At 43.2% G+C, this 144,179-nt stretch overlaps 2 protein-coding genes across 2 annotated transcripts; both read left to right on the top strand.

The window, feature by feature from the left end:
- The first annotated feature begins 1,640 nt into the window (after positions 1 to 1,640).
- On the top strand, positions 1,641 to 66,271 carry CACUL1 (CDK2 associated cullin domain 1). The gene is made up of 9 exons (XM_082853997.1): positions 1,641 to 2,183; positions 23,068 to 23,194; positions 24,079 to 24,181; positions 46,472 to 46,567; positions 51,344 to 51,446; positions 53,450 to 53,539; positions 57,074 to 57,212; positions 64,457 to 64,500; positions 64,920 to 66,271. Exons 1-9 carry the CDS (start codon positions 1,823 to 1,825, stop codon positions 64,958 to 64,960), a joined length of 1,104 nt encoding a protein of 367 aa, XP_082710123.1. The 5' UTR covers positions 1,641 to 1,822; the 3' UTR covers positions 64,961 to 66,271.
- Positions 66,272 to 124,176: 57,905 nt separating this feature from the next.
- Positions 124,177 to 125,289, top strand: PRLHR (prolactin releasing hormone receptor; the record flags this gene model as incomplete). Its single annotated transcript, XM_082853917.1, has 1 exon — positions 124,177 to 125,289. The coding sequence occupies one exon, from the start codon at positions 124,177 to 124,179 to the stop codon at positions 125,287 to 125,289; it is 1,113 nt and encodes a 370-aa protein (XP_082710043.1).
- Positions 125,290 to 144,179: the final 18,890 nt, after the last annotated feature.

Below are 144,179 nucleotides of genomic sequence, written 5' to 3' on the forward strand. Positions count from 1 at the left end.
GCACACCCACCCACCCACCTTAGAAGTCTATTGATGACAAACTATCAGCGGTTGTTTGTCTGAAAAAGACTATAATTTGTCTTTCCTCTTACATTCTTTACTTGCAGGGCATAGACTTCTAAGGTTGCCTTTTTTTCCTCCTCAGCATTTCACTCAGGTGTCTTTTACTTGAAAAAAATTTATTTTCATATTCCCAAAATGTCCCAGGACCAGAAAATTAGTACGGTTCCAGGCCCAGAGAATCAAAACCGTGTGCTAATTCAAAACATATATGCCATTAATTAATATGAGGGAGCATTGTCTGAAATTAAATCATTCTAAGTGATTGGTCAAAACATTTCATTTAGTGCAGAATATATTGGGAAAGTATGTGTAGGGAAGATGAAACAAATGTGGACACTGAAGTATATCAGAGACAATTTCTCAGTGACTGAAGTGATTCTTCACTTCACACTAATTGCATATCTGTAGAAATAAAGATTCATTAGTCTCATATAATATACTGCTATTGCAGGGCTTCCCTGGCGGCGCAGTGGTTGAGAGTCTGCCTGCCGATGCAGGGGACACGGGTTCGTGCCCTTGTCCGGGAAGTTCCCACATGCCGCGGAGTGGCTGGGCCCGTGAGCCATGGCCGCTGAGCCTGCGCGTCCGGAGCCTGTACTCCGGCAACGGGAGAGGCCACAACAATGAGAGGCCCGAGTACCGCATAAAATTATAGATATATATAGATATATATATAGATATATATATAGATATATTGCTATTTCAGAGGAATCAAATAAATTATAATAGAGTTACATAATCTTTCTTCCTTGTCCCTCAAGACTCTCATACATAATCTCAAATTTGTAGTTAGATTTGTGAAACAGCATACGGAGAGTGGCATTTTTAAGTTTAAAATTTCTGGCCTCAGTGTACGGAAGAGTTAAGGAACTTTTTAAAAGTTCTTGAATAGCTCAAACACATTTATTTTTTAAGCCACTCTGCTGTCCCGGTTGTTTTCCTCGATTTTGAGGGTTTGGGTCGTGTGGGCTGAGGCTCAAGAGCAATCCTGCCAAGGGCCGCCCTGGGCACTCCCACCCGTTTATTATGGCGAAGCGGAGCTTCTACTGGCCCCCTAGCTCCATGGTCAAGCAAAAGCTGGGGCTGCAAGGCCCTCTGCAGTGCGAAACCCTGTAAATTGGGTGAGCGGGAGAAAAACACCGGTGAGACGGGAAGCCTGGGGCACACCGACCGAGGGGCAGCCTTTAAGCGCGTCTTCAGTCGCCCGCTCATCTCCCCGTCGTCCTGGTAACCAAGCTCTGAACGCGCGTGCGCAGCCAAACTCCCTTATCACGTGAGGCCGGGCCGGGGGCGGAGCCGACGAATGCTCCTCCGGACTGGTTGCCCAGTTCCTCTCCGCGTGGGACCAGCCGAGGCGGGGCGAACCTCTGCTGTACTGCGTTGGGGTGGCTCACAGCTCCCGCCCCTTTTCGTTTAGCTTTCTCGCGGCTGGTTCCTCGCACCACGTGCCCTTCTGGCCGCTCCCCCAGCTGCCCTTTCCAGCTGCCTGTTGGAAGCTGCTGTAAAATGTCGTGACGGGCGCTGCTGCTTTACGGCTGCCTCTCCCTAAGTGGAGCCCTGGAGCGCCCACCGCCGTCAGCCCTGTCTCTACGAGTCGGCCGGGCAAGATTGAGAGACCCGGCGCGCTGCTGCCCTCCCCGCTGCGCCCGTTCCGGCCCTCGGCGATGTGAGCTCGAGGAGGCTGCGGTGCCCCCCCCGGCCTGGGGTTGAGACGGGCGGCAGGTGCCTGTGAGGCGGGCGGGTGCTGGGGGCCTGCAGGATGGAGGAAAGCATGGAAGAGGAGGAGGGGGGCAGCTACGAGGCGATGATGGACGACCAGAACCACAACAACTGGGAGGCCGCTGTGGACGGCTTCCGGCAGCCCCCCCCACCCCCTCCGCCCCCCTCTTCGATCCCAGCCCCTGCCCGAGAGCCTCCGGGGGGTCAGCTGCTGGCGATGCCTGCGGTCTCCGTGGACAGGAAAGGCCCCAAGGAGGGGCTCCCGATGGGGCCACCGCCGGAGCCGAATGGGGTGATCATGATGTTGAAGAGCTGCGACGCGGCTGCCGCCGTGGCCAAGGCGGCCCCCGCCGCCACCCCCACCTCCAGCATCAACATCAACACCTCCACCTCCAAGTTCTGTGAGTACAACCTTTCGTCTGCAGCCTTGGCTTTTCTCCTTCCCACCCGGACGCCGAATCCTTCTCTCTCGGCCATCCCGCTTCCTTTGTTTCAGGCCTGGGTCTCTCCTCCCCTCCCCGCCTCCCTCCCCCGCCTCGTTTGGTGTCCGCGGCCGGCGCCGGAGCGGCCCTGGCTTCTTGTATTACCTGGCCTAAAAGAGCAGCCTGGTTACGCACACAGCCCCAAGTTCTCCTACAAACGCGAGCCGTATCATGACTGGCTATCTCTCAGCATCAGGAAGCTCTTTTCTTCTCCGTTCCCCCTTAAGTTTCACCCTCAAACGTGAAGGGAAAATAAGGCTGTCCGAGTTTCGTTAGGGAGAGGCCTTCAGTTTGTTTTTTGCAACCAGGGGAAAAAGAAATCTGGCCGCTTGTGTTTCTGTGCTTTTAGCCAGTCTGCGTTAAACAAGTCAGGAATTAGAAAGTTGACCTATATCTACGCTTCGTTCTTTCCCTTCTCCAGTGCACGCCTTCTGCATCCCGATAGGGAAATGTATGAGTTGCTTCTTGAGTAACAGCAGCGCAGTGGGAGCTGCGACATCCGTTTTGAAGCTAATAATGTATAAAATTACTTTTTCAAAGTCTACACTCATAAGAATAAGCCATTCGGTATGTGTCCAAATCTAAGATTGTGGTCAATGTTGAACTTTTATGTTAGTCATCTGCCCTAACGCTCAACTGCAGGCAGAAAGATTTAAGACCAAAATCTGTTTTGTAACCGAAACTATCTCCAACCAAGGATGTATGCTTCCATAGCTAGAAAGAAAAGTGCGTTTGCTTTAAGTGGTATTTTTGGGGGCTGGTGATGGTGGAAATTGACCGTCATAGCGAGATTTTTCTCTCCTATTAATAACTGCAAGTTTTGAATGGCATCTGGTAAAGAACTGGAGATTTCATTTCTAGTTGCTAATTTTATCAAGCTGTACCAGTAATTGTCCAGTTAGCTGTGCAAAGAAAATATCTGCCTTGGTTCAGATGTATAGTCATAGCCTTACACATTTTTTTTTTTTTTTTTTGGAACAAGCACATAATCTTATTTATTTGCCTTCAAGATACTGCTTTAGTCAGAGACATTCATATGTAGGTATGGTTGGTAAGATTTGTCTACGATTTTTTCCGTATTATGTGTGCATGAAAATAATGTTTATATTGTATAATTTGTGTGTTGAAGTCTATGCAGTGAAACCAGACCTGGGACACAGTGGCAGGGTGACTTATCTAAATGCTGAAGGAAGCTTGCTTTAGTGTTTCAACCAAGTTCATTTTAAGAGTTCAAAAAACAGCATACAGCTAAGAGCAAAAATTAGTGAAATTAGGAACAAAAGAAAGATTTGCCAAACCAAAAGATTGTTTTTTGAAATTAATAAGCTAAACGGACCTCCGATTTTTTAAATGCAAATACAATAAGTGATAACTGGGAAATAGGTACAAACATGAGGTGTTTAAAAGAAGAGTTTTATGAATTGCTATGGGTTTATAAATTTGAAAGCCTAGAGGAAATGTGTAAATTCTTAGAAAACTACAAACTATGAAAGTTGGTAACAGAAGAAGTAGATAGCTTGAGCTAATAAATATTTTTTTAATTTATTTTATTTTTATTTTTGGCTGCGTTGGGTCTTTGTTGCTGCGTGTGGGCTTTTCTCTTTGCGGCGAGCGGGGGCTACTCTTCGTTGCGGTGCGCGGGCTTCTCATTGCAGTGGGTTCTCTTGTTGCGGAGCACAGGCTCTAGGCGCGCAGGCTTCAGTACTTGTGGCACACGGGCTCAGTAGTTGTGGCTCGCGGGCTCTAGAGCTCAGGCTCAGTTGTTGTGGCACATGGGCTTAGTTGCTCCACGGCATGTGGGATCTTCCCGGACCAGCGTTCGAACCCATGTCCCCTGCATTGGCAGGCGGATTCTTAGACACTGCGCCACCAGGGAAGCCCGAGCTGACTAATAAATATCTAAAAACTGAAATAGTAAAACGTCCCTTTCAAAAACTCTGGATGAAGATAATCTTATAATTGAGGTGCAATGAGCTTTTAAATAACAATTCCTTTTTAAAAGTTGTTCTGGGAAATAAGAAAAAGAGAGAGAGAGAGATGCCAAGCTCATTTTATGAAGTTAGTGAAATCTTGATTCCAAAACTAGGTAAAGTTGATATGAGAAAGTTATACATCTGTTTTCAGTTATTAGCATAAATGTAAAAATCCTACACAAAATACTAGCTCTTCAAACCCAACAATGTGTTAAAAGAACCTTGATCCATAGAGTTTGTTTTAGGAATGTAAGTGTGGTTCAACATCCATTTGTCTTTTAATGTAATTTATCTTATTAGTAGACTAAAGGAGAGTATATGGGTTCATCATTCTCTCTACTTTTGTATATGTACTTGAAAATTCCCATTAAAAAGTTTTAAAAAAATAGACTAAAGGGAGAGAATTCATCATTATTTCGATACCATAAAATTATTTGATAAGATGCAGCACCCATATATGATAAAAACTCTTGGCAAGCTTGGAACGCAGGATAACTAAATGATGGTCATTACCAAACACCTACAGCAAATAGTAATACTTAACAGAGAAATTTCAGATACATTTACTTTAAGGTCAGTAACAAGGGACTTCCCTGGTGGTCCAGTGGTTAAGACTAAGCGCTTCCACTGCAGTGGGCACGGGTTCAAACCCTGGTTGGGGAGCTAATCCTGCATGTGGCATGGCAAAAAAATAAATAAAAAGATCAGTAACAAGATAAGGATGCCCTCTGTCATTGTTACTGTTTAACATAAGAAAGGTTCTGACGAACACTACAGGGAGAAAAATTAAAAGTATAAGTATAAGAAGGGAAGCAATAAAACTCATTATTTGCAGATAATATCACTTATCTAGAAGAACCATTAGAATCAAGAGAAGCTATTAGAACTAGTAAGAGTTTAGCAAGGTTACTGGACTTAAGATCACCCTACAAAAGTTAGTAGCATTTACTACACTAGCAATAACCAATTAGTAAAGGTAATCAAAAGTAAACATTGTAGGGCTTCCCTGATGGCACAATGGTTAAGAATCCGCCTGCCAATGCAGGGGACACGGGTTCAAGCCTTGGTCTGGGAAGATCCCACATGCTGTGGAGCAGCTAAGCCCGTGCACCACAACTACTGAGCCTGCACTCTAGAGCCCGCAAGCCACAACTACTGAGCCCACGCGCTGCAACTACTGAAGCCCGCATGCCTAGAGCCTGTGCTCCACAACAAGAGAAGCCACCGCAATGAGAAGCCCGCGCACCGCAAGGAAGAGTAGCCCCCACTCAACGCAACTAGAGAAAGCCTGCGCGCTGCAACAAAGACCCAACACAGCCAAAAATAAATAAAATAAATAATTTTTTTAAAAAAAGTAAATATTGTATACAATAATAGCAAGAAAACTAGTCTCTAGGAATTACCCTAAGTACATAAGATCTTTAAGGAGAGAACTTTAATAAGGAGCTAGAAGAGGACCTAAATAAATGGGAAAACTTTCCATGCTTTTGGGATTGGATTACTTATTGTTGTAAGGAAGTCAGTTTTCTCCTTTTTTTTTTTTTTTTTTTTTTGTGGTACGCGGGCCTCTCACTATCGTGGCCTCTCTTTTTGCAGAGCACAGGCTCTGGACGCGCAGGCTCAACGGCCATGTCTCTCGGGCCCAGCCGCTCCGTGGCATGTGGGATCTTCCCAGACCAGGGCACGAACCCGTGTCCCCTGCATCGGCAGGCGGACTCTCAACCACTGCGCCACCAGGGAAGCCCCAGTTTTCTCCATTTTAATCTATAAATTTGATTAAACTGCCGTCAAAATTCCAGTTGGTTTGTCTGACAAACTCAATAACCTGATCTAAAATTTATATGGCAGGTGGGATAAAGTCTGTGAATAACTAAATCAGTCTTAAAGTTTTGCTTTCGTGGGGGCTTGCCTTACCAGAGGTTAAGATACTGTTTCAAAACTATAGTAATAGAAACTAGTATAAGTGCAAGAACCTAAAAAATACACTGGGGGAACAAATTGGAGAGCAGAGACTTACCTATATGTTCAGGAACTTAAGATAAAGGTGGTATCATAAATCATCAGAGAAAGGAGTCATGTTGCTAGAAGAGTGGCTTACTTTATGGAGAAAAACCTACCACCACAGATGGGATGAACTATGGATAATTAAAGATCTAAATGTGAAAGGAAAAGTTATAAAATTAATGGAAGACAATGTTGAAGAAGCTCTTTCCCTAGGGAAAGTTTTATCTCCTAAAACTTACAAAGGTGAAAAAGTAATGACTTTGATTATATAAAAATTAAAGGTTTTCATTCAGTGACAGACAGATGAAAGAATTAGGGAAGATATTTGCAGTGCCCAAAATTGCCAAGGGATTTAGCCTTGAATTTATTCAGCTTTTGTTTGTCCCCCAAAGCATTTTACCTTCATTTTCTAAGGATATTTTTGCTGGATATAGAATTCTAGATTGATAATCTTGTTTTGTTTTTGTTTTTCCTTTCAATACTTTAAAGATGTCTTTCCATTGTCTTCTGGCCTGCATTATTTCTTTTAATAAATGTCTGAATATTCTTATCTTTGTTCCTCTCTAGTAGTGTGTCCTTTTTTTCTGGCTGCTTTTAAGATTTTCACTTTATCTTTCACTAAATCAAATTTAATTTGATTGTGATATTCCTTGTGGTAGAGTTTTCTGTAGGCTTATTCTTGTTAGTGTCCTTTGAGCTTCTTGGATTTGTGGGGTTCTAGAATTTGTCGAATCTGGAACATTATCATTCATTTTATATTTTTTCAGAATTACTGCCCCATGCCCCTCAGTTGCATATATGTTACGCCACTTGTTATTGTACACTAAATCACTGAGGCTCTGTTCATTATCTTTTTCAGCTTTTTCACCCCCCTCTGCTTCAGTTTAGATAGTTTCTATTGCTGTGTTGTCTCTGGTGTCTAATCTGTTGTTAATTCAGCAAGAGTTCCAACTGTTTTTAACATAGACTGTCATTGAGTCCAGGTTTCAGTCAGTTAACTGAGCAAATTGTTATAACCATATCTGGTTTCTTGAGATACTGCAGTGAATGAAGAATCTTCAGTAAGTATATTCCTTTTGATAACTTAAGTCTTACCTAAAGTTATGTTTCAGTCTTTAGAATTCTTAATGTCTTCTGAGAGTCCACAGTGGTGTACCTCAGAGATATTATGGGTTCTGTTCTAGACCACTGCAGTAAAGTGAATATCACAATAAAGTGAATCACACAAATTTTTTCATTTCCCAGTGCGTATAAAAGTTACGTTTACAGTATAGTATAGTCTGTTAAGTGTGCAATAGCATTATGCCTAAAAAAAAAATTGAACATATCTTAATTGAAAAATACTTTATTGCTAAAAAATGCTAAATATCATCTGAGCCTTTAGCAAATCATAATCTTTTCGCTGGTAGAGGGTTTGAAATATTGCGAGAATTACCAAAATGTGACAGAGATGCAAAGTGAGCAAATGCTGTTGGAAAAATGGCGCCGATAGACTTGCTAGACTCAGAGTTGCCACAAAACTTCAATTTGTAAAAAGCGCAGTATCTGCAGAGTACAATAAAATGAGGTATGCCTGTAGTTCTTTAGGAATGAAGGCTGGCTCCTGTTTGTTTAGATTTGGTGCTTCTTCCCCTGGGAAATTTGATTTATAATAGTTGGAGGTTTAGAGGCGGTAAGAGCTGCTTGGAGTAAGGCGTGAGGAGAATCTGCATTCCCTTGCAAGGCTCCAGTCAGTATTACAGCAGGGGAGCAGGGACTTCAGTCAAGTAAAGATTAGCCTCATATTGGGTGGGAGGGGTGCTTCTCAGGTAGGGAAGGCTCAGTGAGTTTTGTGAGGTCAGGGTTCTCAGATTGATCAAACTCCACCCCATTTCAGGCCTCAGGGTCTTATCATTTCACAATCAGTGCCCTAACTTTTACTTAAGAGATTATTTTCATATGGTAATTCTGTAACTTGCAGAATCACTCTGTTTGATTTTTGGCTGTATCAACCCTATACCTATAACAATTAAGAGGTTCTTTTATGCATTCATGGATGCTCTTCGGTCCTCTGTTTATTGAGTTAATCATTTTCTTAAAGCTTTCACCTGTCCTCAGAATCAGCCCACTCCACAGTCCTTGTCTTTCTTTTTTCCATCATAATGCACTTAGCAGTCTGCCATGCTGTTTTCTTCAAGAAGAACTTTATTCCAGGTATCTACAGGTGGTAAGTAATTCTTTGCTGCTACATGCCATGTACTATTAGTATTATGTTATCTAATGGTGGCAATGTCATCATTGCCTTTAAATCCAAGTAGATTGGAAAACTAAAGCCAGGTTCCTAGCTTTTAAGAGTCTGTGTCCTGTAACTCCTCTGGTACCAAATACTTTAATCAGTCAGTTCAGTGCAAGAAAATACTCTAGGTATCTAAAGCAACAGGAGATCAAATAGCAGAAATTGGGTCCATTGTAAATTGTCGGAAAGGTCAGAGGTATGAAGTCAGTGAGGCTGCTCGCCTAAAGCTGCATTCCAGAGGACAGGCTGCTGCTTCTGCAGCCACCACCGCCATTCTTACATCGTCACACTTGCCTCCCTTATCCTTGAAGTTGGTGACCAGACACTGGAACTTGGAGTTCGGCTGCCACAAATTCTGGCGTCTCTAACCTTACTTGCCAGAACCACCAGCAGCAATAATCTGTCCAAATCTCATTCAAATGTATCTCATTGATGGAATGTAATTTGGGAAGTGTAATCACTTAGTTCAGTTTTTCATTGCACATTAGTCAGCTTGATAATTACCCCCAAATTTCAGGAGCTTATGGACCAACAAAGGCTTATTTCTTGCTCATGTTGTGTTAGTGGCTGACGGTTGTGGCTTTTTACATGTCATCTCATTCTGAAGCGCAGCTCTTTTCTGGGTCCTGTCACTCTTGGCAGAGGCAAAGAGAAGAGAGTGGACAGCAACACACAATGGCTTTTAAAGCCTCTGCTCAGATGTAGCATATGTCACATCTGTTTATATTCCAGATATATTAAACAGGCTAGAATGGTTCCCTGTCTGAATGTGTTGGGGCAGGTGGGACTGGAGCGTGAGGATAAAGGGCACTGAATGGCTAGATGGAAGGGGGGTGGGGTGGGATCTTGGCTTGACTGATGGTACTGTGCCATGATCTCAGGATAATTATGAATCCACTGCACCAAAAGCTTCTCCAGATGAATAAAATTTTCACAGTATTTTTTAATTGAACTCAATGAAATTATTCTTTTCTTTAAATTAATGACTCAGAAGTATGTTAAAATTGACTTTTGAATTTAGTGAAAGTGTTAACTGACTTTAGTAAATCCTAACTAAAGTTGCTCTACTTGATCAGGTCCTACCTGCGTTTCCAGATTGGTTGATTCTTTTACAAGTGAATCAGTTAATGTATTCAGGCCTTAAAATATGCACTGTTCGCAGCATCCGTGGTGGTTATTTGGTATCTTCTTGCCTTCCAGCTTAGTGGAGTTGTGCTGCAGCAGGCATCACTATGGTATCGATCGATTGTCCAAATTTCAGGATCTCATTGGGGATCTTGTGTTGCCGTTTTTTGACATGAAGCACAAAGTGACAGTGATGAAACTGTAAGAGAAAGCCATCGTAATGTTTATGTAAGGCCCAGTCCCAAATCCCTAAAGAAAATGAATGCTGTTCACTTTCTCTTTAAACTGTAACTCTGTAAGCCGCAGACCATATATAATCACGTTGTGAACTGTTAAATGCTATATAAAAAATGATTGTGGATATTCTTTTATAATATGCCTTGGCAGGGAAAACTGGCCTTCCATTTTTCTTCCTACTTTTGTAGTTGTTTGCCTATTAACCTCTGTAGTTAAGAGTATAGATAAGTAATTTGTAGTTGCAGGTGTGCTGACTAGAATGGCATTTTATCCAAACAGATATTTATTTATCGTCTTCTGTATGCTAAGGTAATATTTTAGCCTCTGGTGATGAATGAGACAGAGTTTAGTGTGGTGGTTGATGGACAGATGATTGTGATACATTATAATTAAGTGCTGTGGTAAAGTTATGTATGTACATGGTAGCATAGAGGGAAAAAGAATCTTTGAAAATGAATAAAAGTTTGTTAGGAGGACCGAGGTGGCAGGGTTGGGCTTGAAGAGACTTCCTTTGCAGAGGGAGAAGCCTGTGTGGAAGACCCAGAGTTGAAATTATTGTAGGAACATAGGGTGTGAGGAGGGAGTGGCACAAATTAAACCTAGATCGATAGAAAGGTCTAGATGCGAAGGGCATGCTAGGTTAGAGATGGGATTTTCTTCTGCAGGAATAGGGGCCACTGAAGTATATTAAGGGAGTCAACTTGGTAAAATTTGTCTTAGCATGTTAATATAGATTAGAAAGGAGAGAGAATGGAGGCAGAGAGACTGGTTACGGGGTTTAATTATTGTAGTCTAGGCAAGAGATGACAGCCTGAACAAATAAAGCATTGGAAGAGAGGTGGTTTCCGACTTTGGAAACATTTGGGGACTACAGTCTGTAAAATTTGGGTGGGAAGAAGGGAGGATAAGGATATGGTAGGCGTATAGGTAGGGGTGTGTGTGTGTCTTTTTTAAGTTGTCTGTGGAACATTTGGGTGGAGAGGTCCAGTAGGCAGTGGGTAAGCTGAGCTTTCTCATTTCATGCACTTTAGAATATTGGAAGTGCTGATACAAAAATTTAGTTTCACCAGATTTGTTTTTACCTTTCTGAGGATTTGAGTTTCACCAAACTCTTTGGTCTTCGAACAAAACAGCACAGAACTTTGCTTTTATATAGGCTTATACTTTAAAAACTTAAACTGTATAAAAAGATATATAATGAAAATCAGTGATTCCTTCCTTTGTTCCTTCCCATTCCTGGACCTGTGACCCAGAGTCAATTATTTTTAATTCATTTAGTTGTCTCTTCTGGTATTTATCCACACATTTCAATGTGCTAATATTGTTATTAATTAATTAGTTAGTTTTATATTACCTGTTGACCTGTTATTTCCACGACGTTTTAGTTCTCTTATACCTCTACACACCTTACCTCTTTAATTCTTTAAATAACACAATTTTTGGTTCAAAATAAACCATATTTACATTACAACTAAATAATCACTGAAGGGCCAGGAGTGTACTCAGATTACATTTTCTTTCACATCAAACTCTGCTATTAAGTTGCCTTGTTTATACTTGCATAGTTTTTGAAAAACTGATTCTTAAAGTTTTTCAACATCTTTATCACATCCACCATATACCTGTCACTGGTGTTTTTGAAATGCTCAGTTAATCAGTATTTCCTTTTTGTCTGCTTGTGGAGCTGTTAATCTTCTTGTTCCTGTTTATTTCTTAGGGCCCACAGTTGCCACTCATGGACTTCCCAACAGGTGGAATGATTGTTACTTGATGTCTTCCTTTTTATTTATTTATTTATTAAAAGTTTTGTTAAAAGTTGAAATATAGTTGATGTACAGTATTATGTTAGCTTCAGGTGTACTGCGTAGTGATTTGACATTTGCATACATCATGAAATGTTCATCACAATAAATCTAGTAACTGTCTCTCCCCATACAAAGTTATTACAATATTATTGACCACGTATCTTAAGCTGTATATATGGTACAACATATATACATATGTGATTGTTTTCAGTTGATGATCTCTTAGGTTTGAATGCCTTCTAACAACGATACATTTTTATTCCCCCCATCATGTTGAATGTTTCTGATGTTGTATTTTCCATCTTTTTGTTTTGTATATCCCTTAACTATTTATTGTGGTTTTAGATGATTTTACTACTTTTGTCTTTTAACCTTCCTACTAACTTTATAAGTGGCTGATCTACTACCTTTACTATATGTTCGTCTTTACTAGTGAAATTTTTCCTTTCATAATTTTCATATTTTGAGTTGTGGCCTTTTCTGCTTAGAGAACCCCTTTATCATTTCTTGTAAAGCTGGTTTAGTGGCGCTGACCTCTTAGCTTTTGCTTGTCTGTAAAACTCTTTATCTCGCCTTCAAATCTGAATGATAACCTTGTCAGGTAGAGTATTTTTGGTTTTAAGTTTTTTCTTTCATCACTTTGCAAATATCATGCCATTCACTTCTGGCCTGCAAAGTTTCTGCTGAGAAGTCAGCTGTGAGTCTTTATGGGAGTTCCCTTGTATGTAACTAGTTGCTTTTCTCTTCTGCTTTTAAGATTCTCTCCTTATCTTTAATTTTGCAATTTTAATTATTATGTGTCTTAGCGTGGACTTCTTTCAGTTCAACTTGTTTGGGAGTCTCTGTGCTTCTTGGAATTGGATGTCTGTTTCCTTCCCCAGGATAGGGAAGTTTTTAGCTACTGTTTCTTCAAACAAGTTCTTTGCCCCTTTCTTCTCCTTCTGAGACCCCATAAAGTTAGTATGCTTGATGTTGTACCAGAGGTCTCTTAAACTATCCTCATTTTTAAAAATTATTTTTTCTCTTTTTCTGTTCAACTTGGGTGATTTCTACTACTGTCTTCCAGATCACAGTCTGTTACTCTGTGTCATCTAATCTACTGTTGACTCCTTCTAGTGTAATTTTAATTTTAGTTAATTGTATTCTTCAGCTCTGTTTGGTTCTCAGTATTTTCCAGCTCTTTGTTGAAATTCTCACCGTGTTCATCCACTCTTCTGGGCTAGGGAGCATCTTTATGATCATTACCTTGATCTCTTTGTTGAGTAGATTGCCTGTCTCCACTTCGTTTAGTTCTTTTTCTGAGGTTTTGTCTTGTTTCTTTGTTTGGGACATGTTCCTCTGTCTGCTCGTTTTGCCCAGTTTTCTGTGTTAGGTTGGTTACATTTCCCAATTTTAGAGAAGTGGCCTTATGTAGGAGACATCCAGTGGGTCCCAGTAGCACACTCCCTTCTGGTCACCAGAGCTATATGCTCAAGGGGTGCCCCTGTAGGGCTGCCTGTGCCCTTCTTTCATGGCAGGACTGCTACGGTGGGTGTGCTGGTAGGCGGGGCTGGCCCCCAGCCTGACTGTGAGGCCCTGCCTCATGCAGTGGCTGCCGGGCTGCTGGAGGGCAGGGTAGGCTTCCCAGCTGTCTGCCTGGCCCTGGGGCTGGGGCTGGCCTGTTGGTGGGCGGGTAAGCCCCCAGTGCTAATAAGCTAGGGGGAGGATTCCAAAACGTCACTTGCCAGTGCTGTGTTATCTTGGTAGAACGAACTGCCCAAAATGGCTACTGCCAGCATCTCCATCCCCAGGGGGAGTTCCAGTTGCCTCCTGAGGAGGCTCTCCAGGATCAGCACATGGGTCTCACCCAGGCTGCTTTCAATTTACTGCCTCTGTGCTGAGATTTGAAGTGTGTGAGATTTAACGTATGCCCTTTAAGAGCAGAGTCTGTTTCCTACAGCTCTCTGGCTCTCCTGGACATAAGCCCTGCTGGTTTTCAAAGTCAGATGTTCTGGGGGCTCATCTTTCTGATGCAGGAACCCTGGGCAGGGGAGCCTGATGTGGGGCTCAGAAAGAATCCTCACTCCTTGGGGAGAACCTCTTTGATTGTGATATTCCTCCCATTCGTGGATCGCTGACCTGGAGTTGTGAGTCCTGACAATACCGCGTCTCACCCCCTCTTACTCAGCTCATTGTGGTTCCTTGTTTAGGTATGCAGTTGTGGAATATCTTTTCTGCTAGTTTTTAGGCCGTTGTCATAGATAGTTGCTCTGTAAGTAGCTGTAATTTTGGTGTATCCATGGGAGGAGGAGTGAGTTCAGGGTTTTCCTACTCTGCCGTCTTGGCCACCTCACTTCATGTCTTTCTTTTTACTGGTGTGTTTCCATGTATGTGTGTGTATGTACAGAACATATCTGCTGGCAGTCTGTTGGGAAAATGTGTATGGATAATAATATCAGGTCTTGAATATATAAAAATGCTCACTTGATTGACTGGGTATAGAATTCTTACCTAATGATTTTTTTTTAATTTTATTTATTTTTGGCTGCATTGCGTCTTCGTTGCTGCGCATTGCAGCGAGTGGGGACCACTCTTCACTGCGGTGCACAGGCCTCTCACTGCGTTGGCTTCTCTTGTTGTGGAGCACTGGCTCTAGGCACGCAGGCTTCAGTAGTTGTGGGACATGGGCTCAGTAGTTGTAGCTCCCGGGCTCCAGAGCGCAGGCTCACTAGTTGCAGTGTATGGGCTTAGTTGCTCTGCAGCATGTGGAATCCTCCTGGACCAGGGCTCGAACCCGTGTCCCCTGCATTGGCAGGCGGATTCTCAATTGCTGCGCTACCAGGGGAGCCCCCTTAAGTAATTTTTAAAGTGTTGCTTCATTGACTTTAAGCTTGCAGTGTTACAGTGGAGAATTCAGGTGCCATTTTTATTCTTGTTATTTTGCGTGTGGTCTTTTTTTCCCTTTGGAAAATTATTGGGATGTTTTCTTAGGTAAATGAGTCAGTGTTTTTCTCCCTTTACATTTTCTCTCTTCTCCCTTTTCTCTGGAATTATTGGTAGTCAAATGTTGAATTTCCTGTTTTGATCTTCTAAGTCTGTTAACTATTTTTTAGTATATTTTATTTCTCTTAATGTTCTAGGAGAGTTTCTAGGTGTTTACTTTTTTCTTTTCGATTTTTTTATGATAAAGGCATTTATGATGAGATAAATGCTTTTATTTATTCATTCATTCATTCATTCATTCATTCATTTATGGCTGTGTTGGGTCTTCATTGCTGCATGCGGGGTTTCTCTAGTTGCAGTGAGCAGGGACTACTCTTCGTTGTGGAGTGCTGGCTTCTCCCGCTTCAGAGCATGGGCTCTATGATGCGCGGACTTCAGTAGTTGTAGCACATGGGTTTGGCTGCTCTGTGGCATGTGGGATCTTCCTGGACCAGGGCTCGAACCCGTGTCTCCTGCATTGGTAGACGGATTCCCAACCACTGCGCCACCAGGGAAGCCCTTCTTTTGGATTTTTAACAATGGCTATATATTTTTAATTTTAGGAGCATTTGGAATTCTCCTTTTTCATTACTGTTACTAATTTTTATCTTCTCAGCATAGTAATTATAGGTTTTTTAAAAAGTTTTCTTTTGTTCTTTTAGTTCTTTGCTTTTATCTTTGCAGTTTTTGTTTGTTTTGATCTCTGATGTCTGAGACTTTGCAAATATTCGTGATCCTTAGCTGTCTATTCGTATTTAAAAGTGAAAAAGGCTAATTGGTAGTTCAGTGTTTACAAGGGACCTTGCCAAGTGTAAGTGTTGGGCTTCACTTCGGGTTAATTGGATGCAAAGCTGCTATTCTTGGGGAACTGCCAAATAGTATGTGAATGTCTTTTCTCTGGGGCTGTTCCGTTTCTCTAGGGAAGGATCTTCTTCCTTTCTGGGAGAATGGTAGGGTTGGGTAGGTGGGGCAGGAAGTAAAGACACTTCTCCTGGCCGATGGCATTCTAGAATTAAAGAAAAGGAGCAGGGTTAGATGTTTGAACATTTCTTATTTTGACTTTTGACTTTACTTAAATCTGCCAGCCCTGTGCTTCCCACACACCCACACACCCACCCGCCATGTATCTGTCCTGGAGTCCCAAGCTTTTACCTTTCAGTTTCTGTGCAGGATAACTCTTGTCTTTTTTACTGTTTAGTCTACAGACTTGCAACCAATCTTCACCCTTCCCACTCCAGCCACCAGCTCTCTGCCTCTAAACCTCGCTCATTGTATCCTGTCCTTAGGTCCTGAATTTCTCAGGGTCCTGCAGGGCAAGATTAGCTCACTATTGGTGTTTCCACCTCAGCACACACTGCCTTATGCTGCTACTTCAGAGTTACTTTCCTGGTCTTAATGCCATGGAGAGTTTGACTTGTTGAAATCTTGCAGGAAAAACAATTTTAGAACTACGGCAGATGTGCAGTTAGCATGGTTTGCACATATGTAATCACAATTGAGCAGATACTTTCTATTTGAATATTGTGAGATTCTGGATTAGTTGGAGTTGGAGCCATAATGGATGTTTTGATAGCACTTGACCTTTTCATATATGTACTTTCATAACATGTTCATAGTGAGAACTGTGTCACAGGCTCAAATGTGATGTTGTAATTGTAGAATAATGTGCAGTAACTATTCTAAAGTAATGTATTGATAGATTTCAATCTTGCTGGTAGGTCACTGCAGCTACTTTCTAAGATAGTAGTGATGAAGGAAGTTTCTACTGTTCTGTTTTTTCCTCAATTTGAGAAATGTGTCATTTCTAAGCAGTAAAACAACAGTGGAGTGTGTTTTCTATACAAGTTTTACAGTGTTTGGGGGAAAGAAACATGTCATTTGAAACAAGGCAAAGCAGGTTATATGGTTTCATATAGTTAGTATGTTATAAGCCTTATCTGGACCAAAATGTTATCTAGTTATTTGTTTATATAAATATAACTTAACCTAAACCCCAAACCCTATAACTTAGAAACTTCCCAAACACATGCAATTTAGAACTTAAAACTTAGAAACTCCCCATAGAGCATATAACTTTTAAAAGTTTTTAGCCTACTTCAGAAACAGTTGCTTCATTAGGACTTGACATTAGCTATATCATCTTTTACTGGCGAGTCAAAATATACCCGAGTAGCTGGCACAGCTTTTGTTTTTTTCCCCCTAATATGGAAAAGGATCTTTAAAGGATTTGGTCACCTCTATTACTATTTTTTTCCCAACTTGGCAGTTCTCTTAGGAGCAGCTAAGTGTTACTTTTTCCTTTGCCAGGATCAAATTATTTTCCTTTTGAGAGAAATAAGTAACAGGGATTTTGTTTTTTTTAAATAAAGAGTAAAACTCCATTTATTTGTTAGACTACACAGCCTTGTTCTGATTCTGATTCTCTTCCACTCTGACTGATCTTTTTCTTTATTCCCAAAGGCTTCTCCCCATTCTGCAGGCTTTGTTCTTGGCCTTCAGCTTCTCTCTGTCCATTACTTGAAAGATTTCAGACATCCCCTTGTGCTGGAGGAAGAATAATATTCTACCAGGTGGTAATGTTTTGGACCACACAGATTTACAAGATTGTTATGGGCTTGCTGTGACAACAAGAAGTCGTAATTTTTCTCTTAGAGCACGTACCCTAGCCAGAGTTAAAAGGAAGGCCCAGAGCTTTTTTCTACTAGTCCATCTGTCAGATTATCTAATTGTAATTAGTTACAATTAATCTGAAAGGTCACTATGTTTGAGACACAATTTAGCCTGTTTAATTGGGCTTAATCATTTATTTCATAATTGCCAATACTGTATTCTTCTTAAGGAGCCAGTTCTTAATGAAAGTGGCCTTTTTGGTGGGGAGAAGGGACATGGAAGAGTAGAACTTTAATGCTTTTTGGACATAAAACAGTTCCTAGCTGCCCTTTAAATTTTTTTCTGTGCTACGTTTACACCTTTGACTCTCCAGTTCGAGTTTTTCGGAACCAACAACCACGTGCTAGCAATGGAGAACAGAGGAGCACCTGTGACCCTTGGCTGTCCTGAGCTTGAATAGGAGCATTAGGCAGTGTTTCTCAAAGTAGCCGGCATAAGAATCACCTGGAGGGGGCTTCCCTGGTAGCACAGTGGTTGAGAGTCCGCCTGCCGATGAAGTGGGACACGGGTTCGTGCCCCGGTCCGGGAAGATCCCACATGCCACGGAGCGGCTGGGCCTGAGAGCCATGGCCGCTGAGCCTGCGCATCCGGAGCCTGTGCTCCGCAACGGGAGAGGCCACAACAGTGAGAAGCCCGCGAACCGCAAAAAAAAAAAAAGAATCACCTGGAAGGCTCAAATGGATTTCTGTATCACGTGTTACACGCTCCCCACTTTTCTGACTCCCTAAGTCTGGGTTGGGGCCTGGCAGGTTGCATTTACATTAAGTTAACAAGTTTCCAGGTGATGCTGATGCTGCTCTGGTATCAGATTTTGAGAGCCACTGATAGTAGGTAGTGGCCAGTCTTTGCAGTAGACCAAGAATGAATTAATAATACCTGCTATAGTTTCTGAATATATCCTCCCCTTACAAACAAATAACAAGAAAAAAAAACTCAAAAGGAATATCTGGTAGGGCTTACCTGGTTTGCTTTAGCCTGTGTGAAACCAAATGCACTTCAATTTTTAATTCCAGAGCTACTAATAAGTAGTATGCCTTGGACTTTTTATATTAAACATTTATTTTGACTTCCATTAAATTAATTTACTTCACATACATTATTGAATACCTATCATATGATAGTTTGGAGCTGGGGCTCTAGCGCTGAATTCCTTCACCAAGGGGCTTATGTGTAGTTTGAGGAAGATTGATAATAAACACATAATGTGTCAAGTGTTGATAAGTTACTTGGATAACAAAGTATGAGAGTTGAACATATTTATTCCTGTCTGGTATGAATTACATATCCCTAATAGTTTCTCATTTATTAGCAGTCTGATAGTATTTCCTGAACCTTAGATTCCAGCTATTCCATGTGTTTTAGATTTTATTTCACTTTATTTTAGTAAAGGTAAGTTGTAGTACTTTCTCAATAGAACTGAGGCTGTGTGAGCTTGTTATCATATGAGTTTCAAGGTTTAAGCCTTGTGGCGTGATGTTATGAGGGCAACCTGAGGGTTTTTACATTTTGTGAACTTGAATGTCTCTAGAGGGCATATGCATTCTCCAGCTCATTGAAATGCTCACTGCTCTTTTTTATTCTTATACCAGGCCTGTTTTACTCACTTATGTTAATGGCCTGGGCCTTGTAGGCATTTGAGTTTAGAATACCTTCTTTAAAAAAAAATAGTGCACTTTTTTCAAGCTGGAAAATCTAACCTAGGTAAAATGTAGTTATTTAATGGTAATTTCATTTTTGTTTAGGTTCCATGTTTCATATTTTTTTTGGTTAGTCTGAACTTTTTTGTGGGCAAAGTTGAAGGCGATTGATTACATTTCTCTAGCTAGAGGATCTAGTTTTAGAATTCAGGACTGCACGTACGCGCGCACACACACACACACACACACACACACATACACACACTGTGAGGCTGTGCATGTCAAATGTTGGATAAACCAAACAGCTGATATATTTTGTTTGTTTTAAGTCAGAGATTGGGTTGAGATTAGCAAGAAATTCAATATCTTAACATTTTCTGGATTGTCATTTTAAGTGTTGACCACAGATTGGTATGAAAAACCTTCCTAATCTTTGGCTAAGTGTATGAATACCAACTAGTGCTCGTTCTTCGAACGCCCTGTAGCTCTGCAGATGCTTCTCTGTGTTCTGCTTTCCTTTGCTACTGTGGTGAAGATTGGGTGGCTCCTGAGAAGAAAGTCACGTTAGCCAGTGTCTTAGTCTGTTCATGCTGCTGTACCAGACTGTCATAGACTGGGTGGCTTATATATCTCACGTTTTTGGAGGATGAGAAGTCTAAGATCAAGGCGCTGGCAGATACAGAGTCTGGTGAGAGAGCCTGCTTCCTGGTTCATAGAAGGCCATCTTCTCACTGGGTCCTCACGTGGCAGAAGCGGTGAGGGAGTTCTCCAGAGATTCTAAATCCATTCATGTGAGGGCCCCGCCCCCATGACCTAAAAACCTCCCAAAGGCTCCACCTCCTAATGCCATCACATTGGGGGTTAGTGTTTCAACACATGAGTCTTGGGGGGACACAAACATTCACTCCGTAATAGCTAGCATGTAAGTCAATTGGTTTTCTGTTGTTTTTCAAGCAAAATATATGTGGAAATATAGCTTCTTTTTAGATGTGGAAATAGGATTTAAGATTTTCTACTGTGACTTGTGCCTTTTTCGTTTTGGTTTGAAAGTGTGTTTTCAAAGATATTTAAAACCAGAGCAGTTTTTTTTTTTTTTTTTAATGCCACATGAAAGACACCTGAGAGGCATCAGAAATCATTGCTTCTGTGGAACTTCATTCTGTCCTTACAGCTGCGGGACTTCACATCTTAGGTTCTTCTTCCTCTGTCACATCTTTGACTTGGAGATTTGCCAAAGTGAAACGTGTGCTTGGGAAGCAGATGTCTCCCCAGCCACGGCACAGGGTGGAGTTAATTGAACCGAGTGGTCCAGGAACCCATGGGGTTGGTGTGTTCATTCTTGGCTTTCAGTACTTGAAGATTTCTTTCTGAGCTTGTCACTTACCTTCCTTAATTCCCAGCGTTTGGTGTAGAGCAGGTGTATGATGTGGTTTAGGTGGTAAACACTTGATAGGAGGTTCAATAACCTAGAATCACATAGTGAGAAAGTTCTTTGTTTTTCAGTTACTTAAAAAAAAATTTTTTTTTTTTAATCCTTCTGAAAGCAGAAAGGTGGTATTTTGGAGCTAGCGTGTAACACTTCTCAGCATCTGCCGATCTCCTTTATTCACAGGGAAAGCAAGCTTCACTCAGAACCTTTAAAGGCAGTAGGACCTAGCTAGAATTTAATAACACTGTGTTTATTTCTGTATTGCACATGACACTACTTTTCTGTTTTTGATCAATTCTTATTTTGTTTTAAGTGCGAGTAGTTTTATGCACAAGGGGGTGATTCTAGGAAGCACCTGCAGGAGTGTGGAGACAGAGACAGGGATGGTAAGGAAGCCATAAAGAAGGCAACACTGCGGCGACTGGAGTGGAATCCCAGTGGGGACTTGGGAGTCAGTGCATACTCACCCAGAGTAAAGGGAGACGCTGGGTACTTAAACTGAGTTCTCATTAGTCATTACTTGATGGTGGCTCCTGGGGGTGTTAATTCTCTAGAACTTCCAACTGGCCTCTCCTTCAGGCAGAGCAACCCCGGCAGCCAGAGAGAACACTGGCAAATAATGGTAGGTGTTGACAGTGGCCTTTGTGGATCACTGTAAATGGGTGGGGTACCAACAGTTTCAGCTTCTCCTACATCCTCGTCATCTTAGTCAACGGCAACCCCATCCTTCGGTGCTGAAGGCTAAAAACTTTAGAGTCATCCTTGACCCTTCTCTCACATCTCACATCCAAACCATCAGCAAATCTTGTTGGCTCTACCTTAAAATATATTCAAAATCTGACCTCTCCTCTTGCCCTCACTGCTACCACCTACTCCAATCCCCCATCGTCTCACAGCCTTCTAACTTAGTTTATTTCTAGTACAGAAGCTGGAATGATCCATAGAAAATCAAAGTCAGATTACATCACTGCTCAAAACCTGCCACATGTCCTCATCTTAGAGTGAAAGGCAAAGTCTTTCCATTGCCCATAAGGCCCTCCAGCATCTGGCCTCCTTCTCCCTTTTGTGTGTGTGCCTGTGTATGCACACGCATGTACAGTTCTTTCTGTTTTTAGTCTTCTATGTAGTCAAAACATTCCTTTCCTCTCCATTTTCTTCCTATTTTTTTTTTTAGTGTGGGTTGTGTGATTCATTTGTGAATTAGATTCATTTGCCACAGTTTGCCGTTCCATCTTTACCACTACATCCTGGGTGAAACTTTGTGTTTTTTTTCATACAGTGAATGTACTTTTTATAGTGTATAGTTCTGTTGGTTTTGACAAATGCATGTATCATGTGTATACATGTATACAGTGTATCCGCTACCGCAGTTCCATACAGAAGAGTCCATTGTCTTAAAAATTCCTTCCTGCTTCCCCTTTGCAGACAGTCCTTCTTTCCACCTTCCAGTCCCACTGGCAACCACTGATCTGTTTTCCTCCCTATAGTTATGCCTTTATAAATAAGTGAGAGTCTTACCATATGTAGCCTTTTTGGTCTGATTCTTTGATTTAGCAGAATACATTTAAGATTATTCTGTGTTGTGTAAATCAATAGTTCACTCCTCAAGTGTCCTTTAAGTATATTTAAGCAAAAAAAAAAAGTGAACTGATTTAAAGAAAATATTAAACAAACATGATATAGGTGGCACATAGACATGAGAAACGTCTTGAATGACTAAAATTTGGAAATCAGTAGTGTGATAGAAAGATGCTAGGTCAAGGCTTTGCTTTACCTGGTACCTCTGCCAGTGATTAGCTGTGTGCACTTGGGGAAGTCAACCTTCTGCTCTTGAGTTTCTGATGAAAATAAACAGTAAAATGGCTGATCCAGTAGTTGTTAGCTCCTACCATGGTTCATAAGACACAGGGTATCTTAGGTGCTTTGGGTAGCTCTTTTTAACATTAGCATTTCATTGTTGTGAAGCACCCATCACCCCTGGATTTCACAGTTGTTAGGACAACCTGTTACAAATGCTTTATTAAATCTATCATGGAGGAATAAGAGCCAGCCATTAAGAATGAGGTACACCTTCAATGTAAGGCTCCAGTTCATCCACATTTTTTTTTCTGTTGGGCTTTTCTAAAGGATAGGCTAGGGAGAGCCTGAGTCAGAGCTGTAGTCATGTCCAGGAGGTACTGGTGGTGCGATAAATCTCTGTGAGTTTTTAGCACTGTAGCATTTGGAATTTAATTTCCATAGTCCTTTCCCTAGGTAGATTTCCCAGAGCTGTCTGTAAAGATGGATTGGAGGTCATAGTTTCCCAGAACTTTATCGTGGTTCGTGCATAGGCCATCTTGTCACATCGTTGGCAATGTGTATTTGAGGGTCAGTGCATGTTAAGAACTCTCCACTGATAACGGAAAGTGGGAAAGGGAACCAGAGATAATTGCTGTTTTGTTTTTATTTTTAAAGATGAACAGATTCATAGTAATTCTTTTTTAAATCATAATTAATGGCTGCTTAAAATCCCTGGCCAGGTTGGGATTTTTGAAATTGGAAATGGGATAATAATTGAGTTGTATTTAGGTGACACAGTGTCAGTGTAAAATCAGAGAGTAAGTGGGAGGAATTTGAGAATGCAAAATTGATTTGTGTTTATTTTACATGTGGCACATAGTAATATTAATTTTACTTTTTACTTTTAGTAATGAATGTTATAACTATTGAAGATTATAAGAGCACATACTGGCCAAAATTGGATGGTGCCATAGATCAGCTTTTAACTCAGAGTCCTGGCGACTATATCCCCATATCCTATGAACAGATATACAGGTAAGTCAAGATTTAATTTGCTTGGGTTTTAGAGGGTATAGTGAAGTTTACAGCAACTTGAATTATGACAGTTTGTATGCATATAATATATGATACCTACATTAAGGCTCTGTAAGTTATTTATATGTTCCGTACTTGTGCATTGGGGGTTTGATTTATACTTTTTGCTTCAGAATTGGTTTTCAAATGAAGATAGTGTTAATCCTACCTCAGCCTGCCACGCCCACCATACATAATGCAGAAATTATAGAGGTCAGTGGAAAAAGACAAAAAATTTGTAGTTTTAGTATCACAGGGAGATGTTAGCTTAATCTGTTGATGTTTGTGGCACACAAGTTTAACTATCTTTGGTTATTTTGTTTCCCAGCTCCTGGTAAATGAAGTAGCAAATCAATGAGGACTGGGGTGGGTTGTGAGATCAGCCCAGTCACAAGAGGAGGAAGTGACAACTGTGCTGTTCTGCACAAGTGATGCACAAAGAGGTTACACAGCAAACGTTTTTGTTAGTTAGAAACCTGCTGATTGTCACTCTCTTCCTTATTTTGACATTCATTAAAACGAGAGAGAAACTGGCTTATAAGTAGTTATCATAGTCAGACTCTCAGATAATCACCCAATATTAGATTATCTAATACTGATAAAACATTTAATAGAATACTCAAAAAGATTATTTGTAGCTGGTGATAATGTCTCTTCCATATGAACACTGATTGGGGCAGGATAACTTTTTGTTTTAAGAGTTGCAATTAGTCACTTTTTGAGGCCTGAATTAATTATTTGACCAGTGGTTACATATTGAGGGTATGCCTTAACCTTAGGTTGAATTAAGTGCTTCAACCTTAAAATCATTAACGTGGTTTTTCTGTCTCCCCTCCTCCCCACAGTTGTGTGTATAAATGTGTATGCCAGCAGCACTCGGAACAGATGTATAGTGATCTGATTAAAAAGATAACGAATCACTTAGAAAGAGTCTCAAAGGAGCTGCAGGTAAAGAACTTATGGTATTGGTTTTAGCTACTTTGGGATTTTCTAACTGGTTGGAATTAGCTTGTATATTATACCTTTGGAGGCTTGTTCATTTGATTATGATATAAATATATAAATATTTTATAGATGAATATTGATCAAATGTCTTATCTTTGGAATAGATTAATTTGAAAATTTGACATAAACTGTGGACATTTTTGAATTAAATGTATTTCCGACTTTAATTCTGTTTATTACCATGCAGTATTTCTTTTATGTAAAACCTTATTCTGTTAACCTCAGTATTTGGTGACTTTTATATTATAAACGTGTATATTCTAATTTTTTTCTGGAACTTTTTTGAAAATTATTATCTTTGAAGCGTTATTTGCCTACCAGTTTCTAATATTTGCTAATATAAACAGCTGAAGTCAGCATTTTGTTGATAAACCCTCTACAGATGAACATCATCCCAGCTGTAAAATCTGGGGCAAGTTGCAGGAAATATTTTATTTAAGGAAGCTCTTGGCTTCTTGATCCTACTCTGCCCCTCCCTGCCTCAGTAAAGTTTCCAGTGCTTGAAGGTCAGGTACTATCTTTATTCCAGGACCAGATCACATTTTAGTTGTGGTGTAGAAGTTACAAGATGTGCAGAAAAGTCACTCAGCAGTAGATCACCAGGGTCCACACCACAATTAGGAAGTGCTCCAGCAATTCTGAAATATCTACAGTTTCTAGCAAGTGCTGGGTTGCTATTTGGATATTCTCCTCACTTACCTTGTGTTTTTTTTTTTTTTTTTTTAAGTATAGCCAGAGCTGTGTTTATCATAACCAAATATATCTTTTTCCTGTTGTTAGTGTAAATTGTTTTCGTCATCTTTTTGCCATTAAATACAGAACCTTTATTCATTTAGTAAATATATTTAGTGCTAGGCATTGTATGTAAACCATAGATGAAACCTGAGATCTGTGCATTGTAGCTTTGAATGATTTGCTTACTAATTCTTGACTCTACCCTCTCTCTGAATCCCCACGTTCGATTTACTGCTGAATCCTAGTTATGTTCTATTTCTCTCCTGGCTCCTGTCCACTTGGCCACCACCCAGTCCAGGCCACATCATCTCAAGTGTTTTACTAAAATGCTCATCTTAGTTGGTGCTCTGCCTCTAGTCTTAACACATCTAACTAGAATCTGCGTTTCAGTCAGAGTGACTGCTTCTAAAGTACAGCTCTGATTATCATATTCCTATTAGAATAAATTCTAAATTTCTTAATATGATTTAGGAAGCCTTTCACTTTCTGACTCCTGCTTATTTCTGCAGCCTGATGTCTTACCTTTCTGCTCCTGCATGCTGAACTTATTTCAGTTCCTTGAACATTTTAGGTACTATCTCACATCTTGGCTTTTGCCATGTTTACTTAACTGTCTGAAACATTCTTCCTTTTCTTCTGCGCTCTTTTTTTTCAGTCAGTGTGAACTTAACATTTAGGCTGCCACTTAGACATCATTTGTTTTGGGAAACGTTCTCTGATACCTTGTTCCCCAAGTCAGGGTTGGGAGCCCCTCATCTGTGCTACTGTAACACCCAGTACTTCATGGTAGTTCATTGTGTAATTTCTGGTTTAGCTGTTCCCCTTCCCCACATTCCCCACCCCAGTATTGTGTTCTGAGAGGGCAGAGGAGCATGTCTGTTTTCATTATTGTGCTGTTAGTACCTTGCCCAGTATCTCATACATACTAAGCATCACTTGCTGAATGAAATGTATAGCAAATGAATGTTTATAAATATTTACTCTCTGTTGGATAGTGAAAGCTTTTCTAGTAGAAATCCGAGTTTGATCTCGTTTTTTAACGTGAAGTCTTGGTGGTCTTTGGGGTGCAGGGTGTACCAGAGATTTCATTAGATCGACAAAGAACTCATCTCAAAAAAGATTGTTTTATGAATACTGTTTTGCTATTATTAAAATAATATTAAATATTCTAAAACAGAAAGCGAACCATTTCAATTCAAATTATAAGGATAAAATAATTACTTGTCTTGCTTATAAAAGTTATCTATGAAATGTGAATTGGAAATTTTATAATATGTTTTACACGTATGCTTTGCCATCCCGTGAGTCATTAATTTGACTGATAGAATTGTGATTTGCTAGTTATTTGTCATATTGCAGTTTCTGCTTGTGTAGAATTTTTTCTTGTACTTAATTTTGTAAGCACTATACGACTACATTTCATTCTTACAATTAGAATATTACTGTAAAATGTTTTTTAAAGTTAGAGGGCACTATAGTACTGCGTTATCAAGCTCAGTCTAATTGGCAGTTTTGGAAGGCCACTTGGCTACGTTCTCTGGCATAAATTTGCTTGATCAATTATCAGTAGTACAAAGGTAACCTGTTACTTGCCCAGGATGGGCTGCACAGGGTACTAATACTTGAGAGTCACTGAGGTTCAGAGAGTAAGTTTCTGAGGTTTTGGAGAGTGAGATCCCTGTCAGTGTGTGTAGAGCTCCTTTATTCTTTATCAGGAATGCATAATAGTTCATCGTACCTTGCTTTACTGATGAACCTCAATTTATTTAACCACTTTTTAATCCATGAATATTTAGGTTGCTTCCAGTCTTTTGCTGTTACTAACAGTGCTACAGGGAATAATCAATCTTGTAAGTTTTATTATGCTTCGCTTCATTGTACTTCACAGATATTGCATTTTTTACAGACTGAAGGTTTGTGGCAACCATGTGCTGAGCAAGTCTTTCGGCATCATTTTTCCAATGGCATTTGCTTGCTTCTTGTCTCTGTGTCACATTTTGGTAATTCTCACAATATTTCAAACTTTTTCATTATTTCTATATTTGTTATTGTGATTTGTGATCAGTGATCTTTGAATTACTGCTGTGACTTGCTGAAGGTTCAGATGACGGTTAGCATTTTTTAGCAATAAAGTATTTTTTTATTTTTTATTATTATTATTTTTAGCAATAAATTATTTTAAAATTAAGGTATGTACATTGTTTTTTTTAGACATAATGCTATTGCACACTTAATAGACTACGGTATAGTATAAATATAACGTCTATATGCACTGGGAAACAAAAAATTCATGTGACTCGATTTATTGATATTTGCTTTATTGTGGCGGTCTGCAGTTGAACCTGCAGTATCTCTGAGGTCTGCCTGGCACGTCATTTACTATGTCCATATTTTGTGGTTCACAAAAGTTGTACCAAGTTATATGCTTCCACTGGTTCTATACGTTTAAGAGTGCCTGTTTTCCCTACCATTACTAATATGGCGTATTAGGTAACTAAAGAATTTTTGCTTTATACTAATAATAGGAATAATTCTTATAAAAATAACATAGACGGGCTTCCCTGGTGGCGCAGTGGTTGAGAGTCTGCCTGCCGATGCAGGGGACACGGGTTTGTGCCCCGGTCCGGGAAGATCCCACATGCCGCGGAGCGGCTGGGCCCGTGAGCCATGGCCGCTGGGCCTGCGCGTCCGGAGCCTGTTGCTCCACAACGGGAGAGGCCACAACAGTGAGAGGCCCGCATACCACAAAAATAAATAAATAAATAAATAATAACATAGACAAGGGTGATAGCTCTTTTGATGCTAGTATTTAAAAAACCATATTGGTAAATGTGAAGGGCATTTAGCTTGTTTTTAGAATCCATACATGTCCTACTTTGAGTTCAGCAATATGGGACTATAAAAAAATCTTACTTTGAAATGATCTTTTTTGTAAAAGAATGTAAACTCGAACCATTGTTAAATAGCAGGGTAAAGTGGATAAAAACATGGGGACCTGGGCTCTGGTCTCAACTCTGCCACTCAGCAACTGTGTGCCTCTTGATTAAACATGCTAATATCATCTTGTGAATTTTCTCAACATTAAAATGAAGTGGCTTTACTGAAACACCTGGTTGCTTTAAGCTCAGTTCTAAGATATTTTTTCTTTGCTTCCTGCTTGGCAAATGCTTCTTCATTCTTTTCTCAGGCTTAAACCCATTTGTGTCCACCTGTGTAAAATCTTCCTAGAACCCTCACACTCCCCTCAAACAAACAAGCAAACAAAAAGGCCATTGGAACTTTTTCTTCTGTGCATTCGTAGCGTCTTGGCAATAACTCTGTATTGTTTTTGCGACCATGTCTGGCCACCTCACAGCCCTGTCCTCCTTTGAGGGCTTGTGTTTTTATCCTTAGTGCCTGGCAGTTACAGCTCAGCAAATGTTGAGTGAATGCTCAGCATCAAATTTGACCAGTGGGAAGAGTAGCATAATTAGCCTTGTATGACCACTAATCTTTGTGTCTCTAGGTGCTTAGGCAATGAATTTATTCATTGTTCAGTTAATCCAGTACATTAATTTATTCAGTGTTGCAAGTATGTGGCATAATCCTGGTGTAATCTCTACTTTATAGAGACCTTAAGGGCAGTTTTCATTGGGGACAGAACAAGAGTGTATGCCAGGCCCCATGAGCCAGAAAAGTTTTATTTGGGTGGAGTGTTTTGTTTGCAGTTGCAGCTCTGATTTTAGTAATGATATATTGTTATTATGAGCTAGAACAGGAGTGTGGGATGAGTTGAATTTGACAGATAATCAGAAATTTAGCGTTGGGGTTGATAAAATCAATGAGTTGAACCTTTAGGGCATCAGCCTCTTATCTCTCAAGGGCATCTTAAAATAGCTACTGGTGTGTGTATAGTTTACATGGCCCAGAGTGACTTACTTATCTCTATCAAAAGCCATATATCAGTGTTGGAGGGACTGAAGAGTGTATGAAATAATGTTTCCTATTCCCCAGTTACTGATTTAAAAGCTAGAGAATACTGGTTTTTAGAGATTGTAAAAGATTATTTTAATTTGTTGAACCTAAATGCTTTAATATAACAACATAATCTAACTTGCTTCCTCTTTTAAAAAAATAAATATTGTTTTCATTTTGGAAACAATGACTTTTTGACCGGCAACTTAAAAATTTTTCTTGTTAAATTTATTAAACTACTTATATAGCTAAACCTACTTAGTATTCTGCTTACTCTTGTATTTTATTACATGTATATCTTTACTTTTTACTTACTACTAGATTGTTTGAACTGTGACATATATTTTGCGTTAGTGTTTTTTTTAAACCGTTATCTCCGCTTGTGCTTCACTCCTCTGTTCTTTAAATGTGGTAATGAACATCTCTATTTTATTTTCCTTTTTCCATGCCTCCAGAACCTCAAAATGTGAATTTCCAGTTCTGATTTTTTGATATACCAAAATTGGTTTATTAGTTCAGTAAACAATATTCTGGTTAGTTTTGGCAAATTCTGTTGAAACTTTTAGCAATCACTGTACTTTTGGTGAGGGCTCAAACCAGCTTTTCCAAATGCCTATTCGACATTTCAACTTGGATTTCTTCTTACAGATACTTGATATTCATGTCTGAATCTAAATTCCGCTTCTCTCAAATCAGTTTTACTCTCAGACTTGAGATTTTATATTCACCTTTGACTCCTTTTTTCTCCCTTACCTGTTATTTCCAGGTGATAGTCAAGGTTGATGGAATACGGCAATTTCATTTGCTTCTGTCCCCTTTCATTCCCATTGCTGTCATTTTTTTCCTTATTATTGGTTCATGCCTGCACTAGAGCAGTACTCTCCTAACTGGTCTGCCTTTCTGCAGTCTGTTCTTTTGACTGACTAATCCTCTAAAAATGCTAATTTTTGATGGGCATACTTTCTTGTTCCCAAACCTTAAAGACTCCTTGTTGCTTTTCTCAATCACAGTTGATTTCTTGGACAGTATAAAAACAACTGAGCTGGTTGACTGGTTACAGGGCTACCTAGTGGGGAACTTAATATAGCTAGCTCTTTACTGTATAACTATGCAAGGTACTCTGTTAGGTACAGCCGTCGACATATGATTGATAAGGTAGATAATTTTAGACCAACCCTCCTGCTGAGAACAATTTTTAAAATGGGCCAGGGAGCTAATAAAAAAATGAAGAATTGTAGGACCAAGACCTGGGAAGAGACGGAAATCCAGAGATGGGAGACTAGCACTTGCGCCATTTCTCTTCTAGAGGCACCTATTTATTCTGGAAGAAGAGGCTGCTAGGCTGAGAAATTTAATAGAGCTTTGATGGGTTTATGGGGATAGAGTAATAAAAATTGGAGGTCAGGTCCCACCAAACCTAAAGGATCACATCCCAGGTATAGTAAGAATAATAAGTTACAGACTAGCTTGTTGTAGCTGACACTTGATTCCTGACTGGATTCAGATGGTCTGGATTTGCTGGCTCCTCTAGTTGCTTATCAGAAGCGAAAGTAAATTCTTCCTGGAGAAAGAACATTATCCTAGACATCAAATTGTTTCCATAATTTTTCATAAACAGTGTCTGACGTTCAGTCAGAAATATGTAGTTATATTAGGAGGTGAGATGATCATAAAACCAAGAGAAATACATTTTTTAGACAAGAATTGGGAGAGTGCTTCCCTGGTGGCGCAGTGGTTGAGAGTCCGCCTGCCGATGCAGGGGACACGGGTTCGTGCCCTGGTCCGGGAAGATCCCACATGCCACGGAGCGGCTGGGCCCGTGAGCCATGGCCGCTGAGCCTGCGCGTCCAGAGCCTGTGCTCCACAATGGGAGAGGCCACAACAGTGAGAGGCCCGCATACGGCAAAAAAAAAAAAAAAAAGAATTGGGAGAATTCATCACCAGTAATCTCTAACTTTAAAGAAATACTGGAATGTTCCTCAGATAGAAAGAAGATGTCCCTAGATGAAAATTTGGAGAATCAGTAGGAATGAAGGAAAACAAGGATAAATATGCAAGTGTAGAATAATAATAGTGATAATGTCTTTTAGGGTATAATATAAATAACCCAAACACATGACAGTTGCATGGAAGATGGAAGAAGATAAAAGGATTTAAAATGTTCTAAGGCCCTTGCATTGTTGAGGAAGAAGTAAAAGTACTCATTTATTTCAGACTATGGGAAGACAAGGATGCAGTCTATAACCTTAGGGTAATCACTAAAAAAAAAAGTAAAACGTGTAATTAACAAGATAATAGAGAAAATGGAATAATTTGAAAATAAAGGAGTCAAGAAAGGGTAGAGAAAGGTACAGAGAACAGATGGGACAAATAGAAGAATAGTAAGGCGTATCAATTACATGAAATGTTAAAGGCAAAATGCTGCATTAAAAAAGTAAATAATTATTGGACTGAATGACATTCTGCAGCCTTACTAAATGCTGCTAACATGAGACACATCTAAAATATAAGGAGACAGAAAGATTGCAAGCAAGTGATGAAAAAAGATACACCATACAAACATTAGCCAAAAAGAAAAACAGTATAGCTACATTGATATAAAAAGTAGACTCACAGCAAGAAGTATTATTGGATATAAAGAGAACCTTTTATTATGACAACGTTCAGTTACTAGGAAGATAATAATTCTAAATTTGTATTGACCCAAAATACCCAGAAAAATCAACAGATCCAAAAGGAGAAACAGACAACTCCACAATCATAGTGAGAAATTAACACATCAGTGGCTTTAGCGTTTATCTCAAGAAATTAGAAAAAGAACAACAAATGAAACCCCAAAAAAAGAATTAAGTCACAATCTCTGCTAGTGTACCTTTGGGACAATAAGAAATATTCAGGGAACTATGGTACAAAGCAGAATAAAGAAAGTGCTGTATCAGACTAAAGGTGAAATGAACACAGACAGGTGGAGGGATGAAGAGGAAGATGGCGTTAAAAATACGTCATGAAAAATGATATTTGGGGAGGGGGTGTTTTGAGCTGAGAGAACTTCCATAAGTAAAGGCTTATGGGTAAGAGAGGTTTGGGTAACAAGGAGTGGTCCTATGCGGATAGAATGTGAGGTATTTGAGGGAGATTGGGAGGTGATAAGGATGAAAAAGGCAGGCTGGGGCCAAATTGTAGAAGGCCTTAAAGGCCAGGAGTTACATTTTAGGAAGATCGATACAAGACGGATTGGAGTAGGAAAGAATGAGATGTGATTACAGTAGACTAGATGAATTACAGGTCCACAGTCCCTTATCTGTAATTCAAAAATAGAAAAAAAGCTTTGAAAATGGATTTGTTTCCCTCTAAGTTTGGTGCCCAAACTCATTTGGAGTAAAATTTGATTTAAACTCATGTGAGGAAGGAACTTAGTTGGGAACATTCATGTATTTTTTCCCAGAAATATCAATGGATTGATATTCCCACTCTCTACTGGGTATTTTACATAGTATATGGTATATGTACCATAATACCTTCTAAATCTGAAATCCTCTGAATTATGGCACATCTGGCCCTAGGAATCTTGGATAAGAAATTGTGAACCTGTTGGCAATGAAAAGGGAGAAAGAGATGTCTGGGGCACATTGCAGAGATCAAAGAAACAGGATAGATAAGACAATAATTAAGTTGGAAGAGAGGTGGGATTAGAGGATTTAAAGATCATTTTGGTTTCAGTGGAATTGTTAGAAGTTGGTAGTGGGGACTTGAGAGAGGGAAGGAGAATGATAGTGGTTTTAGAATGTTTATTAGTTCAGCTAACATTTAGTGTCCACGTGCCAGGCATTGTGCTAGATGCAAAGGGTACAGTGATAAATAAGATGGATTTGTTCTTTGTACTGTTTAGGGGAAATGTGCGATGGTCATTTTAATATACTGAAATGTGATGAGTAGTAGGATAGAGATATGAAATGAGTCACAAGTCTTGCTGATTTTCTCCCTTGTAAAATGTCTCAAATTTATCCCCTGCTACTTCCCTAGTTTAGGTCCTTAGTCGTACTTTCTTGAACAACAGAAAAAGATTTCTAGTTTGTATCTTGACCCTGCACCTTCCCTCAATCCATTTTGTTTATTTTTTAGACGTGTCATGTCACTCATTTTCCCAACCTTCTGCCTCTCCTTTTACCTAAAGAGCAAAGACCATACTCCTTCACAAGAATTTCAAGGCTCTTTACACCTGAACTCAGCAAGATAGTGTAACAGTATTTTGCTTTTAAAATTTAAATGTGGGAGAGGATGTCTTTTTATCTTTGTGTATTTTCTTAGTTTCTTGTGCCACTATTTCTTTCCTCCCTTCCCTTTCTGCAGAGGGGGCATTCTAGTTGTCTGTTAGGGTTTTCCCAATTTTTAACTTCTCTATTCCCGGTAGGCTTAACTAATCACTTTCTCTTCTTTGCTGCTGTAGCACTTTATTTGTGTTGCTGCTAGAGTACTTAGTTTAGCACTTGGGATATATTTAGTTACCAGTAGGATGTCACCTTTGCAACACTGGGAGCTTCTTTTTTTTTTTTTTTTTAAATAAATTTATGTATTTTATTTATTTATTTATTTTTGGCTGCGTTGAGTCTTTGTTGCTGCGCATGGGCTTTCTCTAGTTGCGGAGAGCAGGGGCTACTCATCGTTGCAGTGCACAGGTCTCACTGCGGTGGCTTCTCTTGTTGTGGAGCAGGGGCTCTAGGCACGCGGGCTTCAGTAGTTGTAGCATGCAGGCTCGGTAGTTGTGGCTTGTGGGCTCTAGAGCGCAGGCTCAGTAGTTGCGGCTCAGAGGCTTAGTTGCTCCGCGGCCTGTGGGATCTTCCTTGACCAGGGCTTGAACCCGTGTCCCGTGCATTGGCAGGCGGATTCTTAACCACTGCGCCACCAGGGAAGCCCACAGGAGCTTCTTAAGGGCATGAATCCTGACTTGTTTCTCTTGGCCTGTGTGGTATTGAACTAAGTGCTCATTAGGTAAATATGCTGGTCTTAATGCTATTAATCAGATGTTTCCAGTCAGGAGTGTACTTCTTTATCCCGCTGAAGTTAGACTTGGTCAAGTGCTTTGGCCTGTGGATTGTAAGAGAAAGAGAAGTGTGCTTGGTGAGGCGTTTACCCAAAGATCTGAGCCTTTAAGATCGGCAGTGCAATTTTCCATGTCTCCCTTTCTCTGCCAAATGTTCTAGGTGGTAGAGGCTCCCTTAACCTGCATCCCTGGGTGATTATAACATGAAGCAGACCCTCAAGATGGGCATGTAACATGGGAGAAAGAAAACTTTGCTATATTTTTTTTTCTTTTTAAACACATTAAAAATTTTTGTTATTTTTTTATTGAGATACAATTCACATACCCTAACATTCACCTTTTTTTAAAGTGTACAACTCAGTGGTTTTTAGTATGGTCATGAAGTTGTGCAGCCATCATCACTAATTTCAGAACATTTTAGTCACCCCAGAAAGAAGCCAGCACTTATTAGCAGCCACTCACTAATCTCCCCTCCTGTCAGCCACTGGCAGTAACTAATCTACTTTGTGGATTTGCCTATTCTGGACACTTGATAGAAATGGAATTAGTCAATATGTGACCTTTTGTATCTGGCTTAATTTACTTATTAGCATGTTTTCAAGGTTCATTCTTGCTTATAGCATGATACTTCATTCTTTTTGGCTGAAAAACATTCCATTGTTTGGTTATACCACATTTTGTTTATCTAAGCTCTGTTTTGTTAAGTCACTGAGATTTTGGGGGGGCGTTGACTGGTAAAATCAGTATTTGAATTGATAATACTTAGAAGATTCTGTTTTATCTCACTGCCATTTGGATAATTGAAATTCATGGATATAACATCCTTTACTCTTAAAACTGTTTTAAATGACACTTAGACAATTTGATTATTTTTGTGTACATCTGAATCCAGAATCCACTAGAGCAGTTGGGAGGCATTTTCTCCTCACGTAATGTTGATAAATTTATTGTATATGTTAATATACTTCATCAAATTGAGAGTATATTTTCACTTTGGCCAAATAAAAATATTCTGGTATTTTGATCTAGTAGCTTTATAGTCAGGAACCCACTAGCAAATGTGTTTCTTCCAACAGTTTCTTTGTCAGTGGTTTGGAACTTAGACTGTACATTACCACCAAGAAACAGTGTTTAAACAGAGATTTTGGCTCCCAGGCCAGGACAATAACATTGAATTGTTAGGAACAGCACTGATAATACTAACCTGAGTGCAGGGTCCTGAGGAGGAGAGGCCACAAAGACAGAAGCAGAAAAGGAAAATGGTGCAGTTTTTATTCTCAAATAAGGCAGAATTTAGAATAGTTTAAATGAGTATTTGTCAACTATTTTAAAGGAAGTTAACTAATTGCGTTTAAATCATTCATTTAAATGAATTTAGAGTAATTTTAATGTCTTTTAAGCTAAATATATCAAATATATCTTGGTTGATTAAATATAATTTAACTCTCAAACCAATTAATAATGGAAATTAATAGAAACTAAATCATAATCAGTCAACATGACTTAACTTTGCTTCAGTCTTCATAGATGCCAGATTACCTGTAAAAGCTTTATTGCCAAACTGCCAACAAATGAAACCAAGTTTATCTTCCTGTTTAAAATGGGCCAAGGATTGCTTTGCTATTTGTGTTTTGTCCAGTGGGTGGCAGCATAATTCAACTAGTTGTATGCAGTCATTTAAAAGCTTGTATACCTTTTAAAGGCTATAATTTCTATATCTGTTGAGCTACAAAGTGTGTTTAAAAAAATCTTTCATTCTCCCAAAATAATGCTGTTTACTCCTTGCTATAGTGAGGAAGATTTTTAGATAGAACATTGTTATCCTTTCTACATAGATTTCAAGTAAGGTAAATATCACTGCCAACTGGTAACTATCTCTTCACAGAAAGTCTTTCTTTTTTTTAAAAATAAATTTATTTATTTTTGGCTGCGTTGGGTTTTTGTTGCTGTGCGTGGGCTTTCTCTAGTTGTGGCGAGCGGGGTCTAATCTTCATTATGGTGCGCAGGCTTCTCATTGCGGTGGCTTCTCTTGTTGCAGAGCATGGGCTCTAGGTGCGCAGGCTTCAGTAGTTGTGTCACGCGGGCTCAGTAGTTGTGGCTCGCGCGCTCTAGAGCGCAGGCTCAGTAGTTGTGGCGCATGGGCTTAGTCACTCCGCAGCATGTGGGATCTTCGCAGACCAGGGCACAAACCAGTGTCCCCTGCATTGGCAGGTGAATTCTTAACCACTGTGCCACCAGGGAAGTCCCCAGAAAGTCCTTCTGAATAAGTATTTGGAGATCTATTTTTAAGTCCAAACTAGAACTTAAAGTAGTTGTTACAGCGAAGTTGTTCTTAGAGAATTTGCCAGTGAGACGCCTTAACCCTCTATCAGTCTACAGGCTTCCATTCAGATCATAATTCTAATAAGTTTACTACCATCCTTTGAAGGCAGGGTCTGTGTTTTCTTTTCATGTGTCCTTATAGAACTTAACATAATGCCAGGCCCCAAAGAGATCCAGTAAAAGTACTTACTAGTTGACAAAAATAAAAACCATATGCTTCCCTTACAGCTGAGATTATTAAAACCACCTACTTATTCCAGTTAAAACAGCATCCTTAACTCAGGAAATGGAATTTATGATGAGCAGGAGAGTCAAATCACTTAAATAATGAATAATTATTTGCAGTTGTTTATTATCAGAGTGTAGAGTACATTTAGGAGTTGTATTCTTTTTAAAACAAACTTTTTGTTTTGAGACAGAGTTATGTACTTAAATTGGAAGTTTTGCTCAGTGGTAAAAGAGATGAGGCATAGAGGAGATTGAGAAGTCCTCCTATTTCATCTGACTTCGGATATTTTCTCTTATGAAGTAATCTTGAACCTTTTGTAACTGTTCTTTGTTACCTAGCTAGTCAGTTAAAAAGCTGAGATTAGAACCTAGGTTTATCTCATTGTTATGTGGGTAAGCTAAAGGAATCCAGGATCACAGAAGCTTGGCTTTAATTTTGTTTAGTGTTCAAGTCCAAATAGTATGTGGAAAAGGAGGAAAGTCTTATCTTAGAAATAAGCGGGGAAGAAATTTCCGTATAATTGTAATAGTAATGATAGTAGCAGTTAACTTTGAAAGTTAAGAGACCTAAGAGAGAAATGTCTTCTACTGTCTTTTAGACTCACCTTGACTTTTTTATTGTTGCTTTTAATTAGAAAATCATCCATACAGCTTATATTAGGAGCATCAGAGATGTGCATTATAGTTCTTACTAGCTCCCGAGATTCATTTACCTTCTACGTAACCCACGTTTTTTGGATACTTTACTATGGAAACAATATCTACACGGCAGGAATGGGAATGGATGAGAATATAATGCCAGATGTATGTATTTGTCTATTTGGAAAGAAATTCCAGTTTTATGTAGCATCTCTGTCAGCCTTAGGTGTAATTAGTGTTGCTTCTGGAGCCTTGATAAATCTGCCTGTTGGCAGAGTGGTATTGCTCTGGAAAGTCATGGAATAAGTTGGTTAGACTAAAAGTATATTACACGCTATTCATTTTTGCTAAAGTTAGTCATGTAGAGGCAAATTTTTTATAAAGAGTAATTTCCAGTTTCATTCAGAAAATAATATTAAGAGAGCATTCAGATCCATTTGTATCGTATCCATAATGCCGAAGTCATACTTGGTAATATAGGAATAAATGTTAAAATGTTAAAAGATTATGAAGGAACTATTTGAAAACTTCTGGCATTTCTGTTTGACTTAAAAAAAACCTTTTCATTTGTCTGCTGTAATTCCCCATCTTTTTATGCACGTTTCCCACCTCTTCTACTGGGTCATAACATACATTAATCATAGGTATTTTAAAGCCTCTGTATGATAGTTCCAACTTGTGGGCATCTCTGTGTCTGGGCCTGTTGACTGTTTAACTCTTGACAGTGGGTGTGTTTTCTTACTTTTTTGGTGTTTCTAATTGAATGCTAGACATTGTATAAAAGCATCAGTAGAGACTGACATAAATAATATTTATGTTTAGTAATGGGCCTGCCACTCTTCTGTTGGGCTGTTGGTGTGAGGAGTTGAATCAGTTGTATTAGTAGTTGACTTGGGTTTGCGTTTTATCATTTCAATAACCAGTAAGGCCTCAGATTCTCTAGCAGTGGACAGTGACTGCTCTGTTCCTAGTGTGAATCAGGAGGGGGTTTTCAGTGCTCCTGCTCTATCCTCAGCCCTTAGCAGGCCCTGCTTTGTGGTGGGGGCCTTTCTTTGCACTGTTACCCTCTCCCAGCAGTGAGTGGATGGCTGTTGCTTGTTACTTGGTGCAAGGCTTCGGGGGTGGGGAGCAGGGTTTTTGGTTTGGGTTTTTTTCCCTGGTTCTCTTACTCCTGCCTCAGTCATAGGTAGTCCCCATGCACCTGAACCCTCGGAAGTGGGGCTTTCTCAGTGTTCTCATCTCCCTCTTCCTCACCCCATGTGCAGATAGCCTTTTCCTTCTCAGTTCAAGGTCTAGAACTGGGGTTGGTAAACTTTTGCTGCCAAGGGCCAGATAGTAGTTATCCTCACGGGCCTTGTGGTCTCTATTGCAGCATCTTTAACTCTGCTGTTGCAGCATGAAAGCAGCTGTGGACAATTCGTACATGAATGGACGTGACTGTGTTCCAGTCAGACTTTATTTATAAAAACAGGTGGTGGGCCAGATTTGGCCTGCAGGCTCTGGTTTGTTGACCCCTGGTCTAGAGCTCCGGAGGGTTTCTTGCTTTCTCCCTACCCCTTGCACCTCTTGTCCCCTATACCCTGTGGCAACCAAATTTTGCCTTGCATCCATGGGGGGCTTTAGGAGTGAGCAAGTCTCCTGCACCTCCCTCAGCAGCAAGATGCTTCTGTTTTGTAGTAGTGCAGAAACCTGGGCATGAGTGGATTTTCTGCCCCCTCCTCGGTGATTGGTGACCTTTGCTGTGACAGGAGGGCTAGAGGATTCCCTGTCCATCCCCCCACAGTAGACAGTTTTTGCCTCAGGTAAAAGAAGGGTCACCAGGGTTCAGGTGGATCTCTTACCCCTTCCCTTCAACAAATGGCTTTTGCTTTGTAGGTGAGTAGGGGCCGGCGCATAGGCAGTTTTCATTCATGTCTTCCATAGGCAGCTAATCAGCAGCTGTTTACCCGTGATGGGCCCGCAGTGTGCGTGGGTTTCCTTAGGGACTCCTGCCCCACCCTCAGACCTTGACAGGCCTAGCACATCTGTGCCATAGAAGGTGGCTCTTTGATCTCTTTCACTGCCCTCAATTATTCATCTCAAAGGCCCAGTGGAAACCCAAGGAAAAGAGCTGGGGAGTAGGTATGGACTGCCCTTGTGTTGAGGCTCCCAGGGATTCTGTACTGCTAGTTCACACTTGGCCTTTAATGGTTGATTTCAGCTTCGGTTGTTCTTGTACCAGCTTTTGTGGCTGCCATCAGCAGAGAGAAACAGTTCACGTGTCCTTTCTTTCCTTAGAAGAGCTTGTAACGCTTTGGAATTCAGTTCACCTGGTTGGACATGGCAGTTGTAAAATGTAGTGACCTCAGGTCTCTGATGAGCTCAGAAAATTGGTGACGTAGGTTAGTTAACTAGCTTTTTCTTACCATCAGGGCAGGACTGATGTTCTCTGGTGGCTTTCTGCATTCTAAGTGGAGTTAGAACTTCACCATTGCACTTTAATAACTTCATAATCACTGAAGTTGATAATAATCAAGAAGCTGTTAAATTAAAAAGAACAATTCACCTATAGTCTTAACACTAATATTAAAATGTTAGTGTATCATATTTTCATTGATTTCAGTATAGTTTGCAGCTGCAGTGTCACTATTGTCATGCAGTAAATGCCTTGTGTAGGGTGGGTAAGTACTGCTCTGCTCTTTCTTGGATCCTCTAGACTTCCTTCCCATAGAGCACCTCTCTTTCCTTTGAAGTGGTCTAAGGTACAGGCTTCTAAATGCTTAACAGCTGCTGGGCCAGCTGTTTAAAGAATCCCCTGAAGTTCTCTTTAAAAATATACACTTCTGGAAAGTTTCTGAGTCTGGACTTGTGGCAAAGGAATCTGCATCATTAACAAGCCCTTCAGGTGACTTGGAGAGCAGCATTCTTTGAAATTCACTGGCCTAGGCAAATGTACCATAGTTCCCGAAACTGGTCTCTCTCAAGCAACTAGTGGTGTCATTTTTTGTTTAAATGTAAGATTGTATTGTTGCTGACGACACGCAACACATTTGCACCACTGAAGTGCTAATCTGGAGTAGAAGTACCATGCAAACCTGGATAATGCAGACAGCAGAGCTTGGTTTTAAGTACCTAATGAAGAGGGACTGATGAAGTAGACAATGGTGGGGCCAGGCAGTCATTACAATCACGTTGTTGAAATACATTTGGTCTGTGAGGTGCCAATGATATATATAGCTGAGTGATAATAGCAGATTACAAAATAATTCCATATTTGTTATAAAACATACACACAGAAGAACAGAAGAAAATGTTGATGGTAGTTATCTACCATTCTTGGTAGTGGTTGTTTTCCTTTAATTGCATTTTTAATTTTAAAAATTTCAGTGAACATGTGTTACTTCCACAAAGATATATGTTAGTGGCCTTGTTATGTTTATTAGATCCCTCCTTCCCATCTTTTCTTCCTCCTTATTTCATTATAACATATGAAAGTCATTTCTTTATTTAAAGACAACTACAACGTTTTTGTGAACATACAAGCAAATATTCTTAAATTTTTTTCATGTTTCATTTTGGTGGGATGGGGATAGGGCGTAGATAGAAGAGGAGGGATATAATTATGAAACTGTGGAACTTATTTCTATTTTACATCTGCAGTGTCCAGTTTGGTTACCATTTAGTCACATGTAACTTTAAAATTAAAATGACATAAAAGTTCACTTTCTTAGTTTGTTTTATTAAATACATTTCAGGTGCTCAGTAGTCACACATGACTAGCGGCTGCCATATTGGACAGTGCAGGTATAGGACATTTCCATCATCACAGGAAGTTCTGTTGGGCAGTACTGACCTAGACCATAGTATATTTGTCTGTTGGCTAGTAAAATTATTTAAACAAGTCATGCTGTTCTAAAAATTAATATATGTCTCATTAGAGTAACTGACCAAGCTTCCTTATCTAGCTTTCAAAATTAAAAATAATTAAGGAATATACTTAGTAAGCAAATATATATATGTGTGTGTATGTATATATATTTTTTTAAGGGATATTTAGCAGATTGGTTCTATAAAACTCTTAAGTACCAAAATTATTTTGTTTTTATATGATGATACATGATTATCATCTAATTCTACTTCTTTTAAACTTAAGTTTTCTTTAAAATTACTCTCTACAAAATAGCATCTGTATGAAGTAATTCATTGCAACATCTTGTGGTAATAAAAGATTAGCAACAAGCTATCAAATGGGGGACTGGTTAAATAAATAGTACATTCAAACATTGTACTTAAAAGAATAGATTTCTTTCAAAAGTGGTTTGAGGACCTCTGAGGGTCCCTGAAGTCTTTTCAGGGGGGTCTGTTTTCCTGATACTACTAAGATCTTGTTTTCCCTTTTCACTGCGTGGCTCTTGGGTCTGGTGGGTAGAACTGCTTGGTGCCTTAGCATCTTCACCTCTACAGACGCACAGCAGAAAACAAAAGCATTGCACTTAAGAATGTCCCAGATGAAGCAATGAAAAATATGAATTTTATTGAATTGTGACTTTGCGTGTACTTAGAAAAATATTCTTTGTGAAGAAATGGGAAGCTGTATACTAAAGTAACAGTGATTGTTTTGAAAAATAGCACTTCTGTGGTTATATGAGTTTTGAGCTAAGCTAGCTATTAAGCTAGTGTTTTCCCCTATAAAACACTCCTTTTATTTGAAAGAATGACTGACAAACTATGGTTATTTAGACTGGTGTTTAATAGACATTTTCTGAAAAATGAAAGAAGTGTGTCACTTCAAGGAAAACAACTGACGGTGTTTGTTGCCAATGAGAAAATTTGAGCTTTGAAGTGAAAATTAGAATTTTGGAAAACCTGTATCTACAATGATGATCTTGATAACATCCCAGTACTTAAAAAGACTTTTCTGATGAGATAGATGATGATAACTTTTTTTGATGTTGTATAGTGAAATGTGTCAACATTTAGATCTACATAACTCAGTGAGTCAGTATTTTTCAAATGACAGGTTTGTAATGCTATAAAATGTATCTGTAAAAGACCCATTCAAAGTAGAAGATAGAACAATGGGTTTTAATGTAATAGAGTATCAAGAATTCATTGATAGTTTCAGATTTCATATCCCAACTAACCTTTACGAAACTACCACTTGTCAGGTTTCAGAGAAAAATATCTACAATTATTTGAAAAGGCTATTAAAATATGCCTTCCTTTTCTGACCACATATCTGTGTGAAGGTAGATTTTCTTCATTTACTTTAGCCAAAACATCCCATCACAACTGATTCAGTACAGAAGCAGATATGAGAATCCAGCTGTCTTCTATTAAGCCACTCTCAAGAGACTTACAAAACTGTAAAAACAATACCACTCTTCTTACTAATTTTTTGGGGAAAATATAGTTATTTACATACAACTTAGTTTATAATATAAAATATTTAACTGTATTTTAACATTAAAATTGTTAAAATGTGATGAGCTTATTGTCATTTTAGAATACATTAATACATAGTTTTAAAACCCAATTTTAGTTTCTAATATGGTAAATACTAATAGATACAACCTACATTATAAATAAAAGCTTTTTGGAATTTCCAGTTATTTTTAAGAGTATAAAGGGTTCCTGATATCAAAATGTTTGAGAAACACTAGAATAAAACAGTCTCCAAGCTACATTGTTAGGAAAAGTGCAGATCAGTATGATTGTAAGTTAGCATTTGTGTGAAAAAGGATATAAATGGGATTCTTATTTTTTTGTATATATGTAAAATTCTTCTGGAAGGTTATAAAGGAATTGTGTTGGTTTGTTCAATGTGGAAGGAATGAAAGGTAAATTCTTTACTCTAAACCCTTTTGAACTAATTTGAATTTTAAACCAGATGAATGAATTACTGATTTAAAAAAGAAGAAGAAGAAATTAAAACATTCCTACCAGCTATATTACAAATTTCAGGGAATCTAAGTCTGTTATGAGAAGTTGGAGCATGTTTGGAGTAATGGTTATTTTTCTGGCCAATTGCTTTTTCTTATTTTATTTGAGAAGAAAATGAAGCTTGCTTATTTTAGGGGTAAAAAATTTCATTTAATGTCCAATCCAAATACATTCATGGTGAAATTATGTAAATCAAATAGGTAGCACTTTCCACAATGGGACCCAAAGTATACTGAACTTAAGTTTTAAGGAGGAACAATTCGATCAGTTTTGTTACTAACAGGTATTTCTAGGTTTCTAGTAAACAGCATGGATTTATTTTGGAAGACTATTATAATTTGTAGTCTGTCATTTAAGAGGTTTTGAATAAGTGCTGCATGTAATGTGGAAGTAAAAAAGCTAAGTAAACGTTCTGACATTTGATTCAGTACAAAAAGTACTTTTTAATACTCATAACCTTTGTGGCTTTGGGAAGTCTTGAAAAGAATAACTAAGGAATTCAATTTTATTTATTCTGTCTGCTATGAAGTGTGGCTTTTGATCAATGTTCATACTTCTAACTTTTAGATAGATAAAGTATCCTTTTATGAAAAAGGAAAATTATTTTAATGCAAAAACTCTTCAGATTTTCTTTTTTCATATCATACTTCTAAAATTTATTTCTTTGAATATTGAAATATCATTTCCAGAGTTCTTCGAAGCAGTTTAGAGAAAGATATTACATGTGATTCTGTTCGTTATAGTGAAAAGTTTGCCCATAATGTGGAACTGTTTTCCCCAATTTTTTTAGTTAACAAAGAATGCCTTTAATAATGTTAATAGGTTTTTCTGAAGTATTAAACAAATAGGTAGTTAATTCATAAAGGAGTTTACTCTTGCTACTTGCATGTGCATGTGTAATAGTTGACATTTTTCTAACCACACGTTATTTTCTTTGATTCTCAGCACATCTTGGAAATAGCACAATTAGTGTTTTTCTTATTTTTTATATGTATGGAAATTGAAATTCAGAGGGCTAAATGAATTGTCATATAACCTTGTTAAATGATAAAATAGCAATTTAGATTTAAGCAAGGCTAGATTAGATTTAGATTTAAACAACTTTAGATTTAAGCAAGACTGTCCTAAGTACAAAAAAAAGCACTTATCTATACCTACTATGCTCGGGTTCTGTGGTCTGCACTAGAGATGTAAAGATAAGACACAGATCTTGCCCTCTAGGGGCTGAAAGTTTAGTGACAGAGACTACCCAGTGGAGAAGTGAGTAAGTGTGGTGGTGCCCTGTTGAAGGGCCGTATATCTCAGTTTTGAGGAAGTGAAACAGATCTTGAAGGATGAGTAGGAGAAATTAGCCAGGGTGAGTATGGTTGAGGGTGGTGATAAAAGGCGTCAGGTAGAAGATACAGTGAAGGAGGCCTAAGCAGCATACGGACATTGTTTGGGAACTGTTAGTAGTTCCATGTGATGACTGTGCTGGGCTACACGGGATAATGAGCAGGATGTGAAAGCAGAGAGGTAGATAGTGGCCTAAACTGGAAGTCTGAACTTTCTTCTAAAAGTTTCAGGGTGCTAAAAATTGATTATAAATAGTTGGAAGGACTGAGTTTGAACAAGGTTAGAGTCTTAATTCTTGGGCTTATTAGCTGTAGGACTGTAATCAGTTGACCAAATATTTCTGAGCCCCAGTTGCCTCAGATGTTAAATGGAAATAATGTTCAATTTATTGCAGTAGGAGGACTAAGAAAAATAAATGTTTTTAAAAAAAAAAAGCACCAAGTGTGCACCAAACCTGTATGTAAGAACTCAGTGATGAAAGATGAATTAAAAGTAAGGACAGCTCACTGCACATATCTAAGCTTCTAAGTAGAACTGAAAAAAATGAATTAAATTTTATTTTAAAATATTATTGGACTATTTGGACATTTCTAAAACAGCTTAGCTGAAATGGTTTTATAATTTCAATGTTTAAATTTAATATTTAGGAGTCTTTCAACGTGGTGTTTCTTTATATACTTGTTTGAAAGCCAGACTTTGTGTATATGATGTGGTTGTCAGATGATGAGACTGTCATGAGATAGCCCTTGTGTAGAATCAGTTTTGTTTGTGTGATGTTTTGTGCCATGCCCATTCCCCCAACTCCCTGGCCCAGGAATGAATTCATAGCTGGAAGACCTGGATCTGTCATTCTAATTTTAGGCAAATCCTTGCCCATTTGTGTGTTTCTTCAACATTAAAATGGTACTTAATTAATTTAGCTTTAGGGAATAAAATGAAATAGTACATGGATACGTTTTTGTAAAACACAGTATCTTAGTCTGCTTGGGCTGCCATAACAAAATACTACAGACTGAGTGGTTTAAACAACGGATATTTATTTCTCACCATTCTGGAGGCTGGGAAGTCCAAGATTAAGGTGTCAGCTGATTTGGTTCCTGATGAGAGCTCTCTTCCTGGCTTGTAGACAGCCATCCTCTTGCAGTGTGCTCACATGGCCTTTCCTCTGAGTGTGCTTTGGGGGAGGGGAGGGAGAGGAAGGGGAAAAGAATGAGCCCCTTGGTGTCTTTTCTCATAAGGACACTAATCCTGTAGGATAAGGGCTCTACTCTTATGACCTCATTTAGCCTTAATTACTTCCTTACTCTAAATAGAGCTGCACTGGTTAGGGTTTTAACATAGGGATTTGTGTGTGGGGACACACACACTCACATTCATTCCACAACGTGCAGTTAAATTGGAAGTGTTCTCTTTTGATGGCTTTATGACATGGTATTTGGTAACAATGAGTTAAATGCCAGTCATGTATTATATTTATTTTAACTGCTCTCCAGAGCTGCAGATGTATATGGACCATTTGAGTCCTGCTTTCTAGCCAATAGGTTTATAATTGGCTAGCTACAGGAGTGGTACAACCAAGTTAGTATCAACTTAGAATATTACTGTGCCTAAGGTAATTCTAACATGTCAACAGCCATTCTCATAGTATATTAAGCCTATATCACTTCCTTGAATTTCCCCCCCTATTGCAAGCCCAAATATAGTTTGATTCCCATAGTAAATGTCTATAGTTTAGTGGTGATTTAAAAAATCATATCATTTATCTTAAGTGTAAATTCACCCTTTTACTTGTTAACAGAGCAAAGCCTTTTAACTGACATGGGAAGCTTACACACATTTTAAAGGCAGCTAAATCAAACCTCAGTTTTGCATAGCAGATATTGGAATAGAGATAGAAATCTTAACTAAACTTCAGGATACAAGCCTCCTCTTTTTCTTTATTGTGAATTTCAGTGTGAACTTTGATTGAGTTCTAAGTCTGTTTGCATTTTAGATTGTGCCGGAAGATCTTTACACCTGGTTTCCTGGAATGATCACATTTATGTTCTTTTTCACAGGCCAGCCCTCCAGATCTCTATATTGAAAGATTTAATATAGCTCTTGGACAGTATATGGGAGCATTGCAGAGCATTGTGCCTCTTTTCATATATATGGTAAGTTAGAGCTGTTTCCCCTTTCCAAATACCTCTGTTTATTGGTCTAAGTGCAGATAGATGCAGAAAGTTAAGCATATTCTATTTTTCTTTTACTATGTATTATGTTAGAAATGGAAATTAATCTATTTCAGCAATGTTCATAGTGTTAGCATAGAAGACTTATTTAGCCTTTCACTGTTTAAAAATTTCATAAATACCATTGCTGAAACAGACAGTTAGGCATTAATAATCAGCAGTCACCCAATTAACATTTTGTTTCTGCCATATGGAAGATACTGTGCTTGGAAAATAAAGATATATCAGAAAGATTTCTTACCTTCAGAAAATAGAGAGTTAAGACATGTATCTACAAACATGATGTATAATAAATGCCAAGGAAGTAACTCCATAAAAAGTAGAACAGTAAAGTTTGCTTTCATTCTGTTAATCTCTTTCACTTGGAAAATTATGCCATGAGTACGTCTTGTAGTCTGTTGACTTTGTTGAAGTGTCCCCGCCCTGTCCCCCACCCCCCCACCCCCGCCTTTTAAATATATAAGCTATAGGATCTTAATGTTAGTGTTCCTGTTGAACAGGAAGAGCCCTTAGAAACCATTGTCCCACTTTCTCTTTGTTGATTAGATTAGGGAATGGTTGTTTAGGTTGATCCTACAACCTAAACCTAGAGAATGGGTTGTAGCCTAGAGATAAACTATGTGTGTAATACCAATCTTCAAAATGATTTATTCTCCATAAGATATGCTTTACTGAAAAAAACAGAACATTGGGAGGAATTTGTGTCATCAGTGGGAGACTACTATTTAAATAATTTATGGAGGATATTTACCGTAGAAAAATACGCAGTTAAAAATAATGACATGTCAAAAACCCTGCAGAAAGTAGGCATAGAAGGAACTTTCCTCAACATAATAAAGGCCATAGATGACAAACCCACAGCCAACATCGTCCTCAATGGTGAAAAACTGAAAGCATTTCCACTAAGATCAGGAACAAGACAAGGTTGCCCACTCTCACCACTCTTATTCAACATAGTTTTGGAAGTTTTAGCCACAGCAATCAGAGAAGAAAAGGAAATAAAAGGAATCCAAACCGGAAAAGAAGAAGTAAAGCTGTCACTGTTTGCAGATGACATGATACTATACATAGAGAATCCTAAAGATGCTACCAGAAAACTACTAGAGCTAATCAATGAATCTGGTAAAGTAGCAGGATACAAAATTAATGCACAGAAATCTCTGGCATTCCTATACACTAATGATGAAAAATCTGAAAGTGAAATCAAGAAAACACTCCCATTTACCATTGCAACAAAAACAATAAAATATCTAGGAATAAACCTACCTAAGGAGACAAAAGACCTGTATGCAGAAAATTATAAGACACTGATGAAAGAAATTAAAGATGATACAAATAGATGGAGAGATATACCATGTTCTTGGGTAGGAAGAATCAACATTGTGAAAATGACTGTACTACCCAAAGCAATCTACAGATTCAATGCAATCCCTATCAAACTACCACTGGCGTTTTTCACAGAACTAGAACAAAAAAATTCACAATTTGTATGGAAACACAAAAGACCCCGAATAGCCAAAGCAATCTTGAGAATGAAAAACGGAGCTGGAGGAATCAGGCTCCCTGACTTCAGACTATACTACAAAGCTACAGTAATCAAGACAGTATGGTACTGGCACAGAAAGAGAAAGATCAGTGGAACAGGATAGAAAGCCCAGAGATAAACCCGCGCACATATGATCACCTTATCTTTGATAAAGGAGGCAGGAATGTACAGTGGAGAAAGGACAGCCTCTTCAATAAGTGCTGCTGGGAAAACTGGACAGGTACATGTAAAAGTATGAGATTAGATCACTCCCTAACACCATACACAAAAATAGGCTCAAAATGGATTAAAGAACTAAATGTGAGGCCAGAAACTATCAAAATCTTGGAGGAAAACATAGGCAGAACACTCTGTGACATAAATCACAGCAAGATCCTTTTTGACCCACCTCCTAGAGAAATGGAAATAAAAACAAAAATAAACAAATGGGACCTAATGAAACTTCAAAGCTTTTGCACAGCAAAGGAAACCACAAACAAGACCAAAAGACAACCCTCAGAATGGGAGAAAATATTTGCAAATGAAGCAACTGACAAAGGATTAATCTCCAAAATTTATAAGCAGCTCATGCAGCTCAATAACAAAAAAACAAACAACCCAATCCAAAAATGGGCAGAAGACCTAAATAGACATTTCTCCAAAGAAGATATACAGACTGCCAACAAACACATGAAAGAATGCTCAACATCATTAATCATTAGAGAAATGCAAATCAAAACTACAATGAGATATCATCTCACACCAGTCAGAATGGCCATCCTCAAAAAATGTAGAAACAATAAATGCTGGAGAGGGTGTGGAGAAAAGGGAACACTCTTGCACTGCTGGTGGGAATGTGAATTGGTACAGCCACTATGGAGGTTCCTTAAAAAACTACAAATAGAACTACCATATGACCCAGCAATCCCACTACTGGGCATATACCCTGGGAAAACCATAATTCAAAAAGAGTCATGTACCAAAATGTTCATTGCAGCTCTATTTACAGTAGCCCGGAGATGGAAACAACCTAAGTGTCCATCATCGGATGAATGGATAAAGAAGATGTGGCACATATATACAATGGAGTATTATTCAGCCATAAAAAGAAACGAAATTGAGCTATTTGTAATGAGATGGATAGACCTAGAGTCTGTCGTACAGAGTGAAGTAAGTAAGAAAGAGAAAGAAATACCGTATGCTAACACACATATATATAGAATTTAAGAGAGAAAAAAAATGTCATGAAGAACCTGGGGGTAAGACAGGAATAAAGACACAGACCTACTGGAGAATGGACTTGAGGATATGGGGAGGGGCAAGGGTGAGCTGTGACAAAGTGAGAGAGTGGCATGGACATATATACACTACCAAATGTAAAATAGATAGCTAGTGGGAAGCAGCCACATAGCACAGGGAGATCAGCTCGGTGCTTTGTGACCACCTAGAGGGGTGGGATAGGGAGGGTGGGAGGGAGGGAGACGCAAGAGGGAAGAGATATGGGAACATATGTATATGTATAACTGATTCACTTTGTTATAAAGCAGAAACTAACACACCATTAAATAAATAAATAAATAAATCCACTCATGCTGCAAAAAAATAATAATGACATGTCTGTATGTTATTTTAGAGAGAATCTTTTCAACATACAATGTTAGGTGAAAAAGCAAGATGTAAAACAGTGTGTGTTATAGTTCATTAGCAAGTGTTTTCTTCTTCATTTTAGAGGAGAAAAAAGCATATCCAAAAAAATGTAAGAATATTTTAGAAAGAATATACAAAAGTTTTCGCAGTGCAGGATGGGGCCTTTGGGAATGCGACAGAAGGTCTGCTTGGGAGACTCCTTTTTATTGCATACCCTTTTGCGTGGTTTTATTTTGTAATTATGTGCATGTTTTTTATATATATATATATTTGGCTGCATTGGGTCTTCATTGCTGCACGTGGGCTTTCTCTAGTTGCGGCGAGAGGGGGCTACTCTTCATTGTGGTGCGTGGGCTTCTCATTGCAGTGGCTTCTCTTGTTGTGGAGCACGTGCTGTAGGCACGTGGGCTTCAATATTTGCAGCACGTGGGCTCAGTAGTTGCAGCACATGGGCTCTAGGGCACGGGCTCAGTAGTTGTGATTCATGGGCTTAGTTGCTCTACGGCATGTGGGATCTTCCCAGACCACGAAATGAACCTGTGTCCCCTGCATTGGCAGGCAGATTCTTAACCACTGCACCACCAGGGAAGTCCCTTATGATTTTTTTAGAGAGAAAAAACATGTTAAGAATTGAGAGAATCAGTGAGCCAACTTATTGACATTCATTCCTCTTTGTATTTTCCACTCCTGTGCATTGAGTTAATATTTAAACATGAACAAATTCAATCTTTTTTACTTGCCAATCATTCTAATTAGGATACTTTTGGCTGCAAGAAACAGAAAACCTGATTCAAAGTGATTTGTAAATGAGAAAGGTATTATCTCTTGTAATAAAACTCCAGAAATATGGCAGTTTCTGGGTTGGTTGAATCTGTGGTTCAACAGTGTTAACAAAGTCTCAGCTTGTTTTTTGTCTCTTTACTTTACACATCTGTTTCATCTTGTTCTCCTCATGGTTGTAAGATGATTTTTACTCAAGCCTAGGTTTCCCTTAGTCTGATTGGGTTACCTTGGATCACTTGTCTACCTTTGAACCAAAGACCATCCATCCCTAAGGAATGCCATAAGCTGAATGACTTAGACTAATCATTAAAGTGAAATGTAGGGGAGTCAACCAGTGCATGCCCACTGCATGCTTTCAGCCTAGATCATTGATAAATAGGGTACCTTTCACTAGTGTTTCCTGCTGTTGCCTTTAGCTGATGATGTAGTCATTTAAAAGGGCATATTAAGTGCCTGTCATACAATATGGTCCATTGAATCCCTGTCTAGTTAATGTTGAGTATCTTCCCATGTTCTTTTGTATGATTTATAGCATTTTATCTTTATGTGCTTTTAACCCCATGCTAGGAAGACTATAACTAATAGTGGCAGGGCTTTTGTTTTCTGATGTTGGGTTTTTATGTTTTAATTGATGCCTTTATGAATTGTTTCCTAAAATAATTTATTTTTTAGTGCTTCAGTTCATTAGACTAATCATTTCTCTCTAATTGATGCACTGAAAAATAACTTATTTTCTTTTTCAGAATAAGTTTTACATCGAAACCAAGCTTAACAGAGACTTAAAAGATGACCTTATAAAGCTGTTTACGGAACATGTTGCAGAAAAGCACATTTACAGCCTAATGCGTAAGTAATTAATCTTACGGGGATGACATAACAGTAGCAGTGTTTTGGGGTTTTTTTTTTTTGAATCAAAGAGCATTGGCATCTAAACCCCAATGTTGATGTCTTCTGAATCTTGTAGTGATCATAAAGCCCAATTCTATACAGAGAGACACTGAGGAATTGAAAATGTGACATGAAGATCACCCAGTGAGCTGGGAGCAGCCAGGTCATTGGACAGTGCCTTCATATCTGGCATGCTACTTGCTGCCTTTTTTTTTCTCTGACATTGGGGGAAATATTAAGGAGTTCACCCGTAACTTTGTTACTGGTAATTCTAGAAGGAGTGTAATGTTAATATCTTTGAAATGGTAGCACAGTATCCTCTCAGTTTACTTATTTGTACTAAAAAAAAAAAGGTAGATGACAATTAAGCTTGTGAGAAAGTAAATCCTAAGTTAAATAAAGCATATGAGAATTAAACATATGTAAAGTACCTAGCACCTGTTAAATGCTCAATAAGTATTTTCTTCCCTCTCTCAAGCTACTTCTCCCTCAAATTCCCATTTTCTTTTCCTTAAAAGGGGAGTTCAACTGGAAAATTTTACTTTTAAAGACTTTTCCTACAATGAATTTTAAGTGGAGAGGATTTTAGTGAAATGTTATACCTTCTTAACCTTACCTTTTGTTACTGAATATGATTATTTTTCAGTTAATTCATCCCAAATTAATTTATGTACACATTTTACGTATAACTTAACCTGTGAATTTATCATTTCCTTATAGCTATCAAATTTGACATAGGTGGTTATAGTTATGTAGAAGTTGTTTGCAAATGTATATATTTGACCACATAATGAATGTGTGATTGAACATAAAGAGTTAGTGGAAACAACACTTACTGAAAACCAAACGATCGGTCAAAAAGGAGGAGGAAGATGGATTAATAGAGATAGATAGGGTTTGGGGTACATGTTGAAATTAGAGAGAACCTTGAGTAGAATAGCCTCTAAAAACCTAAAATTTAGAATTTCAATTTTTAAACATGACATTTTAAAATATGATTTTTCTGCAATGCCTAGCATTGCAAATGTAATTCACGTTGCATGTTTGAAACTACAGAAATCATTGTTAGCCAAGTGAGATGGTGTTTCCATTTTTTAAAAGGTGGGGATAGAAGAAAACAACTTATATAATTTTACAAGCTGGCTTAGATGAAAATTATGCCAAGTTTCATGGGTATTTGGTTAGTAAATTACAGGTCTTTGAGAGATGAATTAAAAATGAGCCGTTTTGAGTCAGTAGTATCTGTCATATTCATTAAATGATGGAGTTCGTTTATATATGTTTTGTCTAGAGGAAGTATTTGTATCCATTTAACATATTTTAATAATATTTTTGTGTGACCATAGATAACCTAAAAGAAAACTGACTCTGTTGTCATGTTTAGTCAGGATCACATGGTTAGACAGTGTGATCTCCTGCCTTTACCTTTAGTAAGAAAAAGTACCTGCAGTTGTAGCATTTGGGAAAGTGAGTTTCTGACTCTGATCTCAGTTACTAGAATTACTAATAACATGTCTCAGAAAAATTCCAAGAGCCTCATATATGGGTGATTTGGGGGAAAGGGAAATGATTGAGGGAGTTAGAGAATATTTCATTCCCCAAATGTAAATCTTTTGAATCGTGACGTTAATGGGAAGTATTTATAGCTCACTCACTAAGTACCATGAATACTGTTGCTTTTAGAAAGCTTTACTTACTTTCAGAACCTCCATCAATTGAATCATTTCCGTTCGTGTTTCAACAGATACGCACATATCTACTTGTTAGATTGAGCTCTACTGCACTGGATTAAAAAAAAAAATCTTTAGTGTACAACTGCTTGGTTTGCCCTCTTGGGCTGTTCTTTTCTTGCCCTTGTTTATTACCCTTCAGTCTTTGGGAGAAATAGTGATAGAAAGTGAAACCTTGACAATCAATAAAGTGTTGTATCATTTTTATAACCCATTTCCTCTCTATTTCAGCTTTACTTTTAGAAGCCCAGTCAACACCATTTCAGGTCACACCTTCAACTATGGCAAATATTGTGAAAGGCCTGTACACTCTCAGACCAGGTAAACATTCATCATTTCTTTAGGGGTTGGGCTTGTTTGTTTGTTTATGGCACTTCCCGCCCTATCTGTGAGAGGATAGTGTTTCTATGTGTTTTCTGAGGTCTAATGGTATTTGGATTTGTTATAGCAAAAAAATTGAGTATATACTCATCATTGTGAAATGTAAACTCAGGACCTCACTTGGAAATCTTTCTATGCTAGTGAAAACCAGCTAGTTTGGGGAATACAAAAATAGTTTGTAGGAGACACTTTAGATAAAGTCGAATCTTAGGTCTGGCATTAATCTCTTTTTTTGTTGTGAGGTTCTTCTTCACTTCTGCCCCACATTGCAAATATGCACGGGCATACACATTCACAACTCCATCTTGTTAGGCCTATTATATAACTTACAAGGAATCTAGAAGTGTTGGTAAAGTTACAGTCATTTCATAAGGATAGTTTGAGGAGAAAGATAGTCAGAATAGCAGAACCAAAAATCAAAGATCACTGTATTCAAAGGCATGGTTTGTAAATTATCTTAATGTATCTGTCTTATAATAAAAACATTGTGGGACTTCCCTGGTGGTGCAATGGTTGGGAATCCGCCTGCCAGTGCAGGGGACACGGGTTTGAGCCCTGGTCCAGGAAGATTCCACATGCTGCAGAGCAACTGGGCCCTTGTGCCACAACTACTGAGCCTGCGTTCTAGAGCCTGCGAGCCACAACTACTGAGCCCTCATGCCACAATTACTGAAGCCCACGCACCTAGAGCCTGTGCTCCGCAACAAGAGAGGCCACCGCAATGAGAAGCCTGCTCACTGCAATGAAGAGTAGCCCCTGCTCGACGCAACTAGAGAAAAGCCCGCACACAGCAGTGACGACCCAACGCAGCCAAAAATAAATAAATTAAAAAAAAAAAAAACCCATTGTGAATTTAAAGGACTCTCAAGATGCTTTTGTATGTATCTTTCTGTTTTTAACCCAGAGCCTCAAACTTAGCATAGTTGTCTAGCCAATTAAAAAATGTCCGTAGGAGAGAGACTGCAGAAGTTCAGGGTAGAAAATCATTTTTCAGTGTAGAAACTTAAGGTTTGCTTTTTTGACAGCAATTATCTTTTTATGAAATTCTTTTGTCATTTGAGGATTGAATGAAATAAAACGTGATCTAAAGAGCTTAACATAGTACCTGATAATGTAATGAGCATGCTAATATTAACTGTTGTTACTACTATTCAGTTGGGTCCAGTGGTTATTTTATTTTAATTAATTGATGTCTGAATAGTTTACTTACTTAATTTAAAAGATATATCAGAATTTAGCTTGCTAAAATGGAAACCAGTTTAAAACTGATACTAGGGGTAGACTGTGATACCCAGACGTACCGTCTTTCTCAGGCTACTTTCAGCAGTTAGTGACTTCTAGAGTAGTCAAATGTAATGTTACTTAAATTTGGATCAGTTCTTGCTCTGTTCTTCATAATTTTTAGACAAATTATTCCTATAATTATTTATATAAAGTAGCAAAAGTGTTGCATGTGTCCAATAAACTGATATATTTCTTTTTCCAGTTTCTTAGAATTTTGAATTTCATTTTACTAAATGTGATGAAAATAGCTCATGAGTTTTTCTTTTAGTGCTGGGTTATGAATGATTTTTTTCTTTTGGAAGACATCCAAATACAGTATGACAGATTTCTAAATTCTCCTTCCCAAGTGGGCAGCTTTATCAGCTCTGGCTTTTATCATAAGTAACAAAATTACAGAATAAAACTAGTCATTAAGGGTAGAAAAACTTATAGATGCTTCTTTATCTAAATGCTATTTTTATCCAGGTTTGAGTTCTTGTAATAGGTTTCATACTACTTGTGAGGAGAATTCTGTATTTGAGAACTGTCCTTTTGAAAAGGTGAATTTTATCACAGACTAACCTTTTGCTGTCCTAGCTGTTTTCTGAGATGCTATTAAACATACTTTGACGTTTACTTGTCTTGCCCGGGCCCAAAGCAGATTTATTCACCTGACAGATTATGGTTAAACTATTTTAAAAGTTGAATTTTAAATGTAAAAGTTTCTTTCATTGCAGTAGTTCTTAAGTGCTGATTTTTATATAATGAATGCATCTGAATCACCCAAAAAAGTTTGTTAAACTGTAGATTCCTGGGCCCTAATCCTTGGAGATTCTGATAACATCTATTATTTACATGTGTTTCTACCTAGTGTTTAGAAGCTCAGTCTAGGAATAGTTCCCATCATCCCATGCTGCACTTCTTCATTTAATACATGCACTTTTCATTGTTTCTTTATCTTTATTTTATGCCTGGTGTTCCATAAAATGTCAAACTGGTTTGACTCCTTGCCAACTCTGACTGATGGGTTAGTGGTTCCCCAGGGCACTGAGTTGAACTGAGCTTGAAGGAGGGACACTATTGAGAACATTTTGACATGAATTTGTACAAAGCGTGAGTGGATTGGCCTTGGTGGTGTTTGTGGTGTTGGTTTTTTTTTTTTTCCCCCCATCTCTAATTTAGCTATTCTTTTGGGCATTTTTTTTTTAACTTGCCAATGACCCAGCATTGCATAGCATTAAATGTGTTTTTTTCAGATTTAGAATTATTTACTTAGATTACAGTTTTTAAAATGAGCATGCTGGATTAAATAGAGCATTGACATTTTATGGGTTTTATTTATGGGTTTTTTATATATATACAGCCAAGATGTTTCCAAAAGATAAAATTTGAAAGGGCTCGATTAAAAGAATCCAAAGGGGCATAGAGATGGGCAGTATTTATATTTAGTGCTCACTGAGTAGGGGAAGAGTATCTGATCTGTTAAAACGCTTTATAATAAAGATACGAATTTATCTTTGTCATGTCTGATGCACATATTTTCCTTAGACTTCTCTTTGTCTTTTTATTTTGATGAATAAATGTTTATTTTTCTGTAGGTTATTCTGTTGATCTTTTATCTTTTCCTTAATAATTTGATAACCATTTAATTCTGTTTTCTTTCACTGTTATATATGTTTAATTTGCTATAATTTAATGTGAGTCAAAGTAGGTTTATATTTTAAAAGTACTTACCAGTTATCTCTCCCATCTCCCTCCGCATTTTTGAGGTACTTTTTTTATATGTCTGCTTACTACCACATGTACTATTCTATTTTTAGGCCAGTGTATTGTTTTAATTAATGCTTTATAGGGCTAAGTATTTCCACCAAATCCCTTCCCTCCAAGTCCCCTCCTGCTCAGAATTCTTTGGTTATTTCATTCATGTTTTCTTCCATATTTAGAATTTTTGATAAGTTTCCTTCCAAAATTCTCTAGGGATTTTTGTTAATGTTGTTAAATCATAAAAAATATAAAAATACCCACTTTCTGTAAATTCTATTTAGAAAGGAAACTTAACGTCTTTATCAGAAGGGGTTGCACTAGTTTTTTTCCCCATTTTAAGTTTGGTTTAATACATAATCTTGTTCTTTGAGAAGAAAACTTTCCCTTTTCTACTTAATTTAATTTGTCTATACGGTCTCCTTAATGAATCTTTTCCTTCCCTCACAGAGTGGGTTCAGATGGCTCCGACTCTATTTTCTAAATTTATTCCAAACATTCTCCCTCGTGCAGTGGAGTCTGAACTTTCTGAATATGCTGCTCAAGATCAGAAACTTCAAAGAGAACTTATACAGAATGGTTTTACAAGGCAAGTCTTCTTTTCCTTTTGTGACAAAGTATGTCCCTTTCCTTTGGCTTGGCAGGGGAGGGATGCCAGCATTCTTAGAATGGGAGATGGCTGTGCGAGAGTCAAGGCGGTGTTGCCGGGAGAGGTGGTGAGCGCCCTCCTGTGGAAGTGCTGAAGCTGGGTTTTGATTTTATGGGAGCTGCTCTTCACTTAAGTGGAGTTTGAAGAAGGGATTTCTTATTGGGTGGGCAGTTAGGCTGGACAGCCTCCAAAGAGCTCTTCCAACTCTGCTCTGCTTATACTAGTTTTGAATATTTGGAAAAACCTTGTAGAAATTTTATGATCAGTTATAAGGTACATTTATGACTAAACTAGCAAATGATTTTGTGACTAAACTAACAAATGATATTGTAACTAAACTGGTAAAGAGCCTTCAGATTCTGTTTTTCATATTTCCATTTTCCCCCTAAATTCTAGTTGTTTCTTCTTAAAAAGTAGGTTATCACTTAAATGTGTCCACAAAATTTGCCTCCCTCGATTTTTTATTTTTTAAAAAATTTTCTCCTGTTTATTTTTTATTTTGGCTGCGTTGGGTCTTTGTTGCTGCGTGCAGGCTTTCTCTAGTTGTAGCAAGCGGGGGCTACTCTTTGTTGCGGAGTGCGGGCTTCTCATTGCAGTGGCTTCTCTTGTGGCGGAGCATGAGCTCTAGGCGCGCAGGCTTCAGTAGTTGTAGCATGTGGGCTCAGTATTTGTGGCGCACGGGCTTAGTTGCTCTACGGTATGTGAGATCTTCCTGGATCAGGGATCGAACCCATGTCCCCTGCATTGGCAGGCGGATTCTTAACCACTGTGCCACCAGGGAAGTCCAGCCTCCCTTGATTTTGCTATAAACACTTCGCTAATTTTTCTAAAATTTGCAATTCAGTATCACGGCTTTATCAAAGTGCATATTTTCAACCAAAATTATGTAAAAATTTTGTGATTCCCTATGGGAAAGCACCCTGTTGTGTCACCAGATCATTAAAGGGTACAGTAGTACTTTTTTTGTTTGTTTATTTTTGTTTTTTTAATATCTTGGAATAAGTAGTACTTTATAGTTTCATAATCCTGGCCCTCTCCTTAGCACTTTTACGTATCTTCTCTTATTTTAATCCCTCGCCATTAAAGGAAGAAAGTTGTAGAAAGGAAGACACCTGGGTTCCTCACTGAGGCATAGTTGTGACCACAAGGAGTAGGTTGGGTATTGACTCACTTATCTGGCTGGGGCAGAGGGTGGACACTGTCTTTCATAGACTCTGAGGCCATGCTCATTCTCAGAATACCAGCCTTGATCAAGATCACTGTTCCTAAGTTTCTAATTTCAGCACAGGTTAGGAAAGAAAGCAGATAATTTGTTCTCTGTTGACCCATGGATTGGCATTTATTCCCTTTTTGTCCTGGTGGCATCTTTATTCATGTGGTGGAGGGAGCACTGAGTAATCCATGGGTCATTACTCCCCTCACTGGCAGCTCACACTGGAAAGGTTCAGTCAGCCATCACAGGGAAGCTGTGTAGACAGGCCTGCTAACCCTGCCTTTCCTATGGCAAGGAAAGGCCAGTGGGAGATTCTGCATGTAAACAGCTGACTTCTCTCCCTGATGTCCGGTGGTCAGGGGTCTCCTGACATCAATTGTAATATTTCTAACAATTATTTTCATACACTGAATGAGGCCACTTAATGCTATAGTAATTTTACTCGTTCATTTTTGAAGAGCTGATATATTTATTTATAGGGTTTTTTTAAAAAAGGTATAAAAAGTACATACTGAGAAGTTTTATTCCCACCTGTCTCCTTGTCTCTCCCAGCCTTTAGGCAGCTGTTTTTATTAGTGTCTTATGATTCCCTCCAGTGCTTATTTTATATAGATATAATCGAATACAGTATATATTCTTATTTTTATTCCTTTCTTACACATTTCATTGTGTAGATGTACTATAACTTATTTAACCTGTCCCCCGTACATGGCAACCTGAATTATTTCCAGTCTTCTGCTGTAACAGAGAGTGCTGCGTGTGTAACTTTGTACCTGTTGTCAGTACGTTTGGAGAATAACTCCCTTAAGTTAGATTGCAAGGTCAAGAGTAAATGCAGCGGTAATTTTGATTAAATTGGCAAATTGCCCCCCATAGGGGATTGTGCTATTTTGCATATCCACTAGCAAAATTTAAAAGTGCCTGTTCTTCATGGCCTTGCCTAGAGTATGTTGTTACACTTTGAATTTTTGCCAATCTGGCAGGTGAAAAATAATTAGTCAGAGTTGGTTTCGTTTGCATTTCTCTTATTATATGAGTGAGGCTGAGCGTATTTTCATATGTTTTTATTTCTTTTCCTGTAAACTGTTTTGGTTTTCTCATTTTTGTATTTGATTGTTAGTCTTCTTTTCCTGGTTTCTAGGAGCTCTTTCTATAGTGAGGAGATTGATTGTTTGCCCAAGATAAGAGTTATTTTTCTCAGTTTCTTTTGACTTCGCTTATGGTGGTTTTTTGTTTTATTTGAAGTCATGCAGACTTTTTTTACTTTATGTAGCTAACTTTATCAGGTTTTTTTCTATGTGGCTTATGTATTTTGAATTATAGTTAGAAGTTTTTCCTTAAATGTTTTTAAATAAATGCAGAATACACTGAGTATACCTCTTATGTTTTCTCCTAGGCTCACCATAATTTTGAAGTCTTTTATGCTTTTTTTCATGTTTTATTTGAATGTTTGCTTTTAATTTTAGAGATGAGCTTACTGATGCCTTTAACAAATAAACAGCCTTCTGAAAACTTTTATTTCTGTGAAGCAGTGTAGGAAGATAGCTCTTGTAGATTTCTCTGAACATCTTGAATTCACCTTCCAGAAGATTGTGTGGAACTATTTAAACATATCCAGAGAGATTTTTTTTTTTTTTTTTTTTTTTTTTGCGATACGTGGGCCTATCACTGTTGTGGCCTCTCCCGTTGCAGAGCACAGGCTTCCAGATGCACAGGCTCAGTAGCCATGGCTCACGGGCCCAGCCGCTCCGTGGCATGTGGGATCTTCCCAGACCGGGGCACGAACCCGTGTCCCCTGCATCGGCAGGCGGACTCTCAACCACTGCACCACCAGGGAAGCCCCAGAGATATTTTTGTAATCCTAATTTTGGAACTGGAATAAGAGAACAGGGTGCAGGACTGTTCGGTGTGTAGTTGCTTGGGATGACTGACTCCATAGTCTCATTTAACATTGCCTTTGAAGGACTAGCCTAGCACTGTTCTGACAAGGCCAAGTTGGTCATGTTCAGGGAAACGCCTTGGACTTTTGGTGTAAATATGAACTTTTGTTTTTCTTAGTGGAATTCTTTCATATGAAATTTAAATGCTAGTATTCCAAAACTTGATAAAATTAAAATGTTTTATTTTACAAACTGAATTGAGCCATTTCTAGAATTAAGCTAACAAATTATTATACATTTACTATGAGGATTAAAGGCTGCCTCGTGACTTATTCTGATGGGTGCTTTGCACAGAGTAGGCCCTGCTTCACCTGACATTCTGGACTCATGCTGGACTGGCTCAGACTGGTCAGAAAGGGTGTGCCTGCACCATGTACTTAGCAACTGAAGACAGTTTGCCTGTGCTTCCAGCACTTGTGTATGGACCTTCCATATTCTGCCCTGCCAAACTTGATGCTGCCTTTGATCATTATTTGGCTAGGATTGTTTTGGAAGAAATGATGTCCACTGATGCAAAAATATAGTCTAAGCTATCTAACAAAAATTCTGTTACTGGCTATCCTGATATGAGCAGTCATTTTATGGTTTGTATCTAGCCAATCACATGATTCCTGTTCAGCTTTGCAGACTATTTTTTTATTTAAGGCTGTGTTCCATTTATGTGATATAGGGAGTAAGCAGCGCACAGCTTTAATGTGGATGGTACAGAGAAAGTCTTTGAAATGTTTTGAAATAATATGTGAATATTATCAAATATATCCTCTTTTGCAGTTAATGGACAGATTCTCGTTTGGGCTGGAGTTTATGTGAAACATCTTTAGGTTCATGGAAATATAGCGTGGAGTTATTTCAAAGCTAGAAGTAACGTACAAGCTAAGAGCAATATTTTCTTTTTATGTATTACCTGCATAATTGAATTGCTTATTGGGGGAAGGGCAGGTTGGTGTTTGTTGTCAAAGATTACATTATGGAAGATAAGCTCGTTTGGGAACTTCTAGCATGCAGTCTCTCAGATGGAGCATCCTCATTCAGACCAGCCTATGGGCCTCTTCAGAGGGTCTACCAGATAGCTTTTAAAGGCAAGTAAAATGTTCTTGCTGAGTGATTGTTACCTGGATTTCTGGAACAAAATAGAACCTTGTTAGGAGTATTATTGGTCTTTTAGCTGAGAGGGTCACTCCTAGCTGAGAGGATTGGGGCTTTTTCATTTAGTAGCAGGGGTCTGGTTTTGAGGGCAGCTTATAGCTTTCTAGACTTGTAGCATTATTAGGTAATGTCTCTGGCAGCCTCTCGCATGCATACACCACACTTACATTCTTTGTGCCTCCTGTTGTTTTCACATCTGCATTTTTCTCCTGTTATTTTTGCATGTTCCATTTTTAAAAAAATTTTGGGGGGTGGGAATGAAGGCTGTCTGTAGAAGTTGAGGTTCCAGATACAAGATCCATCCTGTATCTTCCTTTTTGCTCAGCATTAACTTACTTGTTTCAGAATATTTGGTGAATGCTACTGTGATGATACTAGTGTAAGACTCTCAGCAGGCTTTGGCCAGATACTGTGTTAACAATAGAGGTGTTTAAAAGCAGTATTAAGGCGGATCTGTTTAGGGCTCTTTAGGCTGTCTAAAGCTAGTTTGTGCTAAGTTTTCCTCCAAATGCTCAGCCTAGAGAAGAACCCTGCAGAGACCCTTTGGTGTGTTCTCTTCCTGCCGGTCCTTAAGACTCCTCACCCAGCTCAGCAAGAGGTTTCTGTCCTGGTCTTGAGTGTAACCAGAGAAAGAAAGTGGGAAACTTTGGTAATCTGGAGGATTACACAAAAGCATGAAATAATTACTTGGGCTGCATTTAAATCCATCTGTAGAGGCTGTTTATGAATTATTCACTTATTAATTCAGCAAATATTTTGTATTTTCTATTATGTGCTAGATGCTGCTCTAGGTACTGGGTGAACAAGACAGGCCCAGTTCCTGTTTTTATGGAGCTTATGCTCTGCTGTTGGGAGTTAAGTAACAAACATGTAAACAGATTATTTCAAGTAATAATAAGTGCTAGGCAGAAAATGAAACAGATTATGGGATAGAGAGTGAGTGACCAAGGCATGCATGAGGGGCTGTTCCAGCTAACTTGGTGATGTAATGCCCCTAAGGAGGAGAATTCCAGCTAAACGGTAAGGAGATAGCCATGTGGCTAACTCAGGGGAAGAGTGTTGCAGGCAGAGAAAGTAGTAAGTGCAGAAGTGCTAACATGTCCAAGGGACAGAAAGAGAGCCAGAGTGGCTGAAGTATAATGAACAGGGGTAGAAAATGAGCTTGGAGAGGTAGGCAGGAGCCATATCTCACAGGACTGGGAAAATGATTTTTTATATATATAAATTTTATTTATTTATTTATTTATTTCTGCCTGCATTGGGTCTTCGTTACTGCGCGTGGGCTTTCTCTAGTTGCGGCGAGCGGGGGCTACTCTTCGTTGAGGTGCGTGGGCTTCTCCTTGCAGTGGCTTCTCTTGTTGCGGAGCACGGGCTCTAGGTACGCGGGCTTCAGTAGTTGTGTCTCACAGGCTCTAGAGCGCAGACTCAGTAGTTGTGGCGCACAGGCTTAGCTGCTCCGCGGCATGGGGGATCTTCCCGGACCAGGGCTCGAACCCGTGTCCCCTTCATTGGCAGGCGGATTCTTAACCACTGCGCCAGCAGGGAAGCCCTGGGAAGATGCATTTGAATTGATTTCTTTAACTGTGATGGAAAGCCACTGAAGGGCTTTAATCAGGGGCATGAAATAATCTTATGTATGCTTTTACATAAGATTGCTCTGGCTCTTGTCTGGACTGATACTAAGACTCTTGCAGTGGTGTAGGGGAGAGATGATAGTGGTTTGGATTGGGATTGTAGCCATGGGGCTGAGGAGTGGTTGGTTTTGGATTATGTGCTGGGACAGAATGCTCCAGAGTGAGGGAAAGAGAGGAATCAAGGATGAGCTAGGATTTTGGCCTGAGTAATTGGACGGGTGGTGGTGTGATTTATTGAAGAAGTCTGAGGAAAGAGTGGGGATGGAGCGCATTCTGGCCGTGGTAAATTTGCAGTAGATGGAAGTCATCCAAGTGACAGTGGCTGTGAGGCAGTTGGACCTACAAGTCCAAAGTGTCAGGAGGAAATCAGAGCTGGAGATAGAAATCTGGGAGCCATTGGCATATGGATCGTATTTCAAGTCACAGGACTGGTGTGACTGCTGTCCTAGACGAAGGAGAATTTTACATGGTGAAGAAAAAGTGGCCAAGGACGGAGTGTTGGGCAGAGCTCAGAGTGTTTCAGGAAGGAAGAGGTCAACTGTGTAGATGTTGCTAAGAGACCGGGAAAGAGAAAGCTAGTGGATTGGTTATTATTACTCATTACTTAAGCATTTTAGTCATTTGTCTGAGAAACTGGAGAGACAAAAATAGGATTTACAGATAGCATAGGACTTAATCAGACCTCTATTTTATTATCTCTAAAGTGGAACTAGAAATTCTGTGGGTGTTTAAGATGAGCTGATAATTCTCTGTAAAGGTTCACGTTCTTCTGTCTGCGAGAAGGATATTCATGTCCATTAAGATTCTGAGATTTTTCAGAAGCTTTAAGCAGTTTCCAGTCCCGTAATACGGCTTTTAGCGGAAGATTTTGAATTTTTCTATTCCATATTTGAAATTTGCCCTGTTATATGCAGGTCACCAGGGATGTCGATAGTAGAGCCCAGGTTTGTCTTCAAAGATGTTTTAGTCAATCGATTTCTAGGACCCAGGGTAAACCATCTTTATAGATAGTCCTTCCTTTATTTAATAGCTTTCTATATTTAAAAGATAGCACCTTTTAGCTAAGAATATTCAGGTTATAAATGACTCAGCTACTGTTGTAAGTTTAATGTCTGTTTTAAAATAGGTTGTTAGCATTGAAATACCTGCTCTACTTCCATTGTCAATTTTGCCAATTCATTTCTCCTGCTTTGTTGTGTGAAGCTATCAGTCAGTTCTGTTGACTCCCTCTTCTTTTTTTTTAATCTCCAGAGGTGACCAGTCCCGGAAGAGAGCTGGGGATGAGTTGGCTTATAGTAAGTAATGATGTTCCTTACCATCCTTGATGGTTTTGTGATGTAAGGCAGCCACTGGTTATAATGATATCCAGTGTTCGTGATGGTGGTCTCCAAGGGCACTGTGTGCAGTCAGGGTCAGACTGTTCTGTAAGCTGCGGCAGCTCTGAAGCCCAGTCGCTGGTGGCAGTTTTCAGGCAGTTGTCAGGAGGCTGCCAGTTCTTTAGTCTCCACTAGAATGAGATAAAGGGCCCAGACTCAGTTCCTGATGATTTGGTCCCCTTTCACTTCATTCAAAACCACATGGTTTTGAGGTTTTCTCTGATCTCCTTTTGGGGGATTGGGAGAGGGGTGAGAAATATGTGTCAAATAAACAGATTCCTACCCTTATCAAATGCTGTCGGCTGTTGATACTTTAACTCTTCTGATGTTTTTTTCAGACAGCTCATCAGCATGTGCAAGTTCCAGAGGGTACAGATAGTGAATGTATTGAATGTACTTTCCTTCCTGAAAAGAGGACACACTGGAGCTGCAGAGACTGTATTCAGAGCGCAGCGGGGTCCTGCAGACACTCAGGAGCTCTGTGACCAAGCTGTTCTTGGAAAAGGATGTTGGAGTTCTTACTTTGGTTTGTAATTTTAAAAAACAAAAAACTAACAAAAAACAAAACAGTTGCTGCTAGACTTGGGGATGATTTTGAAATGGGACAATCTTCTAATGACTTTATCTACAGATTCCATGAGGAACAAGCGTCATGAAGAGTGACCATTGCTAAGTGAGATCCAGCAGCCAAAGTCAGCAGCTTCCTCCAAAAATATAAGAGCAGAAGAATCTTTTTTATTTTTTTTTTAAAGCACTTGTTTTGTTCATTTGCGGACTTGGCACTTTGGCATATTGGTTTCATACAGAAAGATATCTTTTGCTTTAAAATCAAGCAGATCATTACAATACAGTATTTTTCACCCCTAACCAAAACAAACCCCTTTAAAAGAGTTGGTCTTTGTTTAGCATTAGAAAGTCTTCTTACAGGAAGATGCTAACTCTGCTTCCAATATAACTTCTCCCCCCCACCCCCGCCCGCACCATCAGTTCACAACTTTTCTACTCTGTGCCTTCAGCTTTGTGCACTTTGCAGCTCTGTGACCATGTTGTCAAACTCACAAATGCTTCCTGAAAAAGTTGATGGTATCACAGACTAACTTGCCAAGATGTCAGGTGTGACTTCATAGCAGGATGCTAAATAAGTGGGAAAATAGAAACATGTTGCACGTTGGTCAGATTTCCTCCTGCCTCACCGTGGCTTGTTCATGTTAATGTTGGGGACCAACTCTCATAGACCATTTCCATTCCCTCCGTCACTTAACATGCTCTCACCGACTGCTGGAGTGTTGGCATTACGCTAGTTTAGGGCTGGCCGGTACTTTAGCACTAAAGCTCCCTTTTTAATATTGTTGAGAATTACCCAGTGGTAAAAGCCGATTCCTGTGATGCTCTACGAAGCAGATACGGTAATTAAATTCAAACGTAGTCAGTGGTGTGGGATTCCTGATCGATTTCATTTTTATGGGTGAGATAAGTACTTAAAAAAAGTTTGCGGGGGCTTCCCTGGTGGCACAGTGGTTGAGAGTCCGCCTGCCGATGCAGGGGACACGGGTTCAGGCCCCGGTCTGGGAGGATCCCACATGCCGCAGAGCGGCTGGGCCCGTGAGCCATGGCCGCTGAGCCTGCGCGTCCGAAGCCTGTGCTCCGCAACGGGAGAGGCCACAACAGTGAGAGGCCCGCGTACCGCAAAAAAAAAGCATTAAAAAGTTTGCAGTCTGCATCTTTTAAAACATCATATTCGAGTATAATAGAGAAAAAGTAGCACTGCTGTTTTAAGGCCCCCTTCCGGCTGTGGCCAAGCTATATTTTCTGTTTCCATACACCCACAGTGCTACTTTAGTTCCTTGTAAAAGACTCTGAAGCTTATTCCAAGTTGTTTTTGAAAGGCAAAGTAAAATAGAAAGATGCGGCAAGGGACAAACAGTTTTGCTTAAATCTAAATTGAGCATGTGCTTGACTCTCTTTGGCTGTGTCAGCTATGTTAGACTAATATTTACGTCTTCAGAGGACTAGGGGCAAAAAAAGGCACATCAGGGGTACCGACCATCACGCTTCTGATTTTCGGGTTGTTCGTAGAGTTGTCTCTGCCAATTCACTTGGTCCTTTTTTGGGGGAGCAGGCTGGGGGGCGAGTTTGAAGTGTTAGGAGCAATTCAGTCATCTAATAGAAGAAGTCCTCTGTTTGTAACATGAGTATTCAGAGAAGTAAAAGTAAGGTCATCAGATTTATTTTTTTAAGTACTTATCAACCAGGGTTGGTGGATTTTGAGGAGGGCTTTGAATTGGGCTCATTTCACTCTGTGAGCATCTTGGGTTATATTGAGAAACACTGAATTACTGTAAGAATATATACAGGCTCTCACTGTGCCCTGTACAGTTTGACTTGCTACACCAGTAACATTGTGATATCAAGGAAGAATTCAGTTTTATCAAGAAGTTCAAATTTTACTTTACTCAATGGAATGCTTGCTGCAGGCTTATAAATAACACCAGCAGCTGAACTCTTGAGCGGTTTTAATAATATTTCTGAAAGGAGTGAAATTGGAATGTTTCTTTAAATGTGGATGAATTCTTCAGTATCCTAGTAATATACCCAAATGCTTTTTCCGGGAAGGGAGTATTCTTTGGCCAACAACGGAACTTTCCCTCTAAAAGCATTGTATTAGGATGTGGATAGGCATTAAAATCTTTGGATGCTTTTTGCATTATTAAGTTAATGGAGAAATATTTTATATTGTCTTTTTATTATTACGTATGTGTTAACAAAGTGGGCAGAGTAAAGTTTGCAGAAGTTAGTTTCTCTGTACATTTTTGCACAGTGGCTGCAGCTTGCTGTGGGTGAGGGCTTAGTGGCACAAAGCTGTGATTGGAAGGCACTGTAGAAAGAATATACACATTCTCCCAGTGCATTCAACCTGCTTCTTACTCATTTTGGCCCCTTGAGGTACATTGCAGTATGAAGAAACTATTCCTTTAAGTCATTGTTGACCTTGCTTATGTAATTGGGATTCTTAACAAAAGTCTTAGTTTGCAACATGAGGGGAATAAGATTTGCCTCCATTTTGTATTGACTAAGCACTGTTTGCCTAAAAGTATTTTCTTCTTGTGTTTACTTGTATTCTTCTTGCCAGTACAGTATATAGTTTCTGCACTCCAGTTAAACACTGGCTTTTTGTGGGGTCCAAATCATCGAAGGCAGAAAATTGTAAAGCAGGTTGATTGTCTCATGAGTCAGCACATGCAGTTGGTTTGGCCATACTGACTAGTGTGTGTGTGTGCAGCCTGAAACCAGACCCTCCAAAGAAAGCCAATTCACTCACCTTGGAATGATGACACGTAACATCAGTACATGATCGTCGTTTTGAGAGACGGTGCTTATTTTAAAGGTTGGCGTTAAGCTTCAGTAACAGTGTCATCTCATATCCTCTGTTGTCACAGCTGCACCCTAACCCAACTGCTTTGTTTTCTGTGGGGCAGAGAGCAAAACCTGGTGTTGTGATTCTTAATCTACTAGTTCTTAGGTAGAGTTAGTGAGAAGAAACAAAAACCTGGGTGCATGAGTTGTGCATTATTAAATTTTGTGGAAAAGTTACTTTTTTTTCCTGTCCCTTTTGCAAGTTTGAGGAGGTTCCCCTCCCTTTCTTTGGGGCATGGGATGAAAGCCAATTTGTGAGATTGCGGAAGACTGGATGCCCCGTGGTTGTTAACACCGCACGTGCATCTCCAGCACTACAGCCCCATAAAGCTGTCACTCCCCGTGCTACATGCCATGCTTTCTGTCAGGCTGCAAATTTGCACACATAAAGAATTCCTCAGGAAGAGTTTGCACATGCATCACCTCACAATATTCTGTACTGACCGAACAAGGGATTTGAAAGTTTTTCAGCACAAAAGGAGAATTTCAGAGTGGTGGTCTGTGCACATGTAACTAGCAAAGGTAATGGTGATCTGACAAACACGATTGGTTTCTGGAGTGAACCAGAAGGTTGAACCAGATTGGTTAGAAAGTGAACAGGAGCGCTTGTATCATAGTATTTAAATAAGCCTGTTTAATCTCCCAGGGTAGCCCTTCCAGATTTTGTCATCTTCTCATTGAGACTAGCTCTGTTTTCTTTTATGTTTCTTCTGTTTTATTGCAGTTTATTATTTCCATGATTATTATGCAAGAGGCATTGCCCTTGAGCTAAAATTCAATTGTCTAAATAAAGCAGCTATTATTAGATAACATTGTTTTATGAATATACACTAATCTGAGATATTAAAAAAAACTTTACAATTAAAAAGCAAAACAGAACCTCTACATGAGCTATCCAGTCATTGTTTCGATGTTTTGGGTTTCTTTCTTTCTTTCTTTCTTTCTTTTTTTTTAATGGTGTCTCTTTGAGCTTCAGAGTATTATGTTTACTTTAACCCAGGTTTAGGCCTCTTAAGGAGACTTGAAAATTTAAGATCGGAGTATGAATCCCTTGACTGACACCTAGAAGAGGTTTATAAGGACCTTTTTGGTTGTGATTGCTGTTTTCAATAAGATTGCATAAGTTGAAGTTCATGTTTATCAGAAGTTAAAATAGAGGTCATAGGAGTTTGTGGAGAAATGGCTTTCCTGTTATTTTCATTACCTTGTTGAAATTTGCCCGTTTCTGGCCACCAGGATATATGAAAGGACCCTTGTTCTTTCCAAAGGAAAGGATTGCTCTTCTGTCCCCACTGTTTATTAACCAAGTCATTGGCACTTTGCCACCTCCACTGGCCAAGACCCTATTTTGAACCTCTTTCCAGAGGTAAGTGGCACAAGTACATATACTGTTTCTACTTATGTTGGTGGAGTGGCTGTGGAAGAATTAAAATGCTAGTCAGAGGTACATTCTTCTAGGACCCTAGTATATATTGTACCCCTGCTGATTGGAAATTATCTTCATTTCTGGTTGGATTGCATTGTTTAGAAATGCAATGTTAATGGCTTACAATTCTGGAAAATTTATGGTGTGGCTCTGGGGTGAATTCTGTGGTTTGAAAAAAAAATAAATATTTTGTATTGATTCTCACATGTCATTTCAATGTTATGACCATGCACTAAATGCAGTAAGACTGGATATTTTCTTAGAAGGGTATGTTTTGTTAAACAGATGGCAATTGAATTGCTCTCATTAGTCCTGTTTGTCAATATTACAGCTGTGCAATTCAGACGTGATGTGGGGAGCTGTGGCCGGAGACAGGAATGCTTAAGAGTAAACGGGAGGCCAAATGCAGACACGAGGCTTTTGCCCCCCACCAGCATAGCCAGAGCAAGGATGAAGCAATGAAGTCTAGTCTCTGGTGGTCCTTGTTTGTCGGAAAGCATAGTGGAGCTTAGAACAGGGTGTTCTGTACGTCAACTCTATTATTAATCCAAGAAAAACAAAGTGGTGGATGAAACTCCTACTGACCGGGGATTCAAAGCCACTGACTTTGGCTCTGACCTTTAACTCTTGATGGATTTTGAATCACTCCTTCTGTATTAGGGTGCATACCATCACTCTAAAACATTGTGGTTAATGAAATAAATCTTGTACAGATGTCCTTGGCCTTGTTATGTTGCTACCTGGTTTATTAGAACTTTGTTTTAATATAGAATATATGGTTTTGCTTACAGTACATTCATGATGCCTCATAAACGATAATGACACTCAGTATTCTACCACGGTCAATTAGCCCTCAGGATGAGTGTCCATCTTCACCTCTGTACCAGTGATAAAAAAAACTCTGTGTGTGTGTGTGTGTGTGTGTGTGTGTGTGTGTGTGAGATGATGATGATGATCAATGATGACCAAATTGGATTTATCTCAGGAATGCAGATTTGTTAATGTTAGGAAATCAATTAATATGACTCATCTATTAACAGATTAATGTTGTATGATCAGATTATCTATGAAAATCCAAAATATCTACAAGGCAAATTAGAAGACTTATGAGTTTATCAAGGTTGCTGGAACAAAATCAATATCCAAATGTTAATTACATTTTCATGCAGCAGCCACAAGTAGTAATGGCTTTACATATTTTAAATGTTATTAAATAGAATTTACAGTAGGAACGAAAAAGTCATAAAGTACCTAAAAATCTTAATAAAATGTTATATAAGCCTTTTAATGAGAAAATGATAATTTTTAAAAAGCACCTTTGTTGACCTAAATAAATGGGGAGACTGTGATGGGTAAGAAGATCATCTAGGTCTCAACTCTTTCTCCAAATTTCTTAATAGATTAAAGTAATTCCAGCAAAAAATCCCAATGGTACTTGACAAACTGATCCTAACATATAAATGGAAGAGTAAAGGACCAAGGATATCCAAGATATTCCTAAAAAAGGTGAAGTGTGAGGGGAGCTAGCACTACCAGAGTATAAAACTTACTGTAAAATACTGTGAGTGATTAAAACACTGTGGAGTTGGCACAGAGGTTGTAAGTAGATGAATGGACAGGAATAAAGAGCTCGGGAACTGACCCACTCACGTGCAAGAACCTAATTTTTTTAAAGGTAGTCATTGCAGAGCAGTGGGGAGGAGGATGGATTATTTAATAAATGGGGCTTCAGTAATTCTTCACAAAGGAAAAAAATGAATTGGACTTCAGCCTTGTACCAGGCACAAAAGTCAGTCCCCAAGTGGATTAAAGATTTACTGGATTAAAGTTAAAACTATAAAACTTAGAAGATGATACAGAAGAATATTTTTATGACTTTGGGGAAGGGAGGATAGAAAGTGCAAACCATGAGTTAAAAGATAAATAATTTAGCTGCATTGATAGTAAGTACTTTTGTTTACCAAACATGCCACATAGTGAAAAAATAAGCCCAAACTGGAATAAGATACAGATAATCACGATGTATACATAACTATTAAAAAGCACCAGCATGCAAATCAGTAACAAAGCAAGAACTCAGGAGAGAAACAGGCAGAAAAAAACACAAGTAGGCATATCACAGAAGAAGAAACAGAAATGGCCCATAAACATGAAAAGATGTCCAACCTTATTAGTAAACGGGAAACGCACATTGAAACCATAAATATAATACCATTTCCTAGTCACCAAATTGGCAACAGTTAAGTCAGAAAAGTGGGGAGGGATAAACTAGGAGTTTGGGATTAGCAGATACAAACTACTATATATAAAATAGATAAACAACAAGGTCCTACTGTGTGGCACAGGGAACTATATTCATTATCCTATAATAAACCATAATGGAAAAGAACATGAACAAGTATATATATATATATATATATATATATATATATATATCTGAATCACTTTGCTGTACATCAGAAGTAATGCAACACTGAAAATCAAGTACAATAAAAAAATAAACGGGGAGAAAAGTCAGAAAATACCAAAAAATGGAGAGATTATGACAACAGGAACTTTCATCTGCTACTCTTGGTGTAAGTCAGTACTACCACTTTGGAAAACAGCATTAGCTAGTGAAGTTGAACAGGTGTATCTTACAGCTCAGGATTTCTGCTCTTAGAGAAACTCATGTCAGGTGTATATACCCAGGAAACATGCCCAGGAATGGTCACAACAGCATTATTTGCAATAACCAAAAAGGAGGGAAAGAGAGAGCCAGCTGTCCCTCTACAGTGAAATGAATAGATGAAGTATATGTGTGCAGTGGGATTCTGTGGAACCCTAAGTGCAGCCTAGAGCTTTGTGCATCAACAGTGGGTGAGTCTCAGAAATCATGTTGAGTTAAAAAGAAGCAAGTTGGAAGAGTCCAGTCAGACTGTATTGTTTAAGGATTCGTAAGTAGTAAAACTGTAGAGAAAAGAAAGAATTATTAACATTCAAGATCATGGTTTCCTTGGGGGTGGGGTAGAGGGGAGTGAGAATGGAGGGGAACATGGGCTTATAAGCATTTGAGAATAGGGACATTTTGACCATTGTAAACATGTCAGTTTTTGAGTTAATATCTAAATTCAGCACAAAGCCAATCCAAATGCCAAAAGTATTTTAAATATAAATTAAAAATTCATTTGGAATTATAAGCTGATGAGAAAATAAAGTCTTCATCGAAAGGGGGGGAAAGAAGAGGAACTTGCTGTACCAAGAAAACATTTTTTTAATTACAGTTTTTACACTGGTATAAAAATAGACAAATTAATAGAAGATGGTTTAAAATAGAAAGACTCAGATGCTTTTAAGAATTTTTAGTACGTTAACGGTGGCTTTTTGAAATGATTCTGATCATGATGGATTATTCCGTAAAAGGTGCTGATATAACTGGAGAAAATTCACACCATTTGCCAAAAAGAAATTCCAGGTGGACTAAAAATGGAAAAATAAGTTATAAAAACTAGACGATGATGCAGTTCATGTTTTCTTGAGGTGGGAGAAGTTTGTTCTAAGAATGTAAGCAATGGTCTGAAAACAGAACCCTGTGTAGACCACTCACCTGACTGTACTCTGTAGAGCACCACCCCCAGTATTTGTATATACATATATATTTTTAAATTAATGTCTGTGCACTATACTAATACATGTAAGACAAAAAACAGAAAAGAAAAAAGATGAGGTGAAAATGTTTTAAAATATTTTTTTGTGTGTATTGTGGTAATAAAAAACAACCTTTTACTTTTTTTGAAAAGTTTAGTGAGAGCCATATGATTAAAAATGCTTCATTATTTTTGAAACTCCTAGTTTTAACCCTTAATGATAAAAACAACTTAATGTCTGATTCTAAGGTAAGTTTATTTTAATGCTAGTTTTTAATGGCTATTGTAGCTGAAAAGGCCACCTCATTGAGATCTGTGGGTCCAGATGCCTCTGTTTTCTGAAAAGCAGTACTCAGTTTTCAGTTCCATCTAGTCTTAAAAAAAGTGTTTGTTGAAATCTTTATAATAAATTTCCATCTTTCTCACTGTCACTAACTTGTTCTGGCTCAGTAATTACAAGTGTGGTATTTTTATTGTTAACAAATGGGTTCAAAACCTAGTGAAACTCACTTTTGAATTTTAGTTCCCAAGTTCATGTGTGCACTTATGAGAGTTTTTATAGGTGACAGTTTTTGGTAACACATTTTCATAAAGCTGGAGACATGTCTAGCCATTTTCAAGATGCTCTTAACATGAATTTCTTTAGGAAAAATAGCAGCTTTCTTACTCATAGTTAGTATATCATCTTTACCTTGAAGGGTCAGATAAAGTCTGTTTTTTTGTTTGTTTTTTAAAGTCTGGGTGTTATTTTTCGTAAGTTTATTTTATTTATTTATTTTTGGCCGTGTTAGGTCTTCGTTGTTGCTCACAGGCCTTCTCTAGTTGCGGAGCAGTGGCTTCTCGTTGCAGAGCACGGGCTCTAGGCGTGCGGGCTCTAGAGCGCAGGCTCAGTAGTTGTGGTGCACATGGGCTTAGTTGCTCCACGGCATGTGGGATCTTCCCAGACCAGGAATGGAACCTTTGTCCCCTGCATTGGCAGGCGGATTCTTAACCACTGTGCCACCAGGGAAGCCCTGTTGTTTGTTTTTTAAATACCTTCTTGATTGCATATTACTGACAGGGACTTGTCACCTCAAGAAAGGTTGCCAAATTGCAGATGTTTGTGTTTTTATCAAAAAAAAATAACAATATTGACAATACTCTTAAATGTTGCTATAACCAACAAACCTCTTTTGGGATTTAAATTTCTCCATCTCATAAAATGTTGTAAAGACACTCTTATGTGAGATAATAAAATCTAAGTCCGGTTGCCTTGTGGGAGCACACAGGCTGCAATTTTCTGGAAGAGAATGACGTCATTGTCAGTCCTCCGCATTGTGGAGTCCCACCACTCCTTTCAGGATGCCTTGCTTTTTTTTAAAACCAACCATGGGGAAATGGGGGAATAGAATAGAATGGGGGAAATAGAAAATCCTTTAGAAAATGGCAGTAATAATTGCTATAGACAAGATCTGCTGATGGATGCTAAATTAGTGGATGGATGTTAGTTTAAGGAGAAATAGGATAGTTGCATAAGTTCAAAGTTACCCCACCCCCCAAATGTTTATTAGTTACATTTTAACACATGTATACAAATTCTTTGATATTCCTGCCTTCAGGAGATGGAGCTTAATTACCCTTCCCCTGGGTGTGGGCTGGATTCAGTGACTGGCTTCTGAGTATGGAAAAGAGAAAATACTACCTTCATCACAGAGACACCTGGGGGCAGCCCCGTGACCAAGTGGTCACGGTTCACATCCCAGCGGTGAGTCATGTTGGTATCCTACCCCCTGATATGATGCCCTGAGAAGGACACTTCACCTCTGTGGTATTTTCTCCCAAATCCGTAACCTCAGTCTACACATGAGAAAAGTCAGACAAATCCATATGGGGGACTTTCTCCAGGACACCTGACTGCTCCTCTTAAAAGGTGTCAAGGTCATGAAAAACCAGGGGAGACCAAAAAGCTGTCACAGGTGAAGGTAACTAGAGTCGTAGTGACTAAACACCATGTGGGATCCTGGGATCAAAAAAGGATGTGAGGGCTTCCCTGGTGGCGCAGTGGTTGAGAGTCCGCCTGCCGATGCAGGGGACACGGGTTTGTGCCCCGGTCTGGGAAGATCCCACATGCCGCAGAGCGGCTGGGACCCGTGAGCCATGGCCGCTGAGCCTGCGCGTCTGGAGCCTGTGCTCCGCAGCGGGAGAGGCCACAACAGTGAGAGGCCCGCGTACTGCAAAAAAAAAAAAAAAAAAGGATGAGTGGAGAAACTGGAGAAATTCAGATAAAATCTGTGGCTTGGTTAATGGCGTTGCACCGATGATGATTTCTCAGTTTTGATAAGTGTACCTTGGTTATGTGAGGTTTTAACCCTAGGGGAAGCTGGGGGAAGGATTTATAGAAACGCTGTACTGTCTTTGCAACTCTTGCATATGTAAATCTAAAACTTTCCCCAAGAGAGTTGGTTTTTTTTTTTTAATCCCATGGGTTTCTCAGAGAATTATAAGGGGGCATGAAATAATAGTTCTTGCAGGAATCTGAGCTTCTAATTCCTGTTTTAGAAGCCGTACAGGGAGCCACAGTAATTCCAATGGGCACATGGCTATTGGGGCTGGTGGCTCATTTCTAAGCTCTGTCATCAAAAGTCTGTTTTGAGATGAGTTAAAGTGTTCATCTTCAAATTGAAAGGTCTGAGCTTCACAAGCTGTCGTGTGAATCACTTGTGTTTTGTTCATAGCATCCTCTTGCTGTCCTTGATGGTACATGTTGGCTTCCAATCAGGGTTAGAGAATTGGGTTGACATTGGTATCACTGGCTCGACTTTGGAGAAAATGTCATTGCAACCCATCAGAGGAAGTTCTGATGGAGGGGCAGTTGACATCCTGGGCGCCCGGTCTCCGAGTTGGAGGTCGTCCCCGGGCACTGAAGGGGCCCCCTCTCTTCTGGGTTCCTCACACTGTCCGCTCTCAGGTTTTCCAAGGAAAACCTGGTTAGAGTCAGACCCTCCCAAGTTCCCGCAGACCTGGAGTTCTCGAGTCTACCGAAAATCATGCTAAGTCAAGTGTGAAGTGGGGAATTAGTTCAGAACTACAAGTACAGCAAGAAGATTAAAGGCACCAGACCCATCTGCTAATGTAGGAAAGGAGATCAAAGAGAAGAAAGCAGGCGTTGAAAGGGCTTCCCGCTGTGCGGTGCCATCTTATCGGGGGTGCGAGGGGGCCTTGGAAAGAGAAATGGGAAAATTCAGGTGCAAGGCAGGTGCTCTGGGGAGGGTTGATGTAAAAGCATTTTTAGGGCCCAAGACTGCCAGTCGCATTAGGCCATCTCGGGCCCGGGACCAGGGTGAGCTCTCGTGGGCAAGAGACATGGGGGACCCGGAGACACAGACTGACTAGAGGGCAAGTGCAGACATGGACCAGGACTCCTGAGAGGCCGTGTGGTGCAGTAGAGACGACGTAAGCTCTGGACTCAGGTGCGTTTAGGGTCAGTAGCTCCCCGTCCTTCATGTTGTGTGTCCCCATGCAGGTCACTTCAGCTCTCTGAGCCTCAGTTTCCTCTACTGTAAAACCAAAGTGCTCTCACCTTACCTTTTTCCATGGCTTCGATGTTTCTCATCCTCAGGTCTCAGAATAACAACTTCCACTACTGCTACTGCTTCCACTGTTACATTGACCCAGTCTTCACTGCATGCCTGGCACTGTGGGAAGCACTCTATTCCTCTGTGTCAATTGACACCCGTGACAGCTCTGTTTTCCAGTGAGAAAGCTGGACCTCACAGGCGTGATGTGACCTGTCCAAGGCCAGCCAGCTGTCACAAAGCAGCTGGTCCTTAATGATCACACTGGCAGGAGTTGATGTAAGGGCTTCAAGACGTAACCCTAACACAGGGCCCGGTACAGAGTGGGCGCCCAGCAGGTGCTCCTTTCCTCCTGTGGGAGCTGCCTAGATGGCAGGGGTGTCCAAGGGGTGTGACCCCAGCCACCTCGAGACCGGATAGCATCGTCGTCATGGGTGCTGAGCCCTCACCCTGCAGGCCATCTCCGTGTCAGCAGCATTCTCTGCCCCTAAGCTCCGAGTGGCCTCTGGGCCTGCGGACAGAGCTCCGGCCTAGTGCCCCAGCATTCGGGAAGAGGGGACATTTGGGGCACACGGAGAGAAAGGTGCCCGACAGGTCTGTCAAGAGTGGGCGCTCTCAGCAGAGCCAGAGACACTCCCCAAGCTAAAACGACTGTCCTGCCTGCACAACCAGAAAACACGATTGAGTGGCTAATCATTGCTGTTTGGAGGGAGGGAGATGTAGGCCAAGGTCAAAGGTACTCAGGGAGGCTGAACCCTGTTGTAGGGAAAACTCTTCCCAGAATCTGGATCCAGCTGGGAATTTTGGCTCCACCATTCATTCACCAGGCAAGTCACTGAACCACTCTGACCTCCAGGCTCATCTGTAAAACAAAGAAATTGGCTCACAGTGGCCCACCGTTGCTTGGGTTTGTTCGGCCTCCATTCCCCTTCTGCTGTCATTCAGAGAATTGCTCCTCCCCATTCAGCAGTGTTTGGACAGGGCACGTGAAGGTGTCCCGCCTTCCTCGGCCTTTGGATTGGCATGTTGCCTGAGCCAATCAGCTTTCTCCCCTGAAGATGGAATTGTGAATAGAGCCATTTGAAGCCTGAAGGGGCAGGAGCTGGCCCTTCCCAAGGGTGGAGACCCCAGGGACCAGGCTGGCGAGTTCCTGGAGCTGCTGGGCTCTTGTCCTCCCGAAGGCTGGCCCTGCCTTCCACTGGGTGACCACCCTTCGTTCACCGTAAGGGGTGAAGGTCAGTCTTTGCTGCTTGCAGCCCAAGTGCCCTAACGCCTCCAGAAGATCTCTCGGGCGCTCTTGGTTTCTGTGTGATCACTTCCCTGTAAATGGGGTCTTTGTTACCCACTTTGGAGCTTTTCTGAAACAAAGTGGCGAACAAATAAATTAGTACATTTAAAAGATGGAGACGGGGCTTCCGTGGTGGCGCAGTGGTTGAGAGTCCTTCTGCCGATGCAGGGGACGCAGGTTCGTGCCCCGGTCCGGGAGGATCCCACATGCCGCGGAGCCTACGCGTCCAGAGCCTGTGCTCCGCAACGGGAGAGGCCACAACAGTGAGAGGCCCGCGTACTGCAAAAAAAAAAACAAAACAAAAAAAGATGGAGACGATTTCTTCCTCCTCTGCATTTCCTCTCTGGAGGGAAATGGGAGATGTCTCAGTTGATTCCAAATCCAAGGTTCCCAGGGTGGAGTAACCAGGCACACAGTCCCTAAGAGCCCCCATCCTTGGTCACCCACCCGCAGAGAAACCCCGGTGTAGGCTCACCCCAGACACTCACTGCATGTGTCATAGCCCTGGTCAGCACTGTTTAATAAACTGCAAAACACTTCCAGCCGCGCTCTCCTCCGGCTGACTGTTTGTAAACTGCTTTTGCCCTGGTGCCTGACAGAGTGAAAAGCGCATTTTCAATCTCCAGGCAGCGGTAGGTGTATTTCTTTTTCTTTTCTTTTTTTTCTGAATTTTATTTAATTTATTTTTTTGTATATAGCAGGTTCTTATTAGTTATCTATTTTATACATATTAGTGTGTATATTTCTATCACAGCATTTCTGAGCTCACAGGGACAACCGGACATCCTGGGCTGGGTCCCGGGCGCTGGGTCCCCTGGGCTTCAGAGTACAGGTGATGTTCTGGGAGAGTGGGAGCCAGGTCGGCGGGGGATGGAGAGGGCGGGTGACAGGCACCGTTTGTTGACCGTTGTCCCCATACACAGCGGGCTCTAATGGCGCTCTCATTCTCTGCCAGGCGAGATCAGGAAGGAGACCCCACTGGCCCCGGGCCTCAGTGGATCCAGCTGGGAATTTTGGCTCCACCATTCATTCACACCAGGCAAGTCACTGAACCACTCTGACCTCCAGGCTCATCTGTAAAACAAAGAAATTGGCTCACGGTGGGCCACCGTTGTTTGGGTTTGCTCGGCCTCCATTCCCCTTCTGCTGTGTGTCCTGAGCAGGACACTGAATTGAAGGCCTTGGTGTCTGTTCTCGAAATGAGGCCAATTGAGGAATAAAGCCCCCTTTAGCGAGCACTTGCTTTGTGCCAAGCACTGTGCCAGGCACTTAGCACACTTTGTGTCACGTGTCCTCACTCTGCTACCATTACTACCCCTGTTGTCCACATGAGGCTCAGACCTGGGTCCCGACCGGGGCTGTCTGGCTCCGCAGTGGCTTCCATCATGTGGTGGCCCTGGGGAGACAGCTGGCGATAAATCCAAGTGCCCCCACTTCCCCACAGGGCCATCACCTTCCGACGCTGCCCCATCCACGCACCTGGACACTGCCGGCGCCTGCTGTGGCGGTATCGTGGTGTCCGCTCACGTAGCAAGTAATGTTGGAGGGCTGCTTTGGGCTGCATCCCTCTGTCCCCTTCCCCAGGGGAAACACAGAGGTGTGAGAACTGGTGCTGTGCCGGCTGCCCTTGGGTTTTCCTCCCAACGTTCAGCGCACAGCGCTTGTTAGGGAGGAGCATGGTTCCAGGAAGGCAGATACATTTCAGCTCTGCCACTTAGAGCTGTGACTCCGCTCTGCGTTCCCCCACCTGTAGGTACACTGGGCTTGTACTAGAAATGGGGCTAGTAATTGTCCTGGGGAAAATGAAAGTAGCTACAATGATAGTGAATGTAAGTGACTTTTTTTCTTTAAGGGAAAGCAGTTATTACATAGTAAGTGCTGGAAATGGCCGCAGTTACTATCATGCTGTCTGGGCAGAGCCCATTACTCAAGTTGCCATTTAACTTTCTCTTCTTTGGGCTAAAATTAGATTCCTGTTTTCTTTTAACTCAATAAACAGCCACTGAGCAGCCTCTACAGATTAGATCAGACGATCTCCATGGTAACCTGAAGCGCCTCCTCCATCTTAGTACCTCCATACCTGGGCGTCCAGGGCTTCGGGAGCGGGAAGGAAGGCCTTGGGTAGAAACAGTAGCTTGCACTCATTGAGCTTGATGGTCGTCAGGCCGTGGGTGAAGCACGTTACATACACTGTGGCATTTAATCCCCAAGGCAGTCCAGGAGGGAGCTACGAACATTTTCAGCCCCATTCTACAGATGGGGTAAATGGGGTTCAGAGAAATTCAGTAACTTATTCAAAGTCTCTCAGCTGCTAGGGGACAGAGCTATGGTCCAACCTGGGTCTGTCCCCAAAGGCTGAGCTCTCAGTCCTGGGCCACACTGCAGACCCCAGTTTGGGAAGGAGGCTCAGAGCCTCCTCAGCATTTTAGGGCCCTCACCAGAAACCAATCATTTACCCCCAAAATGCTGCCCAGATTGGCTCATTTGTCAGCTGGGACGCTATTAACTGCAGTGGCCATCTTGGCAGTCTCACTGTGGTCTAACTGATCCTGATGGGCAGCTAAAGATGTGATTAATAAAACAGCGCAGGAGTGAGCACTTAACTGCAGGGTGGGCGGCCTCTTCCCAAGCAAGGAGTCTGGTGGGGGCCAGGAACCGGGAAGGAAGTGATGGGGCTCGGCCCCCATGCGGGAGGTTTGGGAGGCTTAGGGCTGGGAGCAGAGTTGGAGCTCCCGTCTGCCCCTCCTCCCCTTTGTCTGCTCAGACACAGGGAGAGATGAGGGTGGGCATCGGGGAACCAGCAAGGACCTGAGAGCAAACGCAACTGAACAGCTGCATCATCTCTCGCCCCTCCCCGCCCCCCGCCCTCAGCTTCCCCAGGGAGCAGGAACCCCGGCTAGTCCCAATTTTTGGTTGAGGAGCTGAGACGCAGAGAAGTACCCAGGGGCACACAGCTGTCGGGTGGCAGAGCCCCACCTGAGCCATTCTCTGCACTGTCAGCTCTGCTGCTCGGTGGCTGCCCCATGGCAGCGGAACCCAGCCCAGTGGATGTGTGCCGCTTCCCGAAGACGCCCCGGGCTGAGACTCCACCTGCCAGGCTGAAAGAGCTGCCAGAGCCCGAGTCCCCTTAGGTCCAGAACCTTCCATCTACTGCCTCCCGAAGAATCAAGGCCTGGCCACCACCCCTCGCCCCGCTCAGCAGTGGCAGCGTTTCTCAGAGCTGTTCCCCAGGCCTCCTCCTGACATTACTTTACTGGGGGCCCCTGGCCAGCTGGCTGCCCCTCTTCTTCTCACGGGTGAGAAGAGGGCGTTCCTGAACTTCGGTGAGCAGAGCTATCGCCCAGGGGGATTGTTACCCGCTACCCGCCACCCCGGAGATTCTGATTCTGTAGGTCTGGAGCAGGGCCCAGAAACCTGCATTTCAGCCTCACGCTCCAGGTGACTCGGATGCGCGTGGGGCCCAGCCCACGCGGCGACACAGGCTAGACTAAGTCTAAGGTTCTGACTTCTATGAAGTCTTCTAACTGAAGACTAATTCTTAAGTCATCTTTCAACTTTTCTCACCTAGGGCTAAAATTAGAATCCCAGATTTAGTTGATCTTTTTATTCAGTTCTGTCACTGTGCCCTGGGCACCCACGCTGGTGCCAGGACCTGGGGTGGGGGGCTGATGGGCACCTTGTGTTGTAGGTTTACACACAGAGCCCTTGGTGGCAGCTGGGAGGAGCTGAGCATTTCAGTGAGGGCCCAGCATGCAGGGTACGTTTTCTGGAATTCGTGATGGTTTTCTCCCTGAGCGTTCTCAGCCTCCCCGGATTGGGGTCCCCCTCTCCAGCAAGCCCTGTGAGCTCTGCTGCTGCTTAGCCCCGGGGGGCCCGTTGTCTGCTGGCCCAGTTAGGGTGGAGTGATCCCCCAGCTAGCTGGGGACGGATGGGACAGGATGGGAGGAAGCTTTGGTTTGGACCCCCGCCTCCAGAGCCCTGTGCCGTCAAAGGCTTTATTAATGTGGATTAATGGGCATAAACAGGATTCTTGATTTCCTCAAATAAATGGATTTTGAACGGTTGCTCTGGCAACCAGGCCTGGCTGCATTCATTATCCAGGGGAAGGAGTGAGCTTGGTAGGATCTGTGTTCTTGCCCTTGTATTTTGCAATCTGTGGGTCTGGGGTGGGCAGAACATTCAGTCCAGCCTGGACGAGGTAATACAGAATCTTGCAACCACTAAATTCGTCAAGGTCAATGCGTTCTCTACGCAATGCCTGCGACAGCAAGGAGACTGCTTCCTTCCGCGCCGGAGGCAAAGAACTTACCTCTTGGATGTGGCCGACCCAAAGCCGTTAACCAAGAGATGTTTAAACTCTCATCCCTGGATGTTACTCACGCGGCCTTGGTGAATATATTCTGGGATGGCGAGAGGCGGGTCGTTATTCAAGGGGGTCCATTGGCCTCTTGGTATGAGGGGAAATAAGACAGGTCTGGTGTGGACTCTATGACCTCCGAGTTCTGGGCTAGTGGGCTAGGGCCCTTGACTACCAGCAGCAGTTCTGACATTTGAAGACAACAGGGGGATTGTCTCTGGAGCACTGACCCTGAGAGGATTTGAGGCCACCTGGCAGAGGGGAGGGCCCTGGCCGGGAGTCAGGATGCCTGAGCAGAGTCTCCCTCTGTGCTGCCCCACCCTTGGGGCTCCCTGTGGTGAGGCTCTTGAGAGGCACGTAGAACAGGATCTGGGGAGTGTGGACGGCATCTCCGGACAAGCCAGGCAGGACCCAGGGAGCGCTGGGAAGGGGACCTTTGGCAAGCAGAGCCCAGGTGGGTGTCAAGCCGCCATACCAGCTGCTAGAATTCTCTCTGTAGACACTCTGCTGACCCAGCATGGACGATAAGACCAGGCCGAAGTCAAAGACATATCAGGTGGAAACCAATCTTCCAGGGGCAGGTGGACTTTCACCCTTATCACAGCTGCCGCCATTTCTTGAGCACCACGTTACATACGCTGTCTCTTTGCCTGCGTGTCTTTGGCTCATCCTGGCCATAGCTCTGTGAGGCTCAGAGAGGTTGGGCACTGGTCCAAGGTGGCACAGCCAGCAAGCATGGTACAATCTCAGGTGGTCTGGCTGCAGAATCTGCACCCATCAAGGTAGTTGTTCATTCAGCAGTTCTTTGGTGAGTGTCTTATTTTTTGCCAGGTACTGTCCTCGAAACCCATGGGAGTCCCAGAGCCTCTGAGCGTATGTCTGGGACTCTAGCGTCAGTCCCATTCCACCCTTTTCATCCCATTCCCTAGAGAGGTTGGCAGTGTCCCTCTGCTGGCATCACTCATGCACCACACAGAGAGGTGAATGGCCCTGCCGCGGTTTATGGAACACGGCAGATGAATGGTCTTCAAAGGCCTCCTGTCAGGCTCAGACGGGAAAATTGCTAGGGAAGACCTCATTGCCACCCCCAGCTGCCCTCTGAGCCAGGCTGCCAGACAGGTGGAAAATCAGCAGAGGCAGGTCTGGTCACTGCAGAGGCCGGTGGATGGGCTTCTCATCTGTTCTGGTGGAGATTCTAAGTCTCCCCCAGGCAGTATGTGGGCTCTTGCTTGTGGGGCTGTGAAGGACTCTCATTGGCTTAGCCTGACTCTTGCTTAACTCTCCCCAGAACAGCCTCCCACTCGCCTACCTCAGGAAGACACACAGCAATGCCTGATCTGTGTCAGGAGACAGACGACCCCCAGAGCAGACTGCACAACTCGTGCCCCTCCCTCCCTCTGTCCCTTCCTCCCTCCCACCCCTCCTTTTTTTCTTTTTATTTAGAAAAAAATATAAAGGAAAGTACAGAGTAATTAGATCAAGGTTCTAGAGCAGTGCTGCCCAATAGAACTTTATGTGAAGGTGGGAAGATTCTAGATTTGCACTATCCAATATGGTAGCCACTGGTCATGTGTAGCTTTTGAGCCTTTGAAATGTGGTTACTGCAAATGAAGAACTGAATTTTTAATTTTATTTAATTTTAGTGAATTGAAAGTCAAATGTCAGTAGCCAGATGTGGCTGGTGGCTACTGTATTGTGCAGCACGGCTCTAGAAGCAAGGAGAGTACTGATAACTGGAGGGCCCCATGTTCTAGGAGATTCTGAGCCATTCTCAGTATTTTAAGACCCTGTTGGACACAACTTGTTTGTACCCAGTAAGGCTTCACAGGCTGAGGTCACATCAGTTCAGTGCCTTTGAACAGATGGTAGGAAGGCAAGGGAGTTGGTAGCCAGGGTTCAAACACAGGCCCCACTACTTCTTACCTGTGTGAACTTGGACTTATTACTTGGCCTCTCTGAGCAGATTTCCTCATCTGTAAATTGAGGATGGGGGTGGGGGCGGGTATTACTAGCATCTGTTCCTAAGTGTTGTTTTGAAGATTAAAAGAAATAATTTGGAAAAATACACTTGAACACTGGAAGGGGCCAGGCTCACAGGAGGTATAGACGTACTTCTCCAGAGTTGTCCTGGCCACAGCTCAGGCAAGGAGTGCTAAGAGGACACTCAGTGCTCCAGGTACCTTGCAGGCATTCCTTCTCTTACTCCTCCCCATAGCCCTAAGGCATAGCTACTATCTTTGGATCCACTTGGCAGATAGGCACAAAGAAAAATAGGCACAGAGAGGTTAAGTAACTTGTCCTAGGTCACACAGCTGGGAAGTGGTGGAGCTGGGCTTCCAGCCCAGGTTTGGTTGACCCCTGAGACTGCTCCACTAACCATTATGCCAAGCAGTCTGTGATTGAGGGGCTGCTTCAAAGTATATTCTCAGGGGCGGTGGTTCTCAAAGCATGCTCCCCAGACTAGCAGCATCAGCCTCTTGGGCTTTACCCTAGAACAACAGAATCAGAAACTCTGGGGGCGTGGCCAGCAATTGGCATTTTAAGAAGCCCTCCAGGTGAGGCTGGGGTACTAGGGCTTGAAAAAAGTAGTCGCTCAAGGGGCCTTCAAAATCCTGCCTTTGAACTCAGCCGGAGCTCGCGCAGCTCTGGCTCTCTCCCCTGACCCCACATGACTCCCTCTCCCAGCCCAGCAGCCTCCCTCTGGCCCTGGCAGCTCCCTGATCTATGTCTTTTCCAGACCTACTCATGGGCCTGAGAGCAGGCCAGGAAGTAAGTGGTCAGTGAGTGCTGGCCCTGCCTCTGTACGCACTGCTGCTGGCGCAGCTCCTGGTTGGGTCTCATTGATCTGCAATCTGCAGGTGTTGCTTCTTGGACTGTTATCCTGCCAGTAATTAGTCTCATGAAAAGCGGTGTGGACAGGGATGCAACTCGTGGGTTGTTTTGAAAGGGGCGCATCTCCCTGGCTGATGGCTTGTTGTGACTGACTGTCAGCTTCAGATGATAGAAATCAGGTCCCAGTGAGAGCATCTACCACGGCTTGGAGCTCCCAGGTCCCCAGGAGGAGAAGAGGGGAGGGAGAAGATGGAGAAATATAGGCCCCAGACAGCTGTGGAGCTGGAAAACAGGGAACCCAGACCTCACCCCCAGCCAATGAAACCACACCCTCTGGGGCTGGCACCTGGGCACTGACAGTTTTTAAAAGCTCCTCAGATGATTCTTTTTTTTTTCCCCCTTAGCTTTATCTAGATATAATTGACATACAACGTTGTGTAAGTTTAAGGTGTACAGTGTGATGGTCTGATGCATGTACATATTACAAAGTGAGTACCACAATAAGGGTAGTTAACAAGTCCATCACTTCACATACTATTTGTTGTTGTGGTGGCAAGAACACTTAAGATGTACTCTCTCAGCAACTTTAAAGTGTACAATACAGTATTGTTAACTATAGTCACCATGCTGTACACTAGATTCCCAGAACATATCCATCTTTTAACTGGAAGTTTGTACCCTTTGACCGACATCTCCTTTCCCCCATCTCTCGGCCCCTGGCATCCACCAATCTATACTCAGTTTCTACGAGCTCAGTTTTTTTAGATTCCACATGTAAGTATCATACAGTATTTTTCATTCTCTGTCTGACTTATCTGACTTGCTTCACTTAGCATAATGCCCTCAAGGCCCGTCAATGTTATGGCAAATGGCAGAATGTCCTGCTTTTTTTATGGCTCACATTTTCTGTATCCATTCATCCGTCAGTGATGGATACTTAGGTTGTTCCCATGTCTTGGCTATTGTGATTAATGCTGCAGTGAACATGGGGGTGCAGATATCTCTTCAAGATCATGATTTCATGATTCTAATGTGTAACCAAGGCTGAAAATCATTGCTCTAAATGAGCATTCCTCAAACTTGAAGACAAGTCGGACTATCCCAGAGACCTTGTTTAAAAATGCAGACCCTGATTCAGTGAGTCTGGAGTGGGGCCCAAGAATCTGAATTCTAAGAAAACTCACCAATCAATTTGCCAAATGACCGATTTGTCTACATCATCAGATTTCCTGTTTGATTTGATAAAGGCAATATTTAGTAGCTTATTACAGGAGAGTTTGCTTTTGCTTAAGATATTTCATCAGCAGAAAGACTATCACCAGCATTGCATTTGAGATTTTTAGCATTCATGCTCATTTGTCATGTAAGATATTTTCAGTTCCTTCGGATGATTTGGTATTTGGCAAAATGATTCTCGGTGAATGGGCTGCCTTTGGTGTCCATGGAAGAGTCTCTCAGCCAGCCTTGGGGTCTTCGGCTGAGCCCCCGATTGTTCTAAAACCCCCCAGATTTATCAGCCTCTGCCTTCACTTCTTAAACGTTGGAGGGCTCTGCTGCTAAAAGTGTTTGAAAACAGAACCTTTTTAATCTAAATGCTGCATTTGACAGTTGAGAAGCATGAGGCTCAGAGAAGTTAAGCAACTTGCCCAAGGTTGCACAGCCAGGCCATCAGACCAGAGAGGTGCTGCAGGCCCTACATTATCAACTCAGGGGCAAAGCCTGGCCCGTGGCTAAGCAGGCAGACTGCCCAGACCAAGGGTGGGGCCTGGGAGGAGTTTGGACGCAGCACCCTCACTCCCCCTACTCCCCTAGTGGCATTGACTGTCTGCCTCTGAGGCTTTCCTTCTCCATCTCCCTCCGCAGTAGTGGCAAGAAAGGGGGATCAAAGGCTTTTTCTTAAACTTGAACACATTATGGCCTTTGGAGGTCAGAGAACAGAGGCCTGCGTCTGCTGCTCCTCTGCTGCCTGTTCCCTAAAGGAGAAGATCCTCCTGCAGTGATGAAGGACCATGTGCTGGACTGAAGGCGGCAACTCCCTCCCGTGGGGCTGGGCTGCCCCACCTCATCATGAGGGAGCCTCCTTAGCTGGGGAGGGGCTGCTGAAACTCCACCCCAGGGCCAGCGCCACAGACTGGCCAGACAAGCCCCGTCCTGGAAATCAGGAGAAGGATTAGATCCTGCAGCCTTCTCTGTGCACCTGAAGATCCCCAGTGCTACTTGTGACCTGGGAGGGAGGGTACCAGGCCCCAGGATCAGCCCATCAGACAGCTGGGGAGCAGGCCATACCTTCGGGAGTTCCTGTGGTCCAGGCCTCTGCCTCCGGGTGGGTCAGTAACTTTCATGTCCATCGCATAGATGAGGCAGCTGAACCCCAGAGCTGATGAGCATTGGAGGGAGACAGACCCAAACCTGGTCTCCTGCCCTCTGATTCGGGGATGGAGGGCTGGGGCTGGACTGGTGTCTCCTGGTGTCTTTCACATCTTGTCATCCCTTCCCCCTCCCTGGTTGCCAGTGGATAGCAGAGTGAGGAACAGGCTGGATGAGCAGGTGTCAAGGACTAAAGGAAGCCAGGAAACTGGAGTGGAAACGAGCAGGAACCTTCTGCCGGGCTTTTGGGGATGGAGCAGCCTCTGGCGTGCGGGGCTGGGCCTGTACCTCCCGTGGCTGAGCTCAGACCGATAGGGTGGGGAGGCTCCCGGGATGGGCTTCAGCTGAGGGCCCCCGGCCTCCTGGGGAGGCGGCAGGGCCAGGCATGTTCCCAGCCCAGCTGTGGGAGGCTGGGGGCCTCTCCAGCAGATGCTCCATCTGGGCACGAGAACTCAGAGGGGTGTATGAAGACCCACACCAGGCAAGTCTGCCCGATGCCCTGTGCCCTCCGAGAGCTGACAAGGAGCGTGGGGACCCCCGTCAGGCCACCGCGACCTGTGTGTCAGACATGTCAGAGGAGCGTCGGGGCGTGGCGACAGTGGCTGCTCATTGCCACCCCAGGGAGATGCCCTCGCCCACCCTCAGGACCTCCTCCACCGCACCCGCCCGGCCAGGCTCTACTGCACCATGCTTTAGAGTGGGTGCGCTGCCACCACGTCCTCGCAGGGCAATCTCCCCAAGCTCTCTAGGCCTCCTTTCCCTCATTGTGGGGGAGGACAGCGTTAGGACCTGCCGCACAGAGATAAGCTGAGCATGAAGTGAGGAAGGCTCAGGATGATGCTGGGCACAGCAGCTGGGAGTGGCTCTTTTGTCCTCGCGCTACAGGAGGAAGCGGAGATCTTAGAGGCAGCCCCGGGGAGGGAAGGGAGGAGGGCTGCCGGCTCAGCTACATCGCAAGGACTGAGGGACTCAGCTAGAGGAGGGAGGCCTGCATCCCCTGTTTCCTGGCCTGCGCTTCCACCTTTCCCCCACCGGGCATACCCTCTGGAGGCCGCAGGGTCCCTGTTTCCAGCTGGGCCAGGCATAGGCACCAGGGCTTTGAGAGCAGGTGGCCTGGGAGCTCAGCGGACCTGCCTCAGCATCGGGCAGATTCTCGTCAAGAGCGCTAGTGGTTGGAGCTGGGCCTCTCATGCCCTGTAACTGGAAGGGGGACTTGTGCCTCGAGGAGGAGGGGAGGGGTGGGTGCTGCAAGCAGGCAGCCTGGGTGGTGGCGAGAACGCTCTCCCAGCCCTAATTTGAAAAATTGAGCTGAAAAAGAGTCAGACTTCTCGTGTGACTCGAATGCACCGTTATCCCCATCACGCTGAGAAGGCACCAGCCTCTGCCTGGCGAGTTCCCAAGGCAGCAGCTTCAGAGTGATGGGCGTGTTGAGGGAGGGGAGAAGGGAGCCCCTCCCTGGCCGCCGGAAGGAGGCGCTGTGACGGGGGGCGGGTCTCATCCAGGTGGTGCCTTCCCTTCTCTGCCCGAGGCTCGTCCTGGCCCTTCCTGGGTCTCACTTCAGCCAGGCTCAGGATCCACCTCAGGGAGCCCCCGCCCCAAGACAGAAAGAAGGCGTTGCTTTGACACATCAATAGCCTCGATTTCAGAATTCTACGATTTCTACGCTTAGTAGAAGCTGAACGTAGGCATTAAAAGTGACAGGGTAGCCCTTACGGGGAAGGACCCCACCAGATGTCCACTCTACACTTTTTTCACTACACATTAAGTGAAAAAAGCAGTTTATAAAATGGTGTGTGGTATATCTTAGTCTGCTCAGGAACCACAGGCTGGGTGGTTTATACAACAGATAGTTATGTTCTCACAGTTCTGGAGGCTAGAAGTCCAAGGTCAGGGTGCTGGCAGAGTTGGTTGCTTTGAGGACTCTCTTCCTGGCTTGCAGATGGCTGTCTTGTCACATGATCCTCACACCGTCATGCACGTTTGGGGCTGGGGGGAGAGGGGGAGAGAGAGAGACGGTCCTCTCTGGTGTCTCTTCCTATAAGGACACTAATCCTATCAGAGCAGACTCCCCTCCATGACCTCGTTTAACCTTAATTAGGGTTTCAGAGGCTTCACCTCCAAACACAGCCACACTGGGGGCTAGGGTTGCAGCATGTGAACTTGGCGGGTGGGGGGACCCAAACTTCTAGCGCATAACAAGGAGCAAACCCTGGGCTCCAAACAGCTCCTCTGTTTGCATGTGGGGCCACTTGGGTGTAGTGACGTGAACTCTTTGAGGTCCTCAGTTTCCCCTCCTGTACTCTGAGGGAGATTGTACCTTTGCCTCTCACTTTCTGGGACTGTTACAAAGATGAAGAAGATGACCTCGAGACTGTGAGAGAGCCTTGGGAATGCTGAGGTGCCTTGGAATGGGAGGTAAGGAGAGCTGGGAGTGGTGTTAGGGAACCCCTAAGGACCACCTCAGGTCGGGAGGAGGTGTTTCCCAGAGATGCCCAGAGCTCCAGGTCTCAGCTGCAGCATCTGCACCGACCAGGAGCACGTCCACAAATGCGTGTAGGTTGAACTGGTGCCGTCACTCAGGGGAGTGGAAGTGAGTGTGGGCAGGAGGGAGGGTTGCCATGGTGACAGGGCACCTGGAGCCCCTACTCCCCACCTGCTCTAGCCGGCTTTTTGCTCGCTTTTTGAATTCTCAGGATGAGATGGAAATTTGACTTGTTCTGCCAGTAGGTAGCTGATTAAAAGCATTAAACACTAGCAAACTGAACAAAACAGGCCCAGTTTGGCCCACAATTCAGCAATTTCTGACCTAGGTTATCCGAGTTGCTGGTGGGACTGGGCTTGGGAAGGATAAGGGAGCTGGAGGGAGGCAGGCGTGGGGAGCTACTTGTATCCAGTGGGTAGAGGCCCAAGATGTAGCCAGACATCCTCCAACGCACAGAACAGCCCCTGGCCACGCACAGCAAAGAATTAACCAGTCCCAAATGTCATAGTGCCAAGGTGGAGAAGCCCTGTTGTGTGTTGTGCTGGATGATTCTTGTTCGGGGCTGTCCTGTGCGTTGTAGGACATACACACGCACGCACACACACGCACACACACACACACACACACACGCACGCACGCAGGCATGCACGCACGAGTTAGGGAGCCAGGCAGAAGAGGACTGTCCCTTAACATTTAGCCTGATGCCACCTCTTCATCTGAAACACATTCAGGCCAGTTCCAAGCTGCCCGCTCCGTGTTCAGAAAGCAGTTCTCTGATGGAAGGTGTTTGTATAAGTGTAGCCATCCCTGCTTTTTCCCAGTGTCTCTGGAGGAAGAGCACAGCCTAAATACTGGTTATTACCATGTTGACAAGATTGTATCTGAAACGTTTTACCCCAGGTATGATCACCTGGGCTCTTCAAGAGAGAAACAAGCTCATTTCATTTATGCCTAACGCTTCCCATTCGGAACCCAGTGTCCTTCCCCCTCCCCGCTCTCCACTAGGAGGGTGGTGCCTCCTCTTTGAGAGAGGGGCGGGCAGAAGCGCAGGCGCACAGGCCGGCTGGCTCAGCTGTCTTGGGCTCTGAGTCCCTAACAGCTTCCAGGGCTACTTCTCCATGAACCTGAGCTCTTGGAGCATGTCTGCCATTTATTATTTGATTAGTCTCTCCAAGGGCATCTTAATTTGTCCTTCCCAGTCACGTACTCCAGCCAGATGGTTTGAGAAATTACATCCCTGGGCCTGCTATATAATAAGACAATTATTCCAGCAGCGTGCTGCATCACAGCAATAAGTCCTGAGCTTGGTCATGGCCTTAATTCCCTTCTGGGCTGAGAATGCACGGACATTCTGAGAAGCTGTAGCTTTCAGATGACTGGTGTATGGCGGTGAAATTCAGGCAGGGCCTTGACTTTGGGGGCAAGACTTGTTCCCTTCGACTTGCTGTGGTCTCTGGAGTCATGGGAACAGTGTGGGGAGCCATGGCCTTTGGAGCCCACAGAATGGAGCTGGAATCATAGTTCCGCACTAAGTGCGTGCCCCTGGGAAAATGATTTAAACTCTCTGGGCCCCGGTCTACTCACCTGTGAAATGCATGTTGTTGTAACAGGTCCTAAAAATGAGCTGTTTATTGCCTGCTCAACATCTTTTTTCCCTTCTTTGGTAACAGCTCCTTGATTTACTTTTGGGGAATTACCTCCCCACTATGTGAAATCTCCGAGGGACACAAGCCAAGGTGTCCTGCACTCCCCTGGCCATAGTGAACACGTGACCAAACCGGGCCAAAATGACTCCAGGTGGGGACACCTTCAGGATGACCCAAACCTTGACGAGACCACTGCGAGAGCTGCTTCCTAGACCCCTGGATCTGCCTGGGTTCCAGGTCCTCTTTTGATCCCATGTGCCCAGCCTTCTTGCCACTTCCATGAGCTAACCAATCTCCTTTGTGCTTTCATTCTTCAGGGTTAATTTCTCTTGCTTGTAACCAGAGAACCCTGTCACCCACAGGCATGCTGGGAGATGAGAGAGCCGGCCTCAGAGCCTGGCGTTGGTGGGTACTCAGCCAGGGGACACTCAGTCTCTGCCCAGGAGAGCAGAGTTTCTGGAAGTGGAGGAGACAGCCTGAGACGTGAGGAGCACCCCACGGGTGAGGCTCCGTCTGCTGCGAGGCTGTTTCCCTGCCTGATTCTGCTGCTTTCCTTAGATCCTTTTCTGACTCCCTCTGACTCCTTAGGGTGAGGGGAAAGCTCAGGGGAGGGTTTGAAGAGGGACCACGGATCCTGAGGTGTCCCTCCCCCCTGCTCTGGAGGGGGCAGTGTGCTCCAGGGGCTGGGGTTCCCATCCGCCTCCCCCCAGGCTGCTGAGCCTTCGTGGGGTGGGGAGAGAGGCACTGCCAGGAGCAGAAGCTGTGATGATTTTAAACTGCATCTTCATATGAGGAGATGAGTTGCCTGAAGCCCCATCAATTTGCCTAAACCTCGGAGAAGCAGGATTTGCTGGGTCCCCCTGGACAGCAATCACCGGATCCAGACATTGTCAGTGAGAAACAAATGTTCACTGAGTTGCATTAAATGTGCAAAACCACTTCAGCATCACCCACCACCTTTTCTTAAAAAAAAAAATCTATCTTGTGAGAAATTTAAATTGCACAGAAAAGTAAGTACAAAAAGAATATACCAACGAACATATTGTCACCACTTTAATAGCTGTCAACATCTTATCCTATTTTCTTCCATGCTTTTTTAAAAAATAGTGAACGTTAGCAATGACGCCGTCTTGTTGGGTCCCATCTCTCCCATTTTTCACTCTTCCACGCCTCGGTTATGTCGAGCGAGATTTCTGTGGACCCTTCTGCACTGTAGTAAGCATACACTTGTGTGTCCATAAGCAGGGTCAGTGCTTTTTGTGTGTGCATTTTAAGAAATGAAATACGTGGTATTTTTCTGTCCATGCCGTTTGTCTTGCTTCTCTCACCCAACATTTTGTTTTTGAAATCTGTACTGGTGTGTGTGACAGGTAACACACATGCTTCCTTTTCATTTCTGTAAGGTATTCAATGTATAGATAGAGTGCTTTGTGCAGCCCTCATGCTGCAATTTCCCCTAATTCTGTGTCCCCGTGCCTGTTCTTGTCTCTCTGAGCATGTGTGTGAGTTTCCCCCAGAAGGGTTCAGGGTGTGCTTCTCCAGCTTTATGAGATCCTGCCAAATGACCACCGTTGTTTTATTTCCTCCCTCCCAACTCTCCCCTGCTGCTCCCTCCTCCAATCTCACAGGAGCTTCTTGGGGTCAAATCCAAGGGCCACTGAGCAGCCTCCCCTTCTCTGATGATCCCCGGCCACGCCCACCTTCCTGGCTTCTCTCCCCCTCACGCCCACTCCTGCTTTTCCTGCTTCCTTTGCTGGCTTCTCTTGCCCCTTCTCCCTGTCCCCGGCTCTGCCCAGCCTCTCCAATCTCTGTTTCTGCCAGGACTCTCATGCTTGCAGAGCGAGGCAGGTGTGGCTGAGATGTGTCTTGTCTGGCCAGCATGATTTTCTTGAAAAGTTTAGAACCTGAACCCCCAGACTTCTGTTCCAACCTCCATCTAGGATAACTTCCTCCATGGCAGAGACTGGAAAGCTAAGGTCTGAATTTCCCAAACTCCCTGCGGGTGTGGCTCCAGAAGCGATTCCGATTGACTATCAGATGCACTTGCTGACGCTTGGATTCAGAACTGCATTAAGCATCTGTTTGCCGCAGCGGATTCCAGCAGGCACGGTGTAGCTCTGCAGCCAGCAGCTGCTGGGGGCCGCTTCTGGCCCCCGACCACTGGTGGTGTAGACCTCCAGCCAGCAGCCCCTTCTCGCAGCTGCAGCTTCCTGACTGTAGTAGAAGCAGCAATTCCCTTCCCTTGGTGGACCAGTTCTGTGCATTCTGGGGAATCTCTTCTCAGACTAGAGATCAATTATTCTTTCATCCGTTCCGATGACTCTGTCAGCACTCGATTCCTGGCATTAAATTCATGGCTGCTTCAGCTAGCTATAATGCTTACTGTTATCTGCAACTGAACCCTGACTAACAGAACCCTAGAGAAGCGGGGGTTTGACCCCTGACTTATCCTATACTTTCCCTGAGAGCACATTCTGACTTCAGTTTCGTTCATTTATTTATTGAATCACCCAAAAAGATGTATTAAGCATCTACTAGATACTTATCACTGTGCTGAACATGGAAGACACAAAACTGACATAGTACAGGACCGACCAGCACCTGTTCCAGTCTTTGGGAACCCCATTCCCCTGTCTTTTAAACTAGAAACTATGCATATAGCTGTGACTTCTCTTTTTACTCCCCTCATATGCCTGTAGTCCCTCTGTAAGATCTGGCTTTGTGGTGCCCTTCCTTAAACTGTTGAATTTATTCCACATGACCCGAGGCCCTACCCCATCCAGGCATATCCCTGTGCAGATGAAATGATAGACAAGCCACCGAGAAGGAGGTTGTTAGCTGAGAAGGTCACCTATGTTCTTGAGGTTTTCAAAGAGCAGAATTAGCATCCGCCCCCTCCCCCCACAAAGCCCAAGGATTTAAGTCAGAGAGAGATGATAAATTGCTGCTTTTTCCCCAAGACAAAGGGCCTTATCAGCCCATCTGACATAAACAGCTGCTTCCCCTGCAACTGAATTGGAATTACATCTGGGAAGGTTTAAATCAAACAGACCATTTCTTTTTGTATAAATGGATGCTCTAAGTGTTGAGATCTGTCAGGCCCCAAGAGAGGGAGTGGAAAAAACACAGACTATCTTTGACTTTAAATAAGTCAGGACTGCTGCAGAGTCATACACGCTTTCTTGTCTTTTTCCTTTTCTGAGTGGGAAGGGAGCTTATGAATTATTTAACCTAGACTTCAAGATAAAGAATATTGCCAGAGATAAAGAGGAGCCCTTCATAATGATGCAAAGATCAATTCTGAGAAGACATAGTCCTAAATGTACCCAATAACAGAGCTTCAAAATATAAGAAGCAAACCTGACAGAACTAAAAGGAGAAACAAATGAATCTACTATTCTAGTTGGAAATTTTATTACCCCCTTCTCAGTAACTGATAGAGCAAATAGACAAAGGATACAGAAGATCTGAACAAACCTATCAACCAATTTGTAGAACACCCTACCCAACAAGCAGAACATACATTCTTTTCTCCTGCAAATGGAACATTCACCAAGTTAGACCCTATACTGGACTACAAAACATGTCTCAATACATTTTAAAAGGTTAAACCCATATAAAGAATGCTACCTAACCAAAATGAAAGGACACTTGAAATAAAAAAACAAGGTATCTAGAAAATCTCCAAATATTGGGAAATGAAGAAACACATCTTTTAAAAATCCATTGATCAAAGAAGAAATCATAAGGAAACCCAGAAAGTATCACAAATTGAATGAATGGTCACGTTCCTTTTCATTTTCAAAAGTAGAATGACCAACTTTCCTGTGTCCTGAGAAACTCCTAGTCCCAGGCAAACCAAGACAGGCGGTCATCCACTGAAATGTTTGCGTTCAGACTATAGGTTATGTGTCACCTTAGATACAGGGCTTTTCTCTCTCTGTCTTTTTTTCTCAGCATTATTGAGGTATAATTGACAAATAAAAATTCTATGTATTTAAGGTGTATGAATTGATGCTTTGAAAATGTATACAGTGTGAAATAATTACCACGATCAAGCTAATTAACATACGCATCCCCTTACATAGTTACCTCTTTTGGTGGGATGGTGAGAACTCAAGATTTCTCTCTCAGCAAATTTTAGGTGTACAATACAGTATTGTTACCTATAGTCACATTGCTGTACATTAAATAGCCAGACTTATGCATCTTATAACTGAAAGCTGGTATTCTTTGACCAACATCTCCCCGTTTCTTCTACTCCCACCCCCAACCCTTGGCAACCATCATTCTACTCTCAGCTTCTACGACTCTGACTCTTTTATATTCTACATATAAGTGAAAGCACGCAGCGTTTGCATTTCTGCATCTGGCTTATTTCAATTAGCATAATGTCTTCCAGGTTTATCCATGTTGTCACAAATGGCAAGATTTCCTTCTTTTTTTTAGGCTAAATAACAGTCCATATAATATATAATGTTCCATACTCCTCTCTCTCTTATCTCTATATCTCTCTCCCATTTTCTTCATCCATTCATCTGCTGGTGAACATTGAGGTTATTTCCGTATCTTGGCTATCATGAATGATGCTGCAGTGAATATGGTGGTGCAGAACCTCTTTGAGATCCTGATTTCATGTCTTCTGGCTATTTACCCAGAAGTGGGATTGCTAGATCATAAGGTAGCTCTATTTTCAATTTTTCGAGGAAACTCCGTACTGTTTTTCGTAATGGCTGCACCGATTTAACTCCTGCCAACAGTGCACAAGGCTTCCCTTTCCTCCTCATCCTCACCAACAAACACTTTTTTGCCTTTTTGAGAACAGGCATTCTGACAGGTATAGAGTGATATCTCACTGTGATATTTTTTAAAGATTTATTTATTATGTATTTATTTTTAAATTTTATTTTTGGCCTTAAATTTTTTTTTTTTTTTTTTGTGCGGTACACGCACCTCTAACTGTTGTGGCCTGTCCCGTTGCGGAGCAACAGGCTCCGGACGCGCAGGCTCAGCGGCCATGGCTCACGGGCCCAGCCGCTCCGCGGCATGTGGGATCTTCCCGGACCGGGGCACAAGCCCGTGTCCCCTGCATCGGCAGGCGGACTCCCAACCACTGCGCCACCAGGGAAGCCCCTTGGCCTTAAATTTATATGAAACATAAATTTTATATTTTGGGTCTTAGTTGCGGCACGCAGGATCTTCGTTGAGGCGTGCGGGACCTTTTGTTGTGGCGTGCAGGCTCTTCCTTGCGGCACGGGCTTCTCTCTAGTTGTGGCATGCAGGCTCCAGAATGCGTGGGCTCTGTAGTTTGCCGCATGCAGGCTCGCTAGTTGAGGCGCGAGAGCTCAGTAGTTGTGGTGTGTGGGCTTATTTGACCCACTGCATGTGGAATCTTAGTTCCCTGACCCGGGATCGAACCGGCCTGCCCTGCATTGTAAGGCGGATTCTTTACCACTGGACCACCAGGGAAGTCCGTATCTCACTGATTTTGATTTGCATTTCCTTGATGATTAGTTATGCTGAGCACCTTTTCATATACCTGTTGGCCGTTTGTATGACTTCTTTGGAGAAATGACTATTCATACTTTTTGCCTATTTTTTATTTGGATTATTTCTTTAAATGTTTTGCTGTGGAGTTGTATGGATTCCGTATATATTTTGGATATTAACCTCTTATTAGATATATGCTTTGCAAGTATCTCCTCCCATTCCACAGGATGCCTGGTACTCTATTGAATATTTTCTTTGCTGTGCAGAAACTTTTTGGCTTGACACAATCCCATTAGTCTATTTTTGCTTTTGTTACCTCTTCTTTTGGTGTCATATCCAAAAAAATCATTGCCCAGACCAGTATCAAGAAGCTTTTCCTCTATGCTTCCTTTTAGTAATTTTATAATTTCAGGTTTTATGTTTAAGGCTTTAATCCATTTTGAGTTGATTTTTGCATACGGTGTGAGATAAGGGTCCAATTTCATTCTTTTGCACGTGGACATCCAGTTTTCCCAACACCATTTATTGAAGAGATAATCTTTTCCCCATTGTGTATTCTTGGCGCCCTTGTTGAAGATTTGTTGACTACTGGTGCCTGGATTTATTTCTGAGCTTTCTATTCTGTTCCATTAGTCTATGTGTCTTTTGCCAGTACCACACCGTTTTGATAAGTCTTCTCTCTTTTTACAGAGGTGGCTTCACTGGTATAATGAAAAGATTTGGTTTCCAATCCAAGCTCTCCCATTTATTAACTGTGTAACCTTGGACAAATTACTTCACCTCACTGGCCCTCAATTTTGTCATCTTCCAAATAGTGGCTAATATTACGTACTTTGCAAGGTGTTTTTGAGAAGTAAATGAAATAATGTGACTCCAGTGCCCAGCACACAGGAATTTAGTAACCAGTGTCTATGATTACTATTATATCAGCTTCCTAAATACAGATGTTTTGCTTGTTCGGCTATAAGCCAGGAAGGGGCCTTAGAGATGGGTCATTCGTCCAAATGCCCCATTTGACATTATCATTATCATCGTCATCATCAAAATAGCTAATATTCATGGAGCATTTGCTAAGAGCCTCTCACTGTGCTAATTCCCTTGTACGTGTCTTGCGAGGAAAGTAAGCCCCAGAGAAGGGCAGTGATTTCCCACAGTCACACAGCAAGTCAGAAGTAGATGTGGTGTCAGCTCCCCAGTTTCTTTAGTGCAGGGAATCTTTCTACACTATCTTGGAGGGTCTCCTAGCTTTGGGGAGCATCAGAAAGCAGAGGGCTGAGGGGGCCGTGCAGGTTCCCAAAGCCTTTGTGTGGGCCCCATCCCTTTCTGATCTCCTGCTGCATGTTCAGAAATGACTGTCTCTTTGGGCCGCCATCTCTACCACACCCAGCCAAAGCCTGGGGGTGCTCAGGAGTGAGAGGGAGTGCATTGGTCCTGGGAGTTGCTGTCACCACAAGAGATTCTTTTGTGCTCCCCGATTCAGTGCGGCTGATTTGTAAGCCAGCTCTGAGCCCCCTGCTCCCCTCTGAGCAATGGCCCTATTGCTCAGAGCTTCCTTCTCGCTATAGGGAGGGCAGAAGGCACAGACCCCACTGACCTGCAGCTGGCTCTGTTGTGACCTCCCTGTTTCCTCCCATCGGAGGCTTGTCACAGAGTTTCCATGCTGGCCGAGTGAAGGCAATTGTTTCCATCCTTACTGTGGAGGGGAAAAAAGAGCCTGAGTGAGGCCACTCTGACCCAGCGGGGAGCTGGGGCCCGCGATTTTCTGCTTGTATTTCCTCCCTGAAAGAGTAGCAGGGTGAGATGCAGAGCTTGTTTCCCTGGTAAGAACATGCTGACTGCCCTCATGCTTTGCTGGATGGCAAAATGCTTCTTCATTTCCTTTTTTGCCCAGAACTGGCTGATCCCCACGACTCAGATGCTCCAATTGCTCCCAGGGTACAGAAGCCCCTATAACAGCATGGCTGGCAGAGGGTCCACACCCATGCCTTTATCTTCCATCTGCACAGGAGAGTGCCCAGCAAACCTGTTCATAAACCCACGCGAATCTTCACCTGGTTGGGTGACACCACCTCAAACACAGCATGTCCCAAAGTGAAACAATCATCTTCCCCTAAGTGCACTTCTCTTTCCATCACACAAGCCAGATCCCCTGGAATCTGCCTGCTATCCTTCCCCTCCCCTCGGCCATCATCTTTTTTCGCAATAGGATTGAGTACATGTCATGTATGTGATGTGTGTTGGGTACATATCTAGTACACGATTGTGATATTGTGACATAACTGTTGATCAGGAAGATATCCATTATATAGCATGATCGAAAGGCATCAACATTACCTAGTGGAAATAGGAGCTCAATTGATAAATTCAGGAGAAACTCCGTGGTCCAGCCAGATCTTGAGGAGAGTAGGATTCGGAGGAGAAAGAAAAGAGAAAGGGTGTGTGTTGGGCGGTGGGGTGGGGAGGGTGGAGTCGGCAAGAAAAAAGCAGGCTGGGCCTCAGCCCCAATATGCATTGGAATCTAATGCATTTGAGTTTCTGGGAATGTTTGGGTGGGAGCTGAGACAAAGTCCTGCAGTGAAGAACAAACTGCTCAGCTGCCAGGTGTCAAGGTGGTCAATTAGGAAAATGAACCAAACTGAAAGTACCAATCAACGTTCATTCACTAACTGTGATGACAGCACAAGCCAGAAAGGTGCTGGGTGAGTGCAGACTGGGGGTTGAGGGAGACGTCTTACCACTGAGCAGCCTTGGGCAGAAGGACCCAGGGGAGCTGGATGGAGGGAATGCGCCGGCTGAAAGCCCTCCCCTGCCAATAAGGCGGCCTCTGAATGGAGGTACATTATGAGTATGCGCATAACGTGTATTACCTCACGCTAAAACTTAGGAATTTGCACCAAAACTTCCTGTGGTTGTGACTTGTTGGATTTTGTTTTGTTTTATTTTTTAGTATGGCTCCCCAAACTCCTGGGGATGGGAGAAAAAATATGATCGTTATTTGTAATGATACTGGGAAATATCTAAATGTAAGGTCACTATGGCCTTGAAACTGAAACATAACAATCCAATTGTTTCTTTGCCTTTTCGGGGTTGATTCTTGATTTGCACAGTATAAGTCAATATGGTGGAAGGCATATCAGATATGGAGGTTGTTTTGTAAACTTTCTGGGTGGAAGTTTTAAAATTATTTTACTAGGCAAATGGGGTAGACTGATACCCAAACCCCCTCAATCTCAATGGCTTAATACAGTAAAATTTCACTTGTTGCTCGTGGCACAGTCCAATGCGGTCTCGTACTGGTTATTGGGAAGTGGGCAGCTGGGCTTAGTCTGGTCTGTTCTGTTATTTAGGGACCCAGGTTTCTTCCATGATGTGGGTCTTAAATCTTCTCAGGTCTTGTCCTCTTTACATTCAGCTGGCAGAAAGGAAATGAAACCTCATGAAGGAGGAATTTTAGAGCTCAGACCTGGAAGTGGTGTTCAACAATTCTTCCCGCATTCCATTGGCCAGCACATAGTATATTTATTTTGGTCTTCCTCCAGGGTTCCTGGTACATAAGCCCTAAAACCCTTGTAATTTCCTAACTGATAAGAGCTATAGGGGCATCTTTTGTTACAGTGTTTCACTTTTGTTCCCACTTCCTGAAATAGCTCCAGAGCAATGAAGGTAAAATGGGTGTCTTTTATTATTCATAACAATTCTCTTTCAATCACACTTGAGTTCATATTAATGAGATGACTTTTGGAAAAGCCCTAAAGATGAGGGCTGGTTGCCAGGGGAATCAACTATGTGATTAGAGGGCTGAAACTTTCAGCCCCACCTCCTGGGAGGGGAAAGGGGCTGGAGATCAACTTAATCACCAGTAGTCAATGATTTAATCAACTACCACGTGTTCATAATGAAGTCTCCGTAAAAATCCCGGGTTGGGGGATATGTGGAGGTGCTGGGTGTGGGCTGGTGGTGTGCCTGGAGACGGCATGGAAGCTCGAAGCCTTTCCCCCCATGCCTTGCCATATTCATGTCTCCCGTCTGGCTGTTCCTGAGTTACAATAGACCTGTATAATGTTCCTTTCATAACAGACCTGTAATCTAGTAAGTAAACTGTTTCCCTGAGTTCTGTGAGCTGCTCTAGCAAATGGTCAAACCCAAGGTGGGGATGGTGGGAACCTCTGACTTATAGCCAGTCAGTCCGAAGCACAGGTGATAACATGGACTTATGATTGGCGTCTGAAGCGTGGGGACGGTCTTGTGGGGCTGAGCCTTTAACCTGTGGGATCTGAGGCTAACTTCAGGTAGACAGTGTCAGAATGGAGTTAAATTGTAGGACGAGTAGCTGGCTTCACAGAATTGCATGGAGTGGGAAAATACCCACGCGTCTGGTCACGGAAGTGTGAGCATGGCAGAAGCAGCATGTGAGAGTAAAGGAGAAACAGAATTTTCTTCCTATACAAAAACAAATTCATATATGAAACTCCAGTGGAGAAAATTAGAGGAGGATTTAAAAACAACCCTCAGGAGCTAATATTTTCTGTTGTTCTCTCCCTTTCATTTTTATCATTTTTTTAAGTGTATAAAAACATTTAAAAAAATGACACTGGGTGCTCTGTACCTTACGGCTGTTTGGTGTTTCCCTGGGGAGAGGCTTGAGTTTCTCTATTCAGATTCTCAGTTGGATCTCAAGTGATGCCCTAGGGCAGGGCAGGCCCACAGCTATACACTTTGCAGTCAATTCCGGGAAGCTGAGCCAAGAGTCAAAACAGAAATTTGCAAACCCTGCAGGAAACAGTTATTTAAGCACAAATTCTGTTTGTTTAGTGAGGAGATTAACAGGATTTATGCCGGGCTTCCCTGGTGGCGCGGTGGTTAAGAATCCTCCTGCCAGTGCAGGGGACACTGGTTCGAGCCCTGGTCGGCGAAGATCCCACATGCCACAGAGCAACTAAGCCTGTGCGCCACAACTGCTGAGCCCACGAGCCACAACTACTGGAGCCCAAGCGCCTAGAGCCCATGCTCCGCAACAAGAGAAGCCACCACAATGAGAAGCCCATGCACCGCAATGAAGAGTAGCCCCCGCTCACCGCAACTAGAGAAAGCCTGAACGCAGCAATGAAGACCCAACGCAGCCAAAAATAAATAAACTAAATAAATTAATTAAAACAAAAACAAAGAAACACAGTACTTATGGGGAAGGTGGATTATTTTTAACAGGGTGGTACAAATGTAGAAGGACACATGAAAAGGAGGAGGGTCATTGAGTAACCTGTCTGGCGCTTGCTGTGAGCCTGTTGCACAGAGCTGGTGGCCAGCCCTGAGGCTTACGGTGCTGCAGGGTCCCCACTAATCCTCTGGGACTGTTCTTAGGGAGCTGGACCAGAAGCATCTGTGGGGCTGAGTCCTGCCCAGCTCTGAGTGTGCTGTAAGGAGAGCTGTGTCTCGAGTTCCTGTTGGAGAACTGGAAGCCCATCTTGCTTTTCGATGGGGAGCTGAAACAGCATCCTCTGGAGAGAGAGCTCAAATCCCTTTGGGAGGGCAGACAGTCAAGTCTCCTCGATGCTGCACGGAAGCCCCTTGTTCCGAAGGTCAGTTTGCCATGGTTCTTTTGCGCCACACCCACCGACACTCCGGCTGGGGGGATCCTGAAGGGGCCCCAGTGGAAGGACTTCAGGGATGGAGAAGAGTTCTTTGTAGAGGAGCTGACACCGAGTCAGTGTCCCTACGATCGGCTGTGTCTCTTCCTGTCCTGAGCGACAGGGGCTTTTAAGGATATACCTCTTGACATCACAGAAGGCCCTGAATTGCTGTGTCAAAAAGGGAATTTGCCTTTTTGTCCTGAAAGAAGCTTACCTTTACAATGAGCAACACAGCACTTAAAAACCATTGCAGGGCTTCCCTGGTGGCACAGTGGTTGAGAGTCCACCCGCCGATGCAGGGGACATGGGTTCGTGCCCCGGTCTGGGAAGATCCCACATGCTGCGGAGTGGCTGGGCCCGTGAGCCATGGCTGCTGAGCCTGCGCGTCTGGAGCCTGTGCTCCGCAACGGGAGAGGCCACAACAGTGAGAGGCCCGCGTACTGCAAAAAAAAAAAAAGAATCATGAGGCGATTAATAGCTTAGCAGCTCGTGTGTCCAGGAGAGAGAGGGAACACCCTCCTGGGCACTGCTGTTTCCCCTGTGGACCCCGATAGAGGCCATGGAATATACATCAGGTCATGGAGCTCCACCTGCTACCTTGAGTGTATTTGGAGGAAACCTAGCATTTGAGGAACCCAAGATGGGCAAAGCGTGGGCATGTGTGCTTTAGGTGCCCCGGGGTAACATGTGGAACAATCCGGAAGGTTGCTACATAGTCCCTGTCCCTTTGATGCCCCTCCCCCCTCAGCCCCAGCCATGCTAGGTTGTGGGAAGGACTGAAGGGCTGGTACTGGGAGTTAGTGGCTCTCCCGCCCTGCTTGGGTTCTCCTCCCCTCTCACCTGTACCTCTGCAGCAGGCTCCCAGTGGGCACCCCAGGTCCTACCTTCAATCCCCCTTCAATTTTCCTTCCGTACTCCATACTCTGGAACGAGCTTCACGCCCCTACTTAAGACCTGTCATTGGGTCCCAGTGCCTAGAGAATAAAGCCCCAACTCCTTAGCCTGGCTTGCAGGTTCCTTCCAGATCTGGCCCTGCCTCCCCAGCCTGCCTCTTCTGTACATCTGACCCTCTTCGCCCAAACTCTGCTCAGCCACCTGCACCACTGGCACTTCTGGGTTGGGTGACTCTGATCTTCCAGGTCTTTGTGTTTCTTTCTCTCTCAGTCTTTCTCATCTTCCAAGTCTCATTCCAAGCATGTCCTGACCCATCCCCTCAGGTTGGAACTAGCCACTTCCTCCTGTGGGCAGGGCCAGGGTGCATCTGGGCTTCAGGAAGAGTGGGATCCAGGTGCTTGGACACTGTCAGACTCTCTCTTGCTCCAAGTCCTTAGCTACTCTCTGCCACTCAGCTCCATTCAGTTGGGGTCTTATTTCACTTAGTGGGAAACAGGCTTGCCCAGGATTCCCTGTGATGGTGTTCATTCAGGACACACTACCCCAAGATATGCCTCCTTGACATATTGAATATCTTAAGCTGAAGGAATTAAAAAAAAAAAAAAAAAAAGACTGAAGCAGGAAGGTCACTCTGACCCCTTCCACCTTCATTCTTCTTCCCTGAAACAAATAAATCTCCCAAGTGGAAGGTACCCTCCCTGCACCAGGAGTAAGGAGACATTCTTATCGCCAGACACAGGAATTTGGGGCTGAGAAATCTGTACAAACAAACCTTGTTAAACCGCCCCTTATCTTCCTAGCTACGTCGTCATGGCTCATCAGCCCTAACCCAAGCCTTTTTTCTTGTCAGTTGTTCACAAATTTATTGTTTCTTTGTCTAAAAGGTATAAAAGCTTCTTGTTCCGGACACTTCTTTGGGTCTTCATTCTCTTGTGAAGTCTCCCACGTACATGTAAAAATTCAGTAAAATGTGTACGTTTTTGTCCTGTTGATCTTTGTCAGTTTAATTTTTAGACCCAGCCAGGGACCCTAAGAGGGTTGAGGCAAATTTTTTCTTCCCCTACACCTGTCTTTCTTCTGGGCCCCTCACCGCCGCGGCCTCCCCGCTGCGGAGCACAGGCTCCCGACGCGCAGGCTCAGCGGCCATGGCTCACGGGCCCAGCCGCTCCGCGGCATGTGGGATCTTCCTGGACAGGGGCACGAACCCGTGTCCCCTGCATCGGCAGGCGGACTCTCAACCACTGCACCACCAGGGAAGCCCCTGTCTTACTTCTTAAGGGCTCAATCTTAAGAGGGCTCCTTCCCTTTCTCAATTTCAATTTGAAAAGTCTTAGGAAAGAATTCCAATTGGCCTTGCTTGGGTCAGCAGGCCACCTCCGACTCAGTCAACCATGGTCAGTGGGAAGGGTTATTATTATTATTCATAATGTCATCTAAATATATGTAGCTTTTTAATTAGTCGACCACTAACTTATTTCTAATGACCTTGATACCAACTAACACAGTGAGTTCATTGGGACTTGACTGAAACTTCTCGCATCTTTGTATCTTTTCCACATGACCTGCCATCAGGTTAATTCACAGACAACCGATTTGCTGAATGGCCCCTGTCAATCCACCACACTGACTGAAAAATTAAAATAAAAAGATAAAACAGGGTAGTTTTAATTTACTGATTTTCTTTCTGTCTTCACGGAAGTATTTTAAGGAATATTCAGTTTGTTTTTGCCTTCACTCCCTGTTAGCAAAGCCAGAGCCTGAAGAACAGAGACTAATGATGAGGGAAGAAAGCTGGGGACCCCAGAGGAAAAGACGAAAGCATGAGGAATCATGAATATATTTATAAGAACATATTCCTAAGACTATTGCCTTAAGATGATCTATTCATTGAATAAAATTAACTCATTCAAAAATATATTCAAGGAAAATATATGCAAAAGGAATAGTCTTGAATAAAAGAATTCTGCTTGCTATATTCTTATGAATAAGTATATGTCAATGACAAGTGTATTTGTAGGAAACTTCATATCCAAGATAATCTTATTAATGTATTTTCTTGGACCCCTTGTAACAGGGAAGAGGCAAATCGGACGTGTTGGATCTGTTTCTTTTACTTTAACCTTTGCCTTCTGCTGCTTTGTTCCCGAAAAGGATACTGTCTATACATAATGGGCTGCCTCAGGGAACCCTGCCCCTCTGCCTGAATGTTAAACCAACGCGCCTCTGTTCAGGGAAACATCCGGACCCTGTTCCACCTGGGGATGACTAAGAAAAAAGAAATTAACACATCCCCTCTCCAAGGCTGGCCATTCCAGGGGATATTTGCAAAACTTATGGCCTTTTTACTTTACTTCCTCATCTCCTCCCCCACTCTGTGCTGTAAAAGAAACTGGCATCCAAACCCCAGAAGATGGTTATTCTGAGACATTAGTCTGCCATCTTCTGGGTCTGCCGGTTTTCCAGATAAAGTCATATTCCTTGTCTCAACACCTCATCTCCGATTTATTGGCACACTGGCCTGTCGTGTGGCAAGCAGAGTGAGCTTGGACTCCGGAACACCCTCAGCCTCTCCCCTTCTCTGCCCCAAGCCTTGTTGATTGCTACTTTGTTTCTTTAACCTAAAGGACCTCAGTGCCATGAACTTTTCCTCCTAGATGTGCCTTCTTTTTATCATATAAACACTACTTTTCCCACTGTGTTTCTTCCTGGTCAGACTGAGCGTTAAGTAAATAAGTGAGATCATGGGACAACCATCTCCTTTAACTCACACCCCATTCTTCCACTAATCGTCATCATCATCCTCATTATTAATGTTGTCTAACAGGTGTTCATTTTCTTGGTAACTACCCCTCACAGTGAGTCAGGCTGGGCTTGCAGCCAGAAAACCCCCCTCCCACCTTTTTCTCTGAAATTACCACCAGACTGAGGAAAAGATTCTCTACCTTAGAACTGGGGCCCTTGGAAACTAATATGCCACTCCACATTTGTGTTCCCTTATCTTTGAGTGGGAAGAAACAAAACTGAGATCTGACCTCATTTGAAAATGAGTGTTTGTGCTTCTGGTATTTTAAATTGTTTAGGAAGCATTGGGTTTTTTTTAATTTTTAAAATTGTTTCTTGGCTGCATTGGGTCTTCGTTGCTGTGCGCGGGCTTTTTCTAGTTGCGGCCAGCTGCGGTGTGCGGGCTTAGTTGCTCCGCGGCATGTGGGATCTTCCCGGACCAGGGCTTGAACAAGTGTCCCCTGCATTGGCAGGCAGATTCCTAACCACTGCACCACCAGAGAAGTCCCAGAAGCATTGGTCTTTTTACACAGTTTGGCAATAGTCTTAAAATGTGTAGAATGTGCTCGATACCAGTTTTATGTTAATCCCAGCAACGCCATGTCTTGATGGCTTGAATCTGTGTGTGCCCACCATACTTACACATTTTCCTCTTTATTAAGTCACATCATAGCATCGCTGGAGCTCTCCAGGGCACGTTCTATGACTTAATTAGATTTTTATTTAACCACAGAAAAGCATATTATGTTTCCAGGCAGTGTTTTCACCTGAACTTGAGCGTATTTCCCACTGTGGTCTAGAATCAGTGTGCTTTCATCCACGCTCTCAACCTGCTTACATTATTCTGATTTTTGTTGCTCAAGGTACACGTCAAAATTAGCCTTTAAATACTGGTTTACTCTTTGTCATAATTACATTGCTCTTCACCCCTGAGGCTTTATTTCTTGATTGTGTGCTAAAAAGCACCAAGGCTTCAGGAAATAAAAATACATCTAGTTAATATTTTTAAAAGAATCCCGTGGTAGTAGAAGGAGTTATGCGTGGATTGAATTAGACGGAGGTGGCTGACTGTTTGGGCAGGTGGCTGACACTGGCACTGAGATGCTCCAGCTGGGTAGATCTGGCCTTGAGCAGATGGGCTGGGCTCTTAAGGGAAGATGGGGAGAATTTTAGAAACCAAGCTTTGAGTTTCTGCCCCTCTCACACTCTTCATCTGTAAACTGTGGATAGTCGGAGCTAATATTTACTGAGTGCTTACTCTGTGCCAGGTGCTATTCCAAGCACTTTAGTCATTCAATCTTCTGAGATGGGTACAAAACTTACTGTGTCCATTTTAGAGACAGGAAAACTGAGGCCACCTAGAAATTAAGTAACAGCCCATAGTCACATATCTGGTCTGTAGTGGAGCCTCCATTTGACCTCAGCAGTCCGGCTCCATAATCTACACTTTTAACCCCAAACTGTACAGAATGAGAGCAGTTATCCTTTCAATTTATGAAGGAATTAAATGAGGGACTTTTTGTAAAAAATTAATTAATTAACTTTATTTATTTTTGGCTGCATTGGGTCTTCGTTGCTGCACGCAGGCTTTCTCTAGTTTCTTTTTAAATGTCTCAGGGAAAGCAAAGCCCACCTGCTCTCTGCTCTAGGTCGGACTCTTCCCCAGTAGTGTCTGTTTCAGCTCAAAGGCCATTTTCAGTGAAAAAAAAAAAAAAGGAAGGTGAACAGACATTGTACAAATCAATTCTTTCTCCTGTAAGATAAATGCTCTGCCTTCGAGGAATCGAAGGAAAAAGGCAAAGGTTGAATTTATAAAGCCGACAAGATCCTGTCTCACTCTATCTCCAGGGAAAACATTTTTTCTTGTCTCATCCCCACTGGCTGGAACCAACATCGTGTCTTAACGGTCTGCTCCTGCTTCAACTGATTCGGGAAGTTGTCAGTCTCCTTCATCTGGATGTAACTTAACCAGAACCTACCAAATACCGTGGGGAGCAGAAGGATGAATCATCATCCCTGGCTGGTCTCACAGGGGCAATCAGCCCAACAAATGAAACCCAGGGGAAGGAGAAAGCAGAGCGTTCAAGTGAGAGCAGGAGCCAGAGCTGGAGGAGTTGGGGAGAGGAAGAGGCCGGGGTGGGCTTGAAATGGGGAGAAGTGGTCCATTTTTTCTTGGTTTTATAAAATAAACAGGATTTTAAAAGATAAACATGGTTGAGGGTGCCCTTACTTATGGGGTGGGGTAGGGGGGGAGCAGGGCACAGCCCAGGCAAAGGCGATGCGTTGGGAGTGAACAAACTTGGCCTCTGAGCACAGCTCGTTTTCTCTATTTTTATTATTGTGTCTGCACAGCCAGCGTGGTTTTCAATTTTGAATGAATAGAAGAGACAGATCAGAAAGTTCTGGAAAACCAGATGAATTGGTTCCTCTTTCAGGTGGTCATTAGTGTCATGAGAACACCCTCCACCCAGAGGAAAAAGCACTGAGTGTGAGTTCCAGAGAGCTGGGGCATGGCCTCGCTGTGCTACTGAGTGGCTGGGTGACCTTGGCCTGTCCTTCAGCTTGGCCTCAGTCTCCTCACCTGTAAAAACCCCTTTTACCCTGAGTTCCATGTTTGTCGTTTTTCCTGGGCTCCTTGGGAAGCACCTGGGTACCCTGGATGGATTTTGCGGTACCAGAGCTTGGTTGAGTGGAGCCGGTGACCCAGGGACATGGTGCCCTCAGCAGTGAGACACAAAATGCTGCGTGGGATCTGCAGCAGGATGAGACATTTCCATTCAAAAGACCAGGACAAAGCCAGGGGAAACTCTAAACAGTTCAGGTCTCTTCAGGGCCTGATTATTGACCTGAGCTATATAGAGGGGTTTTCTTAAATGGTACTGGTGTATCTGCGCAGATGCAGAATGAGGGATGTGATTCTGAGAACCCAACTGAAGGCAAGATGGAGAAGCTACTAGCACAGTGCTTCTTAAACTGAAACGTGCACACCGATCACCTGGGATCTTGTTAAAATGCAATTCTGGGGCTTCCCTGGTGGCGCAGTGGTTGAGTCCGCCTGCCGATGCAGGGGACACGGGTTCGTGCCCCGGTCCGGGAAGATCCCACATGCCGCGGAGCGGCTGGGCCCGTGAGCCATGGCCGCTGAGCCTGCGCGTCCGGAGCCTGTGCTCCGCAGCGGGAGAGGCCACAACGGTGAGAGGCCCGCGTGGCGCAAAAAAAAAGCAGGTCTGACTCGGGAGGTCTGGGGCGGGGCCTGAGATTCTAATTCTAACAAATCCCAAGTGATGCTGCTACTGCTGGTCCATGGACCATACTTTGAGCAGCAAAAGCCTCTAAAATATTTAAGCCCATGTCTGACAGATCAGTAAAGAGAACTGAAAAAAATAAAACGAAGAAATGAAAGCAAGAAAGTCTCAAGTCCTAATATTTTCCCAGGATTGTCAACTGCTTGAGCATTTGATTTATGACAGGACAGTTTCTAGGAAAACACCTTATTGCCTTGTGTCCTGTGTGTTTTCTGTTTTTTGGTAGTGAGGAGACTTGCATAAGAAATATCTCAGGGACCTCTCCAACTATGTTTAATTTTGTGGGTTTGATTTAAGGGAAAAAGGCCCAGGATATCCCTTAAGTGTGTTTTTGAAACTTGTGATATGAGAGGGAAGTAGCTGGGAGAACAGTAGACAGACTATTACGATGGTTAAAAAATCTTGCATGCAAAAGCATCATCGTAACCAGCAGAGACTTCACACGGCCGGAAAACACATGAAGAGTGAGAATGAATATGTAATTCTTTTTCTTTTTTTTTTTTTTAAATAATTTTATTTATTTATTTATTTTGGCTGCATTGGGTTCTTGTTGCTGCGCTCAGGCTTTGTCTAGTCGCGGCGAGCGGGGGCTAGTCTTCGGTGCAGCGCGTGGGCCTCTCACCGCGGTGGCCTCTCCTGTTGCGGAGCATGGGCTCCAGGCGCGTGGGCTTCAGTAGTTGCGGCTCGTGGGCTCAGTAGTTGTGGCTCACGGGCTCCAGGGCGCAGGCTCAGCAGTTGTGGCGCATGGGCTTAGCTGCTCCGTGGCATGTGGGATCCTCCAGGGCTCGAACCCATGTCCCCTGCATTGGCAGGCGGATTCTTAACCGCTGCACCACCAGGGAAGGCCCTGAATATGTAGTTCTTTTGATTGGATCTGGTGAATCATGAGAATCAAACAAAATGCAACTTAACTAAACTCTGAAGCCTGCAGCAATTACACAGGCTGACTTTCCTCATGCTGCTCATGTCTTGAGAGCAGGTACACATGGACTAAATTACTTCCTTCAGAGAATCTTCCCTCAGGGAAGTTCGACTCCAGGGGCCTAAGGTTATTTCCTAGATTTGTAAGAAGGCCAGTGTGTGGAGAGGAAAACAAAAGTGAAGCTGTGAAAGGATGTCCAGGTGCATTGGCTAGAAGGTAGACCGTCTTTCATTAAGGAGGAACCAGCGACAAGTGCTGTCATCCAGATGTGTGGACAGATAATGTCATCCAGGTGTGTGCAGACAAGTGAGTGATGGCATCCAGGCGTGTGGATAGTTGACGTGACTCTCTCAGGACCACAGACTTGGGCTCCTGGACTGTCAGAGCTTGTGGAGACCTTTGGGATTGTCTAGTTCTCCTTCCCCAACCTGCTCTACCGATGAGGACACAGAGATCCCGAGTTGGGTAGGGCTTGCTCTGGGTGACTCCGGTAGTTACTTTCCGTGTGGGATTTGCAGCCGGTGTCCTGAGTCATGGTCCAGGAGCATGAGGCTTGCCTTCCTCTTATACCTCTTCAAGCTGTCTGCTTCACCTCATCCCAGCTCGCTCCTACAAAATCCTGGCTGGTGACGATCCCAGCCTGTCCTTTGGACTCCACCTGGTCCAGGGCTCCACTGGCTTAGATTTTGGCCTCAGACATTATTTGTCATGGGGTTATGAGCTTCAGTGATGTACCCCACGGGTGCCTCATTTCAACAACATATTAAAATAGAGATCCCTCTGCTGAGCCCAGAGCCAAGTGGAAAGCAGTACCTTACTTAGGCCGATGCGTGCACTTTACACAGCTCCTGCCGGCTGAGCCAGTGTTCCCCCAACCACACCCCTGCCCCAGGAGAATTTGTCTTTCCCAGCGGCCATCGTGAGGCCCTGGTTGGCAATGGGCTGTAGGAAGGGGAACATGCAGGAAAAACCAGGTTGGGGTGTTTGGGGGTTTTCCCAACATCCATGGAAAATGCTGCATTTCCTTTCCACCCTCACCTGGCCATTGTAAGAACTCATGCTGTAGTTAATAAGCTGTTATAATTCATGAAGCAAAAGAGAGTCCCCTGCAGTGCTAATAAGTTTAAATTGGGTCACATCTTGTGACTTCTAAATTTTCCTTTGCTGAATGGCCCCTTGGAGAAATCGCTCTAAGAAGGCATTCGGGAACATGTTTATTTTATTTTATTTTAATTTCTCTGAATTTGAATCTTGAGTTTTTGCAAAATAACTAATGAATATAGAGCAATATGAGAATATGTTGGTCAGCTAGAAAACATCATCACTCACAATACGCTTTACTCTCAACCCAAATATAAGTATATGGAATCTTTTTTCCAGCATCATTGAGATATAGTTGACATATAGCCCTGTGTAAGTTTAAGGTGCACAACTAGTTGATTTGATATACTTATGTATCGCAAAATGATTACCACTATAGTGTTAGCTAACACCTCCATCACGTCACATAATTACCCTTTCTTTTTTGTGGTGAGAACAAATTTAAGATGTAGCCTCTTATCAACTGTCAAGTATATAATACAGTATTATTAACTATAACCACCATGCCGTACATCAGACACCCAGAATTTATTCATCTTATAGCTGGAAGTTTGTACTCTTTGACCGACATCTGGAACATCTTTATTATCTTTATTATAGTGAGGTTTGTAATAACAAAAAGTGGCAAACAACCTAAATGTCCATCAGTACTTTTCTCCGGGTGCAGATATATGCATGTAAACGCACAGAGAAAGGACACATGTAACCTCTGAGGGAGAGAGTGGGGTTTTAGGCTTCTCTGTTTTATGTCTGTTAAACAGGAGAATGTGTTCAGATGCTACTTATGTCATTAAAAGTAATTTGAGGGGCTTCCCTGGTGGCGCAGTGGTTGAGAGTCCGCCTGCCGATGCAGGGGACACGGGTTCGTGCCCCGGTCCGGGAAGATCCCACATGCCGCGGAGCGGCTGGGCCCGTGGGCCATGGCCGCTGAGCCTGCGCGTCCGGAGCCTGTGCTCCGCAACGGGAGAGGCCACGACAGTGAGAGGCCCACATACCGCAAAAAAAAAAAAAAAAGTAACTTGAAAAAGATGTGATATAGAGAAACCACCGAGCTAGTACAATACAATTGTCTTGCAGTGTTTTTCATGTGAGGAGAGTGTGAGGGCTGAAATCCACGGTTGGGCTTCTGTGGCAGGAAAACAGGCTGCATTTGGCAGCCGCTTCGTGCCCCCTGGCCGGCATCCCAGTCAACTTTGGGGAAGTAGGGAGCCAGGATTACGCATGGCAGATTGTAGGACAGTGGTTCTCACACTTGCGTGTGCATCAGAAGAACCCGCAGTACTTGTGATAGCTTCTTTTTGCCAGGTCTCACCGTCAGCAATTCTGATTTAATGGCTCTGTCTTTTGGTCCATCAATCTGCATTTTTTATTTGGTTTTTGGCCCTGTCTCCGGGCTTGCGAGATCTTAGTTCCCCGACCAGGGATCAAACCCTGGCCCACGGCAGTGAAAGTGCTGAGTCCTAACCACTGGGTAACCAGGGAATTCCCTCAGTCTGCATTTTTAATAAGGGCCAGAGTTGATTCTGATGAAGGTAGTCTTTGGGAGGAGAATAATACATTTCTGTTCTTCCCCCTTTGCTGAGACACTGCTCACGATGTCCTCACAGATGAAAGCCAGGGCTGTTTCCCTGGTGACAGGGACCCACTTGCTAAGATAAAACACGGGGAAGACACACTCATCCTAGACATTCTAACTGCCAGACTGCCATCCCTAAAAGCTGTGTGTGTGTGTGTACGCGCACACACACACGTGAACAATGCTTGAAAAACTTGAAAAACACTGCGAGGACCATAGCAGTTCTGTGCTTTGTCTAAAAAAATACCAGGAAGGGGCCGTCACGTTAGATAGCAACACCAGAATGAACTTAGGTATGTGTACATAATAATTCGGAGGTGGACGTAACGAGGTGCAGTTTGGCTCATCACTGTGCTTTGTCAGGAGACATATATTAATGGAAACCCAAATGAGGGGCTTCCATAAGGTCATGGTTTCCATGTAAATGTGACCACAAAGAGCCCTTCACCGCTAAATGGCACACTGCACATGCAAGATGATTTTTACCATCCATAAGAGCCATTTCTAGTCAATAATGAAACGGGATAGGAAGCAAAATGGGAAAGCAAATTGTCTTGTCCCTGCCTTAGGAAAAGAATGTAACAGAAATGGCTTTCAAGTGTTTTGTTTTGGTCTCCATGTTTATCTATCTATCTATCTATCATTTATCTACCTATCTATCTATGCACTTGTATATATTTTCTACTTCTAATAGACTAAGGTTAGGTATGCCATCCATGCTGCTAATATCTGGCTATTGGTAAGAGTCCAATCAAAAGTTGAAAAATAAAATGGGCTGAGATACTGACTTGGGCAGGTTGGTCAAGCCTTATGTCTTTTAAGGGGGTTTTTGTACAGAGTGTCACTAAAGAAGGTGGCCTGACTGTGTCCTGGATCTTCAGGAATTGAGTGAAGTCCAGGGATGGTTGCAGTGAGACTGCCTGTGGCAAGAGACCCTAGATAAGTGAAGGGCAGGTACTACAGCTGCCCTAGAATGTCTCAGAGAGTTCAGGTCCAGCAACTCAGCCAGTCTGGACTTCCCCCCAGCCCTGGATAATCACATCAAAAATAGGCAGCCCTGGCAGCATCAGCATCTATAAGGGATATTGTTAAAGACATACATTTGGGCTTCCCTGGTGGCGCAGTGGTTGAGTCCGCCTGTCGAGGCAGGGGACACAGGTTCGTGCCCCGGTCTGGGAAGATCCCACATGCCGCGGAGCGGCTGGGCCCGTGAGCCATGGCCGCTGAGCCTGCGCGTCCGAAGCCTGTGCTCCGCAACGGGAGAGGCTACAACAGTGAGAGGCCCGCGTACCGCAAAAAAAAAAAGAAAAAAAAGACATACATTTCAAAGACATACACGATCAAAGGGAGGAGGAAGGAGCTGTGCCATGCAGCACCCTCACCCAGGTGCTCCACACCAGGGCCTGCTAGGGACGCGGGGGTTACTGGGAGCACCTCCCCTGGGAAGAAATGATGCTGAGCGGTGGCTGGGGAAAGAAGGGGGATGGATTCCTGACACAAAGCTTTAGCCTGAAGAACATTTTGGTAATTAGAAAGACACAGTGAACACTCACTTCTTGTTCATTTCCTGCCACCTGAACGCTTATTCATAATGGGCCCTAAGTTGTTGTGTATGTTTGACATAAACATAAGAAAGGGGACAGGTTTAAGCAACCTGTGCAATGTTGATATGGTTGAGTAACAAATGTTGTGAACACTTTGAAGACTCTTGTGTGTTAAAATAAATATGATCTATAAGGGTAAACACAGTTCTAATTCACTAAAGCAATTAGTAAATTTCCCAGTGAGCATTCATATCCCCCTTTCACAGCAGGTGGTGGTAGTTGCATTTATCATGATCATACAGCATAGTGATTTTTGTAGACTTCTCTCTTACTAGACTGCAAAATTCTAGACAACGTTGTCCTTTTCTTGGGGTCTCTGATTCTTCTTGCAATGTCTCACCCTGGGCTTTGTATGCCTAGTAAACAAGGATGAAATGAAGGAAAGCCTTTAGGCTAAAAACTAGCTAATTCTTCTCATTGCAAAGACTATCTTCCAGAGTAAAATTCAAGTGAAAGGGTTGGAATTGCACGCCAGAAACCCCTTGACAAGAGGTGGTGACATAAGGCAGGACAAAGGGTTCCCCCAAAGTAGCCCCCATTCCTGTGAGCCAGCTGTGTGCCAGCTTGTTCACACGTATTGGATCTTCTCAGCGTTCTTCAGAGATGGGCATTATTATGAACTTCTTATATTTTCCAAAACTGGGATTCTTCTGCGAATAGGACAACTCACGCTTAGTAGTGGCGGCGCCGTTACCCAAGCCCGAGAGCTGTATGCTCTTCCTTATTTGGACTTTGTGACCATTTCTGTCCTGCTGTTGGCAATCAACTTGTGCTTATCGTAGGGATTTCTTTTTGTCTTAAACGTCATCTTTCTCCATTTGCCCTGTTGCTATTTTAAGAAGCAGTAAGAGGACAATCTGAGAAAATGCAGTGTTTTTGAGACACAGCTCTGGGGTCTTGCTGTTTGAAGAGAGCCAACTATGAAGGCTGGTAGCACTCCCAAGCAGAGTACTTTGGGAATTTTAAAAGTGCTGTCTTGGTGTAGGGCACTGCTTCGCAACCAGGGGTGATTTTGTCTACTATCCCCACCACAGGGGATATTTGGTAATGCTAGAAACGTTTTTGGTTGTTGCAACTAGGTGTGTGGACAACTGGCGTCTGGAGGGAAGAGGCCTGGGATGCTGCTAAACATCTCATAATGTAAAGGACAACCTCCCACGACACAGGATTTATCCTGTCCACAATGTCACTAGTGCCGAGGGTGAGAAACCCTGGTATAAGGTGTTGCCATATTTCTTATATCTTTGAAAGCTGTTTTTTGGGGGGCATTTTTCTCATAAAGTGGGGCACAGTTATTACATATATTAGGGTAAACTAAATTAATATGCTCTAAAATGTACATAATGCTTTTACATCCTTAATTCTCTCGTCTTAATCTGACATTTTCATTCAAAATGATGGAGAAGCAGGGTAGCAAATTAAGAGAGCGTATGGGTCTCCTCAGAGCTTTTGGTCTTTTTTTTTTTTTTTTTTTGCAGTACACGGGCCTCTCACTGTTGTGACCTCTCCCGTTGCGGAGCACAGGCTCCGGACACGCAGGCTCAGCGGCCATGGCTCACAGGCCCAGCCGCTCCGCGGCATGTAGGATCTTCCCGGACCGGGGCACGAACCCGTGTCCCCTGCATCGGCAGGCGGACTCTCAACCACTGCGCCACCAGGGAAGCCCCAGCTTTTGGTCTTTAAAATTGATGTTGAAGACTGATAATAGGGTAGAGTGAACATTTGTTATAACTCATGGCTGGTTGTCATCTGCTCTTGTTTGCTGAAATTCCTCATCATCTTCCATCAAAGTGGAAGTCAGAACCCAAACTCCCAGCATATTTTGCAATTAGAACTCAGGTATGGGATCCAGGCTCTGCCCCTCAGATACACCTGAGTGAAACTTTCATTTAGAAATGAGGGACCTGGACCTCCCTCATGGTCCAGTGGCTTAGACTCTGTGCTCGCAGTGCAGGGGAAGCAATCCCTGGTCGGGGAACTGGAGCCCGCATGCCTCAACTAAAAGATCCTGCATCCTGAAACGAGGATCCCACGTGCTGCAACTAAGACCCAGAGCAGCCAAATAAATAAATAAATATTAAAAAAAAAAAAAAAAAGAAATGCGAGACCTGAGGACACCTAAGGAAATGGGGGCCCCATATTGTTGGCCACAGTGGCTGCAGAGGTGCCTGGCTTTGGGGAACAGTGATGGCTGCAAGATTGAGTTCCTGATGCAAAATGGCATTGGTGGAGGTGACAGCACTGACAGCATCTTTGCATGTGGGGTGGAGATTTCTTCATCAAGGATGGTTTTGGAAGCTGCGTCTTGAGGCTGATCCCCCAGTCCTCTCGGCAGTTACAGGGCTGAGCTGCCATTCTCTTCTACGTAAACCAACCAGAGTGGGTTCTGTTGTTTGCAAGGAAGAGCTCTAACTGGTGCACAAGGTTTATCAGTGGTGAAGTCCTTTAAAACCTAGAGTCCTTTAAAAAGTCTCCTTTCATCTAGTAACGTTGTGCATATTCAGTTTAGAAACAAAGACTGAAGGTCCTCCTTTCTTTCCAGGCTCTAGGTGCAGGGCTTTAGAACTTCTGGGAGCAGGTTAAAGACCGGGCAGGGGGAGACCACATCAGGCAGCTCTTCTCTGAGGAAACTGGAAGGCTTCACATTCTGGGCCTAGAAGAGGTTAAAAGAGAACAGGAAGGATTGGGGGCACCTGCCCCACTCCAGCCAAGAGCAAGCAGATTAACATTTGGCTTGCTATGACGGAAGATTGGCTTAGAGAATACTTTTATGTTTTATTTTAACATATTGATCACCTTTTCAATGTGTGTTGGAGGTGGGAAGCTTTGTGTTTGAAAACAACTTGGGAAAGTGTTTAGATACTGAAGTGTTTAGATACTGAAGAAACTTTAAGTGTTTAGATACTGAAGAAACTTGTCCAGAGATGGGTGTAGGAATGGACCAGCCAGGATTGATGCAAATGTGCCCATCAATATTCTTAATATTCTTTATTCTTAATACCCTGACTGCTAACTCAAGGTATTATTTCCTTATTTCTAGCTGAGTGGGTAATTCATGTATAAACCATTATGAAAAAAAAAAAAAGGAAAAAGAAATTAGAGAAACAGCTCTAATGAAATATGTAAGTCTGAAAAGAATTGGAAATCAAGACTCCCAGAGATTGCTAATTTACTAAAGCCACAGGGCTTTTCAGTTTTAACATTGGGTTTTTTAGAGTAACAGCATCCTGAGATTATTTTCATAGTTCCTTCTGCTAGCTGACTCTGTTTCTAGAAAATTCTGCCCCAGACTGTGAGCTCTGTGAGGGCAGGGAGTGTGTCATACTCATCTTTCACTCAATGCACCTTGTCCAGGACTTGTCACATATAGATGAATCACAAATAACTGTTGAATTAGCAGGTTTTATCATTCCCTTTCCTCGTGTGGCGGGGAAGTTTCCTACCACACCCCAACTCCTCATGTTACTCTGGGGGGTTACCCATTCCTTTCCTGGGGAGATAGCCTAACTTCTGGATCATTGAAGGTAGAGAAAAGACAAGACTTTGTTAGTCTGGTTACAAAATTATGTAATTAGCAGGAATCTACACTGTAAAAGGAAAGTGTATTTGACTTGTAGATGTTCCACTCTGAGACCTTGCCAGCAAGGATCACCACTGGTATCTAGTGATTCCCTGGGACCTGTCCAGAGTCTGCGCGAAATAAGTATGGCCTGATAGATGACGAGTGAGAAAAATAACGGGCTGCCTTACCCCATCCTCTGAACTCCACGTGTGTGTGAGATCATCTAACAGTAAGTTTTCTTTCTAGCAAGTTTCTGTGCCTTCTCACCCTTCCAGAGCTAAGAGCATGGTCAAGAGCTCTCACACAAGGTTGACTAGAGAAAGCCCAGAGGTGGCCTAGGTATCCAGGCCCAAGAGTGGCGACCCACAATGGGGCCCAGATTAAAATGAGACAGATGCAAGATGTATGCCCTGCATGCTACTTCGGAGATGACTCTGGCTTAGAGAACACAAGGCCGCCTGGGGCTCCCTTCTGAGTTTTTTTTTTTTTTTTTTGGCAGCACAGTGTGGCATGCGGGATCTTAGTTCCCCAACCAGGGATTGAACCCGCCCCCCCACTGCAGTGGAAGGGTGGAGTCTTAAGCACTGGACCACCAGGGAATTCCCTCCCTTTTGATTCTTGATGGGGTGAGGAGAAAAGTCCAACAAAAGAAAGATGATTTCGGGTCAGAATAATAGCATTGAAGCCTCCACTCTGTGTTTGGGCAAAGCTGAACTGAAGAGTTAAAAAACGAGTAGTGTGTGTATGTGACAGAGCTGGAAGCAATAATTAGTATGTCTGGAGTATGAGATGAGAAAAAGCGTTTTCCCAAAGTCGTCTAATGGAAGCATATGGGGTTTTCTTTGTGTTTGTATGTGAGGCCGTGTCCGTTCTCACACTGCCTGTCACGGGCTCTCCTCTCCCATAGGTGGCCAGCCTGCCACACTGAGTTGGCTCAGTCTGAGAAGCCAGGGGGTGCCTGGCTCTTGCAACACACACAGGGCAGGCTTAGAAGACAAAACTCATGTCTGGGGGAGGATCTGTTCTGTTATTGTCTGGACTTAAGTTTCAAAAACTGCTCTCTCCTCCCTAGTAATTAAAGAGATGACCTCTAGTGGTTTCTCATAAGTTTGGGCTAATTGCCGTGTATCAGCATGCACTTGGCTGTCATAAAATCTTCAGAGCCCTTAAGCAGTTTTCTCAGACTCCTAACTGCAGTCTTCATCTCTGTTGTCTCTCTCTTCTGTTCTCTACGTCCTGTTGCCTATTGTCATCATAAAGCATAATACCACCTCCTGAAGTTCATACAGCCCAAGGTCTTGTCTCCTACATGGGATATAAGCAAGGGACATTTGGGTGAGGCATAAAGATCTGTTTATTTATTTATTTTTAAATTTTTATTTATGGCTGCGTTGGGTCTTTGTTGCTGCACTCAGGCTTTCTCTAGTTACTGAGAGCGGGGGCTGCTCTTCGTTGCGGTGCACGGGCTTCTCACTGCAGTGGCTTCTCTTGTTGCGGAGCACGGGCTCTAGGTGTGCGGGCTCAGTAGTTGTGGCACACAGGCTCTAGAGAACAGGCTCCGTAGTTGTGGTGCACGGGCTTAGTTGCTCCGCCGGCATGTGGGATCTTCTCTGACCAGGGCTCGAACCCATGTCCCTTGCATTGGCAGGCAGATTCTTAATCACTGCACCACCAGGGAAGCTCCTAAAGATCTGTTTAGCTTAAACACAATAAAGGTAGAGTTGTAACCAAATTTATTAGAGCTTCCTGTAATAAACCACAGTGGGGGAGGGGTTCCCTTTATTTTTTCAACCCCATCAGAACCTACTTGTATTTTTCAGTGCATCTGTCATGGATTCAGAGGCAGTAAAGTACAGTAGTGGAGTGTTTGCTTCCAGAGTCAGGCAAATCTAAGTTGAGATTCCAGCCCCACTGCTTATTAGTTGTGCCATTATGGTTAGTTACTTAGCCTTGAAGTACCACTTTCCTCATTTGTAAAATGAACGTAATAATCGTTTTGAGGGGAATTTCCTGGCAGTCCAGTGGTTAGGACTCCACGCTTTCACTGCCGAGGGCATGGGTTCGATCCCTGGTTGGGGAGCTAAGATCCCACAAGCCCTGTGGCACAACCAAAAACAACACTATAGTTTTGAGGGGATCAAATGGGATGATGTGTGTGAAGTAATTAGCACAGTGCCTTGCATGTAAAATGCCTTCAATAAATGGGGGCTATTTTTATCCATTCAATCAAAAGGGACATTTATTTGGTATCTGCTGGGTTCAGGCATGTTGTAATGTAGGTACAAAAATGCTTCAAGACATTGGCCCTTTGCCTGTAAAGAGTTTACATCATGGCTGTTGGAGGCTCCAGAGGAACTACTTTCAGAATTTCAAAGGTAGAATGTAATAAAGGACAGAAATATCATGAAAGGGAAAAGGCTTTGAAGACAGGGTAATCTTTGAGTTGGGCACCGTAGGATGTGAAGAATGTAAGTTGCGTGGGGATGAAGCAACCAGTATTCTAGAGAAAGGGAATAAACCCCAAGAGAGATGTTGGATGGTGAGGACATGTCTGTGTCCAACAGTCTAGTGTGGCCTGAATATAGGGATTGAGACAGAGGTGGGGAGACAGACCAAAAAAAAAAAAACAAACAAAAAAAACAAAACAGGGCGGATCAGAAGAGGGGGGCATGTGATTGGAAATGTCATGCTAAAGGCTCTGGTCTTTGTTTGTTGGGCTATTGAAGACTTTGGGGGTAGGGGAGGTAATACAATCCCATAGTTTGTTATTTATTATGTGAGGTACTATCTTTCCTTTATTTGTCCTAAAAGTTTTTTGTTTATTCATGATCTCTCAGGTTTCTGGAGCACTATTAATAAAGGAAAGTCTGGACATTAGTATGGTTTAATTGGGATGTCCTAGCTGAGAGGCACCCTAGCCTTAACTCCAGTGAGGACCAGAGAGAATAGAGATCTAAAATGGGCTATTCTATTCTGAGATGTTCACTTTCTTTCCATCTTGCAAAAAGCTCACAGCACTGAAACCCTTACCAGATTTTATCAGGAGCTTGGCAAATGATCAACTTTCTTCTCTGGAGGGTACCCCAATATTGAACTTTCAAATACTGACATTTACATGGCCTCTAGTTGTTGATAAGTTTGTCATGTTACTATTTTTAGTATTATATAATCAATGATATTGACTAGAGTGATGGGTCTAGTTATAGGCCTAACTGCATCCCGAATCCTTTTCAACTATGTTACCACAATTTCCTCTGTTAAAGATATTTTTTTTAAGTATTCTTTTTTTAAAAAAAATTATTTATTTTATTCTTGGCTGCATTGGGTCTTCGTTGCTGCATGCGGGCTTTCTCTAGTTGCGGCAAGCGGGGGCTACTCTTCGTTGTGGTGCACGGGCTTCTCATTGCAGTGGCTTCTCTTGTTGCAGAGCACGGGCTCTAGGCACGCGGGCTTCAGTAGTTGCAGCTCGCTGGCTCGGTAGTTGTGGCTCACGGGCTCTAGAGCGCAGGTTCAGTTATTGTGGCGCATGGGCTTAGTTGCTCCGCAGCATGTGGGATCTTCCCGGCCCAGGGCAAGAACCATGTCCCCTGCATTGGCAGGCGGATTCTTAACCACTGTGCCACTGTTAAAGATATTTTGAAGCAAAAGAGTGCCTCTGCTCTTGGGTATATATAACCCTGTTGGTAAACATGATGAGAAAAATCACTGGGTAAGGGATTAGGCAGGCACAGATTGTATTTTATTTTGTGTTTTTTTTTAATATAATACTTGCTTTAGCTAAAGTGATTATAACCCAGAACACGTGGGTTTAGAATAAATACAGTTGCATAAAATTGGATTGCTTTTGTTCCAATGTTGACTTTTCTCCCTGTATGAGTGAATCACTTAAATTTGGAGAGTAGAATCATTTTACTTCTTTCCAGCCCAACTGGAATATCTGCAGACAGAAGACAAAGTACAAGGGCTTATGAGAGACGGACAATGAAGCTCCATCCTCTGGGAAAAGGAAAGAAAATGTGAAGGGAGGAGATAGCTTCAAAGGAGGGAGGCTACAAAGTCTCCTTCCTGCCTTCCCCAACTTGGTCCAGGTTAAATTTACATTTCAGTGATGACTTAATACTACTACTAAAGATTGTATGTAACTTTTAAGTTTCTCAAATGTTTGTTATCCTGGTAGAAATCCTGCATATATATGTGTGTATGTGCATGTGTGTGTGTGTGTGTGTGTGTGTTGTGTGGTGAGGCGGCCTAAGGGTGTTTATTTAAGGAAGCAGAGGGTAGGGTCTCAGAACTGACAATCCTTACTGGTATTGTCAGGCAGATACGGATTAGAGCTTGGTAGCCGAGAAAGAGGGAGAGAAGAAGGGAGTAGCAGAGGAGTGGCGAGCAGGTATTGCAGTGAGCCTGTCTAAGGTAAATGGCACGGAGGCTGCATTTTGTGACCCAGGGAGATAAAAGACAGCGCCGTCCTTGGCACTATGTGCGGTGACCCGTAGCAGGAGCACAAGTCACCACCCTCCGACCCCCAGAGACCCCGGCCCATCTTTCTCCACTCCGCCCTACAGCTCTCGAAGTCTGCAGCTCCGGCCCAGGATGCAGGCGGCGAGGCAGCTCTTTGAACCAGGCCAGGGACCAGGTTCCTTCTCCAAATGCACAGGACACAGAGAGGGGCTGCACTCCCCAATCGTCCGCTGGCAGGCACTCACGCGCGGCGCAGCCCGGGCCGTGGGAGCTGTCCGTGGTGCTGAACACTTCCTTGGGCTTGGTCGGACCCGCGACTCTCGAATCGCGTCGCCAGCCTAGGCAGAGGGAAGGCTCAGTGGGTTCCGCGGAGCGCGAGCGCCCGAAGGCCTGCGGCGAAGATTTAGATCCCTGACAGAACCCCCTATGCGTCTCTGTTAGCGCAAGCCAGGACTCCATGCAGGATCCAGCGCTTGAGGGCGAGTCCCTCATCTTTCTCCTACATCCCGTCTCAACTCCCACCCACTTCCTCCCCTGCGCCTTCCTTGTTCAAACAGCACCAGGTCCTGCCGAGAGCGCGGGCCTTCACGCCCCTCCTCTCCCTTGTCCACTGCGCTCTCCTCCAGAGCGGGACTCTCCCAGGGCGCAGCAAGTTCCCGCAGCAGAGGTTCTCCCTCGCCCCTCCGGCCCAGGTTTCCGGCCGCTCCTTCCTCTTCTGCTTCTATTCTCCCCACACTATCCACCTCTCCAGTTCTCTAAGCACCGAGTCGGGAGGTGCGTGCTCCGCCCCTTTTTTCCGTACAAGGGCACAATGGAGTGGGGGGCGGGGCGGAGGGGAGGCGCCGCGAGCCCACTGGGAACGCTTGAATCTCTTCAGCTCCGCGGAGAAGCGGAGAAGGCTGCACGGCCGTCTTGGGTGGAGGACCTCTAGGGACCATCAGAATTCTCCCCCTCGTTCCCCGGAGCGCTTTTCCATCCGCCAAGCCCCAGTCACCAGGTAGGACTGTGCTCCTGGATCTGGCCTGTGGGGACTGTAAGGGCTCTAAATAGAGTAGAAGGCGTTGAAATAACCTGTGCACATCTAACTCACAGACTTAATTTTACAGAGGTAGGGGTGACGGCACTTTAAATTTTGTTGTTATTTATTGTGGCCAGTCATTCCAGAGGAATATTTGGGTCACTGAAGTGTGTGTGTGTGTGTTGAGGGGCGCAGTTGGTGTATGAGGGGGCGGAGAGAGAATGGGAAGTGACGGACTTTGATTCTCTTTGGACAGGTGGCCATGGCCTCATTGGCGACTCAGGGTCCCGGGGCCCCTGACTTCTTTTCTGGGCTGCGGCGGGCGGCTTCAACTCCGGCCAACCAGAGCTCAGGAGCCTTGGTGGGCAATGGGTCGGCGGCTGGTCCGGGCGCGCAGGCCATCGCGCCATTCCAGAGCCTGCAGCTGGTGCATCAGCTGAAGGGGCTGATTGTGCTGCTCTACAGCATCGTGGTGGTCGTGGGGCTGGTGGGCAACTGCCTGCTGGTGCTGGTGATCGCACGGGTGCCTCGGCTGCACAACGTGACCAACTTCCTCATCGGCAACCTGGCCTTGTCGGACGTGCTCATGTGCACCGCCTGCGTGCCGTTCACGCTGGCCTACGCTTTCGAGCCACGCGGCTGGGTGTTCGGCGGCGGCCTGTGCCACCTGGTCTTCTTCCTGCAGCCCGTCACCGTCTATGTGTCTGTGTTCACGCTCGCCACCATCGCGGTGGACCGCTACGTCGTGCTGGTGCACCCTCTGCGCCGGCGCATCTCGCTGCGCCTCAGCGCCTACGCGGTGCTGGCCATCTGGGCGCTGTCCGCGGTGCTGGCGCTGCCGGCCGCCGTGCACACCTACCACGTCGAGCTCAAGCCACACCGCGTGCGCCTCTGCGAGGAGTTCTGGGGGTCCCAGGAGCGCCAGCGCCAGCTCTACGCTTGGGGGCTGCTGCTCGTCACCTACCTGCTCCCCCTGCTGGTCATCCTCTTGTCTTACGTCCGGGTGTCGGTGAAGCTCCGCAACCGCGTGGTGCCGGGCTGCGTGACCCCGAGCCAAGCGGACTGGGATCGCGCGCGACGCCGCCGCACCTTCTGCCTGCTGGTGGTGGTGGTGGTGGTGTTCGCTGTCTGCTGGCTGCCCCTGCACGTCTTCAATCTGCTGCGGGATCTCGACCCGCGCGCCATAGACCCCTATGCCTTCGGGTTAGTGCAGCTGCTCTGCCACTGGCTCGCCATGAGCTCCGTCTGCTACAACCCCTTCATCTACGCCTGGCTGCACGACAGCTTCCGTGAGGAGCTACGCAAGCTGTTGTTCACCTGGCCCCGCAAGATCGCGCCGCACGGCCAGAGCATGACAGTCAGCGTGCTCATCTGATGCCACTGCGCCAGGCCTTGGGGAACTCCATGTCCGCTTGTCTCCGAGGATGCCCACCCGAGGCCGGACTGGAGAGTTTATTCCAGAGCTAAGCTAATACTAAGCTAATAAGGGGCAAAGCTTCCAGCCCAGCCTTCTTGTCCAGCTGTCTTTCCTTGTCCTGCGTCTTTGTAAAATGCTAAGTGGGCTTTGTTGAGAGTCTTGTGCTTTGCTTGCAGGAGGCCGGGGAGAGGAAAAGAGGATTTATTATTTCCTCCGTTTGCCCTTGAAGGCCAAACAAAGCTCCTTCTCCTGGTTCAGAACAGTATTTCGGGACCGTAGCTGCCTTCCTTGTTCCTCTTCTGCTTGCTCAATGGGGAGATGAAGGACCAATGAGCAGGGGGTTTAAAATGGCTTTGTTGGGGTTGGTAGAGCTTTTCAGGTTGCCTTTTAAAAGGGGCTCAGCCGAGATACAATTGCTTAGTCAATTTGAACCCATTAATTTCTGGGATTCCAGGGAAATATGTACTACAACTCTACATCTAGGATTTCTGCATGTCCTGAATAAGACCTTTATATGCCAAAGGGGTTTTAATTTTAAATCCTCTTGAATTTATAGTACAAAAACACTTACAAACCACCTTTCAAGAGGTTTTGCTACTGTTTTCCCTCCTCCTTATCCCCCAATTTCTATTTGAAAATGATGAGCTGAATTAGTCGATGAAGATATAGATAAATAGGGATAAAGAGGAAAAGGTTCAAATCGTTTGGGGGGATATATAACTGCATGGGACACACACCCTATCCGCGAGTATGCTTGTATATACACACCCAGTGTTTGCCACAGGCAGGCACTCAAATATTTGGTTTTCTGGATACGCAGTGTACGCTGTGTGCCGTAGCGTAATGCTCTTTCCTGATCTCGCAGCGGATCAACAGCTGTCAACTGACTGCTCAGCGCCTGCTCTGTGGTGACACACTTGGAACACGATCAACTCAGAATATAAGGAAGGGGAGAAGCTTACTTAAATCCAGAACAGAAGAGTAAAGTGCCACCTACAGGGTGCACAGATCAAACACTTAATTCCTTTCCGGGTGAAGGGAAGAGGTGATGACTGTTGGGCCATGATACCAGGCTGCTAATCCTTACCTTAACATCCCAGGAGCTCTTTGAATGAGGACAAGGGTTTCCACATTGATGTTGGAATAATGACAGTGGCAGTGAAGGCAGGAGTCTTGGGAAATGATACATGATATGCAGCTGTCAGATTAGCCCTTGTGGCATATAGGCCATGGACTGGTGTGTCTGCAGCCATTCAGCTACCAGCTGGAAGATTCCAGTACTACTCCAGCACTAAACAGCAGAACCAGTGCTTTCCCACCTCTCCCCTTCTCTTACTCTCAATGAGCTCATTCACTCATTAAAGTGTGCCCCGAAAGGAAGGGAAAGAGGGGGTGATTTGGGGATGACAAGGATTATACCCTTTCACTCTGATGTCAGTAAGCACATTGGAAGAGTGGCTCCATTCATCGTTGGGCTCGTTAGCAATATGAGTCTTCAGTACTTATATGACTAGACTTTTCACAGCATGGGGAAGGGCAGGAAAAGGCTGGAGAAAGGAAAAGGCAGGTGAACTTGGGAGATGCCATTACCTCTGGCAATGGCGCTAAAACTAACTTTCAGCTTCGTCTGTGGATTTAGGGAACAAAGAGCCTGTGCTCTAATAATGTGACCCACGCACAGCGTGATGTCACTCCCCCACCCCAAATGAGCTCATCTCCCAGCATCCCAGGGACTGGTTCCTGTGCTTCCAGCAGCTCTACTGTTTGGGAGACTCAAGGTTAGACATTTCCTATTTCCTCAGATCATTCTTTGGATGGGTATGTGTGGAGAAGGGAGGGATTGGGGGAAGGGGTGGAAGTAGTTGGGGGAGGAATCTGATTAATTGTGGTCTCTTCACTGGAGGGTTTAAGTCACTGGTTCTCAGCCCTGGCTGCTCCTAGAATTACCTGGGGAGCTTTCAAAAAACATCAGTGCCTAGGTCCTATCCCCAGAGAGTCCAGTTGATTTGAGATGGGGACTGGGTATCAGCATTTTTCAAAGCACTTCAGGTGATTTTAACATGCATCCCAGGTTAAATGCCTTAAGAATTATTCTCTTTCTAATGAACCTCAGAAACATCTGAATGAAGCTTTGGGAACACTCTATTAGCCTTTAGACAATACCTGGTGGAGCCCATAGAGGTAAATCCTATGACAGAATATATAGGTATCCATTCAACAGTTTCCTTACACATCTCTGTGTAAGGCTCTGTATGAGTCCAATCAGTTTTTTTTAAAGTATTGTCATTCAATTTTAGGTCAATGGCGTTATAAAGTTATACACCATGAATTATTCCAAATCCTGGTTGCTGGCATGTTAAAAAAATTGAAATGTTCCCTGATAGTTTGATTTAAGTCAACTGTGAGAGGAAAGCGTTCCCATTAATTACTAGAAAAGCTCCCACCAGTTTCTATCATGCCTACAGCTTAAGTTAAAAAAATTTTTTTTTAACATTTATGTGGACTTTATGGAGAGCCTAAAGAGGCTGGAGAATTGTGTTTATAAACATCTTTACAAATTATGCAGATTGGCAACTGAACAGCAACCAATTAATTCTTACCCTATCTGAAATCTATCTGAGACGTGTCTGACTACAAAACAAACTGATCAAACAAATCTCTCAGAAGTGAGTCCTAGAGGAATGAATCCACAGAGGGTTGAGGTAGAACTTTTAATTTAATATGGTAGTTCATTTTAGTTAATACCAAGTATCCAGCCCTTTTCCTGCAAGGAGTCGTAAGGCTGGGAATGGAGCCAGCCTGGTACTTGGCACTAGCCCTTTCTGAGGCTGATGGGAGGTTCTGTACTCCTCTTTGCAAGTGTCGTCTCCAAGTCTTACTTTTGGCAGTCAACCAATAGATTTATTTCACTAAATCGGCTGGGGGCTGTTTCAATATGTGTTGGCCACAGTTACCTGGAAATAGCAACTGTGAGAGATGCTAAGGTAACTATTCCAATTGATGTAACCTTTCTGAATTTTTGTTCTTGTGGATTTTCAGTCTGCTCTTCTACCGGGGGTGCTAAGTTCCAGGTTTATTTTCTCAGGTAGGCTAGTTCACCACCTCTGTCCTGTGGCTTGCATTCCTGAACACCTAGTAGTCTGACAAATATAAGTAAGGCACGGAGCTGGCGTCAAGGGGACCCAGGCAAGAGTGTGGCTAGATCTGGGAGTGAACCAGGGTCCATCCCCCGCAGATGAGAGGTTAGGAGCACCTTTATTCCCCAAGGCAAGTCCCTGATTGATTTCCGTTCAGGCACTGGTGTCTGTTATGTGCATAGGATGTATCTGTGGCTGACTTCACTGTGTGAAGCTCTTCAGGCTGGGGCTTGTAGTGTGTTTCACACATTATGGGTTCTCAATAAACATTAAATCAGTAGAACAGTCTCCAGCCGTGGGATTAATAAACTAAGCCAGCTACACACACAGTGTAACCACACAACCTCAGGATGGCCAGGATCAAAGCAAGGATAAATCATGCCAAGGAAAACATGCTACTCAATCTAAATTTGTCAGTTCAAGCTAATTCCAAGAGTGAACTGTTCATTTAGGGCCTGTGACCCCCTGGCCCCAATCTAAGTAGTGACAGCATTTCTGTACATGGCACCAAGCTCTGTGTTCTCCAAGACTGCAGGTGTCTAAATCTGATGGTCCATCAGAGGGAGAGTAGAGAATTTCATGCTTAATTTCTATATCATCATAAATCTGAATCATTATTTAAATGTTAGCATTTAATCACCCACTTCCACCTATGACTTGAGAAATTTTAAAACATTCAACACGTGGGTCTATAAACAAAATTTAATTATCTACATTCCAAAACCTTCATGATAGCATCATAAACAGAATTTTCTGGTACATCTAAACTAAGACTTAAAAATGGATTTATGCATACCTTTCCAGGGAGATTTTTTGCAAAGTGAGAGAAGACAGTATACAGACGTTGAAAATGTAAAATATTTATTTGGATGGATAAAGTTGCAATCTTGATTTGTTAGAAGACTGTACATTCCCAGTCAGTCTTTGGAAGTAGAAAGCCTTATTTTGAAAATTGAATGTGTACACTTCTAACAGGTTTTGAACTGTCCTTCTCTGTTTCCCAAGTCAATTCCTCTTCATTTCCCACTATGTTTCTATTCTGCCTTTTTTTAGTTCTATTTTTCCTTATCATCTATAAATACCTCTGATCTGAAGCTCCCTCCACCACAGTGAAGGGGAGGTGGTGGGATTCAAGCATCTATTTTCCGGTGAATCATGTTGGGGAGACACCCTGGCTAATCCCCTTGCGGAGGGCAGGCTGCAACAATGTGGCAAGGGCAGCTGCTTGTTGCATTTCCTGCCCACTGTGGGGTCTTGGAGCTCATACGATTAATGTTTCACAGACAAGCGCCAGGCAGAGGTGGATAACGGAAGTTTGCACAGAATCTCCGCAGGGCCCCTGACATGATAAATCTCATGCAGAGCTTTCAAGAAGCCCTAACAACGAAAGGGCAAATGTGTTTCATTTTTATGTTTGGGGCTATAGCGAGGAAACCTGAGCCAGAAAAAGCAAAGGACAGTCTCCTCTTTATATATATATATATATATATATATATATATATATATATATATATATTTTAACTTTTATTTATTTTTAATTCTTGGCTGTCTTGGGTCTTCTTTGCTGTGCGCGGGCTTTCTCTAGTTGCGGCGAGCGGGGGCTACTCTTCGTTGTGGTGCGTGGGCTTCTCATTGCAGTGGCTTCTCTTGTTGCAGAGCACGGACTCTAGGCGCATGGGCTTCAGTAGTTGTGGCACGCGGGCTCAGTAGTTGTGGCTCGCGGGCTCTAGAGCGCAGGCTCAGTAGTTGTGGCGCACGGGTTTGGCGGCTCCACGGCATGTGGGATCTTCCCGGACCAGGGCTTGAACCCGTGTCCTCTGCATTGGCAGGAAGATTCTTAATCAGTGCGCCACCAGGGAAGCCCGAGAATGATTTTATCTGACCTGCACCACAGCACCTGGAGGTGAGTAGGGCAGGTGTTGTCCTCATTTGTGAAGGCGGCAAGGGAAGTGACTGACTTACCTGGTCCCAAGGCGAGCAGTGGGGACCTGGGATTCAGATCCAGATCCCCTGGTTCCAAGTTAAGCCCTCACCTGCCACGCCACGCTGCCCTTATGGTTTAGAAGGCCTGGTGAAGGATCACCGCTCCCTTTGCCTCTGCCTTCAGCCAGCCACAGCACTTCTCAGAATCACTGCACAGCTCTTAGAAAACACAGGGGCCCGGTCCCTTCTTGAGACCTACTGTATTAGAGCCTCTTGGTGTGGAACCGTATATTTAAAAAATGGTGTTTGGGAATCAATCAAAGAAAAGTGTTGCTCTAGTAGACGTGTTAAAAAGAAAAAATCTTGCTAGGAAACACATCCCTCTGTTGTTGAACTGAAATTCGTAGTCAATCGGCCGATATCGGGGAGGATGCTTCTCAGGCGCCTTGAACGTGTAAGGTACTGTCTCCTTTGATTATTTTCTCCGTCCAACTTCCAGCAAGAAATGAGGGTGAAGGCAGCCCCGCAGGGGCCTCAGCGCACCCGTGTTCTCTCCAAGTCCCACGGAGCTCCAGGTGGGCCTGGGGAGGTGCCCACGGCAGGCGCTCAGGTCCTGCTGCCCTGGGTATGCCAAGCAGCAGGCGTGGTGGCAGTCGTGTCCTTCCGTGAGATTCCCACTCTGTGCCGAGGTCACCACAGCCCTGCAAGGCTGGCATTGCTTGTCCCAGTTTTACAGGTGAAGAAACTAAAGCTCAGAGAAGTCATTTACCCAAAGTCGGTGAGTGGCACTGGGATTGAATCCAGGTCTGTCTGGTTCCAAAGCCCCTTCCTGTCACATTGTCCCACACCACACAAGTGACGATAATGACAAGTAACAGTATGATGATAATAACTATTGCTACATTTTATGGAAAGTTTGCTTCGTGCCAGGTAGCCTAGAATTTTATAGCTAGATAGTAACACCGTGAGACGGGAACCATGAAAATCCCCACCTCCTGATGGAAGGAGCTACAGAGTGTTCATGGCCATTTGCAATCTACCTGCACCGCATTTTATAGGGCAGGAAAGTAAGTCACAGAGAGGCTAGGTAGCTTGTCCAAGATCACACGGCTTGTCAGTCAGTCACAAAGCTGAGTCTCAAACTCAGGCGGACTGCTCCAAAGCACAGATTCCATCCTCACTGAACTGCTCGCTCTCAAGAAGCAGGTGTTTCCCGACAGGGCGATAGGTTGTCCTGAACATGCTCTCTCTCTGCCCCCGTCAGCGCTGGGTTTGCCATATTCTCTTTTTTTCCATTTTTATTGGAGTCTAGTAGTTGGTTTACAATGTTGTGTTAGTTTCAGGTGTACAGCAAAGTGAATCAGTTATACATATACATATATCCACTCTTTTTAGATTCTTTTCCCATATAGGCCATTAGAGTATTGAGTAGAGTTTCCTGTGCTATACAGTAGGTCTTTTTTAGTTATCTATTTTATGTATAATAGTGTGTATATGTCAATCCCAATCTCCCAGTTTATCCCTCCCCCACTTGCCCCCAGTAACCATAAGTTTGTTTTCTACATCTGTGACTCTGTTTCTGCATTATAAATGAGTTCATTTGCACCACTTTTTTAAGATTCCACATATAAGCGATATCATATGATATTTGTCTTTCTCTGTCTGACTTACTTCACTCAGTATGACAATCTCTAGGTCCATCCATGTTGCTCCAAGTTTGCAGTATTCTTTGACACTCAGATAACTGTTCTCTTGTTGTGCAGAGGCCGGCTTTGAGACAAAGCCCAAACCCACAGTGGGTCTTCCAAGCAAACTCATGCCCTCTTTGGATGCTGACCAAGTGAGGTCTGAAATTTTATCATGGGATGGAATTCCCTTCTTTCCTTCCTTCCTTCCTTCCTTCCTCCTTCCCTCCCTCCCTCCCTCCCTTCCTCCCTCCCTTCCTCCCTTCCTCCCTCCCTCCCTTCCTTCCTCCCTGCCTCCCTTCCTTCCTCCCTCCCTCCCTTCCTCCCTCCCTCCCTTCCTCCCTCCCTCCCTTCCTCCCTCCCTCCCTTCCTCCCTCCCTCCCTTCCTTCCTCCCTCCCTCGCTCCCTTCCTCCCTCCCTCCCTCCCTCCCTTCCTCCTTCCCTTCCTCCCTTCCTCCCTCCCTCCCTCCCTCCCTTCCTCCCTCCCTTCCTTCCTCCCTCCCTCCCTCCCTGCCTCCCTCCCTCCCTTCCTTCCTCCCTGCCTCCCTCCCTCCCTTCCTCCCTCCCTCCCTCCCTTCCTCCCTGCCTCCCTCCCTGCCTCCCTGCCTCCCTCCCTCCCTCCCTTCCTCCCTCCCTCCCTTCCTTCCTTCCCTCCCTCCCTTCCTCCCTCCCTCCCTCCCTTCCTCCCTGCCTCCCTCCCTGCCTCCCTCCCTCCTTTCCTTCCTCCCTCCCTCCCTTCCTTCCTTTCCTCCCTCCCTCCCTTCCTTCCTCCCTCCCTCCCTCCCTCCCTTCTCCTCTCCCTCCCTCCCTTTCATCCTTCCCACTTGCCTGCAAACATTTATTGCCCATATTTTTGTTCTTTTGATGCTGGTGATTTACCACTTGGATGCAAGGAGGGAGGACGCTTTGGCTTCTTGAATGAATGCCCTACTAAATAGAAAAGTACAAGAGCAATTTGTCAGGCCATTACTACTCAGGTGCTCATTATACTAATCAAGAGGTAATGACACTCTGGGACTGTAGCTGAAGGCTGAATAAAAAACAGCCTTCCTGGATTAAGAGAGGAAAGATCGTGGCAAGGAAGCATTTGTTCATTTCTCATCCTTATTGTCAAGGCAGTTCAGACCTGTGTCTTAATGAATCCATTCATTAAGGGTGATTTTGTTTTGAGTGCATTTAATACTCACAAAGCATACTCATCACCCTTTCCCCCAGTCAGCACACCTGCTCAGAGAACAGTAGCTTGCTATGCTCTCTTTCAACAGCAAACCAGACTCAGTGAACAGGCCAAGTGCCTGATAGCCCCAGCAGATGAAAGAGACCCTAAAGGGGGCAGGCATAGCCTTCCACACCACGGGAACAAGGCTTGTCTCTGGATTTGATTGCCACCTCTCACTCTGGGACAGTCCAAGAACTGCCCGCATTACAGAACTCTGGCTACAGCTGTGCCAGCTGTGACTTGGAAAAGATTGAGGGTTGCCCACTGGCTGGTAGTGCTGCAAAAGAAAATACCCTATTCCAGTGGGCGAGAGACTCTGAAACACATGTAGAGTCCAAGACCATGAGAAGGACCCCGAGGGAGCATCTGGGCTCATCCCTGCATTTAACAGTTAAGGTAACAGAAGTCCAGAGAGGGTGTGGGGCTTTTCCCAGGCCACACAGCCTGTGTTGGTGGCACAGCAGGGATATACTTCAGTGATTTTTTTTCAATTCTGTTAAAAAAGATTTTTTCTGATTTTATAAATAATATAAAAATCTTATTGTTAAAACAAATAATACAAAAAAGTATAAAGAAGAAATGGAAAAATATTAGTGATTTCTTAAGCTCTATAAGCATGTCACTGAGCTTATGCAGAATCAGGCTTATTTCAGACACATTAAGAATAAAGTAGCCAATGGGAATAGAGCAAATGGCAGGCAATTGAATAGCTAATATCCACTGATTAAAAAAAAAACGATTTATTTATTTGGTTGCACTGGGTCTTAGTTGCAGCATGCATGTGGGATCTTGTTCCCTGACCAGGGATTGAATCTGTGTCCCCTGCATTGGGAGCACGGAGTGTTATCCACTGCACCACCAGGGAAGTCCTAATATCCAGTGATTGATGGGTTTTTTTTCTAAAGAATTTATTGAAAACACACACTCACTCACCCAGCCTTTACAATAACAGCAGATCAGTTGGGATCAGTTCCAGGTAAAGTTTATTTAAGGCAAAGATGTTGTTTTATATCCCGTGGCACTATTTGGGGGCATCTTGGAGCCCTGCACTGACTGTAGGATTCTGGTAGGTGTAGAGAAAGGTAAGGGCATAGAAGGACTCACATATGTTGAGTTCCCACTATACAAGTGTTCTGTGAAGTGTTTACTATTAATTATTATCTTTACAATAACCTTTGAAAGGTGGGTATTTGTGCATGTGTTTAACATAGACTAAATATTTGTGTCCCTCTCCCCAATTCATATGTGGAAATCTAATCCCCATTGTGATGGTATTTGGAGATGGGACCTTTAGGGGATAATTAGGTAATGATGGTGGAGCCCTCATGAATGGGATTAGTGCCCTTATAAGAGAGGTCCCAGAGAGATGTCTTTCCCCTTCTGCCATGTGAGAAGATGACCATCTATGAATCATGATGCTGGCTCACCAAATATTCCAGCCCCTTGATCTTGGACTTGCCAGCCTCCAGAACTGTGAGAAGTAAGTTTATAAGCCACCTATGATATTTTGTTATAGAAAAATGAATGGACTAAGACAGTGTTTAATATGAAGAAACTTAGGTACTAAAAGGGAGTTTAACTTACCCAAGAAGTACAACAAGAAGTTCATAGAAGGAATAGTCTGGTTGGGGGCCAGTAGTCTGAATGCTACTTTCAATCTCTGTGTCCCTCACCTCAAGCTTAAAATTATAAGGAGAGGACATCTGATGGACTTGGTTTTGTTCCCTGATCAGAGAGGGCAAGGAACCTGAGTGTAGTCCTATCAGTCTGGAACCATGGAGAAGGAGCTAAAGGAAGTGAGAGTGCCCTCAGAAAGGGGGAGTGGAGGCTGGGTAGTCCCAAATACAAATGTCCCTAGAATAATCTTCTCACTATGAAGAGAAGAGTGTCTTGCCCCTGTCAGATGTTTTATTCACTCATTCATTCACATACTCACCTGCTTATTATTTTTTTTTTTTTTTTGACACTGGCTACGTTCTCTGGGTGGTGTGAGATGAAACATGGTCTCTGTCTTTGGGAACATACAATTGTCCTTGGATAAGTGGACAATCGTGAAAACACACCACATGGTGGTGTGATGAAACATGGTCTCTGTCTTTGGGAACATACAATTGTCCTTGGATAAGTGGACAATCATGAAAACCATGATAAAACCATAGAGGAAGGGGTACAGGCCCCCAAACTAGAGTCGTCATATCCCAATTCTAACATAAGTCAACCTCCTTTGGATTTAAATAAAATTGACATGGACATCTATCCCACATTCTGGCCAGTGGGCTCTCCAAGATTTCTGAGAATTCCTAGGGCATGTGTTCTAATGACCACTTGGTGTATATGGTTCTGAATTCCTACCCCAAGAGAACTCCTAGTTTTCCTTGAACCTTATCTCCTGTGGATGTATTATTCTCTCTGTTTAGGGTCAGCCCTATGTGGACCTCAGCACCTTTTTATTGATTTACCCTCAAGCCTCTCACCTAAGGAGGACTTATACCCTAATACTATAAAGTACTTAAAACATCACAAAATCCCTCAGCAATCCCCCAGATGAAAATTTCCTATTGGTCTCATTTTTCCCCCTTGGGCTCCAGTCTCCAAACTATTGGTCAGCTCCTTTCCATCAAGATTACCCTCACATCTCATTATTTCTCTCTTCTGGGGAATCTCCTCCACTTAGTCCTTTAGCTGTCTGTATTAGTTTGCTAGGGCTGTGTATTAGCCAGCTCAGGCTGCCATAACAAAATACCATAGACTGGGTGGCTTAAACAACAGGAATTTATTTCTCACAGTTCTAGAGGTTGCAAGTCCAAGATCAAGGTGTCAGCAGATTTGATTTCTCCTGACGCCTCTCTCCTTGGCTTGCAGATGGCCGCCTTCTTACTTGTCCTCACATGACCTTTTCTTTGTGTGTGCACATCCTTGGTGTCTCTTCCTGTTCTTTTAAGGACACCAGTCATATTGGATTAGGATCGCACACTTATGACCTCATTTAATTACCTCTTAAAGCCCTATCTCTGAATACAGTCACATTGGAGGTTAGGGCTTAACATATGAATTTGGGAGGGAGACACAATTCAGTCCATAACACTCCCCAATTCCTACTTGCCTTGGAGCTCATCTTAACATATTCAAAGATAGTGTCACAGGTTAAGTTCCCTGAGAAACACACTCTGATACAGAGATTAGCATGCAGTCTGTTTATTAAGGAGTGCTTTGAGGATCAACAACCTGTGGGAGGAAAGGGAAGGGAAAGGAAGGGAAGGAGGTAATTGGTCAGAAGGAGAAGTTGAGCTGCAAGGCAGTCTCAGTGGAGGCCTTAGCCAACCATATGGGAATATCTAGGATGTCTGCTCTTGGAGACAGGAAGCATGGAACCCTACCCTGTGTCAGTCAGTCATTGGATGTGGGCTGCCATGGGAAGGAGGTATGACCTTGAATGAACTGGCTCTTTTGAGGCAATCCCTGAAGGGGCTGGTGGTTCCTGCATCCAATCAGGCCATTTAACACCACCTGTGAGTCCACATATATTCTAACCAGGGGCAACTTCTCTTTCCACCCAAAGTGGATGGTCAGGTATACTGCCTGAAGCTCTATTCATAACTCACTATTGTCTTTCAAGACCATTACTAAGAGGGGCTATAATGCAATCACCATCTATTTTTGACTTCTGCAAACATACTGAACTGACCCATTGATGAACAAATGACCATAGGCGTGAGCTGAAGGAAAGGTGCTGATGTAGCTGTGGTGGATGACATGGGGGGCCTGGCTACTTGTTCATAAAGCTTGGGTCCTCTGGCTCTGCTTGGCACTAATCAAAATGTATCAGTTTTATCTTGCTCATTTGGTCCAATTAGCTCGTTAGATCCATTTGGCATAATGTCATTGATAGTGAGCCAGTATGATGTTTTGTTGGATGTTCATCTAGTTCAACATTTTTGGACTACATTATGTTGGAAAGCAGGAAAGTTAACATAATCCTGAGACAAGACTTTAAAATGTATATTAAATGCAAACTGTTTCTGATTTTTTGTTCTGAAAGGGAAGGAAAAGAATGTATTTGCCTGATCGAAGGCTATAAACCGTATTAATCTTTTCTAGCAAAGATACCATATCCAGTACAACAGCTGCAATTTAAACCACTACTTGGTTGATTTTACAGTATTCCAATGACATTCCAGGAGCCACCTAGATTTTATAGGTCCCAGACTGGTGAATAAAATGGAGATAACGAATACTCACAACCTCTGCGTCCTTCAGGCCCTTAAGGGTGGCACGAATATGTGCTATTCCTTCTGGAATAAGGTATTGCTTTTGATTTAGTATTTTGGCTGAGGGGGGCTGTTTCAGAGTTTTTCAAATGGCCTTCCCCATTCTGATAGCTTTACCCCACAGACCATGGGACCAATGTAGTGGTTATACTAACTATCAAGTGAGTTTATTCTAATTATTTGGGGACCACAAAAATGAACACTAGGTGAGTCCATGGACCTGGTGGGCTATCGTGAGTCAAATCCGGCCAAGACTTCTTTCATTACCTGGCTCCCAAATGACCCCAGCAAAGCATGATGAAGCTTTGGGTCTCCAGGTATCAGTGTGAACTTAGATCCTGTGCCCAAGAATCTTGAACTTTTTGGGTATTTCTTTTTCCTCAGCGTACAGTTGTCTGAGTAGATGGCTGTAGGGTCCTTTAGGGAAAGACAGATAATCACTACGATGTACACTTGCCCTGGTGTTGTTGAATCCTTCCCAGGAACCAGGTTTTGCTTTAGTCAATGGATTCTGGGTCTAGAAACTGAACATGAAATCAAGACTTTTCATTGAGATTACTGTTCTCAACGTTGAGATCAAGATTTTGTGTGCATTAGTTCAGATATCTCTGTACCATGTATCAGGATCCTATTCTTTCCCAACAGGGCCTTGACCTTGACCTAGTAAACATGCTTAGGTTAAGAGCTTGGTTTCTCTGTTCTTTGGTAAAGGACAAGAGCCTTTTCATATGCTACCAAGAAGACCCTCTGGATTCTACATATAGCTTTAAATTGCCAATTAATCAGTCTCAGACTTTGTTATAATTTTAAATGATGACAGCCAACTGCCTTCCACTGTCTTCACAGACACTATTTCCTCCGGACTTCTTGAATATCTTATACATTGCACCATCTAGTGTAATCCTCCCAGTTGGTTTACCATTCCAACTCACCACCAGTGAAAGTTTTCACAGTTGCATTGCCACCTTGGGCCCAGAGCTATCTGAGCTTCACCTCCCACCTGTGATGGGGTCTTCATGACAGCTGAGAGAGTCCATGCCAGTATCTGCTTTCTTGGATCATTCCTGGCACCAGTGGTTCCAAATTGGGTTACCAGGAAGCAGATTGGAGATTACGACACAGGGTATTTATTAGAAAGTGCTCTTGGGATCAGTACCTGTGGAAGGAAATTGAGGAAGCATGATCAGCATAGGGAGGAGTTGCTTTGCGATCTCTGTCAGTAGAGGCCACAGCTGATCCTACAGGTTACTCTGAAGCTGGGATGGTCCTTCAGTCTTGAGTTGGGGCAAGAGGCTGGGCCGTTATACCGTGGCACCAATTAGTCCCTGGATGCAGCTGTCCCTAGAGGGTGCAGGACCTTGGGGGAGGCAGTTTTCCTTCCAGCAGAAGCAACGCTTGAAGGGGACTGCTAGCTGAGGGCTGTCTCCCCAGCAGCTGGGGAATACATCCCTTTTCTCTGAAGGCAGATCTGAGAGACACATCGCAGTGCTCAGCCTACTTTGTGTGCTCTAAGTGAAGGGACTATGCACACCTTCAGGTCCCTGCGCTAGTATCAGAGGAGAATCTGGAGAAACACTGAAATTTTAGAATTTCTTTTCTCCCTCCATCCTTCTTCACTGTAAGTGAGAGGAAACAAGCAGAAACGAGATTTATTTTCTCGCCTCATCTCCCCACCTCCCTGGAAGACCAAAGAAGATATATTCAAATTTGTTCTAAATAACCTATGTCCCCCATGCCTCTACACAGTTAATATGCATGAGAGGAAGCAGAGGATTGATATCTTTATGATGTTATCCGATATTAATATAGCCGTCCTACTCTCCTTTGATTGATGTTTGTATGATATATCTCTTCCATCCTTTTACTTTCAACCTGCCTATATTGTTATATTTGAAGCAAGATTTGTTTAGACAGCACATAGTTGGGTCATGTCTTTAATCTATTCTCTCAATTTCCATCTTTTAATTTGAGTATTAGATTATTTACATGTAATGTAATTAGTGATGTGTTAGGGCTTACGTCTGTCATTTTATTTTTTGTTTTCTGTTTGATCTATTTTTCATTTTTAAATTTTTTCTGCTTTCCTGTGGGTTACTTGAATTTTTTTTTTAGAATTATACTTGATTTCTCTATAGTGTTTTTTGAGTGTAGCTTTTTGTATGGCTTCTTTTTTAAAAAAAATTTATTTATTTATTTATTTGGCTGTGCTGGGTCTTCATTGTGGCACATGGGATCTTTAGCTGTGGCATGTGGGCTCTCCTAGTTGCAGCAGGCAGGATCTAGTTCCCTGACCAGGGATTGAACCTGGGTCCCTTGCATTGGGAGAGCGGAGTCCTAACCACTGGACCACCAGGGAAGTCCCTGTATAGCTTCTTTAATGATTGCTCTAGGTATTATCCAATACATTATATGTATATAACTTTTCACAGTCTACTGATGTCAGGAATTTACCAGTCTGAGTAAAGTATAGAAAACTTACTTCCTTTATGTCCTTTTATCCTCTCCCATTTATAATATAATTGTCTTAAATATTTTCTTTTCATACATTTAGAACCATATCAGTCAGTGTTATAATTTTTGCTTCAACTGTCAAACATAATTCAGAAAACTCAAGAGTTTTCTATTTTTTCTTACCAGTTTTGATCTTCCTAATGTTCCAAGAATACTTTTATTGTTTCTTTTCTGTTTAGAGAAATTCCTTTAGTCATTGTTTTAGGGTAGGTGTGCTGGCAAAAAATTCCCTTAGTTTTCTTTTATGTGAGAATATCTTCATTGATTTCTCCTTCATTCCTGAAGACTATTTTTTCTATGTAGAGGATTTTGAGTTTTAAGTTATTTTTTCATCACCTGAAAAATATGGTTCCATTTTGATCCAGCCTCCAGTTTCTGCTGAGAAATCCACTGTCATTCTAATTGTTTTTGCCCTGTACTTAGGTGTCATTTTCTTCCGGTGGCTGTTTTCAGGATTTTGTGTTGTTTCTAGTTTTCTGAAGTTTAATTATGATGTGTCTTGGCATGGATTTCTTTAGGTTTGTCCTGTTTTTATCAGCAGCTTGAATCTGTAGGTTTATGTCTTTCCAAATTTTGGAAGTTTTAGCCAGCATATCTTGTACTGCTTTTTGGCCTCATTCTCTGTCTTTGCTTTCCAGGACTCTGATGGTACAAATGTTAAATCTTCTGATCCTACTTCACAGATCCACTGAATTCTTGACCCTGGTTAACAACCTCAGCTTTAAGGATAAAACAGAGCAATAGAGCAAACCCTATAGGCAGAGATTTCTGGCAGACACTTAAAAAAAAAGTCATTTAAGACCAGAAGCCCACAGTGGTCAATAAATAAGATGATGAGGCCAGGGCAGCCAAGAGCACAGCTGGATCCTATTAGGAGATCACAGGAAGCCAAGTTTCTGGGCCAGACACTAGATCTCAGAGATTCCTGCTACCCAGACCCATGGACTCTGCATCAGTCAAGTGGAAAAGCTCAGCAAACCCTGGTCTTGCTGGTCACCCAGGAGAGACTTCGTCTGAGAAGAGGATCAGTCTTTGGCAATTCAACTGGGCAGTTTAGAAAGAAGAGGACCTGCACCCCCTCCTGACAACCAGCCAATTACCCACTCTGCACCTGTTCCTGATGCACAAAAGGGATTTTCTTCTGAGGACACTGTGGTCTGTGCTCTGGCATCCAGGGCATGACTCCCACATGATGACTGTCCAGGTAGCCCCAGATTGGATTGGCAAATGCCTGTGTTTTCATAAAAGGCAGGACTGCTTTGTGAAGACTTGAAGGGGTACCAAATGCTATGTCTGCAGGAAAATGAAATAAGTACCCCTGTTTACAAGTTGCCAATTTGATCCTATTTGTCTGGGGCAGGCCCGATGCAATTTGAGGGGTGGTTGGAAGCTTCTTTTGCCTCATTCCTCGCCTTTCTCGCCCTTTCATTAAAGTTATAAATAACTGTGCCTCACATTTTGATGAAAGGGAGTGGTGTGAACAACCAGAGGCTTTGGGAGGAAACCTGAAATAAGAGTGCAGTTGCTAAGGAACAGGGCTGGACAAGTTAATTTTCTTGGCATAACAGTGCCTCGTTGTTTAATTTCCCAGTGTATTCATTTCATCCATCTGTCACCATGTCACTGAAGCTGGGAAGAACGGCTAATTGCAACCCCAGGGTGGAGAACAGACTTGTCCAAAGCTTGTGTAAATTTCGTCTATCAGAGTGGGACCTGAGCTTTGATTTTACTGCTGGAGAGGCTACCCGTTCCTATTGCGTGAAGGAAGCTGGCGAGGGCCTCACCAATCTCTCCCAGATGAAACTCGTGCCCTGCAGCAGCGGCTCTCTATTCTGGATGGACAGTAGTCACCTGGGGCGCTTTGAAAAAAGACCAATATTTGAGCCGCATCCCCGAGGATTCTCATGTAATTGGTGTAGGGGTGTGGTCCAGGCATGGGATTTAAAAAAAATCTCCCCTAAGTGATTTTTAAAAAATAAATTTATTTATTTTTGGCTGTGTTGGGTCTTTGTTGCTGCATGCGGGCTTCCTCTAGTTGTGGCGAGTAGGGGCTACTCTTTGTGGTGGTGTGCAGTCTTCTCATTGCGGTGGCTTCTCTTGTGGCGGAGCGTGGGCTCTAGGCATGCGGGCTTCAGTAGTTGTGGCTCACGGGCTCAATAGTTGTGGCTTGTGGGCTCTAGAGCGCAGGTTCTGTAGTTGTGGCGCACGGGCTTAGTTGCTCCGAGGCATGTGGGATCTTCATGGACCAGGGACCGAACCTGTGTCCCCTGAATTGGCAGGCGGATTCTTAACCACTGAGCCCCCAGGGAAGTCCCTCCCCTAAGTGATTTTAATGGGCTACCCAGGCAAAGAACCACTAATTTATAGAATTGTCACCTTTTCCACTGCTGTATCTCATTTTCAAAGTTCCAGAGCCTCTCAGATTTTTTTTTAAGTCTCCCAATCACTTCCTCCCCATGTCACATAGAATAACTCTGATGATGAGCTTTTAATGACTGGCCACTGGGCACTGGGCACAGCGCTATGTGTCTTTACCTGCATGACCTCTTGGAATCCTCACAATAATCTCGTAAAGTGGATAGTTTTGTTAGTCCCGTTTTATGAACAAGGAAACTGATGCTCCGGGAGGTTCAGTGCCCCACTGCCAAGTGACAGATCCAGGACTTGGGCACGGGTCTTACTCCAAAGCTCAGCTAGTTGTGCCAATGACTTCTGTCCCCACAGGAGAACCGCTGGTCCACACCTGCAGGCTCAGCATCGCCCGCATGCTCAGGACCAGCTCTGTCCTGGCTGGGGGTTTGTGAGGTCCTGAGGCAGTGGGTCAGATGAGTCGGTAGCTAGTCTGTCACATTTCCAGCTTGGGCCCTGGGTCCCAGCTCTGAGAAGGAGTTTCCCTTGGGCTCCTTACCTCAACGGCCTAGATTCAAATCCAGCCCTTCTTCCCAGCAAGTGAACTTGGACAAGTCTGAGTTTCTTTAATATCCAGTTTCCTCACTGTTGGTGGGATGCAGCTCACTGCATAGAAGTGCTGAGAGGACTAAATGAAATAACACATGTAAGGCACTCAGAATAGGGTCTGACACACGTTACTCATGAAAGGTTACATGAGATCCACCCCCCAGCTTTATTGAGATATAATTGATATATAACATTGTATACGTTTAAGGTGTATAATGTGTTGATTTGATACACTTTTATATTGCAAAACGATTACCACAGTAGCTTAGCGCATACCTCCATCATGTCACATAACTATCATTTCTTTTTTTGTAGTGAGAATATTTAAGACCTAACCTCTTAACAACTTGCAAGCATGTAATACAGAATTATTAACTAGAGTCACCACGCTGCCCAGTAGATCCCCAGAACTTATTCATCTCACAACTGACAATTTATATCGTTTGACCTATACCTGTCCATTCTGGTAACTAACATTCTAGCCTCTGTTTCTACGAATTTGGTGTTTTTTAGGTTCCACATATAAGTGGTATCATATAGCATCTGTCTTCCTCTGTCTGACTTGTTGCACTTAGCGTAATGCTCTCATGGTCCACCCATGTCATGGCAAATGGCAGGATATTCCTCTTTCTCATGGCCGAATGATATTCATATATATCTCCATTTTCTTTATCCAGTCATCCATCGATGGGCACTTAGATTGTTTTCCATGTTTTGGCTATTATGAATAATGCCGCAGTGAACCCTGGGGTGCGGATGTCTCTTCAAGATCCCGTTTTCATCTGAAATGCTCATTCTATCATCATGATTGCACAGAGGTAGCACTCAGAGTCTGTTTTACTCCCCCAGCCTCCTCAGGCACAGAGATGTCCAGTGCCCGGCACTGCGTCTGCATTCCAGGTGCTGGGCAGCTCTGAGGCTGTGTCTGGGCTTCCTGAAGCTGCTGCCTGAACCCCCTGGTTCAAAGGCAAACAGCTGACCCCAGAGACCTAACCTCACCTCCGCTTTTGGTTGATTAAACCACAACAGTTGACAAGGACCTTTCTCCAAATGCATGAGCAAAAATTCTTTCAGTATCAAGAGGGAGAAACCCAACTCAAACTGGCTTTAAGTGGAAAAGGAATTTATTGGCTGACGTTGGCTGTTG

Source organism: Leucopleurus acutus (genome assembly GCF_964270905.1).
Source record: "Leucopleurus acutus genome assembly, chromosome: 14".
Taxonomy (NCBI): domain Eukaryota; kingdom Metazoa; phylum Chordata; class Mammalia; order Artiodactyla; family Delphinidae; genus Leucopleurus; species Leucopleurus acutus.

Coding starts and splice junctions, on each gene's coding strand:
- CACUL1 (XM_082853997.1), top strand. CDS start 1,823: ATGGAGGAAAGCATGGAAGAGGAGGAGGGGGGCAGCTACGAGGCGATG. Junction 53,540..57,073: donor CCTGTACACTCTCAGACCAG/GTAAACATTCAT, acceptor CTTCCCTCACAG/AGTGGGTTCAGATGGCTCCG. Junction 57,213..64,456: donor ATACAGAATGGTTTTACAAG/GCAAGTCTTCTT, acceptor TTTAATCTCCAG/AGGTGACCAGTCCCGGAAGA.